This window comes from Rhinoraja longicauda, chromosome 4 (genome assembly GCF_053455715.1).
Source record: "Rhinoraja longicauda isolate Sanriku21f chromosome 4, sRhiLon1.1, whole genome shotgun sequence".
In the NCBI taxonomy this organism is placed as follows: domain Eukaryota; kingdom Metazoa; phylum Chordata; class Chondrichthyes; order Rajiformes; family Arhynchobatidae; genus Rhinoraja; species Rhinoraja longicauda.
The window spans coordinates 45297882-45419777 of record NC_135956.1 but is presented as its reverse complement, the minus strand read 5'-3'; the positions used below and the strand labels follow the sequence as shown (position 1 = coordinate 45419777).

The following is a 121896-nucleotide window of genomic DNA, read 5'->3' as shown; positions in this document are numbered from 1 at the left end:
TGATTCCGTTAGCCCCAAGAGCTATATCTAACTCTCTATTTAATATACAGGATTGAGATGAATGGTTCCCACTCCAGTTCAGCGATGTGACTAATGTGTGATCCGCAGACACTGCCATGGGTGGGTCAGCAGCTTGCTGACAGGATGGGGGGTGGACAGTTTGGGATGTTGTATGTTCCTTCTGCTGCCACCAGTCCACCTACTGTACACATCCAAGATTCTCACTGACTTCCCATATTCATGTACAGCTTCTTCCCCGCTATTATCAGGCAACTGAATGGACCTCTCATAAGCCAAGGGTGTAGTCACAATCTCCCAGCCTACCTCATATTGGCTCTTGCACTTTTTAAAAACTGTACTTTCTCTGTAACTGTAATGCTATAAACCTGCAAGTCTATTCTGCATTGATCCAACCCTCTTGGCCTTCGTACCAACCACCTCCCTATCAAAACACCCACTTGCCTGTGTCCACCTATTCCTTGCCATGCTTTGTCCAGCTTTCATCCCCTCCCCTACAATCAGACTGAAGAAGGATACCGACCCAAAACATCACCTATCCATGTTCCCCAGAGATGCTGCCTGACCCGCTGAGTTACTCCGTCATTTTGTGTCCATTTGTGTTAACCAGCATTTGAGTTCTTTATTTCTATGATATTCTGCACTGTGGTATCTTTCTCTTTGCACTACCAATTGTACTTGTGCACAGCTTGACTGTACTCATGCATGGTGTATTTTGACTAAATCACATGAAAACAACATTTTTCTGTATTTTAGTACAGATTACACAAATAAGCAGAAAACCAAAATAAAACCCTTCATATTTAGTAGTCACAGGCCAGAGAATCGGGGTTATTACATTCCAACAGGATACCATGCCACTCTGCAGACAAAATAAAGAGCTTTCCTGAGTCTTACTGAAATCTGACAGCCTCTTCAACAGAATCCATTTATACAGGTTTCACTCTCACAAACAAAATTCCTAATACAGCACTAAAATGAAATACCTGGGAGAAGCAAGCTCATTTCAATCTATACAGAAAATAGTAACAAACGGCACAAGTCAATTCATACCAGGAATTCCAGCGACCTACCGATAGCAAAGAGCTCGATGCCAGCATCACGTAAACTCTCAGCCGATGAGTGAACGTCATCCTGAGATTTGCCATCTGTGATCAGGATCCCAATCTTCGGCACACCAGTCCTCGAACCAGCCTCGGGCTTAAAACTGTTCTCCAGGATGTACGTCAAAGCGAGACCTAAAACCAGGAACAAAGTCCCCAAAGGGTAATGTTATGTATGAAAGGCATGTGAGCCTGGAGCACTGCCAATCCCCTTCACTGACCCTTACAGGACAGTGAGAGGACTTTTACTTCCACATGCGACGGAACAGGTTTGTGGCACATCAGGTCGTCCAGCACCCTAATCAAACTCATTTGGTCTTACATCAGATTAGAGACTCAGTTGCTTAAAGCAGTGCCTCATCTCTCAATACAAGAAAATAGAGGTGGGAATAGCCATAGGCCCTCAAGGCTGCCCTCCTATTCAGCATGATCATGGTTGATCTGCCCCAGGCTTCAAACTCCCTGTGCCCGTTCTCATTGGCTCTCAATTTCCCAATCTTTCAGAATGTATCTGGTTCCTTTTTAAATCCCTTCAGATATCTTTCCTCCAGCACAACCCTGTGGGACAAAAGATTTCCACATATTCACCACAACTTTTAGACTTGGGGTAATAGAGTTAGCCCAGAGCCTAAGCTGCCACTTGGCTTTATCTGGCGTACATTAGGTTTCTGTCATAAGTGATATGGACATCAGTTCAATGGAAGAGGAGGCAGTGTCTTGCAGCCTCCAGCCTGTTCCATCATTCAATGAGACAAACTTTAACACCATTGATGTGCGGAGGGATCATAGAATCCAAGTTCATAGCTCATTGAAGATGGCAGCACAAGTAGATAGGATGGTTAAGAAGGCATACGGTATGCTTGTCTTCATTGCAACGGGCATTGAATATAAGAGTCAGGATGTCCTGATGCAGTTCTCTAGGACTTTGATTAGGCTGAACTATCCTACCACCAATTAGAGTGCAGTCCTGAGATATGGACATTGCTGGTAAGACCACTTTAATTATCCATGTCCATCTCCCCCTGAACCGAGTTGGCAGTCTTTGCTCTAGGGCTGGAGATGCATACAAGCCAGACCAAGAGAACTAAACAGACTTCCTCTTCCTGGAAAGACATCAGTGGATAAGAGTTTAATTTAGTATAGAGATATAGCGTGGAAATAGGCCCTCCGGCCCACCGAGTCCAGCCGACCAGCGATCCCCGTACACTCGCACGGTCCTATACACTATGGACAATTTACAATCTTTACCAAAGCCAATTAACCTACAAACGTTTATGTCTTTGAAGTGTGGGAGGAAACAGGATCACTCAGGCAAAACCCACATGCTCATTGGGAGAATACTCCGTACAGACAGCACATATAGTGAGGATTGAACCTGGGTCTCTGGTGCTTTAAGGCAGCAACTCTACCTCTGCACCAATTTAAAATGATCTGACAGTTTTAAGGTTGGCTTTACCAAGGCCAACTTTTCGGTTAAACCAAATTTAATAAAATGAATGTAAATTTCACCAGCTGCATTGAACTCATGTCTCCAGACCATTGATTTAGTGTCTGGATTACTAATATTTCAAGAAGACCGCTCCCAACACTATAACATGACTCATCTGCAACCAAGCTCCAGACACAAGGGATGCTTGGAGAGATGAACACAGATTTGGGGAAAGACATGGAATTTGGGAAATATCTTAAACAAGGGGAAAGATCGATAGAGGAGGATTTCCAGAGTGACCTAGAGGTAAATGTAGATGGGTTGGTGAGTAAGTTTGCTGACAGCACATAAATTGAAGGAGTTGCAGACAGTGAGAAATGCTGTTGGAAGATACAGCAAGATATAAACCAGCTGCAGAAATGGGCGGAGAAATGGCAGATGGAGTTTAGCAAGTGTGAGGTGTTGCACTTTGGGAGGTTGAACGTAAGCAGAGAGTACACAGTTAATGTTAAGACCTTTAACAGCATTGATGTGCGGAGGGATCTTAGAATCCAAGTTCATAGTTCATTGATGGTTCATACCTCAAGATGGTTAAGGAGGAGTATGCTTGCCTTCATTGCAACAGGGATTGAATATAAGAGTCAGGAAGTCCTGATGCAGTTCTCGAGGACTTTGATTAGGCTGAACTATCCTATTACCAATTAGAGTGCAGTCCTGAGCTACCATCTACCTCATTGGAGATCATCGGACTATCTTTAAATTGGACTTTACTGGTCTTTATCTTGCACGAAACGTCATTCCCTTCATCCTGTATCTGTACACTGTGGACAGCTTCATTATAATCATGTATAGTCTTTCCACTGATTGGTTAGCATGCAACCACAGCTATTCACCGGTACACGTGACAATAAACTAAAATAAGGGCCCTGAACTTGTAGACTCGGCCGACAGAGTGAAGTGTGAGAGCCAGAAACACAAATGTGAAAAACAACGGTTTTGTAGGATAAAAAGCAAAAAATGCAGGATAAAACACAGTGCTGGTTTAACTCAGCCAGTCAGGTGGTGTCTCAGGAGGACATGGATCCAGAGATGCTGCCTGACCCGTTTTACACAAGTTTCCAGACCCTGCAGTTCCTCGTGTCTCCAGAAATTGCAGGGTTCTGAACTGGGTTATGAGGAAAGTATTGATGGGACATGTTGGTGGTTGGCGTGTGCAAGTTGGGCTGTGTGTCCACTCTGTGTGACTCGATGACTATGACTCTATACAAAGCTGTAGCACTAGTAGGTCACGGGGTTGGTTACCTGTGCAAGGCTCAGTACCTGTAAGTGTGTTGCCGCCTTTGTAAGGCAGATTTCTGACAGCGTCCAGTACAGCCTCCTTTGTGCTGTGTTGGTTCAGATTCCATTCTACCCTCGGGTCTCCACTGTACTGAGCCAGTCCTGAAAACAGGGGAAGGCAAGCTCAGAATACAGCGCATCCATGTGTTTATTCAATAAGTGGACTCAGTATCTGCTCTTTTCTTCTGGTTGAAGTAACACTTAGCATGTATTAAAAAGGAAAGTCTTTATTCTTGCCATTTAACATTCCAACAACATAATTGAGTAACATTTCATTGTAGTTAATTTGAAAATTATACAGCGTAGTCTGCTTGAACTCTGCTTAATCCATTTGAACTCTGATTTTAATTGTAGCCACAAGCTGCCGTTTCTGAGGCTCAGAACCCAGGAAAAGTTCACTTGCTCAGGTGGAAGAGCCATCGGAAAGGGGAGAGACAGAGAGGGAGAGAGGGAGGGAGAGGGGGAGAGAGAGGGGGAGAGAGAGGGGGAGAGAGAGGGGGAGAGAGAGGGGGAGAGAGAGGGGGAGAGAGAGGGGGAGAGAGAGGGGGAGAGAGAGGGGGAGAGAGAGGGGGAGAGAGAGGGGGAGAGAGAGGGAGGGGGAGAGAGAGGGGGAGAGAGAGGGGGAGAGAGAGGGGGAGAGAGAGGGGGAGAGAGAGGGGGAGAGAGAGGGGGAGAGAGAGGGGGAGAGAGAGGGGGAGAGAGAGGGGGAGAGAGAGGGGGAGAGAGAGGGGGAGAGAGAGGGGGAGAGAGAGGGGGAGAGAGAGGGGGAGAGAGAGGGGGAGAGAGAGGGGGAGAGAGAGGGGGAGATAGAGGGGGAGAGAGAGGGGGAGAGAGAGGGGGAGAGAGAGGGGGAGAGAGAGGGGGAGAGAGAGGGGGAGAGAGAGGGGGAGAGAGAGGGAGGGGGAGAGAGAGGGGGAGAGAGAGGGGGAGAGAGAGGGGGAGAGAGAGGGGGAGAGAGAGGGGGAGAGAGAGGGGGAGAGAGAGGGGGAGAGAGAGGGGGAGAGAGAGGGGGAGAGAGAGGGGGAGAGAGAGGGGGAGAGAGAGGGGGAGAGAGAGGGGGAGAGAGAGGGGGAGAGAGAGGGGGAGATAGAGGGGGAGAGAGAGGGGGAGAGAGAGGGGGAGAGAGAGGGGGAGAGAGAGGGGGAGAGAGAGAGGGGGAGAGAGAGGGGGAGAGAGAGGGGGAGAGGGAGGGGGAGGGGGAGAGGGAGGGGGAGAGGGAGGGAGGGGGAGAGGGAGGGGGAGAGAGAGGGAGGGAGAGAGGGGGAGAGAGCATGCAGGTACAGCAGGCAGTGAAGAAAGCTAATGGAATGTTGACCTTCATAACAAGAGGAGTTGAGTATAGGAGCAAAGAGGTCCTTCTGCAGTTGTACAGGGCCCTAGTGAGACCGCACCTGGAGTACTGTGTGCAGTTTTGGTCTCCAAATTTGAGGAAGGATATTCTTGCTATTGAGGGCGTGCAGCGTAGGTTTACTAGGTTAATTCCCGGAATGGCGGGACTGTCATATGTTGAAAGACTGGAGCGACTAGGTTTGTATACACTGGAATTTAGAAGGATGACAATAGACAATAGACAATAGGTGTAGGAGCAGGCCATTCAGCCCTTCGAGCCAGCACCGCCATTCAATGCGATCATGGCTGATCACTCTCAATCAGTACCCCGTTCCTGCCTTCTCCCCATACTCCCTCACTCCGCTATCCTTAAGAGCTCTATCCAGCTCTCTCTTGAAAGCATCCAACCAACTGGCCTCCACTGCCTTCTGAGGCAGAGAATTCCACACCTTCACCACTCTCTGACTGAAAAAGGGATGAGAGGGGATCTTATCGAAACGTATAAAATTATTAAGGGGTTGGACACGTTAGAGGCAGGAAACATGTTCCCAATGTTGGGGGAGTCCAGAACAAGGGGTCACAGTTTAAGAATAAGGGGTAGGCCATTTAGAACAGAGATGAGGAAAAACTTTTTTAGTCAGAGAGTTGTGAATCTGTGGAATTCTCAGCCTCAGAGGGCAGTGGAGGCCAATTCTCTGAATACATTCAAGAGAGAGCTAGATAGAGCTCTTAAGGATAGCGGAGTCAGGGGGTATGGGGAGAAGGTAGGAACGGGGTACTGATTGAGAATGATCAGCCATGATCACATTGAATGGCGGTGCTGGCTCGAAGGGCCGAATGGCCTTCTCCTGCACCTATTTTCTATTGTCTATTGACAGTACAACAGCTGGGAATTATTTGAGTGCCATTCCCACGAAAGGCTGAACCACTGGGTCATAGGTCAAATGCTCCATCTCCAGACCCCATCCAAGCAACAGAGAATGCCTGTAGTTAGTGGGAGCAACTGATTAGAGCAAGCATTAGCCATGTTCCAGAGAAGCCAGGCCCAACCGTTGCAAACATTGAAACATTCATTCTCTCTGCCTCTGCCACAGTATTTTCCAACTCCCAAATCCACTTCCTTTATCACCCCAGCCCGGAAAAGTCCTCCCCGTTTATGAGGGTGTGGGCAACTGTCCCATCATTAACAATGCCTGATGTCCTGCCCATTAAGGTGGCTTTCCTCTGATACTACATTGGAGTAAAGACCATGGTCAACGGAGATCACTGCCCAAACACTCTAGAACCCGAATTTCACTCTCCCAAGCCCCATAATGCTGCCAATAGTCATCCACACCATGCCCCAATATGGGTGGGGAACTAACATTAATGGTAAAGGATAACAAAATCAACATAACAAAGTCATATTCGACTTTGGCGGCATCACATAAGATAGTTTTGCACTGGTCATCCAGCACAGGCTCTGCCTGATCATTGGTACCACTGGACTTAATGGTGACTCGATTTCATCCCTTTGCAAGGGCATCAAAGTCAAATTTCCAGTTGCAAATGTGAGCACAATTGTTGAGAGCTCTCAAACTCCATGAGCAGGGAGGTGAATGAGAGTGGGAATACATAAATAAAAACAGAGAATAAAGGAAACACTCAGCAGGTCAGGGAGCGTCTGTGGAGATAGAAACAAAGTTCATGGACCCGCTGAATGGTATTTGTCAGGACTGGAAATAGTCATTTACCTGAAGCTTGTTCTCTCTCCGCAGATACTGCCGGACCAGCTGAGTGCTTCCTGCACTCTGTTTCTATTTCCAATTTTCAGCATCTGAAGATTTTGCTTTGAGAATATTTAGTTCAATCATGTGAAATTGGGGGTGGTAGGGGGGGGGGGTGGGTGGGAAATACAGCAGATGTCCTGAGAACCTTGTACTAGTACAGACAACGAAGGCCAGTAAAACATCCTTCAATTTGCATGATTTGACAAACAAGATTAAACGCATATTTTCCCGGTATTGTCGAAGATGGACTCACCTATTCTGGTTTTGTCAGAATCTACATTGAAAGCACCAACCAAGTTCTCCAAAAACAGTCGCACGAGTCGGAAATTAAGTCGGCCGATGCTCCACGAGCCGTCCACAAGAACAACGATATCGGCAATAGCTGGAGACTTGCACATGAACTGAGAACCTGCAATCAATATATTGGAAAAATCACATCAGTCAGAGGTTCAGAAAGAATGAACTGGTCTTTGAATCCGTCCCCTTTGCATGAAACAGACACCCGTGATGAGCAGGTGAGCAGAATAAGCCAGTCAGTTGACAAACATACAACCTGACATACAAACAGCATAATCATGTAAACTAGAGATCACTTTGATGTGCTCATGGATTCCAGCAGTACAGAAACAGGCCTTTCGGCCCACCATGGTGATGCCAACCGTCAAGTACTATCTACATAAACATATTTCCCCAGCACTTGCTACACATTAAAAATTCAAGTGTCTGTTAAAGGTAAAACACAAAGCGAAGGAGCAACTCAGCAGGTCGGGCAGCATCTGTGGAGGGAATAGACCAAAGACTCTTCAGGTCTGGAAGGGTCGCGACCCAAAACCTGGCCTGTCCATTCCCTCCCCAGATAAGCCTGATCGCTGAGTTCCTCCATCACTTTGTGTTTTGCTGAAGATTCCAGCATCCGCAGTCTCGTCTGCCTCTTAAATGTAACCTCACACATTCAGAGAGGAGCTGCTGCTTTGAGTAGAGATGACAATGAAGAGTGTTGAAAATAATGAACGTCTACAGCCTCTGCTCCGTGTGACGTTGGTAGCTGTGGTGAGTCTTTATTTTAATGTCAAAGGACAGAAACAGTGACATAAGACAGAATGATTCATTGTAAATTTATTCAAATAGTTTGAACAAAAACAAAACCTACAAGCAAGTAGGCAAGAGATTTATTACCTCAAAGTGACAGAGTTACAATGCAGGCATAGACAATTCAGCTGTTACCGAAACTGTGTCCATTTCAACAGCAAGTTAACTATAGTGAGGATTGAATCCCTTTTCTCAAACATTAAGTGAAAGAGTGATCAAAACCACACCACAGTGCATTTTCATCAATCAGGAGTGTGCGTTTACTTTCTCATTCCCAAACGGATGTTCACATTCCCACATAGTTGCTTAATTGATACCAATCCATCTTGGTCTTTATTCCACAGGATTGATACGCAAAATTGATCTAAAATGCTTCACTAATCTCTCCTCAAAGTGGCCTTGGCCACCTTGCACACCAGCGCTCCTGCATCATCTGTCTGTGCCCACTGTGGCTTTCACAATGAGACTTACAGTCCACAATTCCACCAATGCACTCTAACTGTGCCTGGAGTTTCTCTCAACCCTTTGTACAGGGAGAGGTAGACCTGCAAAAAGAAAGCAACGGACTTAACATTAAACATTACCCAGGCAGAATATCTCATGTACAACAAGAAGTCTCAGGTCACTGAAGTCCCAAACTCAGAAAACACCCCACAACCAACAGTTTAGTTACACTGGAATTGGAGTAGATTAGGCCATCCAGAGCCTCAAGCCTGTCGGACCCTTGGCAAGCTCTGGGCTGATGAGTATGCCAATCGATTCTGGGATGTCTTTAATGGGATGATTTCTGTTTATACAAATTAATGTAATATATTTTTGATATTTTGAGAAAGATTAAATGTAAAGAAGACTGAATGAACCATTCACCGCGAAGGGCTTTCTTTTATTCATTCACATCGCTATTAAGGACAACAATTTATTGCCAATCTCTAAATGCTCTTGAGAAAGCAACCTTCATGAATCGCTGCAAGCCTTCAGGTGAAGGTTTTCCCCCGGTGCCATTGAGGAGGGAATTCCAGGATTTGGACTCAGTGATGGTGAAGGAGAATTCCCAGTAAGAATGGAGTGTGACACTGATGGTGACTTCCAATAAGCCTGCTCCAAACTGCTAGTATATGATATCGAAGAACCTTTGTGAGTTGTTACAGTGCATCTTTTAAACACTGCAGAACAGTATGGGCAGCACAGTGGCGCAGCAGTAGAGTTGCTGCCTTACAGCGCCAAAGACCCGAGTTCAATCCTGCCCATTGGTACTGTGTGTATGGAGTTTGTACGTTCTCCCTGTGACCATGTGGGTTTTCTCTGGGTGCTCCGGTTTCTTCCCTTACTCCGAAGACATGCAGGTTTGTAGGTTAATTGGCCTCTGTAAATTGTAAATTGTCCCTGGTGTGTAGGATAGTGCTAGTGTACGGGATGATCGCTGGTTGGCGTGAACACGGTAGGCCGAAGGAGGACAGACTGGAGTAACTCAGTGGGATAGGCAGCTGATGCATGATATAAGCTAGACGCAAAATGCTGGAGTAACTCAGCGGGACAGGCAGCATCTCTGGAGAGGAATGGGTGACGTTTCGGGTCGAGACCCTTCTTCAGACTGATCCATGATATATCTCTAAAGTAAACTAAACAATAGTGTTATACAAGAATGGTTTTGTTGACAGATCCTTTTCATACCGATAAAAAGATGATGGAAATACTGGATTGAATAACTCACCCCGAATTTCTTAAAAATACAATTATCTCGAAGCACTGTCGCGTGATCCACAGTTTACACATTAACTCGTCAAATAACTTCCTTTTTCATTTCAGTACCCATGGTCAGTAAAACATATTCCCAGGTTTAGTATAGTTACTATAGGTTTAGTTTAGTTTTGACGAGGCTATCCTTAAACCACACCTCACTGGCTGGAAAGCACTTAAAGGCTGTGAAAGTTGCTCAAGGAATGGGTGTGGCTCAGTGCAGGCACATGAGGAACAGCAAGGCTGCCAACAGATGCATTTGGCTGGAAGAGGTTGAGATAATAATATCTCAAAATAAATACTGAAAAGGTTAAAAATATACAGGTGCATTGGAGGGAAATGACGAACCTTTTCAAAGAGCCAGCATAGAACAATGCAATCCTCCATCCCCATTCTTCCTCTTTCTGTAGAGACTCCCCCCTCTACAACTCCTTAGTTTGCTTATCACTTCCCACACGATCGCTCCCTCCCCAGTTTAGTTTTAGTTTAGCTTATTATTGTCACCTGTACCAAGGTACAGTAAAAAGCCTTTTTGTTTGCGTGCTCTCCAGTCAAAGAAAAGCTGGAGGTGCTGAGGATTCTTTCACGATTGCAGCCGCAGAGTTGTGACACCTGTTCCTGCACCTCCTCTCTCGCTTCCATCAACAGGTCCCATTTATCTCCAATCTATTGGATCTCCAATCTATTCCAGGTGTCAACTTTGGTTGTAGTATTGGTGTGTCTACAAATGTGACATTTTCCCGCTATTCATCTTGAACCAGTTGTGGACTCTCTCATTATGACTTTGCCTCATAGAATCTTCTTGATTAGTACAGGTGACAGAGGCTATGGGGAGAAGGGCGGAGTAGACTTGATGGGCCGAATGGCCTCATGCTTCTCTTGTCACTTATGGTCTTATGAATCAGAGGAACTTTAGGCAAACTAAAAAAATTAACAATATAGTCAAAAGTTATCGCTTATGTAGGAAGCTTCCACCACAATGGAACAGCCTGAAGATATGAAAGGCAAAGCAAGTAGTTCTTCACTTCCTTCCTCTCCCCTGTTATTTCACATCTTTAAACATCCATTCTAGCGCTTATGTTAATGAGACGGAAGTTATGCACAGTGCTCTCCATCAAATTAAAGTGCCAATTTCCTGAAGGCATCGCTCCTTCAAAGTCAGTGAACATCTGCCCACACTCCGTCCCAACACTTTGTAATTAAGTCAACAATCGTGAAAGAAACTTCAGCACCTACAGTGTTAAATGCTTTGATAAAATCCACCATAAATCAAGTCTCAAATCCAACTTACGTTGCATTCCACAATGAACGCTTTTTAAAGATGTTCACTCTGACTGTTAGAGTATTCATAGAGAACTCACAAGGAACCCTGGAGGATTATGAGCGATAATCACTATTCAGTAGCAAAAGCATAACCAATATTTATCAAATTCCGTTCAGTCATTGTAGTGCAAGATTTACGATCTTCGAGGCACCACAATTATTAATATTGTGAAAATAGCATTTCTTACTCTGAAGAGTCCATCTCAAGGCCACTTGTAATCAAATTAAAGGCCAGGGGCTAGGGGTTCCTCAAAGCTGGAGCTAACAAAGGATTGTCACACAGGACAACGCCAACACTCTCCGGGGCTGCTGCAAAAATTCAGGATGCTGTTGCATCCAAGTCAGGGTTCAGATCTGGAGGGTTGGGTGAAGGGGGGGCAAGTGGTCAGAAGTATGACCAGCAGTGGGGCACTTAGAGTCATATAGTCATAGAGTGATACAGTGTGGAAACAGGCCCTTCGGCCCAACTTGCCCACACCGGCCAACATGTCCCAGCAACACTAGTCCCATCTGCCCACATTTGGTCCATATCCCTCCAAACCTGTCCTATCCATGTACCTATCTAACTGTTTCTTAAATGTTGGGATAGTCCTTGCCTCAACTACCTCCTCTGGCAGCTTGTTCCATGCACCCACCACCGTTGGTGTGAAAAAGTTACCCCTCAGATTCCTGTTGTCTTTTCGCCTTCATCTTAAACTTATGTCCTCTGGTCCTCGATTCACCTACCTTGGGCAAGACTCTGTGCATCTACCCGATCTATTCCTATCATGAATTTATACACATCTATAAGATCACCTCTCATCCTCCTGCGCTCCAAGGAATAGAGTCCCAGCCTCCTCAACCTCTCCCTGAAACTCAGACTCTCTATAACTGGCAACATCCCTGGAAATCTTCTCTGTACCCTTTCCAGCTTGACAACATCTTTCCAATAATATGGTGCCCAGAACTGAACACAATACTCTAATGCACCTCACCAACATCTTATACAACTGCAACATAACCTCCCAACTTCTGTACTCAATACTCTGACTAATGAAGGCCAATGTGCTAAACAGCTTTTTGACCACCCTATCTACCTGTGACTCCACCTTCAAGGAACCATGCATCTGCACTCCTAGATCCCTCTGCTCCACAACATTCCCCAGAGGCCTCCCATTCGCTGTGTAGGTCCTGCCCGTTAGACTTCCCAAAATGCAACACCTCACATTTCTCTGTGTTAAATTCCATCAACCATTCCTCCGCCCACTTGGCCAATTGATCAAGATCCTGCTGCAATTTTTCACAACCATCTGCAAAACCACCCACTTTTGTATCATCTTCAAACTTGCTAATCTTGCCAAGTATATTCTCATCCAAATCATTGATCTAGATGACTAACAGTAATGGGCCCAGGACTGAACCCTGAGGCACACCACTAGTCACAGGCCTCCAGTCCAAGAAGCAACCTTCCACCATTACCCTCTGCTTCCTTCCATGAATTCAATTTTCTATCCATTCAGTTAACTCACCTTAGATTTCATGAGATCCTTGGTCTCCTTTTTCAATCTCATCTTGGTAATTCAGCTGAAGGGCTATTTCCCAATTTGGACCATTTTCATTACGCAAAGTGCATACTTCACAAGACCTTTTGGTACAGCACCGGAGAGGCAACTCAATCCATCAACTCTATACACACTCCAGCAAGAGCAATTCAAATGGTTCCACTCTCCCACCCTCTCCACACTGTCCTACAAATACTTTCCTTTCAGACACTTCTCCGGCTCCCTGGATGCCACAGTTGAATCTACCCCTAGTCCTACCTGTATCTTCATTCACGCCAGATCCCAACCACTGTACATAATAAAAAATTTCGCCAGAAGTAATGTTCTCATCCAAATCATTGATATAGATGACTAAATCCGTAAATCACGTTCTATAAGCCCAAGTTCTTCAATCCTTCACAAATGGGATATTTCGCTATATCCATTTCAATAAAGTGATTGAGTCATTAAAATACAGATACAAGCCCTTTGGCCACCATGTCTGCACTGACCACCAGGTAGCTATCTGCACCAATTCCATTCATCATGCCCTTTCATGACTTGGCAATTCAAATGCTCATCCAGAAACTTTGTAAATGCTATGAGAGTCTGCCTCCACCACCTCCGCAGGCATTGTGTTCCAGATTACAACTAACCTCACGGTGAAAAAAATATTTCCTTATATCTTCTTTAATCCACCTCCTCCCCACCTTAAACTTATGCCCTCTAATTTTAGGCTCCCCAATGATGGGAATTTTTTCTGTCTATCTGCGTTATCTATCTGAGAGTGAGAGTGTGTGTGTGAATGAGAGAGAAAGAGAGAATGAGAGAGAGCGAGAGAGAAAGAGAGACAGAGAGAGAGAGAGAGAGAGAGAGAGAGAGAGAGAGAGAGAGAGAGAGAGAGAGAGAGAGAGAGAGAGAGAGTGGCAGAGTGTGAGAGAGAATGAATGAGAGCATGAGAGAGAGACTACGTGAGACGGAGCCTGAGAGGGAACATGAGACAGAGCCTGAGACGGAGAGTGATACGGTGTGATTGAGAGAGATCGTGCATTTAATTTTTATATGCATTGGAACCAGAACATTGAAATTCTTACCTGCTGCAAGTTTACAGGCACATTCAATGCAACAATAAAACAAATAAACCTACAATAGATTAGCAGTTATTCTCAGTAGATCCAAATATGAGAGTGCAACCCAAAGTATTCAATGTTCGTATTAGTTTGGTGTTGAAGTGAGATTGTGGTTCATGTTCTGAAAGGGCGGTTCTAGAGCAATGGCTGATGGGCAGAAGCTGCCCTTGAACATAATTTTGTACACCTCTAACCGGGCGCCATTACACCCCAAGTTTCTTCCACTGCAAGGAAAACAAACCCAACCTATCGTTCATAATTATAAACACCTTACCCCACATTTCCCCATAGCCACCATTGTATAGAGGGGAATCTACCCCCCTAGACTAAATCGCCATGATTCAAATGAGCTGATTCAATTTATTTTTTGCAAGACAGCTGGATAGGTAAAGGTTCATATAGTTATCATGCGTGGAAGATAATTTATGCCACCAACATAAGACAGTCATCAATAAATCTGTCTGAAGAAGGGCCTCGACCTGAAATCAGCACCCACCCATCTTCTCCGGAGATACTGTCTGACCCATCGAGTTACTCCAGCACTTTGTGTCTTTACATGATAGTTGGAAGAGAAAACATCACAAATCTATCCACACCCATCCCAACTTTCAGTTAATCCTGAGAGGTTTCAATCTCTCCCAAGCGACCATGGGAAACATGAGTTCGGAAGGAGAGTGGGACTTCCTTGCTGGTCATTCCATCTCGGGATAAATTCCACACATGTGTTTTATATGCTGAAGTCTGACTGAGGAACCTGGACGAAGTTGCTCGATATGAAGAACTCCCCCTGAACTACACCCGTGCAAAGCTGCTGCTCAATGGGCTGCATTCATATCTCAAGGCAATGCGTAGCACGCAATGGATCCACCTGAGGAAGGTGGATTAGTGAGTGGAGTCGCGTGGTAAAGAGAGGGGTGGAGAAAACAACAGAGGCTGGGACCTGATAGATTGAGATAACCAGGGGCTGCAGATGATAGAATATGATGGGAAAGGAAGATGGAGAATGGGATCAAATAAGTAAACTGGGATGGGCAGATGGGATCAGTGGGGATGAAGAGTACCCGATGGGTTGAGTGTGTTGATGATGAACAGATTGAGCCCCGAGTATCTGCTTGTCCCTGCGACAATATTTAGCTCGCGTCCACTTTTAGGGAATGTTGGTGCGCAATAGGATAATTTTAATAAGTCACAGAGTTTTAACATCCCTTTTGCTGCCGTATAACAATTTATGCAGTTAAACATATTTAGTTTACACAATGCTGTTGGCAAAAGCTTGTTCTGTGTAAATCAGCTGACAGGTTTTCTACTTTAGAACAGCTACTAACTTCACATGCTAGCTGTGATTTAAGGCTATATAAAGTGTTTCTTTCCCATTAGGATTATAAAGATCAACCATCAGACTCAAACCGCACAATCGCCAGAACTAATTACTTCTCACGTGTAAAACTCTCTCCAGTGGATTCAGGGTCTGCTGAGTCTTGAATGATTCTGATTGGGAAAGACCTTAGTTTTATCAGTGCTCTTGTGATTTCATGGGGTTAGCAGTTGTATTACTAACGATCAACTGAATTCCCCTGAGGGCACCGGAGAAAAAGAAGGGAGAAAAATAAACAAATTGAAGAATTAAACCTAACATAAATGCTCAAAGCCAAACAAACTTTCTGAAATTGTTCAGTCAAAAGAAATGTAAAATTCTAAAAGACCTTGGACACAGTCTTGGTTAGTTTAGTAAAACTGTGCATATCTGACTGTATCGTCAGTAGTTTAGCCTTGTTAGTGGAATATGAAAGCTGAATGCGGTTCACTTCTGAGGGATGCTGGTGCTCATTAAAATAATTTTAATAAATTGAGTTTTAATAAGTTTTTGCTGTTGCTTAACGGTTTGTGTGTATTTATATGTGTGTGTATTTATATGTGTGTGTGCACTTGTGTCCCCTGTTGTTAGCGCCTGGAGTCAGTGGCTCAAGCACCATGCTGCTCCTTTTACATTACCAATATTCCCATTTGTCAATAAGGGCACCTTGCTCACAGGTCCCGAGTTCCTACCAGAGTTAGCTTCTGCACAATACCTCCCACACCCACACTGCACTGCCTGAAAAGTGATTATTCTTGAAGTTGCCGAGGGCCCATTGTTGAAGTTTGATGATAAGACAAACAAGTAGAAGGCATGGAGCTGAGATATGTCCACAAGGCTAGGGGCTACAAGTGAGCTAAGGCATGTAGACGGCAGCTGTGGACACATCAGGGGAAGGGTCAGGCAGGTGGAGGAAGGCCTGTTTTATTGCAGTGACAGCTGGGGAAAGAGCACTGAACTATCACAAGGGAGCCACCAGCACTTCACAGTCCAATGCCTGTAATTTATTGCAGATCTGGAGCTTCCTCAGTGGAGTCAAGCCAGAAGACAGGTCAGCGAGGGTAAAGGGGGCTATGAAACATCCCAATAAAATCCACAGCTCAAGACGTCTTTCAAGATTAATTATTGCTACTATTAACTACTACCTTTAGAAAGGAGATGAGGAGGAATTTCTTTCGTCAGATGGTGGTGAATCTGTGGAACTCATTGCCACAGACGGCTGTGGTGGCCAAGTCAATGGATATTTTTAAGGCATAGAATGACAGTTTCTTGATTAGTAAGGGTGTCAAGGGATACTGTGAGAACGCATGACAATGGGGGTGAGAGGAAAAGATAGATCACCCATGATTGAATGGCGGATTGGACTGGATGGGCCGAATGGCCTAATTTTGCTCCTGCATCTTATTAACATTTCCAGTGCAGAAACAGGCCATTTAGTGCATCTGCTTTTTGCCAGCGTGCCGTCTCTGTCATAGTCTCTGATTCAACCTTCTGCCAGAAATATTCTTTACACAGCCTCCCACAGTCTCGGGGATTAGCATCAACATCTGGGGCAATTAAGGAGGTTGTTGAGTGGTGAAGGAAAGCCACCCTATGTGCATGGTGCCTCCCTGGGGCAGGGGCCCAGCCTATGCCATTTAGGGCGACGGGAAAGATCTGACCCACGGGTCTGCTTTCAAGCTAATTAGTTGCAGTTACTAAGGTTCAATTCAACTAAAACCCGCTGACAAGCCTGCAACTTCAAACCAAAATCTAGGAAAATATATTGCATACAGGTAATTAATAATTGTTCAACTCTCTCTACTAACACATTAAACTCACCAGTTGTGACGTGTGATAAAATTGCGGAATTTAGGTACACGAGGGAATCCTTTATTCCCTGAAGCTGGTTTCTTTTCACCATCCACCATTTCACTTCCAATGAAGGGCCTCAGACTTGAAACGTTGATGTGGCCTGGTCTGCTGAGTATTTGCAGCATTTTCTGTTTGTGTTTTCGATGATTCACCTCGGTTCTGAAACCATTAACATCCTTGTGTCCAGCTTTAAATTCTCAATTGACCCCAGTTTTTTTGATAGGGCAAACAGAGGGTGGTGAGTCTGTGGAATTATTTGCCACAGAAGGCTGTGGAGACCAAGTCAGTGGATATTTTTTTAAGGCAGAGATAGATAGATTTTTGATTAGTACAGGTGTCAAAGGTTATGGGAAGAAGGCAGGAGAATGGGGTTAGGAGGGAGAGATAGATCGGCCATGATTGGAATGGCGTAGACTTGATGGGCCAAATGGCCTAATTCTACTCCTATCCCTTGTGACCTTATGAGGAAGAGAGAATTCCAAGCTTCACCCTGAACGAGCTGCAGTTTTGGTGGTATTGGTATTGGTATATTATTATCATGTGCACTGAGATACGATGATTTGCTTACATGCTAATAAGTCAAATTATACTAAATACGAGTATATTCAAGCCACACACATGTACAGCAGCTAGTGCAAAAGAGAAAAATATCAGAGTGCAGAATATAATGTAACGGTGTTATAGCATTACAGCTACAGAAAATGTGCAGATTTTAAAAAGTGCATGGACGGCAAGGAAGTAAGTTGAGGGATCAGGACGACACCATTAACTTATGGTTGTGACCTCTTGTTCTGGATTTCCTCTCTACCAATCACTTTTAGAACTTCAGTCAGATTACCACACATTCTCTTGCATTTAAGGAGTCTGGAAGGAACAGCCAGTTTCTTAATCTCTCCAACCCTTCATCTTAATCTCTCATCTCTTCAAAACATAATTGTCCTGTAGTGTGAAGCAGAGAACTGAACACCAGACTCCAATGCTATTTAACTCCAATCCACTTAAGGTAAATGTTTTGTTTTTAGTTGTGTGCAGAAATATCATTGTAAGCAAAACATCCTTTTTCCAAATAATGTTATCTGCTAATGTTGGAAAATGGTATCAACCAAAAGCTGAAAACAGGAAATCTCCTTACATATGATCGCACTAACGTCAATAACTGCCTTGAATTGAATGGCGTCACCTTCTCCATTAACCAGTTCAAGTCATAAAATTCAATTCCATGAGATGAGGGAACTTCACTGTTCCAATGCACACAGGAGTTTGATTCAACCGTTGAAACTAATGTAAATATTTTGGAGGAGATAATTTCATAAAATCAGGAACGATCAAACAGGAGAACATTGTAAGGAGAAGAGGTCCGTAGGCAATGAATCTGAATATACAAGACATGATAAGTAAGTTTGCAGATGATCGGAAAAATTGGTGATGCTGTAGATAGCAAAAGAGTGTTGCCTGAGGCTACAGATCAGATAGAAAGTTGAGCAGCTCATTGGTAAATGGACCTCAATCCTGATAAATGTGAGGTTTTGCACTTTGGGAGGGTAAACAAGGGTAGGATGTCCACATGGTAAATGGTATGGGCTTGGGAATGTTGTTCCAACAGAGAGACCTTAGCATTCAAACCACAGACCCCCAAAGGTGAAAGCACAGGTGGATAAGATGGTGAAGAAGACATATGGGATATTTGGCTGCGGCAGAGACTATACTGCTGGGACATCAAGTTACAGCTTTATAAAGCACTAGTTAGGCCAGACCTGGAGTATTGTGTGCAGTTTTGCCCGCTGCACCATAGGAAGGATGTGATTGAGTTATTCAAGGTGCAGAGGAGATTCATCAGAACGATGCCTAGTTTGGAGGATTAGAAATATAGGGAGAAATTGGATATGTTGGGTTGTTTTTCTTGAAGCAAAGGAGCAGGAGTACGGGGGGCCGGGGGGGAATTATGGAGGCATACAGAATTACAAAGGCAATAAATATGGAGTCAGAGTCATACAGCATGGAAACAGGCTCTTCGGCCCCACTTGCCCACGCCGACCAACATGTCCCATCTACACTAGTCCCACCTGCCTGCATTTAGCCCATATTCCTCTCAACCTTTCCTATCCATGTACCTGTCCAAATGTTTATTAAACATACGATATGAAACAATATGATAGAACTTTATTTATCCCAAGAAAGCATGTAATCTTCTGGAGGCAGATTATTATCTCAATGGTGTCAGGTTAGGTAAGGGGGAAGTGCAGCGAGACCTGGGTGTCCTTGTGCACCAGTCACTGAAAGTTGGCGTGCAGGTACAGCAGGCAGTAAAGAAAGTTGGCCTTCATAACAAGAAGATTTCAGTATAGGAGTAAAGAGGTTCTTCTGCAGTTGTATAGGGCCCTGGTAAGACCACGTCTGGAGTACTGTGTACAGTTTTGGTCTCCTAATTTGAGGAAGGATATCCTTGTAATTGAGGCAGTGCAGCGTAGGTTCACGAGATTGATCCCTGGGATGGCGGGACTGTCATATGAGGAAAGATTGAAAAGGCTAGGCTTGTATTCACTGAAGTTTAGAAGGATGAGAGGGGGTCTTAAGGAGACATATAAAATTATAAAAGGACTGGACAAGCTAGATGCAGGAAAAATGTCCCCAATGTTGGTGGAGTCCAGAACCAGGGGCCACAGTCTTAGAATAAAGGGGAGGCCATTTAAAACTGAAGTGAGAAGGAACTTTTTACCCAGAGAGTTGTGAATTTGTGGAATTCTCTGCCACAGAGGGCAGTGGAGGCCAAATCACTGGATGAATTTAAGAGAGGGTTAGATAGAGCTCTAGGGGCCAGTGGAATCAAGGGATATGGGGAGAAGGCTGGCACGGGTTACTGATTGTGGATGATCAGCCATGATCACAATGAATGGCGGTACTGGCTCGAAGGGCCGAATGGCCTCCTCCTGCACCTATTTTTTATGTTTCTATGTTTCTAAGGAGGGAAATTGATCTGCCAACAGTCATAAAAAACACAAAATACATGAAACAACAAATTAAAATGATGAGTGGAAAGGCTTGGGGGATGTGCAAAGATTGAAGGGGAGGAGTTGTAAAGTTTGATAGCCACAGGGAAGAAGGATCTCTTTTGGCATTGTCTTAGTACCTTCCTCAACTACCTCCTCCAGCAGCTGGTTTTATATACCTACCAAATTTTGGTTAAAAAGTTGTTCCTCGGGTTCCTATTAAATATTTCCCATCTCACCTTCTACCAATATCCTCTGGCTCTTGATTCCCCATACTCTGGGCAAGACACTCTGTGCATTTACCCTCTCCTTTCCTCTCATGATCTTATATATCTCTATAAGATCACTCCATATCCTCCTACACTCCAGGGAATAAAGTCCTAGCCTGTTCAACCTCTTCCTATTCCTCAGGCCCTTGATTCCTGGTAACATTGTAAATCATCGCTGTGCCCTTTCCAACTTAACAACATTGAAAATATGCAGATAATTAAAAAAAAATTCAGGGTGGGGTTGCCTAAAGACAAAAGTCAGAGGTTTAAGGCCAGTGGTAGCGGTGTTCGGTGGGTGTCCGAGGGAAACATTTTTTACACGGGGAATGGCTGGAACTGCCTGAAGAGGTGGTGGAAGCAGAGACTCTCACAACATTTAAGAAGCACCAGGACAAGCACTTGAATCACCAAAGCAAAGAAGGCAATGCACCTAATGAGGTTAAATTGGTTTTGTGTAGATGAGTGAAACAGGCAACATGGACATGTTGGACTGAGGAGACCATGTCCGTACTGTATGACTCTATGATTTTATGATGCAACGTAGGTTTACAAAAACCCAAAGGTGTTTGACAGGTTAATAGTAGAGAAAAAACCCAAAAGACGAGCCTGTAAATATAGGAATCGGGTATCGGTGAGAGTGTGGAACTAGCTCCCCACGTGGTGGGACTGAGATGAACAGCAGAAGATGACAGAAAGTAGATGAACACATGGAGGAGAAAGTAGAACACAAGGAAACAGGTGCAGGAGGGTACCACTTGGCCCCTCAAGCCTGCCCTACTATTCCATATGATCATGGCTGCTCTAACCAGGGTCAATTCTTCTTGTGTCAGGTCTCCATAGTCCTAAATGTGTCAGACCTCCATCTTCCCAAGCTTATCTACCTCCACTTAAATTGTTCTAATGATTAGACTCCGCAATTCACTAGGGGAGAGAATTATAGAGATTGACTGCTCTCCTCGAGAAGAAATCTCTTCACACTCACTTTGAAATGGCCTATCCCTTATCTTATAGCTATGTCCTCACATTCAAGAATCTCCTGTCTGTGGAAACATCTCAAAATCTACCCTGTCAGGCCCTCTTAGGATCTGATACATTTCCATTATGGTACCACTTCAAACTCCAAGAAGTGTGGACCAATGACAATGATGCTGAAGAGGCAGGGGGGGGGGGGGCTGGTACAGAACAGAGATAACAGCACACACAAGATGGGCTGAAGAGCCTGTTTCTGAGCCTCCTGACATCTCCTGAAACCACTTCTGTCAGAATATTTTACCATTTTTAAGGCACCTATCAGGATACCCCCTTTATCCCATTATTCTCTTTACCCTGCAACTGTACACTGTGGACGGCTTGGTAGTAATCATGTATAGTCTTTTCACTGACTGGATAGCATGCAAAAAATACGCTTTTCACTGTACCTCGGTACACGTAACAATAATAAACTAAGCTAAACTGCACCTTCACCATTAAAGCTGTGGATGTTACCTGGAGTCAAACAGATTTAATTTCAGCCCAACTTGTCTTCATAGCTATAACACAAAATTGTTCTCTCTGTTTACTTTCTGTTTTGCATCACCTGATGTACTCATGTATGGTATGACCTTGCCTGAATGGCACATAAAACACATTTTAATGCCATTTCTCAGTATTCGTGACAATAATAAACCTCGCTTTTCTTGAATACAATTATTTTCCAGCAGAAATGCTGCAAATAGGGAAACATGTTACTGCCTGTTACTATCCTGCAGTTGGGATAAGAGAGAAAAGAATCACTGCAGCTGAGATACAAGATAAAAAGCACAAAAAGATAAAAAGAAAGAAATCATGCCCATTATCAGTGAGATCAAGAGGGAAGAGTGTGGTGATTGATCTGAAATAATGATGCCAGATCAGATATATCTCCAAGCAGCTGCACAATGAAGCAATGACTCTTGATTCTCAACGTTTTTCAGTATATCTTTGTTTACGTGACATAATAACAAAGCAAACCAAAACTAATAAACCATCTAAAGATGTTTAGAAAATGAACTTAAAGCAGCTATAACCTAAATAAGAAAAAGATGCATGTTTCCAGCCGAAACATATGTATGTCCAAGCAATGCTGGATTGTATTAATATTCCAGCTTTTAAGTTCCCTGTGTTAAGCTAATTGTGGCTAAATCACTGCAGGCCCTGTAATTCCCTGGAAATGGAGCAGTGCCCATTTTCCTCTTATCTTCTCACTTTTACAGCTTCAATCCTTACTCGAAAGCTGTTCCCCTTTATTGCACAAGTACAGAAGATTAAGGAGTGGCTGAATCAAAGAGTTAAAGCTGATGAATGGAACTGATAGGGCAAACTGAGAGAAACTGCTTCTTCTGTTCCAGAGCAAGGAGGCAGAAGCTCAGAAAGAGAGCCAGGGGTCAGGGGTCAGGGTGATGCCAGGAGCTCATCCCCGCAAAAAGACAGAAGAAATCTGGAATTCTCATCCTCAAAAACGCTGCCGGACTTAGGGTTCAAATTAAAAATTTCAACATTCTTAAAGGTTACAAAGCCAAACTTGGTAATAGAAAGATCAGCCACGTTTAAACTGAATGGAAGGGATAGGCTTGAAGAACCGAATGGCCTCCTGTTCCACTTAGGTTCCCAGACAGAATTTTTGGGGGGTTTTTGTATAGAACCATCGTGCTATAAATATGCAGGAAGTCAGATAAAAGAACTGCAATAGCAAATATACTGATGGGAACGACAGATGCTTACAGTGTAGACCATGCTTGAAGCAAAGGTGTTTTATAAATAGAACACCTTGTAAAGACCACTCAAGCTCTAACACAATTTTAAAAGTGGGATTAGCCTTTTGGAAACTTGTTTCCTTTCAATACTAAGAACTCATATTGTTAACAACCAAAGAAGAACAGCCCTAAAACCTATTCAGAAAGTGTTAATTATTTTTACATTAATAAAATTATTTTATTAGCATTTTGTTTTAGCAATGTGGCTTTCAAGGTCACATATTATACTTCGATCACATTTGGCACCGTATGCAAAATAACATGCTAAACAGCAACATGAATGAGTAATTTACTGAGTAATGGTACTCTAACAATATTTAAAGGTTTAGAGGGATGTGGGCCAAACACGGGCAGGTGAGACTAGTATAGATGGGACATTTTAGTCTGCATGGGTGAGCTGAGCCGACAGGCCTGTTTCCGTGCTGTATGACTCTAATTTGGGGGGTGGGGGTGGGGGCTGTCTGGCATAGTAAAGATGCTGGTGGTACTTCCCATATTTTCCAGCTACCAAATTAACGAGCCCAGATGTGAGCGACCTCTGATATGAAACCAGGTGAGGGAGTGGGAGTTGAGAGGACGATTAGGGGAGCGAGGCTGCCAAGTATGGTAGGACCTGTTCCAAGAGGTCCAGGAATCCCGTTCCTTCCAACTGCCACCAAAGCCGGCCAACACTTCTATCTCTGCAGAAAATGTTGCCAGGACTCGGGGACTTGAGCGATAGGAAGAGGTTGAGAAGGTTAGGATTTTATTCCTTGGAGCTCAGGAGGTTGAGGGGGTGATCTTCTAGAGGAGTATAAAATAATGAGAGGAATCGATTGGGTAAACGCAGAGTCTTTTGCCCAGAGTAAGGGAATCGACAACCAAAGGACATTGGTTTAAAGTGAGGGGGGGAGGGGGAAGATTTAATAGGAACCTGAGGGGTAATGTTTTTACACAAAGGGTGGTGGGTATATGAAACAAGCTGCCGGAGGAGGTGGTTGTGGCATGTATTATTGCAACATTTAAGAAACATTTAGACAGGTACATGGATAGGATAGATTTAGAGGGCGATGGGCCAAACGCAGGCAGGTGGGACTAGTATAGATGGGGCATGTTGATCGGTGTGCATAAGTTGGGCCGAAGGGCCTGTTTCCATGCTGTATAACTCTATGTGTGCATTGACCTCTGCATCTCACTGCACAATCCAGCATCTTTAAATTACCCAATTTCTCTCAAAAAGAGGAAATTGACAAAACCAAACATAAACAGTTTCATTCCCGGAGGCTGGCCACACAATGTTATCTTGCTATTTTATTTTTCTGACAAAATCCTTTTTAACAAGCATATGTTTCTTGGCAACGATTGAAATCAAATCCTAGCCGAATCTAAAAATAAACGATTCCATGGACGTTTTACAAAGAAATTTCATTTCTATAATACCTTTCACTTTTAGGATGTCCCAAAGCATTTAATGGTCAGTGAACCATGTTTGTAGTGCAGGCACCAACATAATACATAGCAGTCACTGCAAGTCCCACAGATAGCAATCAGATGGTGATTATATAATGTGATGGGGAGGTAGGTAAGTCTATTATTGTCACACGTACTGAGGTACACTAAAAAGCTTTGTTTTGCATGCAATTCAATCAGATAATACTATACATAAATACAATCAAGTCAAATTTAAGGGCAATAGATAGGGCAAAGAGGAAGAAACACAATGCGTAATATAATTCTCAGCATTGCAGTGCATCAGATCCATAAACAAATCCAATGTCTGCAACAGGGAAGAGGTGAATCATTCATACTCTAGCTTATAGTAGGACTATTCAGAACCCTGAATAACAGACAGGTATAAGCTAGTCAAGGGGCAAATATTCCCCAGAACCCACCAACATCCTCCGGCTTTTCCTTAGATAACGTCATGGTATTTTCTCAGCGCTGTACAACCCACACTCCCTCAGTGTAGTGTCTCACCTCCGAGGTATTCTGCTTGATAACACGGTGCTCCCTCAGTACTGCCCTTCCCACAGCTGCGCTCCCTCAGTACTGCCCCTCCCACCATGAGGCGCTAACTCACTACTGCCCCTCCCACAATGAGGCACTAACTCACTACTACCCCTCCCACAATGAGGCACTGACTCACTACTACCCCTCCCACAATGAGGCGCTAACTCACTACTGCCCCTCCCACAATGAGGCACTAACTCACTACTACCCCTCCCACAATGAGGTGCTATCTCACTACTGCCCCTCCCACAATGAGGCGCTAACTCACTACTACCTCTCCCACAGCTGCGCTCCCTCAGTACTGCCCCTCCCACAATGAGGCACTAACTCACTACTACCCCTCCCACAATGAGGCACTAACTCACTACTGCCCCTCCCACAATGAGGCACTAACTCACTACTGCCCCTCCCACAGTATGGCACTTCCATATCACTGCCCTTCCCATAGCACAGTTCCCTCAATACTGAAATCAACTTCGATTTGTTTGCTCAACTCTGAGTGGGATTTGAACCCCCAGACCTCCGAGAAACACCAAAAGTAATGGACTATCTCTGACTATCTGAATGTTTTTAAACGGCGATTGCAAAGATAGCATGGATTTCTGCCGCTCAAATGCTTATTGTGTTCTCACTGGCACAGTCTTTGTTACTAGATTTTCTAGCCTCACGTTGATTTTATTTGAGGTGAAGCAAAGCAAAAATTCCCCAAATGCATGGCTCATGCACAATCGCTGAACACATTTAACTAATTATTTCCTTTTAAAAATATACATTCCCTCCCATATTCACTTAAAATCCCTAGTGATCACTTGGCTCCTATAGCAGGAAAATACCCTGCTGTCAAACCCCTTTGTAGAAACGTACATCTCAGGAGGCTCCCATTCGTTCCATCGGCCCACTGCCAGCTCTTTGAAAGAGTTCTCCAATTAGTCCCACTCCCCCACCCTTTTCCAACAATCCTGAAAATCATCCCTTCTCCAGAATTTATCCAATTCCCTTCGAAAATCTAAACAGAATCTGCTTCCACTGCCCTTTTAGGCATTTTGCTCCAGAGTGTAACAGTACTTCCATTCCCCAGCCTGGCTCTTCCATCCACCAGCACTCCCACTTGTGGAAGAAGTTCCTCTTCCACTCAATCAGGCTCTCATCAGATGTTTTTACTTATTAAATGGTATTGCTACAGATCTAATTTATCCAGCAACATTCACTAAATGACAAAGACATGCCACTTCTGTGCTATTATTGTAGCTGTTATGAACACGTCTCAAACAATTTAAACTGGGCAGAAACTTGCACCAAAGAACTTCAGAAATCATGAAACAGTAACTCTTTGATCCTAGAGTAAGCTACTGCCACAGCAACCCTGAGGTATAATTCCATTGTGTCTCATAGCTGCTTGCGTTTCTTTAGGAAGTAAGTGGATTTGATTTGTATTCCGTCAGAATGAATTTGCTGTCACTATAAATTTGTAAGCCATACCTTGCAGCTATTTACTTAAAACTAAATGAAACCATCTGAGATTCAGAGTAGAATTGAAAGGCTGGGGATAGTGTGTTGGAAAGGTGCTCATCTCTAACTAGGTTGAGAGGAAATACTCCAGCTTGCCTCTGGGTTAGGGTCCAGATTAAAGCCACCGCTGCACTGGGCAGCGCAGCTTGGAACAAAGCACAGAATCTGCAGCCTGAATGTGAAGCTGAAAACATTAACTTTCTTAACGGGAATTGAATAAATATCTACAGGGAAAAGAGACACAAACCTACAGAGGGGTGAGTGTGACAGGTGGGACCAAGGGGATGGTGCTTTCAGAGTCAACACAGACAGAACGGGACTAAATAGTCTATTGGTATGTTATAAAATATTTACAGCAGAAGCCATTGAACCCACTGTCCTGTGTCAGTACTTGTGCTTCCTGTGTGCCTTCTCCCAATCATCTCCATCCAATAATGAAAATATACTTCTACATCTTTTCCCCTCAATGTTTATTCAGCTCCCTTTCACATGCTCCTTTCCAATTTGCAACTGTATTACCAGGTTCCACGTTCTCACTATTCTCTGAGACTTTTCCCTGAGTTTCTGATTGATATATCAGAGAGTCTCAGGCATTTTATAGCTCCTTAGTTTCGATGAAAATCGCTTTCTCTACGTCTACACAGGCAGATCTGCTCACAAAGTCCTCTGGGGATCTATGAATAAACTGCACCAACCCATGGGATATGCTATCATCTCTGTAACTCTTGATTGCAACTTTTCTATTATACTGGTAGTTCTGCTATAACATAATAGCAGCATCCCCAAGGAGCCACGTTTTATTGAAAACTGCGCAATAAAAACAATCGTGTCATTGGGGAAAAGAGGTTAACTGCTAGAACATTTCAGACTCACAATAACAAAAAAATATTTTTCCCCAACTATTTTCAAAAATAGATGACTTTTTAAAAGTTCTAGGTTTATTTTTGTCACTGCAAGTTAAAAATATTAACGGCTGTTTGTTCTATAGTTTAATAATCATTGCTCAAGTGTCAACAGAAGCCTGTGGTCTTGAGACAATTGTGTCTGATTACTGCAGGGTGGTTACATGGAATCAGTTTCCCATGGGCAGTTTCCCCGAGACTGTTTATTTTCCAAATCAACTATTTTCCTGCCTGTCAGCTCCAAAATAAATTTCAAATGGCTCCAGTTCCCGATCAAAATTGTGTTATAACCAATTTGGCCCGCATAATAGAAATTCATCAATTGTGTTATATCCAATTAGCATTATGGAAACATGCATTATTACAGAATTACCTGCATATGTTTCTAAAAAAGTCACTTTAATCCAGGTTTTATATGTTTAATCCCTTTCTTAAAAATTCTAACCCTCTACAAAAGAACCCATATTGTTTATTTAAAACTTTATTTAAAAAAAGACCTGTTTACCTCTGTCACTTGTTTTAATGAACTGTGCACCTTCAGCTCCCTGTTATCCAAAATCCTTATAGAAACATTTTCCAAAAAAAATGTAGATTTGATCTGCTTTCTACAAGATGTGACAGCACACACCTTGCTGTGATTATTCATCATCTAAACACTTTCCAAGTTAATTCATCATGTCTTGTATTTCATCGGAGTGCTCCTGCATTATGAACAAAATTCCTCACACTGGTGTCATCACCACTTTTTTAATCTGTTGTGCGGTCCTTTGACTCAGGATGATAAATGGATTATTTTAATTTCTCACACTGCAGGAGACACCATGATAAGGAAAAATGGCTAGTGTTGAAAAGAGTCTCCCCTCAAACACTAACAACCAAAAGTAGACTGAAATGCAAAAACAAGACAGAAAAGCATCAGGGAGCAGAAGGGATGGGGCAGAGGTCAAACATCTGTGATTAAGGGGCAAATTCTATTAAAAAATCTCAAAAGCGACTACGTTTGCTTAACCTTTACATTCATTACAAATCTTTCTGTAATAATATATTATCTGCAGGAAGTATTTAATCCCTATAGGATTTTTAGGATCTTTGGGATTTTACTAATCGTGTGTTGAAGCACAGTCACAGTAGATCTTCCCCTCGAGACCCGAGCAAACTGGGAACTTTTTGTCCCGTTGGCCATAGAATAGACCTCAACAAATTGTACTGGTCCAAACATTCCTTCTCCTATACTACATCTGATACAAGTTCAAATTAATCAACCTTTCTGGGATACTCCTCGCTTCCAAGCCAGAAAGTGTAAACCAAAATCATATCTACCATTCAAGTTGTGCCTTCATAGAATCATAAAATCATAAAATCATACAGCATAGAACCAGACCATTTGTCCCAACTTGTCCACAATGATCAATGGGCACCATTCTGCACTAACCCCATCACTCACAACTTGATCTATCTCCCTCTATACCTGAGCAATCAAGAGCTCATCTTGACACTATGTAAGTGCGCTCAGCCACCCAACTGCAACCACTCTCTTAGGCAGAGTGTTAAATCTACTTGCTTGTGTTGGACTTCCTCTGTTATCAGCAGTTGTGACATAAATGGTGTAAAATCTAAAGCTCAAATATTTTACGGCAGCTTCCACCTAATGAAGAATTTTTGGTGTATGCTGGAAACACAGTGGGCAACACATTGGCGCAGCTAATAGAACAGAGTCCTGGGTCAATGCTGACCTCTGGCACTTTCTGTGTGGAGTTTGCAGGTTACCCCTGTGACTGTGTAGGTTTCCCTGAGTGCTCCGGTTTCATCAAAGAACATCAGAGATCACAGAGCTTTAGGCAGCAGCACAGTTGGGCGCAACTGTTGGTTCAGGACTAAAACATCGACCCCTCTCTTAAATCACACGAGCAAACTCAACTTCAAATGCCAGTGCACAATTTACACAGAAAATTATCAGATGTAAAGTGCAGAACAAAGTAGCCCAGCTGGTCTATGGTGGAGTTTATATTCCATGAGCCACTATTAACCATGTTACAGTAGTTTTCACATTTTCACTAATCCCACCAACCCCATCTCTGGTATTTACCCGTGGAATTCGCCATGGGAGTTCGTCACACATTCTTGGCACTCACTGTTACTCCTCCCAACAGCTCCAAAAGATTTATTGGAGATCGTCTTACACTCTAGTTTGAGAGCAACTTCTCTACACTAATCCAATTAATCTTTTTCATCAGCCGAAAATCATCTACCAGTCACTCATTGCCTTTTCCTTTAGGAAAAAAAATGGACTCAGCCTATTTAATATTCCCCGATTGTATAACTGTACTTGACATCAGCCCTCTGAATCGTTGTTGGGTCTTCTGCACAGCTTGAAAGAACAGGCAGGGCTGGAGGTGAATCAGAGTGCACAGGTGAGCAGCTGCAGGTGATGGAGGCAGTAGCTGAATAGCTTTGCACCTGATGCCTGGAGGGAACAGTGCAGTTCCTGCTCATGATGGAGTGCTCAGGGACCTAACATAAGGGGACTGCTGTCTGAGGCAGGGTCAACCTTCAGGCAAGCTATATATATCCTGGAAAAGAGCACGATGGAGATTGAACAGGGCTGGAGACCACAACAGCAGCAGCAGTAGTTCTGTGGCCTCTGCACTGGAAGCCTTACGGTAACCTTACTTTGCATATTTACAAACTGGAATGAATTCTTTCTCCATAAGGATGTCCATTTCTATTTCTGGGATATCTTCAGGTTCGATGAGGCAATATATATATATATATATTTAAAGGTTCTAGAGATCTTTAGGTTGGCGCAATTCCTCCATGGCCAGCAAGAGGTCCACCAAAGCGATTGGTAAACTTCCTTCCAAATAGGCAGTGTGCCAGCCACCGTCACCAAGGACCAGGAAGACCTGGAGGGGTGGAGTGCGTGTGTTTGAAAGAGGTGAGGTGGGGATAGAGATCTCCAACATGCTACTCCCAACTGTTTAGTAAACCTGATCAAGCAAATTTGTTTAACTAGCCGGGTATTAATCTTACAAACCTCCTTTACACCAAAATGTAACAGAAATATCAAATATACGATCTGTTAAACTTTAGATACGTCACAAATATTATTTTGTAGCATTGAAATGTATCTGAAATGGAACAAGTGGCGCCTTCAACGGAAATGAATATGAGGAGATTGGAGAACAATCTGTAGCCAATATTCATAAGTGTTTCTGCTAAAAATCAGTCAAAAATCTGCCCAGGCAGTGCATTTTCTAAAATACAGCAGTGTGGCGAGTTTGGAAGCGGATGTGTGTTGCAGACGGAGTTTATTGCATGGGCAAAAACTCCTTGACAATTGCAACACTCAAAACTGTAGACAACCAACAAACGTCTTCATCAGACGGAGTTCAACACTAGACTGCTTGTCCCTCCCGCGCTGGCACACCGCGTGACATCGCTAGCCAATCCGAGGGTTCGAACTCTCCCAGCCAATCCCTATGTCCCTACATGGCCCCCCCCCAGAACCCTCGGTACGGTACCTAACGGGCACCCGGACCGCCCGACCTGAACGAGTACGGAGAGGGGAGGCCGATCCCCCGGCGACGAGGGAGGCGGGGAGGGCTCTGCAGGTGGAGGCGATGGGGGCGCAGCTGGAGGGGGCAGAGGAAACACGACCGGGGGCAGCGGAGGGCCGAGCGGTGGGAGAAGAGACGCAGCTGGGAAACCAGGTGGGCCGGCCAGAGGGCGGCCCCGGCAAGGAGGTTGACCCACCAGAACGGGACGGTCCTGGACCAAGTGGGCAGGTTTAAGCCGGCAGACAGAGACCAGCTCCTGTCGGGTGCCCACTTGCAGAGTGAAGGTGACCGTCCCTCTTTTCAGCACCTGGAACGGGCCCTGGTAGACCGGCTGCAGAGGGGGGCGATGGGAATCCCGCCGGAGGAAAACGAACTCGCAGTGATGCAAGTCCGCCGGTACATGCGCTGCGGTACTCCCGTGACGGGAGGCCGGGCTGGGGCCAGGGAACCTACCCGAGCCCGGAGAGAAGCCAAAACTGACGGCACGGAAGACGGCAGGGCGGAGGATGGAGGAAAAATGTCACCCGGCACCCGCAGGGGCGAGCCATAGACGAGTTCCGCCGAGGAAGTACCCAGATCGGACTTAGGGGCCGTGCGAATACCGAGGAGGACCCAAGGCAGCTGGTCAGCCCAGTCAGGGCCGGTCAGGCGGGCACAGAGGGACGCCTTCAGCTGTCGGTGGAAGCGTTCTACCATCCCGTTAGCCTGGGGATGATAGGCGGTGGTCTGCTGCAAGCGAGACCCATACAGCTGCGCAAGCGCGGCCCAGAGGGACGAGGTGAACTGGGCGCCCCGGTCGGTAGTGATGATTGCCGGGACGCTGAAACGGGCCACCCAGTGCAACGCCAGGGCCCGTGCACAGGAGGCCGCCGAGGTGTCCGACAACAGAAGAGCCTCCGGCCAATGAGTAAAATGGTCTACCACGGTCAGGAGATGAGTGTAGCCCCTAGAGTAAGGCAATGGACCAACCAAATCCACGTGAATGTGGAAAAAACGGACGGGCGGAACCACGAAATTCTGGAACGGAGGCTGGACGTGGCGGTGGACCTTGGAGGTCTGGCACGGGACACAGGCACGGGCCCAGGCGGCCACCTGCTTCCGCAGGCCGTGCCAGACAAATCGGGCGGCCACCATAGCCGAGGTTTCCCGAATGCACGGGTGTGCCAGGCCATGAATGGCCTCAAAAACCTTACCCCGCAGGGCGGTCGGCACAACCGGGCGGGGAAGGGAAACGTCACACCAAAGTGTGGTACCTGTGGGGCCGCACACCACCTGGGCCAACCGCAACCCTGAGGCGGTGGAGGCGTACACTGAGGCAATGTCTTCCAGGTGCTGAGCCTCCGCTAGCTCCCGAAAATCCACCTCGCCCCCCACCGCAGCAACAGAGGAACTGGCCGGCCGGGACAGGGCGTCAGCAACGGCGTTAAGCCTACCCGCGATGTGGCGAACATCCGTGGTGAACTCCGAAATGAGGGTGAGGTGCCGTTGCTGGCGGGCCAACCACGGATCAGAAACCTTAGAAAAAGCAAACGTGAGGGGCTTGTGATCCGTATAGGCAACAAAAACTCGGCCCCCCAAAAAATAGCGAAAATGACGAACAGCTAAATAGAGGGCCAGGAGCTCTCTGTCGAAGGCACTGTAGTTCAGCTCAGGTCGAGTAAGGTGCCGGCTGAAAAATGCCAGAGGCTGCCAGTGACCATTGACCTGTTGCTCTAAGACCCCACCCACCGCCACGGCTGAGGCGTCCACCGTCAGGGCCGTGGGGGCAGAGGAGCGGGGGTGCACGAGCATGGTGGCGTTGGCGAGGGCCAGCTTGACCGCATCAAAGGCCGCCTCGGCAGCTGTGGACCAGACCAACTCAGCGGGATTACCCGCGAGGCATTGAAAAAGGGGGCGCATGATCCGAGCTGCCGCAGGCACGAACCGGTGATAAAAATTCACCATGCCCACGAATTCCTGCAAGCCCTTGATGTTGGTAGGGCGGGGGAAAGAGCGGACGGCGTCCACCTTAGCGGGCAAGGGAGTGGCACCGGTCGGTGTGACCCGGTGACCCAGGAAATCCACCGAGGACAGGCCGAACTGGCATTTGGACGGGTGGAGGATCAGGCCGTGGTCCTGCAGCCTCTGGAACACAGTGCGAAGGTGGACCAGGTGCTCTGGGACCGAACGACTAGCAACCAGGATGTCGTCGAGATAAATAAACACAAAAGACAATCCGCGACCCACATGATCCATGAGACGTTTGAATGATTGAGCCGCGTTTTTGAGACCGAAAGGCATGCGTAACCACTCAAATAACCTGAACGGAGTAATCGTAGCCGTCTTGAAAATGTCCGGTGGGTGGACCGGGATCTGATGATATCCCCGCACCAAATCGATCTTCGAGAAAACCGTAGCGCCCTCGAGGCTGGCTGAGAAGTCCTGTATGTGAGGGATCGGATAGCGGTCAGGCCGGGTGGCAGCGTTAAGACGCCGGTAATCCCCACATGGTCTCCACCCCCCAGATGCTTTGGAGACCATATGCAAGGGGGAGGCCCACGGGCTGTCTGAAGGACGAACAATCCCCACCCGTTCCAAATTCAGGAACTCCTCCCGAGCCATGGCCAGCTTGTCGGGAGGCAGGCGCCGAGCCCGGGCGAATACAGGCGGCCCCTCAGTAGGGATGAAGTGGACGACACCGTGCTTAGCGGAAGGGGCATCAAACCGTTTAATGAGGAGCTTCGGGAAGTCGGCGAGGACCGCAGCGAACTGACCGGGAGCCGCGGTGATGGCCTGGATCGACGGGCAGGGTAGGGTGGCGGGGAGAGGAGTAGCAGGCTCCACGCTGTTAGCCGAGGGTTGCAGGCCCTTCCCGCGGACGATTGCGACAAACAAAAAAGCCCAGAGGAAATCCGCGCCCAGGATGGCCTGGCCCACGTCGGCAACGATGAAATCCCAATGGTAGGTCTCGGACCCGAAGGACAGGGACATGGCCCTCTTGCCGTAGGTGCGGATGGGACTTCCGTTGACCGCAATGAGGGACGGACCTTTCCTACTTGCTCGAACTTCGCAGCCGTAGGGAGGCACGATGCTAACGACAGCTCCCGTATCGACCAGGAAAACGGTGCCGGTACCTCGATCCGTGACGTAGAGGCGGCGATTGCGGCCGATCGAGACTGCCTCTATATTCGATCGGCCGAGGCATTTCCCGAAAAGGTACACGGATCCCTGCAATTTCGGGCTTCACCGCCCCACGGCTTGTGGAAAAAACACCAGCCGCGCCTGTGCGGATCTGTTGTGTGGGCCCGCTGCAAAATGGCGGGCGCTGCAGCTCCGTCTTGGCGTGCTTTTAGTAAAATGGCGGCCGATGCGCCGCCATCTTGGCCGTGCGGCCGGTCGCTCCTAGGCCTTGAAACCCGATTTACCGAGTCGTCTCCCGTGGAGTCCTCCATTACGAGCGCGTCAGCCTTCTCCGCGAACGCCACCGGGTCTTCGAAGGAGACGTCCGCCAAAACTAACCTGACATCCCAGGGCAATTTCTCCCGGAATGCCGCTTCGAACATCATGCAAGGTTGGTGCTCGCCGATCAAGGTTAACATTTCGGTCATCAGGACAGACGGTAGCCGATCCCCTAGCTCCGGTAAATGCAGGAGCTTCAGAGCCCGCTGGTTTTGGCTAAAACCAAAAGTCCTCAGCAGGAGCCTCTTGAGCCCCTCGTATTTCTCGGTTTGGGGGAGACTGGTCAGGTACCGTCCCACCCGCGCGGCCACCTCGGGCTGTAGGCAGCTTACCAAGTGGTGGAACTTCTCTTGGTCCTCCGAGACTTTCTTGAGGTGAAACTGGGCCTCTGACTGCACGAACCACAGGTGCGGTTGGTGGGCCCAGAACGGGGGCAGGTGAACGCCGACCGCGTTCGGCTGCCCACTGCTCGCTCCTTCTTGCAACATGTTCTTGTGGTCGTTGATCACGTCGGGGTCACCAATGTGGCGAGTCTGGAAGCGGATGTGTGTTGCAGACGGAGTTTATTGCATGGGCAAAAACTCCGTGACAATCGCAACACTCAAAACTGTAGACAACCAACAAACGTCTTCATCAGACGGAGTTCAACACTAGACTGCTTGTCCCTCCCGCGCTGGCACACCGCGTGACATCGCTAGCCAATCCGAGGGTTCGAACTCTCCCAGCCAATCCCTATGTTCCTACAGCAGAATCATTATGGCAGGGTGCAGAGGTCGAACATTTGAAGGGAAGGCAAAAGTCACAGATGCGAGTGTGAAGAAAAATTGTCTCCCAAAAACTGTCAACTTTGTTGTTGTTGCCCGCAAGCAGCAAACGCAGAGATTCTTTGCTTCTGCCTCACCATCCCCGCACCCTATCATTTAAAGCACTTTGTAAATGGTGGCAGCGGTCTGAAGAGTTAAACTGTAGGGGTTCCAGGTATGTGAGTGCTACTCATGCGAGTCTTACACTAGAATGGTTATCGATATTCCATATGTTGCAACGCTCTAACTTCACATGCAGACTGAATGACTGCCCTAATTATTGTACCTTCGAAACAGAGATCTCATCAAGCCATGAGTCATTACAGAGAGGTCCAACATTAATCTAGAGTCCAAGGTCAGTGAAATTTCATGGTGCAGGAATTCAGGGTTTAGACAAATTGAATTTTGACGCCATGTATAGACATCTGATCTGGCAATTGCCTGTTAGAGGGGCCACCCTTCCGGCTGAATAAAATTCAACCCGTTTCCAATTGCCTCCTACTGAAGATGAAATGAATGTAATGCATGTTGAAGTCCAACAAATTTTTCACATTGTGGCAAAAATAGCAGGTATATTTTTAGATCTGACAGAGCCAGTTGTGCGAATTTGGAAATAAAATGAAAAATAAAACAACAGATTTTAACTCACAAATCACAAGGAGATTTGAAATTCCAAGGCCACCTCTGAAGGGAAGCAAGATCTGTCCCAATATTTAAACCACCACGAACAGCAGGAAACCTCGCTTGCGGGAGCTTGCTGTGTAACGACTGATAGTGGTGCTAACTATGTTACACTGACCACATATGTGAGGTATTTCATTAGCTGCAAAAGCAGTTTGAAAGTACAGAGGTTATTCCCATTGTACAAATCTGCCTTTAATCGTTTGATTCCCTGAAGTCTCTTCCTGAGTCAGACACATGGGCTGCTTGTGCAAAGTCTTTGCTTGGCCAAAGTGACTCTTAGTGGAGACCTGCTGCAATAGAACTAAAACTAATGCCTAAAACTGCCTGAGGCCACTCTTGAGGGAGAGCCAACATCAGAGAATACATTGCAGAAAGCTGCCCTTTATGAGCAAAATGTATTCTTGTAGTAGCCTTTGGGCCCCACAACTCAATCTGATAACAACCCCAATCCATTCCCCAGACCCCAAGCTTTCTCTCCATACCCCCATCCCCACTCCCAGGTCACCCATCAACCATTCCATAACTACATAACGCCTCTCTTCATAATGGCACATCCCCAAAACCTTGGGTTTTCAACGGCTTTGCTTGCTTCACCGTGCCCCATAAATTGTCTGACGCCTATACTGCAGGAAGCACGTTGACTTTATCCACAACAATACTTGGAGCAGAAGACCTCCACATGAATCATGTTCACCCACCACCCAATCCATATTTAACAGATCCAGCTGGCAAGCAAATTCTAGCCCCTTGTATTTGAAGGATGCTGAACAACTCTCTCTTCTGTGGATGTAAAGGATCTCACAGCACAATTTTGCAGAAGAATATCGGGACAATAAATATTGTGTCCTAGAGCCAATATTTATCCACCAGTCATCGTCACTAAACTCAAGAACATAAGCAATAGGACCACAGATCATTCAGCCCATCGCACCCACTCTGACTTTCAACAATATCCTGGCTCACAACTCATACCACTTATCTTGCACTAACATATAACATATAACATATAACAACTACAGCATGGAAACAGGCCTGTCCGGCCCTACCAGTCCACGCCGACCATTCGCCCTGACCTAGTCTCATCTACCTGCACTCAGACCATAACCCTCTAATCCCCTCTTATCCATATACCTATCCAATTTACTCTTAAATAATAAAATCGAGCCAGCCTCCACCACTTCCGCCGGAAGCCCATTCCACTAACCCCATATCCTTCAACATGAGGACCAAGGTTGTGCCAATGAAAGTCAAAGAAGGCATTATGAGACTGAGAAACAAGAATAAAACTGTTAGAGACATCAGCCAAACCTTAGGCTTACCAAAATCAACTGTTTGGAACATGATTAAGAAGAAAGAGAGCACAGGTGAGCTCACTAATCGCAAAGAGACTGCAGGCCAAGAAAGACCTCCACAGCTGATGACAGAAGAATTCTCTCTATAATAAAGCAAAATCCCCAAACACCTGCCCGACAGATCAGAAACACTCTTCAATAGTCAGGTGTAGATTTGTCAATAACCACTGTCCGTAGAAGACTTCATGAACAGCAATACAAAGGCTACACTGCAAGATCCAAACCACTGGTTAGCCACAAAAATAGGATGGCCAGGTTACAGTTTGCCAAGAAGTACTTAAAAGAGCAACCACAGTTCTGGAAAAAGGTCTTGTGACAGATGAGACAAAGATTAACTTATATCAGAGTGATGGCAAGAGCAAAGTATGGAGGAGAGAAGGAACTGGCCAAGATCCAAAGCATACCACCTCATTCGTGAAACACGGTGGTGGGGGTGTTATGGCCTGGGCATGTATGACTGCTGAAGGTATCATCTCATTGATGATACAACTGCTGATGGTAGTAGCATTATGAATTCTGAAGTGTAAAGGCACATCCGATCTGCTCAAGTTCAAACAAATGCCTCAAAACTCATTGGCTGGTGGTTCATTCTATAGCAAGACAATGGTCTAAAATATACTGCTAAAGGAACAAAGGAGATTTTCAACGCTAAATAATGGTCAATTCTTGAGTGGCCAAGTCAATTACCCGATCTGAACCCAATTGAGCATGCCTTTTATATGCTGAAGAGAAAACTGAAGGGTACTAGCCCCCAAAAGAAGCATAAGCTAAAGATGGCTGCAATACAGGTCTGGCAGAGCATCACCAGAGAAGACACCCAGCAACTGGCGATGTCCATAAATCGCAGACTTCAAGCAGTCATTGCATGCAAAGGATATGCAACAAAATACTAAACAAGACTACTTTCATTTACATGACATTGCTGTGTCCCAAACATTATGGTGCCCTGAAATGGGGGGACTATGTGTAAACACTGCTAAAATTTCTACACGGTGAAACTAAAATGTATAAAAATGGCCTTTATTAAAATCTGACAATGTGCACTTTAACCACATGTGCTTTTTTCTATTACAAATCTCAAATTGCGGAGTACAGAGGTAAATAAACAAATGATGGGTCTTTGTCCCAAACATTATGGAGGGCACTGTATATCTTGACTCACTAATAAATATGGTCAATAGCAAAGATCTCAAAGTCAAAAGTTGTGCATTTTTGTTTCTTAGATTTGCAAATGGGTGCCATTGAAATGGGGAGGAATGGTTAAGAGAAATTGGAATCTATCGTTGAGTGGTTTATCTGGAGTTACAGGGATGTGGAAGTCATTGCACATTACCAAACCCACAAGTGAATTCACAGCAGATTAACAAAAGCCAAAAGTAAAAATACTTAATTAGAATGACTTCAACTTAGATATAATTAGTTGATTTCTGTTGACTGCACTTGTGGGACTCGAAGCAACGAGATAACATCCTCTCAATCAGCAGCAGGGTAATGACCTCTCGAGGAAGGACCAGCAATTGCAGGGTTAACCCTGCCCATTTCTTGGATAATGAGCTTGTCGTTATCAGGATGTTACATAGAGGACCAATTACAGAAAAATCTCATAACACAGAACACGTGTACACAGATCGCATCCATCATCTGTAGCTCAGACATATTGGCGTTAGAAAGCTCCCAGATTTTTTAATATTCTCTGTGTTCCTGTGGAGTTCACCATCCTCTTCCTTTCTACACTGCCGTAACATTCTGCAGTATAGAAACAAAGAGGTTGGTGGCAGCCAGTTAATCTGGCATCAGAGAAATCTCAGAATCCAGCTCGGCGCTTCTTTATTTTACTTTTATTTCCAGTTCAATTCCAGTTCATGTTATTGGCTTTGGAAGACGTTTGATAAAAAAGCGAGGGGACTTTTCCAACAACCTAGGAACAGGAGGCGGCAATTTGACCCTTTCACCTGTTCTGACATTCATTGAGAGCTTGGCCACTTTGTGTGCTGGTCCCACGTTCCCTCCTCTGCCCCATGATCATCAATGTCCTTGCTTAACGAAAACTCTGTCAATCTCAAGTTTAAAAATAATTGGCCCAACATCGATTGCCATTTACAAGCGGGTTTTCCAAGTTTCTCTCAGCTTTCATGTACAGCGGTTTTGAATTTCATTCCTAAAAAGCGTGGCTCTGAAATTTAGATTTTGCCCAAGTCCCAGACCACTGACCAGTGGGAATAGTTTCCTACAAACTTGAAAACATCAACCATGTCACCCTTACTTTAAATCACAGGGAATACAACCACTATTTCCGTAATCTTTCCTTTAAAAAACATTTGGACAGGTACACGGATAGAAAAGGTTTAGATGGATGTGGGCCAGCGTGGGCAGATGGAGCAAATAGGGGAAGCTTGGCAGGCATGAGCAAGTTTGCCCAAATGGCCTGCTTGCATGCTATAAGATTCTATGACTCTCTTTGTAATTTTATCTCTAGAGTTCAGCTAATCCATTCCACTGCATCTGATCCATGATATCTTTCGTGAGGTTTGGGGCCCAGAACTTTTCCCAGTGCTCTCGGTGTAAACCATCTTTACTTTACTTCAGCATTATCACCACTCCTTATACACTGATCTTCTGATGGAAACGGCACCGTCCATCGGCCTTTCATCTTTGCCTGTCTACAATGCTGCTATGGCTTGATTGCATGATGCCCTTACCAGATCTGCTTGGGCTTCCTCTGTTTTTAGCTTCTCATCCAGCAGAATATCCTCTTTCTTGATCTTCATACCTAGCTGCATAGAAACCCATTTCTAACCATTCTCCTAATCTATTAACTCAACTTTAAAATGTAAGGCTCCCATCTACTCTGTATAATGCCACCCATCTTTGTGCCACTGGCAGACCTGGCTATTGATGTCAACAGCTAAGTCATTGATGAGTGAAATGACTAATTATGACCCATTGGGATATCCTCCCAACTGAAGCATCAACCCCATTACCTCAACTGTCTGGACGATTTTCTACGCAGATCAGCCATTTGCAGTCAGTCCCCCAACACAATCTCTCTTATCATGGACATAAATTCAATGCCTTTGGGAGGTCAATATAAATTTCCTGCCCTCTCTCCAAGAAAAAATGCAGTGATGGGACAATTTTAGCAGGACCAGTCAGAACACAATTTCACTGAGCCAGCCACTTGTGTGATGGGCTGCCTCAGCATTGTAGGCCACAAAATAATATTCAAGGTATTTTTCTTAGATTTGTACATTGAACAACTTAAGCATGCAATTATGGTTGCACGCTGTCAGTGTTGAGATTGGACCTGATTATGGTGACATTTGAAGATCAGTAATTCAAATAAGGGGTAAGGCCATTTAAGAATATGGGGTAGGCCATTTAGGGCTGAGATGAGGAAAAACTTTTTCACCCAGAGAGTTGTGAATCTGTGGAATTCTTTGCCACATAAGGCAGTGGAGGCCAATTCACTGGATGTTTTCAAGAGAGAGTTAGATTTAGCTCTTAGGGCTAAAGGAATCAAGGGATATGGGGAAAAAGCAGGGACGGGGTACTGATTTTAGATGATCAGCCATGATCATATAGAATGGCGGTGCTGGCTTGAATGGTTGAATGGCCTACTCCTACAAAACAAAAATTCTATGTTTCTATGTTTCTAAATCCAACGCAAAGTTCAGAGACTACCAAGCAACAGCTACTCCTGCCTTCCTGCAGTGTCTAAACCATAAATCACTGGAGATGTATCACCAATGCTATCTTTAAATATCCAAATCCACGGGTGGAACATGTGAATCAATGTCAGAGTCCTTTCCCGGGACAAGGTCCCCAGCCCTGAGGCCCGGTTTACACTCATTTCCACTCTAATCGGCCAGCCACATTATCCACATGCCTGACACCAGATCTTCTTGAAACAGATCGTCTACACAGAGCTCTCCAGCGTGGAAGGATTACGAGGAATCAGGGGAAAAGATTTACGGATTTTCTTCAGAAAGAAAATCCAACATTTACATTTACTCCTGGGATTCCCTGTCGATGACAGCTCTAAGTGAAAAATGAGCATTCCAAGATTTCACAGGGACCTCCAATCCATTTGTCCAGAGCACACAGAAGCCTTGTGTAATTGATAAATGGAACACAACACCTCATAAACTAACCTCCACATTGCAAGATATGTTTGCAAAATGGAGACCAAATAAATGAATTTAGTTTGCTCGTAAATTTAGTTTGAGCTAGTAATACTAAAATGTATATATCAAGAAATTACCAATAAACAACAGCACCCACACAACATTGGTCTTTGTGTTGAATAGAACCTCAAGGCAAAAATGTGTCACAGCCTAAAGTTATGGGTTACTTCATTCCTCGCTTCCTCTTCCCTCCTTTATCTGACTGGCTTAAGATGCACCAAACCTCATTGAGTTTTAGTTTGTGGCCTTTTCTCTACCTTGCCGAACAGGTGATTGACCTGTATTAGAAGTAAAGCTAAAACACAGCATCTTTCAAATAGTCTTCTTTGTAAAAGCAAACAATTAACAGAGGAAAGGACAATCACAATGTTGATATCAAAGATACTAGAGGAACAAGATGGACCACTCCGTTGAAATCGCCTATACTGAAGTGTAGTATGCAAAGGAGCGTAATGTCCGCCATTTTAGTAGGCAAAACCCACCGTTCGCTATGCCTCTCGTAGTGTAATCAGTGTTTTGGGGGATGTGTATGTGTGAGTATGTGTGATGATACCATTAAAATGTAGAATATAGCTCATTTATCAATTCACAGATTTTTGTTATTTTTCTTTTTAAATGTTTCTGCAAGTTTCTGCCTACGAAAATGGCGCCATGACATACTACGGTATTTAGGGTCGAGTGGTCTATCTTGCTCTGCTCTATTATCTTTGGTTGATATGTATAACAGCAAACGTAAAATTATAAACACTTACCCTGCACAATGTTTCACAAACAGAGCAGTCAGATCCAGCGTTGAGAAAATAAGTAGTGACAAAAATGCACCACTTGCTTCCAAGATTGTATATAAAGCGAAGACAGACACAAAATGCTGGAGTAACTCAGCAGGACAGGTAGCATCTCTGGAGAGAAGGAATGGGTGACGTTTCGGGTCTAGACCCTTCTTCAGACTGAAAGTCACGGGATATTAAATCATTGCCGCAGGTGCAGTTAGGACTGAGCCTTCCAAACTCAACCCAGCCATTCAGGAAAGGACTGCACAAAATAATGCTGGTAACAGTAAGGCTTTTCATTGAAAAGGTACATTCCATCAAAGATGAGTGTAGGAAAATAACTGCAGATGCTGGTACAAATCGAAGGTATTTATTCACAGGTCAGGCAGCATCTCAGGAGAGAAGGAATGGGTGACGTTTCGGGTCGAGACCCTTCTTCATCAAAGATTGTTATTTGCAAAGCAAAAAAGCATACCAGTGACAAGATACACCGGAATATTTACTAAAAACCCCAAATCATCACTTGCATTTGGATAAGAGTAATCTCTAGTCAGATCCAACAAAAAGCTTCATCATTCAAAATGCTTTTGCATTTACTTTTAGGTTTTTTCATCACAGGACAATAGGAGCTTAACATTTTCCCATTAAATGATCACTGTGTGTGTTTTATAAGCAGTGCATTCTCTCCTAATTTGCCCATTATTTTCTCATCGAGGGCCCCCAATCTTCTAATGACCTCCTCCATCGTGAGACCTGATATCCGTGAGATACATTTAATATCTCGAAGGCAGATTATCGAAACCCGCAGTTGGCTGCTAAGATGAGCATTCTCAACAAGATCACGGGTGCTGATGTCAGCCAGGGCAATAGACTGGTGGAATGGCACTGGAGAAGAAAGGGAGGTGGGGGAGAGGAGCTTGGTGATTTGACTGGTGCTTCCTCTGACTGACTTTTAGACTTTAGAGATACAGCATGGAAACAGGCCCTTCGGCCCAGCGAGTCCACGCCAACCACCGATCACCCCATACACTAACACTATCCTACATGCTAGGGACAATTTATATTTTATTTAACAAAGCCAAATAACCTGCAAACTTGTATGTCTTTGGAGTGTGGAACAAAACCGGAGCACCCTGAGAAAACCCATGTGATCACAGGGAGAATGTATAAACTATTTACAGGCAGCACCCATAGTCAGGATCGAACCCGGGTCTCTGGCGCTGTAAGGCAGCAGATCTACTGCTGTGCCACTGTGCCGCCCTTTCTCACTCGAATGCTTGCATTTTCAGCTAATTTGTACAGACAAGCCCCACAAACTACAAGGTGAGAGTAAAAATATATTATATCTCCATTATACAAAGTGTGGGACAAATATTAGGCAGGACACCAAAGAGTGGACTTCCCTTCTCTTCTTCTGCTCCATGCCACCCTCCACCCATGAGAGGAGGCAGAGATAGTGTTTAAAATCTCACAACCAAAAAATGGCATCACCTCCCTTGGTGTCAGCTCTTTGTCTTCTAGTCTCCATTGCAAAATCTGAATATTCATCACCCTCAGATTCGTAGTAGAGGTGTTGTCCACCAAGCTTAGCCGATTCACCCAATGAGAACAGGTATTATTTTCCTTTTTATGGGTATTTATTGCCCTCCCTAATTGTCCTTGAACTTTCAGAGGAAATTTCTATTAGCATCATCTCTCCTCCAGGTAATGAAATTGGAGTGGTCTATTGACCATGACTTCCTTCTTGTAGAGTATTAGTGACTCAGATGGGATTTTACAACAACATGGTCATTTTAATTATTTAAGCTGAAAATTATAAATCAGAGTTTATATTCCATAATTTCCACAGTGGGGTTTGAACTCGGGTCCAGGCTTCTGGGTAGCTAATCATGTTGTCGACCTCCCTCCCCGTGGTGAGCCCTGTCAACTGACCTCAGTCAGGTGAACGACAACAAACAGAGACAGCAGAAGCAGAAGCAAAAGTGCCTGGAGGGTGTTACATTGCTTCTGCTGCCTCAAACGCAAGAAGAAGATCCAGTGATTTAGCTGCTGAGCCACCGCGGTACTGAGCTCAATGGTTCTGCCGACCGCGTTGCCTCAGCACGAAGTACGTGAATGCAGAAAGGAGGGGAGCCCGAGGACATGTGCAGTCACAAAACTGACTGCTCTCACCTGAGATGACATACAGGGTAATGGCGGATACACAGAGTTTCTTCAGCTGTTCAGAACAAAGACTGTTTTCTGATGACTCAAACACTAAAATGGGCCAGGCAGGCTTTTTTTAACAGATTTTCTTTCGTCGACAGGAGCGGTACCTGCCTGTTAATTAACCAGTCGCACTGAAACATTGGAGTCAGAACTATTCAACTGCCTTACACACAGCTCCACTTCCCTCTCATCTTTGCATGTTGCAAACAGATTGGCTTCTTAAAATAATCACAACTTTTATTTTTCTCAGAGCTAAATGATGTTGCAGTCAGTACACCAAACAATGAAAAAGATAAGTGTGATCCATATTGACAGCATATAGCTGTGGAATTGGTAGCCAGCTACTGGAGCCTGTCCAGCTACTGGAGCCTGTCCAGCTACTGGAGCCTGTCCAGCTACTGGAGCCTGTCCAGCTACTGGAGCCTGTCAGCAAACTCAGTGAGCTGTAACCCACCTGTAAACACTGACTTGGCTCCAATCCTGGGACAGGGAATCTGTAGGGGTATCCGATGGTGAGCAAGTCTTTGGGAGAGGAAATATTCCTGCTTCTCCCAGACCACATGCTCTGATGATGCCAGGACTAGTTCACAGCATCTATATACCAAAACTCTCGTTTGTTTGGTTGTTTGTTCCTGAACTACAGCCAAAACGGTACATGATAGCGCAACAATTTTAGGCCCACCTTACTCACCATCGTCCCTTTGGTGCTAATGGAAGAAGTTTCATTAAAATTGTTTATATATTTTAAGTTATTCACATTTTAAAGTTTAAATCTATCTCCTCGGGGGAGGGGGGAGGGACGGAGGGGAAAAGAGGGAGGATAAGGGGGGTTGAGGGGGATGGTGGGGGGAAGGGGGAGAGGGGGGAGAGGGTGAGGGGGTGGAGGGAGAGGAGGGAGGGGAGGAGGGAGGGAGGGGGAGGGGGAAGGGAGGGGGAGGGGGGAAGGGAGGGGGAGGGGGTGGAGGGAGGGGGAGGGGAGGAGGGAGGGGGAGGTGGGGAGGGAGGGAGTGGGGACAGGGAGGGGGGAGGGGGAGAGGGGGAGGAGAGGGTGTTGCACCAATGCAGGAGAGGTTTGGGGCCAACGGGTCCACTTCGTCTAGTAGTTTATAAGCTTCACTGGTGCTGGTGCAATTGTTCGTCCATCTCTCCTCTCAACCTCAGTTTGTTACGCCAACTTCCTATGCTGGCCAAACTAACCTTCAGTTCATGGACCACCCACGTCAAGACTGAAAAGTTGGAAAACCCAATTGCACTCTTGGATTGGGCTAAGAAAGTATCTGGCTCCGCACCTCAAAAACAAGACTCCGTACGACGTTACTCCCTTTGGAAGTCTTTCTCCGTGAACTGTAATGAACTTCCCCACAGTATTTCCAAGTGGTTGCTGGCATTGAGCAAATATGGGATACAAATGTTTTAAACCAGAATTTTGGTTGGGTAAACTCACCGGGAATGCCCATCACACAACCAAACCATCTGCACTTTCCATACCATTAAAACTGTTTGATTGGTATTTTTCCAAAACCACAATGTGGTGTTCAGTTGCTCGACCAATTGATCCACTGTTTTTGTCTGTGATCTCTCAAATAAAGCGATTAATTGAGCGAGGAGGTGGTGAATCAGAGCAAAGCCTCACATAGGTGCTGTCAACCCCATTCATAAATATCTTGTGTAGGAAGGAACTGCAGATGCTGGTTGACACCGAAGATAGAAACAAGATGCTGGAGTAACTCAGCGGTTCAGGCAGCATCTCCGGAGAAAAGGAATAAGTGACGTTTCGGGCCAAGACCCTTCTTCAGACTGGAGTCTGAAGAACTGCAGAAGGGTCTCGACCCAAAACGTTACCTATTTCCTTTCTCGAGAGATGCTACCTGACCCGCTGAGTTACTCCAGCATCTTGTGTCAAAAATATTTCAGTTGGAGAACAATAACCAGGGAATTAGTCAGCCTCTACAGTGCTGACCCAGGGAGTTGCCATCAGCTGGCCTTGCTGTAAAGGTGTCCATATGTACTTTGTTTATTGAAGAATTCCCAGTAGAATGAGCAGTTCTTTACCCAACATTCACAGCTGCAGCAAAGCATCTATTCCCTTGGACACAGCATCCAATCCCAAAGACCATTTCACCTGAAGTACCTACTGGTTAAAGAGGATTCACAATTCCACTATAGAAGCTTCTTGTCAGAAAATCCAGCACCACTGCATGTTAACCTGCACACATTAACTATCTGGGAACTCATGGATCAGAATGGGAGCAAGATACAAGAGAAGGAAAAGTTGCATTCAAATTTCAAGCATTGCGGTGGGTAGTTCGGAGATGAGAAGAACGTGGCATGTGCAAGGTCCTCGGTAATTTACATTTCAAACAACATGCTCACCTTTGGGAAGTATCTGGTATACGTTTTGCCATACAAGATATTTGGACCATTCAGTAATTGTCCACTTTAGTATCAGTGTTCTTGGAGTATTCAAGGTTTCGTCAACTCGTCGATGCATGACGATTCATGCTGTCTCCAAGTCTTACAGTTATGACTAAAGCCTACATTTTATTAATCCCGGCCTGTTCTATTGTTGCATAGTAAAGAAAAAAAGGATCAAAGTATTCTCATTCAAATTGACAAAAAAGATGTCCAGTGTATTTAGCACTGTTAGAAGCCTACCTTCATCAGTTGATGTATTGCCAGCTTGAGAGCCCGATTCTTTCTTTGGTTTAGTTTGAGAGGGGGATCCTTGCCTGCCTCTGCTGCGAGATGCCCTCACTGGACGAAAGAAAGAATCATTTTACCAACCTGCCACAGGAAATAGCTATTTCTGCCTTTGGTCAACTCTATGAATTGGTTGTCTAATTTGACCTGTAAAATACTCCATGTTAAGTAATTAGATGCAGAATCTGCTCTCTCATCAGTGAATTCATGCCCCTGGATATGGAAGCTTTTCTGACATGAACCAAGAAAACATAAGAAATACAAGTAGGTCATTCAGATCCTAAAACCTGCTCTATCACTCAATAAGATCATAAGGCCAAAAGATCATAAGGCCAAAAGATCATAAGTGATGGGAGCAGAATTAGGCTATTCGGCCCATCAAGTCTACTCCACCATTCAATCATGGCTAATCTATCCCTCCCTCACAACCCCATTCTCCTCCCTTCTACCCATAACCCTTTACACCCGTATTAATCAAAGATCTTATCTTGATCAAGATCTTATCTTGTTCTCAGCTCCCCACAACCCTTGGCCCTCCTATGGACAAAACCTACCTTGGCTATGAATACCTACAGTGATCCTGCTCCACAGCTTTCCAGGGGAGAGAATTTCAAAGATTCACAACTCTCAGAGAGGGGACATTCCTCCACATCTTAGTCTTAAATGGGTGATCTCTTTTTCTCAAACAGTGGAAACGTCATCTTAGCCTTGGACCAGTCACCAACCCTCTCCCGCCTCTCCCTGAGAAGTGTATGTTTCAATAAGATCACCTTTCATTCTTCAGAATTCCATTGAACATGACTCCAACCTGCTCAACCATTCTCCATCAGACAAGCCCTTCATCCCCAGAATCAACCCAGTGATCCTTCATGGATCTGTCAGCAGGGCAAGTGGATGTTTTTTTTATCCCCAATGAACCCATTAAGTTTAAGGATATTACAGGAACCGGTTGCCCTGTGAATGGGCGGAGAGAGAGGGATCTGGGTGGCAGTGAATGGACGGCGAGCAAGGGAACCGATCCCCCGGTGAATGGACAGAGAAGGCAACAAACATTACCCGATGAACCCAAAGCTAAACCTGCATGTTTTTCAGACAGTTGGACAGCAGATTTTCAGAGTTTTACAGTACTGACGGTGCCTGCAAGCTAACTATATCCCGTGTCTGAGGATCCCTTCTCCCGCTCCACCTCAGCACCTTCTGATCGCTCTCCATTTAAGTAAAGTTCTTTTCTATTCCGCATACAAAGTGGCCAAGCACATATTTCCCCACATTATACTCCATCTGCCAAATCTGTCCCACCACTCAACATAGATACATCCCTTTACAGACTCTGCATACTCTCACAACAAATATCAAAACATTGTTTTTTTAATTATCTAACCAACTCTGCAGTTTCCATCAATGCTCGTTTGAGTTTTGCTTTTAATTTGTTGCAATGGCCATCTATTCTTTGTCTCACAGCTATAATATGACTAACATATTATAGCTAAACAGGACCAGGAGTCTGTTGGGAGCACACGTGTGATGGAACAGCTTTACGACATGATACAATTCTTTAATGTGTGCCTGACTCAAGCCCTACAGTTGGATCCAGTCGAGCTTGGGTTGGTAAGCCAGACTCTTTTCTCCCTCCAGCCCCATCACCCTGACCTCTTCCGTTACACGGTGCTTACTTGTAAACCGCCCCTGAGCCGGCGCACTTTCTTTTTTATTGTTGATCGCAAACAGTTGCACCACATACTCCTGGTTGGGAAGAAGACCTTCCACCACGACAGCTGTCTCACCCTTCCGTATGCTTAATTTCTGGGGTTTACCACCTGTCATTGAGGAAAAAGTGAGGAGTTAAAGAAAATTGGAAAGCACAACAATACCGCAACAACAACTTGCATTTCCAAAGCACCTTTAAATAGGGCAGGATGGTCCATAATGTTCGTTATGCATATTATCAACAAAATCACACACCAAGCCACATCTGGAAATAACAGAAGTGATCGGAAGATTAGAGAGCAAACGATTTTCAGGATGTCTTCCATAAAGCAAGATGTAGCAAGATGAAGAGATTTAAAGAAACATAGAAACATAGAAAATAGGTGCAGGAGTAGGCCATTCAGCCCTTCGAGCCTGCACCGCCATTCAATATAATCATGGCTGATCATCCAACTCAGTATCCCGTACCTGCCTTCTCTCCATACCCCCTGATCCCTTTAGCCACAAGGGCCATATCTAACTCCCTCTTAAATATAGCCAATGAACTGGCCTCAACTACCTTCTGTGGCAGAGAATTCCACAGATTCACCACTCTCTGTGTGAAAAAAAACTTTCTCATCTCGGTCCTAAAAGACTTCCCCCTTATCCTTAAACTGTGACCCCTTGTTCTGGACTTCCCCAACATCACCCTCATGGCGAAAGAGGAATTTCTTCTCTCAGAAGGTGGTGAATCTCTGGAATTCTTTGCCCCGTGGATTGTGGAGGCTGAATATTTAAAGAAGAGGTAGAATAATTCTGGAAAGACCAGGATATTGAGGGCTGTGGAGAACTGGCATTGAAAAAGAGCTGAGAGCTGGGGCAGACTATGAACTGAGTGGTGGGACAGACTTGAGGGAACAGGTACTCTTCCCCTGCTCCTCTTTTCTTGCATCCTACTGTGGTCTAGATCTCAGGGCCTTAGCAACTGAAGGCACAATCAAGACAGGTTGTGGACTGATTAAATTCCAGGGCAAGTTTGAGGCCAGAATTGGAAGGGTGTGGAGATCTTAGACTTGCAGAGAGAGGTTGGGTTTGAGATAGGGAGGGCAAAACCATGGAGGGATATGTAAGCAAGGTGAGGACTTTAAAGACTTTATCTAACCAGGAACCAATATAGGCCAATGGGCCAAGACAATGTGAGAGTGAGAATGTGCCAGCAAGCTTTGGATGACCTGAGGTTTGAAGAAAATACAGTAAGGGAGGCCAGCCAGGAACGAACAGGGCAAAAGGTTTGACCGACCAGGTCCAAGAGGCTTTAGTCCCTCTTCCATCCCCAGTTCCTCACCTGCAGTCCTTCCAGAATTCTACATCCTAACACAGTAAGACAGTATCGCAACGCGATTAACTTGCCCAAGTTTCATAATCAACAATATAGTGGCCTTAAAAACATCCATCTAGCATTCAACTTCCAAGCTCTGGAATGTTTAATAAGCCAGAATTGGTGGGGTCCAGAGATCTGGAATGGCCACAGCTATGGGGAAGTGACAAGGCAAAGGAGGAATATGTGAAGAAGGGTCTGCCCAGCTTAAGATGGTAGTTCTGGGCAAAGAGGGGGAGCCCTGTACTGCATTTCCATTGTGTGACGTTAGCCTAACTCTGCCTGCTGTTGATGACAGGAATAATCTGCCAATTGAGCTGATCTGCAACAGGCCATAAGGGCAGATAGAACACCTGGTCACAGGAGGAATTGGGGAACTTAATGAGGTTGTTGGGATGATTTCATCGAGTAGAGAGAAAAACAATTTCCTTTCTGGAATGGTGAGGGAGGGAAAGAAGTATGTAACAAGGCTGGGGATGCAGGGTTTAAAATAAAGATTGCAGCAAGGTTATTAAAGGCAACGTCAGAGCATTTATAACAAAGGTGGCCACCGCTCAGCCCACCGTTTCAGTGCTGGTCATGCAGGGGCTCTCCAGCATAATTCACCCTTCCATCACTGGGCTGTGGCCCTGCAGGTCATCCAAATGCTGGTTAAATGTGAAGAAGTTTCTACTTCTCCCACTCTCTCGGAGAGTAAGTTCCAGACGCCTGCCTATCACCTTTTGGGAGTAAATGTTCAGTTTAACTTAGTTTAGTGATCAAGTGCGGAAATAGGCACTTCGGCCCACCGAGTCCTCACCGACCAGCGAACCCCACACATTGACACTATCCTACACTCTGGACAATTCCTACATTCATTTATACCAAGCCAATTAACCTACAAAACCTGCACATCATTGGAGTGTGGGAGGAAACCGAAGTTCTCGGAGAAAACCTATGCGGTCATGGGGAGAATGTACAAACTCCGTACAGATGAGCACCCATACCCAGGTCTCTGACGCTGTAATCGCTGTAAGGCAGCAACTCTCTGCTGCGTCACTGACACGCCCAAATGTATCCTCATCCCCCCTCTAGCTTTTCAATTAATTACTCCCAATCTCTGCAACCCCCACCCACCCTCCCCCCCCCCCCCCCTCCCGCCCCTCCATGGGAAGTAGGTCCCTCTGATTAACTCCACCTAGGAGCCTTAATTTTAATATACCTGGAATTTTAAGTAATAAACAAACTGCTGGAGGATCTCCGCAGATCCAGCAGCATCTTTGGAGGCAAATGGACAGCCTGAAGAAGGATCCTGACCCAAAATGTCATCTGCTATTTCCCTCCACAGCCACTGCCTGACCCGTTGAGTTCCTCCGGTGGTGGATAGAGAAACAATTACATCAGGGGTTGGTTATTGATTATCGTCAACAGATATAGCATTGAAGGCAAGCCTAAGGCAAGGCAGCCACCCTGGTGTTAACATTCCACCTACTCGTAACATCCTACTTGCAGGATTATTAACTGGCAAAATCTGACTCGTAGCCACTCAGATATGATGGCGGTGACAAAAAGCTCGCAAAGAAATAGATTTTTAAAAGGAACAACTGAAAGCAGGAAACTGTCTTGATAGGCAGAGAGATTTTGAGAGGGACTCTTAGATCTCAGAGCTAAAGTAGCTGAATAACAAATAATGATGTAGAAGTTGGGGATGATCAAGGGGCCAGAAATGGAAAGGCATCGGAATTTACAGAGGGGCTGGAGTCTGCAGGTGATTACAGATAAAGAAAGGGATTTTAAAACAAGAATGAAGAATTAAGGTGTTATACTTGAGGAAGAGTTCCACACCTGCCAGGAATGAAAACTACTGAACTGTGCTGAGTTAATGAACATAATATTCTGTGCACACAATTGCAACTGTCCCTACATCAGGGTTTATTTATTCAAACCCAATCTTACAATTCAGTTATTATCAAGCACATTTTTAACTTTTGTTGGAAAATACCTCAGAATAAAGAGGCTGCAAGTTGCTTTTTGGTTTCCTATTCTCATTTGCTAACAAGTCAAAACTTAGTCCTCACAACCTGAACAATTTCCATCCAGACTACCAAGAGAGAAATATGCTGAGAAATTCCTAAAGCCCCTAATGATTCACAAAAACCTCCATGAAAAAATGCGGCTCAGTACTTAAAGCACTGAGCTTACTTATTAAAATTGTATCTTGCACACCGAGGTGTGACTACGCCGGAGGACATGTTGCTCCATTAGTGTGTGGAACCCATTTACTACCCTCATAAACTAGATAACCTCAAGGTATATCACTTCATTGATCTGTTTTACCCGAAGCAAAAACTGACAATGCTGCAGCAGTTAAGAGGAGCTCAACATCGTTCACTGTGATACAATCAGTACTGGATCACATGCATGAAGTACAATGTTAATTATTAAGTTTATCCTGGGCATCTCCTAATCCAGAAAATATCCAAGGTCTTCAGTAACTTTGGTGATGCTGCAATCACAGGGTGGCTAGTTTGGTATTATTTGCACATACTATGTACTAAATAATATGTTCTTCTTGGAGCAGAGAAGATTAAAGTTGATAATGATATTTGAAATCAAGTCAGAGCAAACACAAATAAATTGTTCCCAATGGAAGGTGGGCTAGTAACACAAAGATATGGAGTGAAAAGTATCAGCAGAAAAAGATTTATTGCGTTGTAGAATGCACTGCCCGAAATGGACTAAGGAAGCAGATTCAATCGGAAAAAAAGAACTGGATAAATACTTGAAGGGAAAATATATAATGGGGAATGGATGGTATCAATTGATAGCCCTGCCAAACAGTTGGCACAGGTGTAATAGATTCACAGTAATCTTCAGGCATTTTGATTTGGAAATTCACATGAAATTGGGTAGAGGTGCAATGAGATTTCCAATAGACAATAGATGCAGGAGTAGGCCATTCGGCCCTTCGAGCTAACACCACCATTCAATGTGATCATGGCTGATCATTCACAATCAGTACCCTGTTCCTGCCCTCTCCCCATACCCCCTGACTCTGCTATCTGACTCAGAGCTCTATCTAGCTTTCTCTTGAAAGCATCCAAAGAATTGGCCTCCACTGCCTTCTGAGGCAGAGAATACCACAGATTTACAACTCTCCGAGGGAAAAAGTTTTTCCTCATCTCCGTTCTAAATGGCCTACCTCTTTTTCTTAAACTGTGGCCCCTGGTTCTGGACTCCCCCAACATTGGGAACATGTTTCCTGCCTCTAGCGTGTCCAATCCCTTAATAATCTTTCGGTTGATATATTATCAATGGTAGTTATCCAAGTTAACAAAGCTATGGGGTCCGTTTACAGAGATATTTTGTAAGTGTTTGTATGGTTGCCTCGATTAGAATTGGGCCCAATTCTACTCCCCACACTAGCAGAAAGGTTATCGACCTGAGAACATGCACAAAACGCTGAAAAGAATGTTATTATATCTGAGACGTTGTAGCAATCAGGGAGGACTTAATAGGCTGGGATGTTTTCTCGAGATGGATAGACTGAGGGTTGGCCTGAAAGGAGCAGGTTTATAAATTATGAAGATGAAGAAAGAGATCTGCTCACTCATGAGGGAGTCCAAAACCAGTGGCAGCAAATTTGAGGCGGTGATTAAAACCCAGTTGGGAATTCAGGAAAAGGTTTTCCACAGATCTGGAAGACAGTGATTGAAGCAAGTAACAGAGGTAGGTTTAGAAGAAGTGAGGGGAAAAGGGTAGAACAATGGAGTGATGCGGTGGGGGGGTGGTGGAGATTCAGAGGGTTGACAGGAGATTGTTGCTGTACTGCTAATTCTACACAATTCTATATAAGAACTGTTCATAGGAAACTTCCACAATCTGTCATCAGCTCACTTCTGATACCATCATTTCCTCGCTGATCATTGTACAATAGTCTTTGACACATTTAAAAATTAATTAACGGAGAACCGAAAAAGGTGCTATTCAGTTGGTTTGGGAAGATAGCAAGTTTTGCCAGGGTGGGCAAGTGCTGCTTTGTAAGAGTCTCCCCATCAAATACCTTATTTTCCAAAGTGTGGAATTTTGGTTCAGTCCTAAAGAACTGGGTTAGCCTTCCATCCTGTCAAATGTTGCCTTTAATAGGTATTGACGCCAAGCACTGTGTGAAACCAGGACGTGCATACCTCACTGGTTTGCAATCAGCAGGTTGGGTTAAAAAACTCATTAAGGTCAATTTTAAATCTTGGATAATTTTTCTTTGAATACAAAGCATTCATCTAGGCTTCCTGTACATTCCCTTTAACATAAACATCTGTCCACAAACATCAAACATTACAGAAATGTGATATGACTCGAGAATAACATATATATGCACAAGATGTGAAAGAAGGGGAAAAAATGCTTTAAAATACTTTACAACCATTAACAGTCCATATAATGCTTGGTAGCCAGAACAAGAATCTGAAAGTATTATAAAATTCTTACCTGCAACTGGTGTCACAGTTAATCTGTATTCTTGAAATCTCCCTCGAGGAGGTTTCCATGTAATCTTAACACTGTCCTGAGACATTATAGAAAACTTTAATCTTGTTGGAGAGGCAACTACAAGGCGTACAAAAAGAAAAGAGAAATGAGGGTTAACTCAACATTTGAAACAGATGTAGTGGTTATATTAAAATAGTTGTGCGATCAAAAGCCATCACAGTAAATCAACACCAATAATCAAGACCCAAACTACATACACCACAGGTTTAAAACAGGGCTCCAAACTATTTGTACACACTGGTTGCTCAGCTCCTGTGCATACCCCTTGCTCCCCCTCCCCCCATTTGGAACAAGGATAGAGTCTCCCTTGTCCACACCTTCCACCCCATCAGCCAGCGTATACAACAAATTATCCTCCAACATTTCCATCACCTCCAACGGGATCCCACTACTGGCCACATCTTCCCATCTCCCCTTTCTGCTTTCCGCAGAGACCGTTCCCTCCATAACTCCCTGGTCCACTCATCCCTTCCTACCCAAATCACCCCCTCCACCAGGTATTTTCCCCAGCAACTGCAGGAGATGCAACACCTGTCCTTTTACCTCCCCCCTCGACTCCATCCAAGGACCCAGTCTTTCCAGGTGAGGCAGAGGTTCACCTGCAACCTCATCTATTGTATCCGCTGTTCCAGATGTCAACGTCTCTACATCGTCGAGACCAAACGCAGGCTCGGCGATCGTTTCGCTCAACACCTTTGCTCAGTCCGCCTTAACCAACCTGATCTCCCGGTGGCTGAGCACTTCAACTCCCCCTCCCACTCTGACCTTTCTGTCATGGGCCTCCTCCAGTGTCATAGTGAGGCCCACCGCAAATTGGAGGAACAGCACCTCATATTTCACTTGGGCAGCTTACAGCCCAGCGTTATGAACATTGACATCTCTAACTTTAGATAGTTCCTCTGTCCCTCTCTTCCCCTCCCCTTCCCAGTTCTCCCACTGTCTTCCTGTCTCCACCTATATCCTTTCTTTGTCCCCCCCCCCACTGACATCAGTCTGAAGAAGGGTCTCGACCCGAAACGTTACCAATTCCTTCTCTACAGAAATACTGCCTGACCCGCTGAGTTACTCCAGCATTTTGTGATACCTTCAATTTGTACCAGCATCTGCAGTTATTTTCCTACTCTCTGCCATCCAAAGTATAATCTAAATGATTTGCCCTGCTATTCATTTTCTGTCCTTAACAAAAGTTGATGAAATGCTAATCCTTCCATCATTTGTCTATTTGATAATAATTTTTTTAAGTGCTTGTTATCCGTCACCAACACACCAGTTAAATAACTGAACCACCATTGCAAATCCAGGGGTCATTACTAGGCAGATTTGGAACCTAGGGAATACACAATAGACAATAGGTGCAGGGGTAGGCCATTCGGCCCCTCGAGCCAGCACCTTCTGAGGCAGAGAATTCCACAGATTTACAACTCTCTGACTGAAAAAGTTTTTCCTCATCCCCTGGTTCTGGACTCCCCCAACATTGGGAACATGTTTCCTGCCTCTAACGTGTCCAACCCCTTAATAATCTTATATGTTTCGATAACATCCCCTCTCATCCTTCTAAATTCCAGTATATACAAGCCTAGTCGCTCCAGTCTTTCAACATATGACAGTCCCGCCATTCCAGGAATTAACTTAGTAAACCTACGCTGCACGCCCTCAATAGCAAGAATATCCTTCCTCAAATTTGGAGACCAAAACTGCACACAGTACTCCAGGTGTGGTCTCACTAGGGCCCTGTACAACTGCAGAAAGACCTCTTTGCTCCTATACTCAACTCCTCTGTTATGAAGGCCAACATTCCATTGGCTTTCTTCACTGCCTGCTGTACCTGCATGCTTCCTTTCAGTGACTGATGCACTAGGACACCCAGATCTCGGTGTATGTCCCCTTTTCCTAACTTAACACCATTCAGATAATAATCTGCCTTCCTATTCCTACCACCAAAGTGGATAACCTCACACTTATCCACATTAAACTGCATCTGCCATGCATCCGCCCACTCACACAACCTGTCCAAGTCACCCTGCAATCTCATAGCATCTTCCTCACAGTTCACACTACCACCCAGCTTTGTATCATCTGCAAATTTGCTAATGGTACTTTTAACAGTAGGTGTAGATTCAAATGCCCCTCTCAGAGTAGGTAGGTTTACATTGAGTTAGCCAAAGATCCAAGCATCTGGGACTCTTGGTGCCTCTTAGCTATGACCCTTGGATCTTGAAAAATCAAATCAACAAAAGCAACAAACATTACAAATCATCTAGCATTACGGAAAAAAACCCAACACAAACAAAACTTATTTTTTGTGCCAAAATGCAACCATGCTTAATTAGGTACATTGAACAATTATAAGCAAAATTATGTAGGAAAGAACTGCAGATGCTGGTTTAAATCGAAGGTAGACACAAAATGGTTGAGTAACTCAGTGGGACAGGCAGCATCTTCAGTATGAAGAAGGGTCTTGACCCGAAACATCACCCATTCCTTCTCTCCAGAGATGCTGCCTGTCCCGCTGAGTTACTCCAGCATTTTGTGTCAAAAAGCAAAATTATGTTTGATCAGTCCATCACTGAGAATATTTCTGAGGAAATATTAACAATGCTGTCTTTTAGTTTAGTTTAATTTAGTTTAGAGATACAACAGGGAAACAGGCCCTTCAGCCCACCGAGTCTGTGCTAACCAGCGATCCCCGCACACTAGCACTATCCCATTAGGGAAAATTGACACTTATACCAAGCCAATTAACCTACCTAACCTGCACATCTTTGGAATGTGGGAGGAAGCCAGAGATCCCGGAGAAACCCCCATGCGGTCACAGGGAGAATGTACAAACTCCGAACGGACAGCACCCGCAGTCAGGATCGAACCCGGGTCTCTGGTGCTGTAAGGCAGCAACTCTACCAGCTGCACCACCGTGCTGCCCCTGAGACATTATAGAAAACTTTAATCTTGTTAGAGAGGAAAACATGTAAAACCCAGACTCCTGCACGGAGTATCTTTGGTGCGCTTTATTCTGCCATTCGCCGTGTTCAGCTGACTTGCTTGACGTGGTTTATAAAGACCTTTGATGAGACAAGCCCAGAACATTTGATTCTTAATGAGAACTGAGTACATGTTGATTTAAGTCATCTCTGTGGAAAGATATTCAGGAGCACGACATGGAGATAACAGCTGTTCTTTTCCGCCTCTGCCAACAGCTCAAGGGGGAGAACAAAGTGATGTGTTTGAAGTGTTAACTCTGTTGGGAATTGGAGTAACAAAAATATTGGTTCTCAGTGATTTGTGGTATGGTATGATCAACCAGTGAATTGAGGTGATGATTTATGCAGTCTTTCAGAAATGATTCCCGCAACCTATTCCTGATGTTCCATAGTTACTCTATTCATCCCTTTCTCTAGTTGGTAAAGCACAAAAATTGAGATGAGAGCCTCCACTATTTCCTTGCTTAATGGCCTTAAAATCATGGAAAATGTCTCATCCATAGTTAGCAATGCATCAACTTTCAATGAGCTAGATGCCGTTTTCTTTATTTCTTCGCACATCCCGTCCAATATTTCATGTTCTGCCTCCTTTACTGCAATGTCTGCAACATCACCGTGTGAGGACAGATATAATGCATTCATTTAAAACCAGAGTCACGTTTTTCGTCTCCAAACATTAGTTCCTTTTCCAATTTCAAAGCAGCCTGCTATATTGTTATCATCCTTCCCTTTATGCACAAAACCCCTTTGCATTTTGCTTGATTTTTGCCTCTGTGATCTTTTCAGGCAACCCTTCCAGCTTTGTCATTGACCGCTTCACTTTCTGCGCTCCTCCAGGCATTACACTGTGCTGAGCTCTTGGCATGTGAAACAAGCTCCCCATTTTCATTTTATTCTGTATAAAACGCTCCTTGAAATCCAGGGGAGATCTTTTTTATCCATTTCACATTGTGGGACTGCCCTAGCACAGATTTAACTGGTAACCCATTCCAGTCATCTTTGACCAAATCACATCTCAACTTTGTTAAAAAAAAAATGTCTGTTTCCTAATTGAGAAATATTCTGTTGGTATATTTTTTATTTTTCCTAGGCTTATGGAAGAAAGTAGGGGGTGGTGGTGGAAGATCACTATGTGGACCGGAGACCTGTGACAAGTGGTATGCCTCAGGGATTGGTGCTGGGCCCATTGTTGTTTGTGGTTTACATCGATGATTTGGATGAGAATGTATAAGACCGTGAAGATGATTATTATAAAACTATGGCAGGCTCTTGATCAACTGGGCAAGTGGACTGAGGAGTGGCTAATAGAGCTTAATGCAGATCTGTGAGGGATTGCATTTGGGAAGTCAAACCAGGGCATAGCATTCAGTATGTAGAAGAGTCCCAACTGGAAACATCACCTATCCATGTTCTCAAGGGATGCTGCCTGACCACTGAGTTACTCCAGCATTTTGTCTTTCCTTAGTAAACCAGCATCTGCAGTTCCTTATTTCCAGAAGTTGGGATGTTATGTTACAACTGTACAAGATATTGGTGAAGCCATATTTGGAGTACTGTGTCCAGTTTTCTTCACCATGCCACAGGATGGATACTATTAAGCTGGAAAGAGTGCAGCAGAGAAGATTCATAAGGATGCTGTCAGGACTAGAGGAAATGTTTCTTCTTGGAGAACTGGAGGCTGAGGGGTGATCTTATAGAGGTCTAGAAAATCATGGGGAGTAAAGAGGGCGAATGCACAGAGTTTTTTACCCAGGGCAGCGGATTCAAAAACAGAGACACGGGTTTAATAGGTTTTATGAGGGGCAAGATTTAACAGGAGTCAGGAATCTGATGGGTATCTTTATTTGCACAGTGGGTGGTTGGTATATGGAATGGATTGACAGAGGAGCAAGTTGAGGCAGGTACTATAACAGCATTTAAAGGACATTTGGAGAGGTACATGACGAGGAACGGTCTAAAGGAATATGGGCCAAATGCAGACAAATGGAACTAGCTTGGATGCGGCATATTGATCAGCATGGATGAGTTGGGCCAAAGGGCCTGTTTCCATGCTTTATGACTCCAATGAAGATTAATTTAATTTAATTATGGTCTCTACCACCAAAATTATTTTGTTTTGCTTGTTGGCTTCATTTCCCTAAACTTTAGAATTGTTGGGAGATTATTATTTATAAGGTTCACCAGTACGTGTTCTCTATACCCATCCCTATCCCAAATAAAAATAAGAGTGTGGCTTATATATCAATGAATAATTATGCGGAGCGATTATTGGTCATTTGTCAAAAATCACCATTATCCTCAGAAGTTCACTTTAAAATCTTTGGGTACCATATTAGTGGCTGTTCTGGAACAATGATGCCAAACAAGTAGAGATTCATCCATAATCCATTGCTGAAATAGAACTCATAACAATGGCTGACCGTAATGGATTTGAATTTTGGAAATAGTCAGTATTTTATTACATTTTTAACATGTGACTAAGAATGGATTTTTATCCCATAATTTCAATTCGGAGACAGAATCATAGAGCTGTACAGCACAGAAACATGCCCTTCAGTCCATCTTGGCCATGCTGGCTTCTTGGGGTAGTCCCATTCACCTGCATTAAGCCTTTGCCCATATAAACCCTTGTTGTCCATATCTGTCCACATCATTTTTTAAAGTCATAATTGTATCTGCTTCCATGGCTTCCTCTGGCAGCTTATTCCCAATAGGGTCTACCCTCTGAGTGAAAAAGTTGCCAACAAGATCGCTCTTAAATCTCTCCCCTTTCATCTTAAGCCTATGCCCTCTAGTTTTAGAATCCTCTGCCCTAGGAAAGAGATTATGAGCATTCACTCATACATGCTCCTCATGATCTTGTACACATCAATAATGACCTGTGCACCTCAGCTTCCTACTCTCCAAATAAAAATGTCCCAATCAATCCAACCTCTCCCTATAACTCAAGACTGCAAGCCTAGGCAACATCTTGGCGATTTTTTCTGCTCTCTTTCTGACTTAATGATGCTCTTCCTGGAGCTGAATGACCAGAACTACACACTGCACGGTCTCATCATGAGTTCCCAACTTTTGTACTCCATACCTTTCCCAATGAAGGCAACTATTGCATATGCCTTCTTCACCACACCGTCCACCTGACTCGCACTTTTACGAAATCATGTGCCTCTACTCCTAGATCTTTCACCTCTGCAGTACTCTGCAGGGCTCCACCATTTACTATGCAAGACCTAGTTTGATATTCCAAAGTTCAACAGCTCACACTTGTCAGAGTTAAATTCCATTTGCCATTTCTTGGCCCTACCTTCCCAACTGATCTTGTTGTAATGCTAAATATTCTTCCTCTCTCTCTACTATACCATTAATTTTGTTGATGGGTTTAAAGGGATATGGGCCAAACACAGGCAGGTGGGACTTGTGTAGATGGGGCATCTTGGTCAGCATGGGCAATTTCAGTTGAAGGGCCTGTTTCCATGATGTTATGACTCTCTATCTGAAAATTTACTACCAATGTTAAATGCATTGGCATCCAAATCATTAATGAGTACAACCCAGTACCGAGCCTTATGTAGACGAGCCTCACAGGCCTCCAATCAGGAAAACAACCTTCCACAAGTACCCTTTGACTCCTTCTGCCAATTTTGAATTCATGTGGCGAGCTGGCCTTGGATTCCATGTGAGCTAACTTTCCAGACAAGCCTACCATGCAGGACCTTGCCAAGCCCTTGCTTTGGTGATCTCTTTAAAAAATGTCTCTGATCTCTCAGCTCCTCACCTAGTAAAATCACGGTCTATGTGCCAGCAGTGTCTCCTCACAGCAAGAACTACAGCCAAGAAGGAGCACTAGAGCACTACTCGCACTTAGCAGGCTCCCAACAATCCACGGGACATGTCGTGAATTGCTGCCCACCTCTTATTTCAACTTCAGTATCACCTCTCAAGTCTTGGAGGATCAAGACATTCGGGACGAGGAACAAATGGATGTGGTTTTGTGGTTTGTGAAGCAAACAGTTTCTGGCCATTTCCCTCGGTTGTAAAATTATCATTGTGCCAGTGATTTCCTGGCCTCCATATACCATTTTCTAAAGTAGCCATAAGGAATCGACCATATGGAAGCATTTTCATTTTAATGCAGAGAAGTGTTTTGGCACAAAATTGCTTGTTTCTTGCCGAGACCCAGGAGGGCACAGAGTGCCAACACTCAAGCAGAACAGGACAAAACAAGAGTTACCTATTCACCAACCTGTTGAAGGCACCTTTATTGTTTCAGTTGCACTTTCTTTTCCTTGGAGCGAAAAATCATGCTTTCCCAAAAGAAAAAAATATTGATCTGCCCAAGTTTGGGCTACAACATAGTGTCAAAATGCTCTGTAAAACTGGTGCATTGATAAAGAAGAATGTAAGTGTGTAGGATGGGTCAGGTAGAGTTTCCAGTTTAATTGCCTGCAGCTTCATTAGCGTGCTTGACTAGAAAGTGCCCCGAGAACATCGAAGGTTTGGCAGATAAATTGCACTTTTTAAAAAAAAGAAAAATAATTATCTAGGAATGCCACCCTACAGCCACAAACCTTTACAAGTCTTACAGAAAAGTCAGTTAATTCACCAAGGTTCTTAATTCTTTTAATCAAAAGTTAAATCACTGGCATTTTTAAAAACAAAACCTGAATCCGCCTTGCCTAATGTGTGCAGTAAATAAACACACCAATATAAAAGGTCTCAGCCCAAAACGTCACCCATTCCCTCTCTCCTAGATGCTGCCTGACCTGCCGAGTTACTCCAGCATTTTTTGACACCTATATAAAATGCCTTTCAGACATTCTTAATTGCTTTAAGCAGATGCAACCAATGAATTTGTGTGCCTGTGTTGCAGAAGCGATTATTTGTACTTTACAGATCTATTTAAAACCTTCGAGCCAAAAGCAGTTGCTCCATTCGAAAACAAAATGTACTTTATGATGGTTTTACTGTAGTAGGATTGCAAGTTTGTAAATTAATCAACAGGATAACCCAATTCTATTCATGTTGTGTATATTAACTCTAATTAAAATTGGAAATGTTCACAAATGACACCCCATTCTTAACTTTAATTAGTTATCTCAAAGGAAGCTGCTGGATGATGTCTGTTTGGGAGCATTAAATTGTAAACATATAATGTAGACACAAAATGCTGGAGTAACTCAGCGGGACAGGCAGCATCTCTGGAGAGAAGATATAATATCATGATCACACATTTCGCAGAGGTTTGGCTGAGGGTTCAAGGCTTGTTGGCTCACTGTGCCTGCTTGGATCCGTTTCCCCTCCAGAAAACTACATGGAATGAGGTTTCTCACCTCCAGGAGGTGAAGTAAACAATAATTATATTTACTTCTCCAACGCTGTATTTCCCTACAGGTCCATCATAGTCCGACCTTGTAGGAAAGTGCCAGCAACAGGAATGAAGGGCATCGTTGATGGGGGTGAATTAAGTGAGTAGAGGAATTAGGAGGGGGGGGGGGGTGGAAACCATTAGTTTAGTTTAGTTTAGAGATACAGCTTGGAAACAGGCCCTTCGGGCCACCGAACCCACGCCGACCATCGATCACCCGGACTCCAGTTCTGTCCTGGACACTAGGGAAGTACAAACTCCATGCTGACAACACCAGTCATCAGGATCGAACCTGGGTCTCTGGTGAGCAACTCTACCGCTGTACATTAAATTTCAGGACATAAGGATGTAATCCTCTCCTGCCCATCTGGAAAATTTGGAATAACAAGGAACTGCAGGTGCTGGTTTATACCAAAGATAGACACAAAATTCTGGAGTAACTTCGAGGGTCAGGCCGCTTCTCTTGAGAAAATGGACAGGCGACGCTTTAGCCTGGGACTGGTGGGAGAGTCTAGGACTAGAGGTCATAGCCTCAGAATTAAAGAATGTTCTTTTAGGAAGGAGATGAGGAGAAATTTATTTAGTCACAGGGTGGTGGATCTGTGGAATTATTTGCCACAGTAGGCTGTGGAGGCCAAGTTACTGGATATTTTTAAGGCAGAGATAGATAGATTTTTGATTAGTGTCAGAGGTGTCAGAGGTTTACGGAGAAGGCAGGAGAGTGGGGTTCAGAGGGAGAGATCAATCAATCATGGTTGAATGGCAGAGTAGACTTGATGGGCCAAATGGCCTAATTCTACTCTTAGTATAAGAAAATAACTGCAGATACTGGTACAAATCGAAGGTATTTATTCACAAAATGCTGGAGTAACCCAGCAGGTCAGGCAGCATCTCGGGAGAGAAGGAATGGGTGACTTTTCGGGTCGAGACCCTTCTTCAGACCCTTCTACTCTTATCACTTTTGACCGACGAAGTCTGAAAACGGGTCCCAACCTGAAAGGTCGCCTGTCCATTTTCTCCAGAGATGCTGCCTGACCCGCTGAGTTACTCCAGCATTTTGAATAATTTGGACCTTTCAGTAATAATTGTCAATAGAATTTTATCATCTGCATTTGCGAGAAATGCCTAACATGTTGGGACAGATGTTTCATGGGATTAAGAATGAAGTTATTTTATTCAAAGACTGAGATTTAACCATTTGTTACCTTTAGTTAATTGTATATGCATTCAATGTAACCATTCATTCAAGATTCCTCCATCATGTCACTTCGATCTTAAAAACTGTTACTGTTTTAACATGATCACAGAGAAGCCATTTGTAGTTGGTTAATTCACCAAGGTATGCATTTTATTTTATTCATAGTGAACATTCGTTAAAATCCCTGCCAAAAAAAATTTGATCGCCATTGGCTAATAGTGTGCACGACACAAAGACAAGAAATGGAACTGTGATTATCATTGCTGTTATTATTGAAAATTACAGCAATTTTCAAATGATTTTGTGCAGTTTTGCTTTTTGCAGATACGTCATCAAATATTAGGAGCTCTTCTGAGATGGATTAAATCAATTCCTCAATTATCAAACAAAACATCTGGCTTTTATTTAAATATTAACAAATGAGGCACAGTGCTAAAGTTTGCTTTTGTATTTCGTATTAAATTCAATAAGTACAAAAGCAAATGAATAATAATGCTGCGTAAAAGCATTATTTTCAAAGAGGGAAATTTTCTTCAATTTCCCCTTTGGTTTAAAATTCTAGTCATCTCTCTATTCTTGATCAATTTGAAGTGGCCTTATATTCAATTCAGTGGGGTGGTATGAGGTGGAGTGGAGCGAGAGTCAATTATAAACGCACAAAAAGGTAATCGAACCCTAAATGTACCCACCCACATTTAGTTACATCCAATATATGAGTACAGTACAATTGGAAGCTGATACAATCATGCCCTTGCTGTGCTATCAAAGGCAGATCACCCTCTTGGTGTGCAGGAAATGCATCAAAATTAAAAGGAACTGCTCCAAAATTCATCCCCAGTCAAGACCACTGACATTCTGTGTCCAAGCATTAAAATAATTTCACTTCAAATGAGTCAAAAGAATAGCAAAGTACAACACGCTCTACACAGATGCTGCCTGAACCGTTTAGTTCCTCCAGCACTTTGCTTCTTGCTCAAAGTTACTTCAACGCTGCATAAGCACATAAGTAGAAGAAAGATTGCAATTCCACTCAGATTTGTTTAACATTCTTGTTATAATATCCTCCACCAGTCAAGAGGTTAGGCAGTATTTAGCCCTCAGTCTTAGTGTGATGCTAACATCACAAGATTGTTTCAACCCAAGGATCCAACCAAAGCCTTTCATTCGAGTTAGTTCACAGGGCAGCTCCAGACTTGTGTCACGAGTGCTGAGAGAAAGAAAAATCAGTTCAGTCTGAACCTACAACTCCAAGGGTGAAATGGAGCCAAAGTTTTATTAAGTGCTGACAGATGGTGAAGTCTGAGACAATTCAGATTGTGTGCTCAGAAAATGCCAACTGTGATACCCTGATGTGAGAAAATATGACAGGGAGGTTTATAACACTTTTTCAGAGAAGGCTTGTCAAAATAACACTGACTGCTGTGGTTAAAAGGCAGAATGAATGTTACAATGTGTAATCAGATATGTGCCTTCTGTAGATCTACAAGGAGAATGGCTGATTGGAGTAATTACTCTGTCACATCCAGGAGCCAATAGGGCATATGTGCATTGTACACAGTAAAAAAAAAAGCCAAAAGCTAATTCAGGTTATTAAAATACTCACACACTTTGGAATAACTACCTTGCATCTTCCATTTTGCTACAATAATTAATAATTTTTGCAGGCACATAAAATGTTACATTTACAAGGTGCAGCAAAAGAACACAAATTCATTATAAATGATTTTCCTCATTCCTGCACATCAAAGTAATTTTGTTTTTATCTTGGCAAAAAATTACCTTGAGCTTGTGCCTCGCTGATGAAATCAAACGTCACAGCTACAAATCCCAGGAGAAGCCAGGTCCCAATACCATGTCCAAAGACCTGCATTCTGAGGTGTTGTCTGCAGCTGGCTTTACTCAGTCCTGAAAAATCAACAAAATAGCAAAATATTTTTTTAACTGATTCACCGCATTCCCAGAGTAATAAACACTGGCCCGTTGTCAGAAGTATGCCATAACAAAAAATAATACACTATTGTCCAAAGGCATTAGTAATTCAAGATGGATTGTATCAATAAAGTAATTTAAATCCAACTTTTACTTTGTGCAATGGGGCTTTTTTATTCCAGGCCAGTTTTGTCTTCCCAAAGGATGAATTTATAATGATTGGAACTCATCCCCTGGTTGAAGTGGAGAGCAGTAGTGACCCGGAATTTGTCCACTATGTAGATAGGCTGATAAAGGAGTCACAATTTACATTTATATAGCTTTTACAATGTTACAGGATATCCATCCCCAAGTGCTTCACAGGAGACACTTCCATGGCCAACAGTAATTCCTAAGTGCTAGATTAGCAAACAGTTTTCACCAAGCCATGTGTGAAATTGGGACAGATAATAAAAAACTTGGCCAATTTAAACGTTTTGGAAGGGAGTGAGAATTCCAGAACTTAAGGGCCTTAGCATTTGAGGGGCCTGACCTGCAAAGGTGGAGATGTACAAGAGGCCAGAATTAGGAAGAAGAAGTGGACTGGGGCTGAGGTAGAATATGAGGCAATGGAGAGAGAGTTGAGATATTACCCAGTGGCAAAAAAACTTCCCTCAGCAAAAAAAACTATTATTTTCATAAAATGGAATGTTCAGATGAAGTCACAATTGTACCGCAGGAAATATGATAAACAATTTGCATGTGGAATGATCCCAAAAACACCAATAATAATTAATGATAATATTGTTATGTTTATTGAGATTGAACAGCCACTTCTTTTTGTTTTTTTATTGGTTTAAAATTGTACTTTGATTTTATTTTACATTTAGTAAGTGTAAGACCACATGCAGGTACAGCAGGCAGTGAAGAAAGCAAATGGCATGTTAGCTTTCATAGCAAAAAGATTTGAGTATAGAAGCAAGGAGGTCCTACTACAGTTGCACAGGGTCCTGGTGAGACCATACCTGGAGTATTGTGTGCAGTTTTGGTGTCCTAATATGAGGAAGGACATTCTTGCCTTTGAGGGTAGGTTCACCAGGTTAATTCCCAGATGGCGGAACTGACATATGATGAAAGAATGGGCCGACTGGGCTTGTATTCACTGGAATTTAGAAGGATGAGAGGGGATGTTATAGAAAAATATAAAATTCTTAAGGGATTGAACAGGCTAGATGCAGGAAAAATGTTCCTGATGTTGGGGGAGTCTAGAACCAGTGGTCACAGTTTAAGAATAAGGGGTAGGCCACTTAGGACTGAGATGAGGAAAAACGTTTTCACCCAGAGAGTTGGGAATTTGTGGAATTCTCTGCCACAGAAGGCAGTGGAGGACAATTCATTGGATGTTTTCAAGAGTTAGATTTAGCTCTTAGGGCTAACAGGATCAAGGGATATGGGGGGAAAAAGCAGGAACGGGGTACTGATTTAGGATGATCAGCCATGATCATATTGAATGGCGGTGCTGGCTTGATGGGCTGAATGGCCTACTCCTGCACCTATTTTCTATGTTTCTATGTTACCACGATGAACCTCAGTTTAACACCACAGCCATAATGCAGCTCCCATGCACTACTGCCAGCCTAGTTTTTCATGCTCGTCTCTGGAGTGGGACTTTATGTCATACTTTGCAAACTCAAGCACAAGAGCACTACCTACCATTTCCACATTTCTCACTAAAATATAGCCTTGCTCAATCACAATGTTGCAATCGGTCATTGCCAGATCCATCACAGGTACTGTCCTCCCACCTTTAAAAGACAATCTACAAGAGGAACTGCTTCAAGAAGGCAGCTAACATCAAAGACCCACTCATCGTGGACATGTTACATTGTGACGGGGCCACAGGAGCCCGAGAACCATTACCTCCACGTTCAAAAACACCTTTCTTCCAACAACCATCAGATTCTTGAACCACTCTGCACAATCCTACCTCGGCATCCAACCTTTACAGACTTTGCACTTCTGTGATGATTGCTCTACTAGCTTTGGTATTTGCACTATTATGGTCTACTTCATTCTGAATGCATTCAAGAGAGAGCTGGATAGAGCTCTTAAGGATAGCGGAGTCAGGGAGTATGGGGAGAAGGCAGGAACGGGGTACTGATTGAGAATGATCAGCCATGATCACATTGAATGGCGGTGCTGGCTCAAAGGGCCGAATGGCCTCCTCCTGCACCTATTGTCTATTGTTTATTCACTTAGAATAACTGATTTATTTTGTTGCTATTGTTCCTTCTAGTGTGTGTGCAAAGCTGCAGCAACTATGAATTTCAATGTTCTGGTTCATATCCAGAGCATATGACAAATCGACACTCCTGAATCTTGAAGTTCCTTCAGTATAGGTCATATCTCTAAACTAAACAAAATAAGCAGTTTGATTATTTTTCAATTCTAAACAATAAAACAAAAATAAACCTTTCTATTCAAGAAAAATAGGATAAAATCTGAACTAATCTGTAATTATTATTACCTATTTTTATTTAGCCATGTTTTATCTAGAGCTAAATTAAACCATCTCTCCAACCTTTCAATGACAGAACAAATAAAAAATGCTAAACACTCCAAATTGAACCAAAAATGAAAAGCAAAAGTACAAGCAGTAATTATGCATTTTTGATATCCTACCCTCTGGTTCTACATTTCACTTTCTGGCTTCCTTCATTATCAGAATCTACCATTTACACACTTTTATCTTCTCCACCAGCCTTGGTTACTATCTCCACTTTTCTCCCCATCTGACTCATCTGCCCCATCCTACCATGTACCATCGCCCCATGTATCCATCTATCACTAGTTCTAGTGCACCCTTTCCCCTCACCTCTTTCCAGCAGCTATCTCCCCCCTCTACTCCATCAAATGGAAAAAGGATTCCAACCAAAAACATTGTCTGTCCATTCCTTCCACAGATGCTGCCTTCCCCATTGAATTCTTCCAGCAGTTTGTTTCTTGCTTAAAATTCCAGCATCTGCACTATAGAACATAAAACAGTACAGCCAAGAACAGGCCCTTTGGCCCACATTATCTGTGCTGAACAAGATGCCAAGTCCATTAGTTACTTACCTGCACATAACCCATATCCACTCCCTGCATATACAGCTCTCCAGCTTTAGGCCTTTAAGCTCTTAAGCTCTTAAGGATAGCGGATTCAGGGAGTATGGGGAGAAGGCAGGAACGGGGTACTGATTGAGAATGATCAGCCATGATCACATTGAATGGTGGTGCTGGCTCGAAGGGCCGAATGGCCTACTCCTGCATATATTGTCTCTCAAAGCACCTCCATTCCCCCACATCGTCAGTTTATATTTTGCCCACCTCAGCCTTGGAACATGATGCCCAATATGGCAAATATGAACCATCTCTCATTGCTCTTTGAAGTTGAGCCACCTTCTTGAACCACTGCTTTCATTATGGTGGGATCCTCCCATGACTTTGCCGGGATAGGGAGTTCCAGGATTTGGGCCTGGCAACCATGAATGGAGGAACAGTGAGATATTTCCAAGTGAGGACCACTTGGACATGGCGGTGCTCCTATGTGCATACTGCCCTTGATCTTATCACTAATAGTGGTCATGGAAGACGCTGCCAATGAAGACTTGGCAAGTTATATAAATGACGTTCACTACAGTCATGGTGCGCTAGTGATGGACAGAATGAATGTTCAGAGTGGTGGATTGTTTTATTCTGGATGGTGTTGAGTATCTGATTGTTGATGCAGCCGCAGTCATTAAGGAAACCTGCATTTCTTGCAATGAAGGTTGTTGAAGCATTTCAAATAAATGAGACCAATACCTCACATGAAGTGGAGGCACAGCAAGAGGTAAGATATGCCCACATTTGACCTTTAGTGCCTTCCATACTTGTATATTGCTGTGTTCAGATGCTGAAGTAATGAAAGTGCCCTCTCCATACATGCGCATAAACACACAATGAAGAAACTTCTCTATTGGTTGGGGTCCAACATTGCACAATAGAAGATGGCTCTGGTTGTTGGCAACCAGCATCCTGCTGCCACAATTGATCGACTGAGGACAATCACGTAAAGTGCCGTGGTTACCAGCACAGGTCAGTGCCTGGGAATCTGGCAGTAAGTAACTCACCTCCTGACACCACAAAGCCTTTCCAACATCCACCCAAGTCAGGAGGGCGATAGAATCATCTTTGCTTAGGTAAGAGCGAGAACAACATGAGCAGATGGGCAAGGGACAAGGTCCTCGGGACTTCCCGTGGCCTCACACGACCCACCCTGCCCACCACTGGTGCCAGCCCTCGATGGGACCCAGGGGCAGCAAAAGGTGAGCGTGACCAGTCAGTCCCCTGGGGGGGGGGGGGGGGGGCACACAATGTGTGGGCCACCTCGCACACTCTTGAGCTCACGCCACAGTCACTACTACATTGACTCCTTGATGCCGCACACCACTGGGTCCAATGGTGCCTCAAGGTCAGGGCACTCACCCTCAACTCCCCTCCCCTCCCCTCTGGGACCCAGCTCTCGGGACCATGTTCTGGGCCATGCCTTGGCCTCCATTTTTACATGAGCAGGACATCCCAGCACAACCTAGGCCACTGGGTCACGGCTCTCCGACCAAAGCTCTGGGGGAGGACCAGCTCCCTACCCCCACCACTTCAACAAAGTCTCTGCCCACCTTTCCAAACGCACGCACTGCGCTTGCGGAACACAGGTTAGTAGATGATTTTTCAACTCAAACCGAGTGGTGTACAACGCAGCAAGAGTCACAAGGCTGACCACCCCCAACCAACCAACAACCCAGTCTAACGCCGTCTGGCCCCAGGGTGATCAGAGGAAGCGGGCTAACCCTGGGGCCGACCCCCTGCCTAAACACCGCACCACCCAGGGTCGCCGGGGGGTCGCTCTCTGCTCGGAGGTCCCGTTCCGGTGAGATTGGGGCTTCCTCTAATCTCCCCTCCCCTCCCCTCCCCAAAGTGGCTCCCCAGGAAGAATGGCAAGTTTTAAAAAGAATGCATAAAAGGCAATTCCCCCGACACAAAATGCTCCGTGCAAGTTCCCTGCGAATTCAAATGCACCCGGAATGACCCAGAGGCTACGCGGGAAGCTGTGAGACGACTCTTGAGTCAAGCTCTGAGCTGCAGGTCCAGGCAAGGACTGCACTACCTCCCCCCAAACTCTCCCCCTCCCTCCCTCCCTCCCTCCCTCCCTCCGAGCAACAGACAGCAGCTGTGCCTGCTCCAACTTGCACCAAGCAACTTGTTACCTGCGGCTTTGATGGACCCAGCTGCCGGTGCGAAAAGGGGACAGCGCTTCTCAATCCCCTCTCGCAGGTCCAGCGCTTTCCTTGCGGGACTTGGACATTAGCATCAAGTGTAAACGAAACGTCCCACGTTGCAGCCTCTCTAACAGCCGTGGGAAGGCGGAAGGTTGGACACCAGGAGAATCTCCAGCGGATATAATTAGGTTAAAAGCTTACCCTGGTGAACCGTGGAGTTTATCCCGGTGGCAGGAACTTTTTCTAATCTGTCTCCTCCCTCTCCTTCACTCTCTCTCTCTTTCACTGCGTGGGACTGCGAGACCTTCTCATTCACTCTCCTCTTCGTTCCTCCCTCCTCTGGAAATGAGAGAGAGAGAGAAACACACACAAGCCCAAACCCAGACACCTCCCAACCCCACCCTCGGACCCTCTAGGTGTACACCCCGCCGACCCAGCCAATGAAAAACCCCAGCAATGCATCCCAAACCGTGACTGTTTTGTCAACGCGTGGTTAGAATCAGGGAGGACCAAGTCTCCGAGTTGAATATCATCCCCGCGGCCACGCCTGGTGCAGCAACATGTTGGGCTAGTGCTTGACTCTGCCCGCGAACAACTTCCCCTTCAGCATTTGAAGCCGACCAAACCTATAAACAGGAGGACAGATTTAACCTGCTGGTTCAGCCTTTGTTTGAAGGGTATTCCTGGACCAGCAAGTATTCTTGCCAAATTGATCAGGTTGCCCTCCCTTCAACCCGGTTGTAAAAGTCATTACTCAAGTCACGTCAAGTCCAGTTTAATTAACTTGTAAGTACAAGTAGAGTGAGATGAAAATCTTCCATGCTGCAACACCACAGGCGCATAGACCCAAAACAACACACAAAAAGATAAATTATACATAAATTACACATAAATACTACAGCAGTGAAAAGACGGCAAAAAAACAAGATATTTGTGCAAAACTACACAACAGGAGAGCAAGTCTATGGTAGTGCAAGAGGTGGTCCATTGTGTTCCATTGCTAAGGTTGGATTAGGGTTGTGCAGCTTGGTTCAAGAGCATAATAGTTGTAGGAAAGTAGCTGTTCCTGAACCTGGTGCTGTGGCAATAACAATAACAACTTGCATTTATACAGTACCTCCAATGGAGCTTTCACACAAGGCTTATCAGGCACAAACTCAAATAAACTGGGCGGGCAATCAAAGGTTTGGTAGTAGTGATGGTTGTGAGAAACATCTTAACGGGGTAATTCCAGAACTTGCAGCTCCCGCAGCTGAAGAGATAATCAGGAATATGTCGGAGTTGCAACTGGAGGGGCAAGGATATCTCAGTGATCAACATTTGTACAGAACCATTCAGGCCATTGGATGATCTGAACATGGGTAAAAATTCTAAAATTTACTTTGTGGGAACAATAATATAAAGGAGAACAGGCACAGCAGGAATATAGGAGTCAGGATATGGATGTGAAGTTGTTATTTCCTACAGCAGATTAGACTGATTGTAGGTTGTGTAACCATACCTTCATTTAAAACCATCATATCCAAACTTGGGAACTGAAGAGTTGGTGTTTACAGCAGAGAGCAGAGTTTTGATTAGGTTGGTGGCTAGTAGGTGTAAGGCAGAGCACTTGGAGTTGTCAAGACTGAAGTTAACAATAAAACATGAATGAGCATTAAGGCAGCCTACAAGTTACAACAGGGTTGGAGGCAGTGGCAATATGGAGATGGAGGTAGGCAGTCTTAGTGGTGGAGAGAATATGGGTTGTCAGATTTGGGGCAGTGCAGAGTTCATGGAAGGTGACAGAACCTTTAGGAAATGTTTAAGAAACCAATACATGGATAGGACAGGTTTAGAGGGATATGGGCCAAACGCAGGCAGGTGGGACTAGTGGAGATGGGACATGTTGGTCAATGTGGGCAAGTTGGGCCGAAGGGCCTGTTTCCATGCTGTTTGAATCTATAACAGATTAGAGAAAGGGTGAGATTTGGGAATGAGGATAGAAAGAGCATTGGAAAGCCATGAGAAAGATGTCTACACATCTAAGCTATCAGAACCTTTCAGAATCACCAAGTTTCTAATGTTAGACACATCCAAACAATCCTTGTTCAAAGATGTATGGATCTCCTGTGTCGTCCCCCCCCCCCCCTCTAACCAGTAATTCCAAAACCACAATCGTTAGATTTAACAATTCCTGCTTCTTTTCAATGCACACCATCTGAAATGGACAGTTCAGACTCTCTGGTAATATAACAAACACTAATATGTTCACCTATTGACATGGTAATAACAATATTTTGTCACGTTAACCAACTTGTATGTCAAAAATATATTTTCTATAGACCTCAGGAGACTCTTCAGCCATCATCCCTCTATGAAAGAGCTATCCAGTAAATCTCTCTCCCCATGTATTTGCCCAAAGCCCAGTAAATGTTTTATTTTCTAGTACATATTTTCCCTTTTGAATGTTCCTGTTTAAATCTCTTTCCACTGAATTTACTGGCATTGATCCTGACCCTGATCACAACTCCCTGCTTGAAAAAAAAATTTCTCATCTCCGTCCCATTGTCTTCCAATCTTTGCTTCGATTCCAGCTCCTTTTGCAGGTGGGAATCATTTCTTTTTATTTATTCTATCATAAATCCCCATGTGATTTTGCAGGAAAGTATTCTGGTAGGACTGTTTGAAAACTAGAAAAGCTATGTACAAACCACATGGCAATTGTTTGTGCAGCAGCATGTATAACAGGTGATGCAACACCAACTCCCCTGACAGCCAATGAGGCTGCCTAAACTCTTGGATTAGCCTGTGCCCACTTAGTCCAAGAGCAGATCCTGTCTATAAATTCTCCCAGAAGGCATTTAAATCTCTGGTTGCCGTTCTTTGTGGATATATGGCATGAACCTTTCAGTAACATTTGGAAATGTCATTCCTCACTTGTAACTAGTGCAGAGAAATTTATGTCTCTGGTGACAGCAAGATTGACTGAGCCTGTCAGAATTTAGTCTCAGCTAGCAAAGTAACTATGCCTCTAGTAGTGTCGGAAAGCATTCAGATATAGTCGTGAGCTTAGAATCAGAGGTTTGCGCCAGAACACAAAAGATGTTAGATATGCACAACATAAATTCAGTCATTAGCTTCACCTGGCTATTAAACATTGAGCTTGTCTTGCAGGTCTGTGATGAAATGGATTATATGTTACACTGAAATTAGGGCCAGAGGAGAAACAAAATGGCCAGAGCCATGTGTCAATCCATTTTCAGGTTGACAAATTTGTTAAAGATCTCATTGAATGGTTGATACAGCTATGAAGGGGGCTGAATGTCCAACTTACGTTATAACATGTGGCTTATATAATATTAGGTGTAGTCCTTCAGGACCAATTTTTCACAAGTGTCCAACTAGCATAATTCCCCATCCTCACTGTCAGCAGAATGAGCTCACACATCTCACTCAAATGGGGCAGGAACTTCTTTCAAAAGCTAATGAACGTGCAGCTAAAAGAAGGATCCAGCGGACCATGGCCTGTAGAGGAGAGCCAAGCCTGGCCTTTGCATTGCCTCCCAGGGACCAGAGAACTGGAGAGGAGGATGGAAGGAGGGGCGATGACAAATGCAAGAGCAAGGGCCGATAAGTTAATGAACCAGGATCTTGCCTTCCGTGCCCTCGCGATTGGCTGCGGGAAGAACTCCGGGGGCACAAAGGCTAAATGTGGCCAGGCGTGGAGAGGGTTCACCGGTCGATCCAGACCCAGACGACGGCTGGAGGCTCTGCTGCTACCCGGGGCTTGCATGGATTGGGTGCTGCTTCAGAAGTCCGAGCACGTGGACTGGATTGGATTTTGGAAATGGCGCCAAAACATGACGACTTTTGCATGCGGTCTCAGTGGACTTTTTCTATACACTTTGTACTAATCACAAAGATTCATGATTGTACTTAGGTATGGCAATACTTTACTGGACAAAAATGAGAATTTCACTGTATGTCTGTACATCTTACAATAAAGGACCGTTGACCATTAAAAACATCAGCCTGCTTCAACATCCATTGACTCAACATCTCCATTTGCTTCCTTGACTTTTGTTGGATCTGATTCTTGACCATCCCTTGCAATCATGTGACACATGAAGGACTTCATTCTTTCCAAAACTATTCAGTTACTTGCCTGGAAGTCTAGCAGCTCAACTGCCTTTATTTGTTGCATGTTTCAGTATTTCACCTGAATCGTACAGCACGTAGTCTTTCTGGACACTTCTACGTCTGACCTTAAGTTGGGGAGATGACCCCATAGATTTATCAACTGTTAAATCACGCTTCACGTTCCGGTGGCATTATGGAGAGATAGGATGTACGTCTAAGTAGCTCTGCACTTTGCCGAACAAATCACGTCAACAAAAGAATAAAAGAACAAAACAGTTCATTTAGCAACGTATCCACTGGTTAAACAGCTCATTACTGATACACAATTTTACAAAGAGGAGCGGTAAACAGACCACAATGCCACCCAAACAAAGGCTGAAAACACAGAGAGGAAGGTCGCGCAGAAGCCCTGAGCTCGCCTGAGAAACAGTCCTGTGAAGAGACAACAAACCAAACACTGGTCTTACAAGCCATTGAAATCCTTCACCGAGAACTCCCTGCAGTGAAGCAAGAAATATGTGCCAAAATAGACTCTCGCATTGAAGAGGTAATCGTGAACCTGAGAGGGGAAATTTTATGTCTAGAAACTGACATCAACCATAAGCTGGAAACTACTCAGGCTACTTTACTCGCCCACAGTAAGACTATCCATGCGCTGGAAATAATGGCTACAGCAGCTCTGATGCTACGGACGAGTTGAAAGTTGAAGTGGAGCGCATTTCCGGCTTGGTATCAAAACTATCAGAAAGATGCCTAGATCTGGAGGGGCAGTTTCTTACTCAGCCTATATTCCAAAAAATACTTTAATTACTGTGTTAGAGCATTTATTTCAGCAGAAGATACATACACTAACTATGCAAGATGATCTAGCAAGCAAAACTGGGGGGAAAGGACTTGCCTTTTGTAATTGGAATGTCAAGGGTGTGAATGAACCAATAAAAAGGGGTAAAATACTAGCTCACTTAAAATCCCTTAGCACTGACATAATATTCCTCCAGGAGACTCACCTCAAGAATGACTCACACAACAGGCTGAGGTGCAGGTGGATTGGACAGCTGTACCACTCCACCTTTCCCTCAGGAGCCAGGGGTACCGCAATCTTAATCCGCAAAGGTACCTCATTCAAACATAAATCTACAATAGTTGATAAGGAGGGCAGGTATGTCATAGTGACCGGAGAAGTGTATTCAACCTCACTGACTTTGGTGAACATATACGGTCCAAATTTTGATAACCCCCAATTTTTCACTAAAGTATTTAATTTCATCCCAGATATGTTCCAGTCCAATTTGATAATCGGGGGTGATCTAAATTGTGTATTAGACAATACTTAGACAGATCTTCATTCCATAGAATAATTACATCCAAGTCCAGTGAACTTTTGAACAGGGAGGAGCCAGCGCTGCCGTCGCAGCTGCGGCTTGCCTGCAGTCCGTCTGTCTTTTGTGTTTTTTGTTGTTTTTGTCTGAATTGTAGTTTTAATATGATGTAGGGTTTGTATGTTATGTTTTGGGGGGGGGTGGGAGGGAACGGGAACTGTAAAATTCTCTCTCCCGAACGGAGACGCGACCTTTGTTTCTGTGTCGTGTCTCCGTTCCCGTTGCGGCCTACCATCGGCCATGCACCTGGGACCACCTGGGGCTCTGGTTCGCAGAGCCCACGGCCCGGACTCACCACCTGCGGCGCTGGCTCGTCTGCGGAGCGGCTGCGACTCGTCTCTGGAGGCTCCGGCGCGGGCCGCGTGGATGTCGGAAGCCCGCAGGCCCCTGGGTGGGGGCCGACATCGGGAGCTCCGGCAGCGGCAGAGGCAGCGTGTTCGCCCGCCCCGAATCGCGGGGCTTGGGTCGGCCCGCCACGGACCTTTCACCGTCCGGCGGGGGCTGGAATAGGCCGTGGACCTTTCACCGTCCAGCGGGGGCTTCAATGTCGGGAGCCCCGACCGCCCCGACGTGGCAACTCCAACAGCCTGACCGCGGGACAAGACGGCAGGGAAGAGAAAAAGACATTCTGGCCTTCCATCACAGTGAGAAGGGGACTGGAGGAGACTCACTGTGATGGATGTTTCTTTTTGTTTGGTGTTAGTTGTGATTGTATGTGTTATTGCATTTTTATTGATAATCTTATTGGTCTTATTGTTCAACTGCGGGTAATGTTTCATTTTACTACACATTTATGTGTATGTAACAAATAAACGACTATTGACTATTGACTATATAAACAACACAAATATAAAAGATGTATGGAGGATTGCCAACCCCTCAGGAAGAGAGTATTCTTTCTACTCAGGTGCCCATAAAGTATATACAAGAATAGATTATTTTCTGGTCGATTCTAAACTCCTGCCATATACCCACAAACCAAAATATCACAATATTATTATTTCAGATCATTGTCCTCTTACATTCTCTGTGAAACTGGAAGGAATGGCGATAAGACAGTCGTGTTGGAGATTTAATCCACAAATACTTGCAGAGGCTACATTTTGTGAATACCTGAAGTTACAGATGGAAATCTTCTTTGAGACAAATGACACCCCTGGCATTTCTCCAACATTGCTTTGGGAAACCTTTAAAGCCTACCTTAGAGTCTGCATTATTTCTTACCAAGCATCGCAGAACAAGAGAAGAAAGGCAGAGCAACAGGAACTGGAAAAACAAATAAAACAGTTGGACTCAGAAAATGCTGCCGACCCATCCATAGGAAAACATAACAAAATAGCTGCACAAATACAAATTAAACCAGATACTCTCAGCAAGAATCAGTAGGGCATTTCAATTTACCAATCAAAAATACTTTGAATTCGGCGATAAACTTTTATCAAGACAACTTCGCAAATTAGAAAATGACCGTACGATACATAAAATTAGATCAGAAAAAGGAGAACTACTTTCACTGCCCAAAGATATCAACAAAAGATTTCAACAATTTTACCAAACCCAACACCATCCTGCCCAAACAAAGATCTAGATACAAAGATCTAGATGGCCGCGCCGTTGTGTTTGGCTGCCTGCCACTGTATGTTTCTTTTTTTTTTCCTAATCAGATGTACAGCACTTTGGTCAACGTGGGTTGTTTTTAAATGTGCTATACAAATAAAATTGACTTGACATGACTTGACTTTACTCATCTCAAACAACAGCTGACTCAGTGATGATGCAGACTTTTCTGGATAAGTGCAATCTTCCAACCCTCAGTGAGACTGAACGTAACGAGTTGAGTTCAGAGATAACAGTAAAGGACATTTCAGAGACTATTAAATCATTGAAAAATTGAAAAACTCCTGGCCCAGACGGGATTAATAATGAATTTTATTTAAAAATTTAACAATATAATTTCCCCACGTCTACAATGCCTGTATATCCAAGCGTTCAAGGAGCAGACTTTACCGCACACTCTAGCAGAATCAATTATTACATTAATTCTGAAAAAAGATAAGAATCTAGAAGAGCCGGGATTGTATAGAGCAATTGCCCTTTTAAATACCGATCAGAAGATCCTAGCCAATACTCTGGCTTGTAGACTCAGCCTAGTCATTGGCAAACTTGTACACTCAGATCAAACCGGGTTCATACCTAAACGACACTCATTCTTTAATCTGAGACGTCTGTTTAATATAATTTACTCACATAGAATACCGAATAAAGACCTCACAATCATCGCATTAGATGCGGAAAAAGCCTTTGACCAAGTTGATTGGTCTTATCTTTTCACAGCGCTGGAAAAATTCCAATTAGATGAAAACTTTATCTTATGGCTGAAGCTTTTATATGGGAACCCGAACACCAGAATATTAATCAATCAAACCTTCTCATCTAAATTTTGCTTATTCAGGGGTATTAGACAAGGATGTGCTCTCTACCTGATGCTATTCGCATTAACCATAGAACCACTTGCTGAGAGCATCAGGTTTCATCCAGCAGCCTCCATTTCGGATACAATACTAAACATACTACGAACAACATTTCCCTCTACGCAGATGATGTATTATTATACATCACTAACCCCCGAACTAATATCCCAAATTTACTATCCATTATAGACCAATTCGGCATCTTCTCTGGCTACAGAATTAATTGGAATAAAAGCAAAATTATGCCAATAAACGAACAGGACGTTACCCGGCTCCAACAGTTCCCTTTTAGAATTGTTACCGATAAATTCAGATATCTCGGAGTTTAAGTTACTAGGAAATATTCCCTCCTGTTCAAAACAAATTTCCCTCCATTAATTACAAAATTTCATACTTATATTCAATTTTGGAAAACACTGCCTATTTCCCTCCGTGGCAGATTGAATGCCTTAAAGATGATTTTTCTCCCGCAGCTTTTATATTTACTTCAGACAATACCAATATATCTTCCCAAATCTTTCTTTAAAAAAATGGATTCCATTGCTACTAACTTTATATGGGACTACGAAAGTACATAATACTTGATGTGGATTACAGAAATGACGGACACATTACATTTAGAGAGAATTAGGTTTATCTCGAATGACAAACTGAAGCAATTTTTAAAAATATGGTCACCTTTTATTGATTTTCTCGAACAATACAATATTTGAACACGATTCAAAATCACTCGTAGTGCTGGGTGAGCGGGCACATGGGTGGGTTGTCGGGTATATCTCCCCTTTTTTATTTTTTATTTTTTATTTCTCCTTTCCTTCTTTCTATCTCTTTTTAATTAAATGCCCGTTTTGAAAAGTGTTAAAATTGAAGCTGTTCATAAAGCTACAAAATTGTCATGTTTTTTTCACACAAATGCTTCCAATAAAACAAAAATAATAATAAAAGAATAGCCAATATGTCAAAGTATTAGTAACGTAAAATAACTTTTAGAGAGAGAGAGAGGGTTCCTGAATGTTAACATCTCTGATGACCCATCATAGACCCTACACATAGATGTGATTACCATTGCTAGACTGCACAAAGTGGTGGATTCAACCCAGCCCATTATGGGCACAGCCCTCCTTACCATTGAAAGCATCCACATGAGGCACTGCCACAAGGAGGTGGTATATATTATCAAGGGTCCTCACTGCTGACATCAGGCAGGAAGTACAGCGGCCTGAAGTCCCACACCACCAGGTTGAGGACTAGCTACTTCCTACAACTATTAGGTTTTTAAACCAATCTGCACAACCCTAATCCTAACTCAGCAATGGAATACTACAGATCATCTCTGGCATTACCATGGACTTACTTTCTCATTGTGCCTTGTTTTTGCACAGTCTGTTTCTGTGCACTATCTTGTAGAATTTATGTATAATTAATAGTTTTGTGTGTTCCCTGAGTCTGTGCCTACATGATGCTCTTGCAAACAAGATTTTCCATTGTATCTGTATCTCACCATACTTATGCATATGACAATAAACTTGACTTGACTCAACTTGACTTGAGTTTTTTATGTACGTACTTGGGGAGTAATGCATTTCAAACCAATTAAAAATGTTCACATTGCAGACAAATTAGTTTCATGGTTCAAGTCTGAAAAAGAATCACATGCAACTTGGCTTATCCACATAATGTTCCCATAGCATAAGTGTAATGTTCTGTTAAAATCAACGAGTTGAATATTAGGTTGGTCAAAATAATGTTGATGGTTTTGCAACTCCTCCAAAGTAAACTATCACCCACTCTCCCATTATAATTCCCATAAAGCAGTTGGCGTGGATGGCAAATAGCTTCTTCCGATGTTTTCTGTTTTTATTGAGGAAAGAGTCAAGTCAAGTCAAGTCAAGTCAATTTTATTTGTATAGCACATTTAAAAACAACCCACGTTGACCAAAGTGCTGCACATCTGATTAGGAAGAAAAAAAAGGAAGTTACAGTGGCAGGCAGCCAAACATGTTTAACTAAAGCAGAATGGGGTTGTGTAAGGCCAAGATTCATCAAGGTTAACACTGCAGGTTAGATGCTTTATTTCCTCTTTATCTTAATAGGAATCAGAGGGGTAACTTTTTCACACAAAGTGTATGGAACAAGCTGCCTGAGGTAGTTGAGGCAGGGACTATCCCAACATTTAAGAAGCGGTTAGACAGGTACATGGATAGGACAGGTTTGGAGGGATATGGACCAAATGCTGGCAGGTGGTACTAGTGTACCTGGGACATATTGACCAGTGTGGGCAAGTTGGGCCGAAGGGCCTGTTTCCATACTGAATCACTATGACTATGACTCTATCTCTTCTGAAATTCTACCCAAAATGATGATCCACAGATCTTATGTTTGTTGAAATTGATTAAGAAATAGAGTTCCATCAATCCAGACTAGAAGTCCAAAGCTTGTGGACTCAAGTCCTGTTTCAGAGTTTGGTCCACATTATTTTAAGATAATACTCACCAGTGTAGTACAGAGGGAGTGAAACATTGGCATAAGTGTCCTTTGGATGAGTGGAGTGTATCTGTGTTCTGGTAGATTCTACTGCATTATTGGAAAAGCACCAGAGAAATTCTTCCTGGGCAATCAATCACCTTCACTAATATTAGATCATTTGCCCAGAGTTGTTTGGGGGGGGGGGGGTCACTGTGTACAGATTGGCTGCTGGGATTTCTATTTTAAAACTTTCAACAGCTGTAAAACACATCTGAGGCTATAAAAGGTGCTACTGAATCCTAAATCTTCCTTTTGATGTCACATCACAAACCTCAGCTTCTGTTCTGAATTTCAGAAAAACAACAACAAACAAGCTGCTGGAGGAACTCATTGGGTCAGACAGCTTCTGCAGAGGGAAATGTCAACATTTCAGGTCCAGACCTTTCATCTGGACCGAAACATCAACAATTTATTTCCCTCCACAGATGCTGCTCAACCTGCTGAGTTCCAGATATTTTCTCCAGATTCCAGCATCTGCAGTTTCCTGCTTCTCTGAAACTCAGGACATTTCTTTCTCCATTTCTCATAACGTTTAAGAAACATTTAGACAGCTACAAGGATAGAATAGGTTTAGAGGGATATGGGACAAATGCAGGCAGGTGGGATTAGTGTAGATGGGACATGTTAGTCAGCACGGGCAAGTTGGGCCGAAGGGCCTATTTTCACGCTGTGTGACTATGACTCTATCTCTGTCCACTGTTCTGTTTGGAGGAACAATGCTCAAGCAAGATACATGGCCATTAATAATCCATCATTTCTATTTCCAGTTCTGAACTTCAAACTGATGAATTCTGTATCCACAGGACAATGCAGCACAGTAAAAGACCGTTTGCTCTATCATGCATATTTGAAACACCTACCTTCCCCACTTTTTCCCTATGGCCCTGTGAATTTTCTCCCCATGTTCCCCGTAGACCCGGCTTCCACTGTTCTGAAACGTAGCACATTCCAGCTCGCAGAAACTCACTGCATGATGAATCTCTCACTCCCTTGGCCTTTTTGCTAATTGCCTTAAATCAGACTCTCCTGGCTTTTTAGCAACTTTAGTAGTCAAGTGTGAAGCACTTCCCACAATGTGTGTTTCCTCTATGTTATTCCCTGCAAGGTCTGTGTGAAGCCAAGGCAAATGATTTCAGGTAAGGTTACACTTCAAGCTTACTTGTGTAAACACAAAGCAAAGATCAATCTTCCAACTCATGGGTCAACCTGATTAACTCTGACGTGTTGGTGATTCGACAGCAAATGAGCTGGAATAAATACCTTTTGAAGGATTTTTGCCTTTTCCAAAATACTCAGCACAAGATTTCCACCAGGCAGATTAATCAAGGACTGATTAATTGCCTTTGTTGTGAGTTGGTGGATGACAGTCCTGAGTTTTATTCGTAAACCTAGGTGCCCCACTGCAGAGGCCGTGAGGCCGAATTTCAGATCAACTCCACCGCTGTACTAAGAGAATACTGCATTGATCAAGGTGCTGCCTGTTGGATGGGTGAACTGGAGACTTGGTCAGATCTTCCAGGTCAATACAAAATATCCCATGGCACAGTCTTGGAGCAGAGCCGGGGAAATAGTTCCTGAGTTCCCATCAACATTTATCTCAGCATAAACAGGCTAGGTTATCTGGTCATTGTCACATTGGTGCTAATGGGAGCTTGCTGTGTGTATAAACAAGGCCCTGCAGATGCTAGTTTAGAAAACAAAGTTTAGTTTAGTTTATTGTCACTTCTACCGAGATACAGTTAAAAGCTTTTGTTGCCTGTTAACCAGTCAGCGGAAAGACAATACATGATCACAATCAAGCCATCCACAGTGTAGAGATACATGATAAAGAGAAATATCGTGAATAAGATAAGTGCAAGACATAGTCCAGTAAAGTCTGATCAAAGTTAGTCCGAGCATCTCCAATGAGGTAGATGGTAGTTCAGGACTGCCTTCTAGTTGTTGGTAGGATGGTTCAGTTGCCTGATAACAACTGGGAAAAAACTGTCCTTGTATCTGGAGGTGTGCGTTTTCACACTTCTATACCTATTGCCCAAAGGGAGAGGGGTGAAGAGGGCTGGGGTGCAACTCGTCCTTGATTAACTTGGTGGCCTTTCTGAGACAGCGTGAGGTGTAAATAGAAAAAAACACACAAAGTGCTGGGGTAACTCAGTGGGTCGGGCAGCGTCTCTGGACAACACAGATAGGTGACGTGTCGGGTTGGGACCCTTCCTCAGACACAGCACTTGCGTACACAGACCTGTAACACTTACTGTGTGTAAAGTGATTGTCTTCTTTCATACATTAAAACAGCAAAAAAACATGAGAAGACAAAGAAAAAATTGTTGTGTCTAAAGTGCTTTGGAGCAGCTTGGGAGTGCAATAAGTAATGCAAGTGTGTTCTTTGTTTCTAAGCTGGGGCTGATCTCTGCTTGGAAGGATTGTCGGAGCCATTTTATACGAGGAGCTATGCTGGCAGACGTGAGGTTCTGGCAGACTCACTGCACCCGATACAGTAATTTCTCTGTGCTCCAACACAGAAGCTGGCAGACTGCTGAAGGATTCTGTTTTTGCTGATTTCTTTTTATTCTGCTTCCCAGCATCTGCAATCTTCCCCTTTTTTTTCTGCCTTGTACTTTCCTTGGCCCTCAGTCTTTGGCGGCAGATATAAAGGAATTTTTAAAAATATAATCATAATTTTTAACTGTAAGCTTATTCTTTTAAATGTTTGATAGCCAGCTCATCAGAAAGACAACTTTCCATTTATTGGTTGGATATGTGTCTACTGAGTTTTTATTTTATCTTAATTTCTCATAAACCAATCTCTGTACAGAAAAACTTATTTTATTAACAACATGATTTAATGACCAACATATCAAGTATACCATTGATGCCTGTAAGGGCAGTGGAAGCAGATTCAATGTGGAATTGCATGAACACATGGGTATAATATTCACAGAGCCAATGGGAAAGAGTTGGGTGGGGGATGCTCAAGATTGACCAAATGGCCTTATTTTATATTGATCATTCCTGTAAACATAAAATGTTTAAACTTACAATCAGAAATAGAAACAGAAAGGATGAGTTATTGAGCAAACACATGAGCAATTTCCATTTAGCAGTGGTGGCCCAAACTATCCACTGATCTGCAGTCATAAATACTGTACTATGGGATAATGTTCTGGGTGTTCATTGTCGAATCTGTTAAAGAGACGCTCTTATTCTTCTTAAGCACAATGACTTGGAGTTATCACTGGGAAACACTCGGAAAATGCTCTGAAATTGTGTCCAACAGTGGCATCAATTGTAGCGGTGAAGTTGAGCCCTTGCTAACCTGCTATCCTATGGCCTAACAAAACATCATGAATCATGGCTGCCATGCAGCCTACTGGAATGGACCCAGCACATAAATGGATCTTGAATGAAGAGCAGATTGGTGGGGTTCAGGGTGGTTCTACCTCGGTGGGTGGGAGGGGGGAGGAGGGGAGAGGGGGGGAAGGTTAGTTGTAGTGTAGGAAATTATCTGAGTAGATAAGAATACAAAAACAAACATCTTACAGGGGTTGTGGGAACGAATGGAGGATGAAGTCAGCCTGGGTAACTTGTCAGTAAAGGAATTTGGAAAGGAATGGAGATTTAAGAAGTAGGTCTGCTTGGGGTTTGGAAGGATGGAGGTGAGGTGAAATACTCATCAAGATCTGTTGAGGGTCCTCATTGCATCCAGGATGTTTGAGATGGGAATTATATGGTGTAGTACTTTGACTGGAGAGATTAAAATCAGGGATGCTTAAGAGGCCAGAATTAGAAGGGAAAGGACATTCACTTCTTTATCTCCTTTCAGCACCTCAGAACATCATCAGCATTTTACAGCCAGTGAAGTACTTCTGAAATCTGTTTCCTGTCGCAATGCAGGAATTCTGAGAACAATATATGTGCAGCAATTGTCAATGACTGCAATTTGTCAATGAACAGATCCTCAGTTTTTAGTGATATTAGTTGGGGAATTAGTCCTGGGCAGACACACCGCAATATAGTGCCTTCAGCTGGGATGGAGGACAGGCATTGCTGAATGTCACCTTTGGAAGCTGAAACCCCGCACGGTGCAACACATCCTTGATATAGAGTTGGACCTTAGGGACAGCTTCCCCATGATAAGGCTGGCATCCGGAGCCTCTGAACTGGTGAGTTGGAGGAGTACAAAAATCTCGAAGGTTTGCAGCACCGGAGGGGAGGCCTTCTCTGCCTCAGAAGGCAGTGGAGGCCAGTTCGTTGGATGCTTTCAAGAGAGAGCTGGATAGAGCTCTTAAGGATAGCGGAGTGAGGGGGTATGGGGAGAAGGCAGGAACGGGGTACTGATTGAGAGTGATCAGCCATGATCGCATTGAATGGCGGTGCTGGCTCGAAGGGCTGAATGGCCTACTCCCGCACCTATTGTCTATTGTCTATTGTCTATTGCCTTCAATCCAACGTATGCATCAGTGGAGCTGAATTTTTAGGCATTCCAATGGCCCCGCTGACACTCTGGCTTTTCAAACAATCTCGTTGGTTTTACAAGCAGTTCGTATGTCAATGTTACACCTGCTATAGCACTTACCTGGAACAGGCAACTGGAAGGGATCAGAGTGACTGAATTCAGATGGCTTTGGTTTCTAATAACCTTGTCAGATTGCCAGTGAAATTGGAAAACACTCAAACCTCTTACTATGTAGCATATTCCAGCCAGACTCCAGGGCCTGAATCAGTGCCAGTATCAACCAGACCTACCCCAGGCACAATCATAATTTATTAAGGAGACACTGTATGCGAGATGACAGTTTTGCTTTTATCCATACTAAGAGGGAATTGAGTAAGATCCAGGCATCTGCACTTAATATATGTATTAAATTATATTAAATTGTCTCAATTGGGTTTAGATATGACCTTCCTTAATCTTTATTAAATGCTTTTCACCACCTTAGGACATGCAGTTGTAAAGGTTCTCTTGAGTTGTGGTCAGTAAAGTGGAACAGAGAGCATCAATTTGTGATCAGGAGTTTGATGATGATGATTAAGTCTAACATTGCTGGTCAAAATATGGCAAATGTTAGATGATAGAACAGTACAGCACTGGAACAGACCCCTTGGCCCACAATATCTGCCTTGAGGCTAATTTAACTAATCCTATCTGCCTAAATGAAGTACATATTCCTCCATCCTCTACCTGTTCGTGTGTCTGGCTAAATGCCTCTTAAACATGCAATCATATCTGCTTCTCCCACCTCCCATGTTCCAGGCAACCTACTTTCTTCCAAGTTTTTTAAAAAACTGCCTCATAAAATCTCCTTCTAAATTTCTCCCTCTCACCTTAAACCTACACCCTCTGGGATTTAATATTTCCATTCTGATAAATGGACTCTGACCATCTGACCTATTATGCCTCTTATAATTTTATACACTTCTATCAGATCGCCCCTCAGCCTCCAACACAGAAGTGAAAATTATCCGAGTTTGTCCAATCTCTCTTTACAGCTAATACTCTACAATCCAGGCAACATCTTGGTGAACCTCTTCTCCAAAGCCTCCACATCCTTCCTGTAATGCAGCAACCAGATCAGCACACAATACTACAAATGGAGCCTAACCAAAGATTTATACAGCTGCAACATGAGTCGCCAACTTTCATTGAACGCAAACATGGTCTTGGGGAAAAATGCACTGTCTTCGAAATAGTGGCTCAGGGAGTTTCACATCTGATTGCAAAGGTGGGAAGGTTCCCAATTTAATATCTTGTTCAAATTTGTGTTGTGCAACAGTAAAGTATTCCTTTGGGAAACACGAGCCGAGATTTGTATGCTCAAATATCTGCAATTAGATTTGAACCCATTACTTTCTGGCTCAGAGGCAAAAGCTGTAACTCAAATAATAATCAATTGGGTTTCTTTAATGGTATAATGCAAATAATCCACATTTATTAAAAATATATGTATAGGAGAAGGTATGATAAGAAGTACCTTCTCCAGTACTTACATTTTTCATTAATTTAGACTTTTAGACTTTAGACTTTAGAGATACTGCATGGAAACAAGCCCTTCGACAAACAGAGTCCACAACGACCAGTGATCACCCCATACACTATCACAACCCTGCACACTAAGGACAATTTACAATTTACAGAAGCCAATTAACCTACAAACCTGTGCGCCTTTGAAGTGTGGGAAGAAACCAGAGCAATCAGAGAAAATGCACGTGGTCACATGGAGAACGTACAAACTCCGTACAGACAGCACCTGTAATCAGGATCGAACCCTTATCTCTGGCGCTGTAAGGCATCAACTCTACCACTGTGCTGCCCCGATGGATTATTATTTTGTGCTGCAGCTAGTTGAGCCACTGCCTCACAGCACCAGACACCTGGGATTCAATCTTGTCCAGATGCTGTCTATGTGAAGTTTGCAAGTGCTCCTTATAACCCCATGGTTTCCTCCAGTGCTCCAGTTTTCGCTCACATCCCAAAGACTTACAGGTTGTTTTAGTGAATTTGACTGTGAATTGCTGCTTATGCGGAGGTGATGCGAAAATGAGGGGGTGGCCTTGATGGGAACACAGGGAGAAAAAATGTGATCAGTGTAAATGGGTAGTTAATGGTTGGCAAGGACTTGGTGGACTGAAAGGCTTGATTCTGTGTTCTAAGAGTGATCATTAAGTGTCGACAAAAGTATAAAAATCTGAAAACATCTCAGGGCATTGGCGACACATCTTGAAAAATGGTGGAGGCGTATCCGTAATCATCAAAGAGCTGCCTTCACTAGTCGCAGGTGGTGGAGAGTTATATGGGTGACTAAATCATTCAATTGAGCAATGTGTTTTATTGTCGCAGATTTAGAGATTACCAATGAAGGAAAACTCCTGTTCCTCATTTTCTTTTTAAAAATCAAAAGCCGAAAGGTGTATATTAAATTCGCCCCATCTGACAGTAATTACCTGAAAAGAATGTTGAATTCTCCACAAGTTCCCAACAGCCACAAAATGAAGTTCAGCGTGTCTCTACATGTCATTCCAAAGAGGACTTTATGTCAAGCACAATCACATGCAAAGCCTGGGCAGTGAATGTCATCAGTTCATTGCCCTGTCAACAGCAACATCTCAAAACCCAGCTGCCCCATCACACACACACCGTCACATTTTCCAGCAAGGTCACTGATAGCGATCAGGAGCACTAACCCTGGTATTTTAATTTCACCCTCGATAACCTCACAACACTGACGCCCAGCTTTGATGGGCTTATTATCACTTTAGCACACTTTGGAGATTTAACCTGGCCCATTCCCATCTGTATCTTGTTGCACTGCTCTTCAGGGAACATACAAAGCCAATTTACCTCCCTTCCTCCTTTGTCTGCCTCCACCCTTCTTTTTTTCTTTACTTCTCTCCCTGTCCTCACCAACCAGCAGCCAAAAATCATATTATTGGCTCAATATTACACATGGCTATTTGTGGGAACTGGATCTGAATTGCTCCTTGCATTACAAAACAGTTCTTCCACCAAACCCTTCGGCCGATGTGAACTACACCGGGATATCTGACGCCATGTCCCTGCAGTACCCAGGTCTTCTTAGCTAAGACAGGTCCACCGTGTCTTGTCATTACTTCAGGATTTGTAAGACACAGGGATAGGATAGTGAGACAAGGAAGAAGGGGGGAGATATTAACCTTAACTAACTACAGGAGTCACAGACATGGAGCAGTACAGCATTGAAACAGGCCCTTTGACCTAAATCGTCCATGCCTATCAAGTTGCCTCAGTGAGCTACTCCCACCTGCCCGCACTTGTCCTATATCGAATCTCCATTGCCATGTTTCTATGCAACATAGAGTCCTACAGCACAGAAAGAGGCCCTTCGGCCCATCCTGTCCGCGCCGCCCGTTACCAACACAGCGGCAGTGAATTCAATATTATTCCCACCCTCTGTGTTAAGGAGCTTTGCCTGAACTCCTGTTTCAACGTATAAGTGACTACCTCATTTATGGGCTCAAGTTGAGGTCTCCTTCTCAAGTAATTATTAATTTGCATTATTAATGGGGTAAAACCAGAGAGGACATAGTGCTCTAGAATGTGGATTTTAAAATCAAGTTGTTACTTGGATGGGAGTCAAGTTGATGAAGGGTAGGTGCAAATTCATTCATTTGAGATCCTATCTCCCAAAACCATACATCATAAATACAGGCCATTCAGCCCACAGAGTCTGTGGGGACCACCGAGCACCCATTTGTACTGCCAAAGACGTTTGTTCCTGTACATGAGAGGGTTCCATCAGCCTTCCCCTGACTGCTGAGCTTTCCCTGACAGTTATGGTCATAGCGTCATACAGCATGGAAACAAGCTGTTCAGCCCGACTTGCCCAAGCCAACCAAGATGCCCCATCTACACTAGTCCCACCTGCCTGTGTTTGATCCATATCGCTCTAAACCTTTCCTATTCATGTACTTGTCACAATGTCTTTAACATGAATTATAACCTCACTGCTCCTACAGTATATGGTGCTTGTCCACCTTTATCAAGAGTGTGAACATTACATTCCATCTTCCAAAGTGCAACATCTCACACTTTCTCGGATTAATCTCTATCTGCCATTTCTCTGCCCATTTCTGTAGCTGATTTATATCCCGCAATATACTTCAACAACCTTTCTCACCTTCTGCGATCCCAGAAATTTTGCTTTCATCTTCAAACTTACTAACCAAGCCATCAACGTTTATGTGCAAGTCATTTATATAACTAAAGATTACAAGCAAGAATTCTCCACTATGCCTAGCATGTAGAACTGCTGCCTCACAGACTGAGCAACCCGGGTTCATCCTGATCTCCGGTGCTGTTTGCATGGAATTAACACGTTCTCCCGGTGATACTCCGGTTTCTCCTGGATACTCCGGTTTTCTCCTGTGGTTAGTAGGTTGTAAACTGCTCTCAGTGTCTAGGTGAGTGGTAGAAACTAGAGGCAATTGATGATAATGTAGGAAGAATAGGATAGGATTCATGTATGATTAGTATTTGGTGTCCACACCGACTTTGTGGGCCGAAAGGCCTGTATCTATGACATATGGTTCTATATTTCCAGGAGATAGGATCATAAGTGTATGAATTTGCATCTATCCTTCATCAGCTTTGCTGCTATCTTAGTAACAACTTGATTTTTAAATTCTAATTCTAGAACAATATATCCTCAATAGTTTTATCCGTCCCATCTCTAAAACTTCTCCACACACACAATCTTCCAATCTCCTGCAATCCTGCATCTTGCACTTTTCTAAGTTTAATTTGCTTTCTTCCTTTAAGACACTGCCTAATGCCTAAGTCTTTTGTATCTGATCCTTGCCTATCATTTAATATCTATTACTTACTGAATGCAATGCTACAAAACAGAATATAAAGGAAAGGTTTGTAGAGAAATAGCCCCATCTGCTGACCATAAAGAATAATGTTCATAAGTTTCAATAAACAATAGGCAATAGACGACAATAGGTGCAGGAGTAGGCCCTTCGAGCCAGCACCGCCATTCACAGTGATCATGGCTGATCATGCACAATCAGTACCCCATTCCTGCCTTCTCCACATATCCCCTGACTGCTATCATTAAGAGCTCTATCTAACTCTCCCTTGAAAGCATCCAGAGAATTGGCCTCCACTGCCTTCTGAGGCAGAGAATTCCACAGCTTCACAACTCTCTGAGTGAAAGAGTTCTTCCTCATCTCCTTTCTAAATGGCCTACCCCTTATTCTTAAACTGTGGCCCCTGGTTCGGGACTCCCCCAACATCGGGAACTTGTTTCCTGCCTCTAGCTTGTCCAATCCCTTAATAATCTTATATGTTTCAATAAGATCCCCTCTCATCCTTCTAAATTCCAGAGTATACAAGTCTAGTTTCTCCAGTCTTTCAACGTATGACATTCCCGCCATTCCAGGAATTAACCTTGTGAACCTACGCTGCACTCCTTCAATAGCAAGAATGTCCTTCCTCAAGTTTGGAGACCAAAACTGCACACAATACTCCAGGTGTGGTCTCACTAGGGCCCTATACAACTGCAGAAGGACCTCTTTGCTCCTATACTCAACTCCCCTTGTTATGCAGTCCAAGATTTCATTGGCTTTCTTCACAGCCTGCTGTACCTGCATGCTTCCTTTCAGTGACTGATGCACTAGGACACCCAGATCTCGTTATACATCCCCTTTTCCTAACTTGACACCATTCAGATAATAATCTGCCTTCCTATTCTTACCACCAAAGTGGATAACCTTACATTTATCCACATTAAACAGCCTCTGCCATGTATCCGCCCACTCACACAACCTGTCCAAGTCACCCAGCAACCTCATAGCTTCTTCCTCACAGTTCACACTGCCACCCAGCTTTGTGTCATCTGCAAATTTGCTAATGTTACTTTTAATCTCTTCATCCAAGTCATTAATGTATATTGTAAATAGCTGCGGTCTCAGCACCGAGCCTTGCGGTACCCCACTAGTCACTGCCTGCCATTCTGAAAGGGACCCATTTATCCCCACTCTTTGCTTTCTGTCTGCCAACCAATTTTCTATTCGTGTCAGTACCCTACCCCCAATACAATGTGCTCTAATTTTGCCCACTAATCTCTTATGTGGGACCTTGTCAAAGGCTTTCTGAAAGTCAAGGTACACTACATCCACCAGCTCTCCCCTGTCCATTTTCCTAGTTACATCCTCAAAAAGTTTCAGACACTCTTGAAGTCTCGCAGCACCAATAGTTCAATATTTCAATAGTGCTTTATTTATCACATATGCAACTGCACAGTGAAATTCTTTTTGCATATATTACATATGCAGGCACTGCCATTTTTGGCACATTGAAATGTATATGATTCCTTCTTAGCTACATACTTCCCTCTGCAGACAAGATCCTCTGCTTATATAATATGTTTAACGTAACAAAATGTTGTGAGCGGGCTTCACATGAACGTTTATCAGATGAAACTTGACTCCAAATCATGAGATAATGCACCATCCTACCACACACTCCTGCCTTCTAGAACTGCCATCTGTGATTCTTGTGCGCTTGTACTCGCAGAGTCTGAAATCAGAGGGCTAATTTCACTGAGCCTCCTCATGCTTGAGTTAGCTGGCAGTTGTGACTAAACGTCAGATGGCCCTGCGTTGAACTCCCCACTGGGCTATGGCCAAAGGCAAAGCTTGGTGCAAGGAATTACCTGCTATCAAAACTGTGGCAAACACTTCACATTTTTTAAATATCATCTAAATTGAGAAATATTGTTTCAAATGAAGTGAATGTTTATATAAAAAAAGACTCCTGTTCTGGTTTCTTGAATTTCCCCTGTTGATGGCTCCATTGTTGGTGGTTATGGCTCTGAGTTCTGAACTTCATTGTCAAAGCTATTTCAGTGGTCTCGCATTCCCTTCTTTACAATGATCTGCGTAAACTGTGTCTTTGGATGAGCATTTGGGACATGTATCGATTTTCTTTCAGTGACCTGCTGTCAGAATTTGGTTTTTAAGCATCTTGGACTACTTCGTACTTTGGAAGTACTCTACAATGCAAGTAGTTGTTGATCGAGAAGGCAAATGTTTGCTCTTGCGGCAAATGCAGCACGGTGGCGCAGCAGTAGAGTTGCTGCCTTACAGCGAATGCAGCGCCGGATCCTGACCACGGGCGCCATCTGTATGGAGTTTGTACGTTCTCCCCGTGACCTGCGTGGGTTTTCTCTGAGATCTTCGGTTTCTTCCCACACTCCAAAGACGTACACGTATGTAGGTTAATTGGCTGGGCAAATGTAAAAATTGTCCCTAGTGTGTGTAGGATAGTGTTAATGTGCGGGGATCGCTGGGTGGCGTGGACCCGGTGGGCCAAAGGGTCTGTTTCCGTGCTGTATCTCTAAATCTAAAAAATATATAAATATCTACCAAATTCTGCACAATGTGTTGCCTTTAGCTTTTATGGTACAGTAGTGCAGTAATGAAGGATCTGGACCAGTATTTCGAGGACCGGACCAATGATTACCACAGGCATTTCAAATCCCACCACAGCCACTGGGGAGTTTAGATTCAGTTAATCAAACAAATCAGGATTTTTTTAAATTAAAAAGCTCATGTTAATAATGCTTCCAGTTCTCTAAATCCCATCAAAGGGATGAAATCTGTGATCCTCACCTGGTTTGCCCCACAGGTGACCCCAGACCCCACCAATGTGGTTGGCTCTTAACCACCCTCTGTTATGGTCCATTCAGGAACATAAAGGGGTTGGAAATGATGCTGCTCTCTCCAGTGATATCCAAATCCAGTGAGCAGATGTAACTAAGTTTGTGAGGTAAAAATCCTAATTTTTGAAAAAAACCATTTATAAAGTCTACCTGGGAGTTTCATCTTACCAAGAAAGAATTAGTGACCTTCATTCTTCTACAATGACGCAGGTGCCTGCAGATGCTGGAATCTGAAGAAAAAAAACTCTTGGAGGAACTCAGTCAATCGAGCAGCACCTGTGGAGGGACGGCATTGTCAACACTGAATCAGTGCTGATACCACATGACCCGCTGATTTCACCCAATCATTTGTTTTTGCTTCATTTTTACTCTAATTTGTTTAGTACCAAATCAAAATATGCAGCATTTTTGCTGGTATTGCTATTGCGATAGCTTTCACTTCGCTACGGCGGTATTGCCATTACTACTGCTGTTCGGTAATGGTTGCTGTTCGGTATTTATTATTGACACGTGGACTGATATACAGTGGAAAGCTTTGTTTTGCCTGCTGTCTGGGCAGAACATATCATACATGAGTGCAATTAAACCATGCATGAATACGACAGGTAGTGCAAAAAGAGAAAGGAAACAGAGTGCAGAATATAGTGTTACATCTACTGAGAAACAGCAATTTAAAAAAAATGCAAGGTTGCAATAAGGTAGATTGGAGATTAGGAATACATTGTTATTCCTGTTGGATGTTCATCCCAAACCTGACCTTTGTACAGAACACAAGGCTAGAGATTACTAAATGTGCTATTACAAAAAACATCCATATGATGTCCTCGAATGCACTTTCTTAACAGAAGTTCTGTCTATCTTAAATAAACTAGCTTAAGGTTCTTTAGAGTAGTGACTATCGCAGTAATGCAACATGAATGAAACCCTGGAGAGAACATGTTGAAACCTTTTGCAGAAAGATTTACAAGAAGAGTTCCAGGGAGGAAGGATTTCAGCTCCAGGATTGGACTGGAGAAGCAGGAGTTATTCTCCTTGGAGCAAGGAGGTCAAGAGAAGATGCGTACAAGATCATGGCTATCTAAGGTAGGGTGAATAGAGGGTAGCTGCTTTCATCAATGAATAGTGCAAGGCCTGTGAGGCACAGGTTCACAGTGGAGGGTAAAGGATATAGAAGGTAGAGGGGGAGTTGTGCAATTCATTATTACCTTTTTCATTCATTCATAGGATGTGGGCTTTGCAGGCTGAACCAGCATTTAATTGCCTCTCCCTAATTGCCCTTGTAAGAGTGGTGGTGGTGGCTGCACTCGTCAAGAAGGAGTGTGGCTTGGAGGGCAACTTCTGGGTGATGGTCTTCCCATGCTTTTGCTGCCCTGTCTTTCCAGCTGGTAGAGGTTGTGTGTTTGAAAGGTGCTGTCTAGGGCCTCTTCGTGATTGCAGCTGTGCATCAGGTAGGTATTGCTGCCGCAGCGTGTCTGTGGTGGAGTGAGTGAGTGAGTGAGTGAGTGAGTGAGTGAGTGAGTGAGTGAGTGAGTGAGTGAGTGAGTGAGTGAGTGAGTGAGTGAGTGAGTGAGTGAGTGAGTGAGTGAGTGAGTGAGTGAGTGAGTGAGTGGTTGTAGATGGAGTCCCTATCATACGGGCTGTTACGTCCTGTGGCCCATCAACCTTCTTGAGTGTTGTTGAAGCTGTGCTTACTCAGGCACATGGAGAGAACTCCATCACACTCCTTACGACCCAGTGGACAGTGAACAGGTTTTGGGGGGGGGGGGGGGTGTGTTAGATGATGAGTAATCCCTGGCCCATGGCCTGTTCTTGTAGTTATTTTGAGCATATTGCTACTCCGGTTCAGATTCTGGTCAATGGTAATCCTTATGATATCGATAGTAGGTATTTCAGTGATGGTAATGCCATTGAATGTCATTGAGGGTGAGCTGGATTTTCTCTTGGTAGATATTGTCATTGCCGAGCTTTGGTTTTAGTTTAGTTTAGTTCGGAGGTACAGCATGAAAGCAGGCCCTTCAGTCCAAGTCTAGGCCTATCATCGATCACCCGTTCAGACTAACTGCATTATCCCATTTTCTCATCCCATCTTTGCACACCAGGTGCAATATTACAGACCCGCACGTCTTTGGGATGTGGGAGGAAACCCAAGCGGTCACAGGGAGAACGTGCAAACTCCACAAAGGCAGCACCCGAGGTCAGATCGAACCTGGGTTTCTGACACTGTGGGGCAGCGTGGCACAAATATTATTTGATTAGCCCAGGCCAACCAACGCTGGGCCAATCATGAGTGAACATCCCTTCTTCTGACCTGACAGCAATCAGAAGATCATTGATGTAGCAGCTGGAGATTGTTGGGCCCAGGACACTGCTGGAAGCAGAGCCAGTCAGTGCTTTTGAAAGGGAAGTGGGCAGGCTGTTGAGCAGAATTAATTAGCTGGTATACAGGACAAGATTGCTCTGCAGGCAGCCAGAATGGATATGATGGAAAAAGAGGCCTCGTTTTGCATTACAGTGCTTTTATGTCCCAGCCTAGAAATCACATGAACCCCCAGGCATACTTTGTGATGAGAGACAAATTAATGCTGAGTCTGACCAGAGGAGAGCCATGAGCCTCACAGGTTAAGACCCACCCAGTCTGTTAGCTGCTTTGCCTAACATCTGCGTTAGGCTTGTCAGAGAAAACAATTTGCAGCTGATTACGACAGATCGATTTCAGTGAATTGTAACACTGAGACTAAATCCATCCAGGGAATGTTGTTGTGCTAATTTTTACCAAACAAATCCCAGCAAACAACAGTCCCAGGCTAGTGGTTATATTTCATATGATCGTCATCCCCGCCAAACCCACTGCTCCTTGTCAACCTACCACCACATCCTCCCTCCTTCAAATGTTTATCCAGCCTTCCCTTAAGCCCTGCCCTCCTTCTATGGGGAACTTCACATTCCCTCCTCTCGGAGAAGAGAATCCTATCCTGAATCCCTACATTAATTTGTTAGCAACTCTGAATTGCTGGGGACCAACTCTGGGGAGGCCACAGATGCAAAGATTTTCTCACATATAGCCTTTGAACAACCTTAAAGCTTTCTGTCGTCTCTGTCAGAGAAAGGAGCCCAGCTGCTCTTAGTTGTATTGCCTCTCAGTTCAAGGACTGCAAATTTAAGTACTTTCGATACCAAAATTAGTGGTTTTGCAGATAGTGAAGATGGTTGTGAACGATTGCAGCAGGATCTGGATCGATTGGCCAGGTGGGTGGAAGAATGGTTGATGGAATTTAATACAGAGAAGTGTGAGCTATTGCATTTTGGGACGCCGAACAAGGGGAGGACCTACACAGTAAATGGTAGGCTTCTGTGTAGTGTTGGAGAGCAGAGGGATCCAGGAGTACAAGTGCATGATTCCTTGAAGGCCGAGTCACAGGTAGATAAGGTGGTCAAAAAGGCTTTTGGCACTTTAGCCTTTATCAGTCAGAGTATTGAGTATGGAAGTTAGGAGGTCATGTTGCAGTTGTATAAGACGTTGGTGAAACCGCATTTAGAATATTGTGTTCAGTTCTGGGCACCATGTTATAGGAAAGATATTGTCAAGCTTGAAAGAGTTCCGAAAAGATTTACGAGGATGTTGCCAGGATTAGAGGGTGTGAGCTATAGGGAGAGGTTAAGTAGGCTGGGTCTCTATTCCATGGAGCGTAGATGGATGAGGGGAGATCTTATAGAGGTATACAAAATCATGACAGGAATAGATCAGGTAGATGCACAGTCTTGTTAATATATGAGGGTTAATATACCTGGTGTTAGGTAAATTAAATGGATTAAAGGCCGATAAATCCCCAGGGCCAGATAGGCTGCATCCCAGAGTGCTTAAGGAAGTAGCCTCAGAAATAGTGGATGCATTAGTGATAATTTTTCAAAACTCTTTAGATTCTGGAGTAGTTCCTGAGGATTGGAGGGTAGCTAATGTAACCCCACTTTTTAAAAAGGGAGGGAGAGAGAAAACGGGGAATTATAGACCAGTTAGCCTAACATCGGTAGTGGGGAAAATGCTAGAGTCAGTTATTAAAGATGTGATAGCATCACATTTGGAAAGTGGTGGAATCATCGGACAAAGTCAGCATGGATTTATGAAAGGCAAATCATGCCTGACGAATCTTATAGAATTTTTCGAGAATGTAACTAGTAGAGTGGATAAGGGAGAACCAGTCGATGTGTTATATCTGAACTTTCAGAAGGCCTTCGACAAGGTCCCACATAGGAGATTGGGGTACAAACTTAAAGCAAACGGTATTGGGGGTTCAGTGTTGAGGTGGATAGAGAATTGGTTGGCGGACAGGAAGCAAAGAGTAGGAATAAACGGGTCCTTTTCGGAATGGCAGGCAGTGACTAGTGGGGTACCGCAAGGCTCAGTGCTGGGACCCCAGTTATTTACAATATATATTAATGATTTGGACGAGGGAATTGAATGCAACATCTCTAAGTTTGTGGATGACACGAAGCTGGGTGGCAGTGTTAGCTGCGAGGAGGATGCTAGGAGGCTGCAGAGTGACTTGGATAGATTAGGAGAGTGGGAAAATGCAATATAATGTGGATAAATGTCAGGTTATCCACTTTGGCGGCAAGAACAGGAAAGCAGAGTATTACCTGAATGGTGGCCAATTAGGAAAAGGGGAGATGCAACGTGACCTGGGTGTCATGGTGCACCAGTCATTGAAAGCAAGCGTGCAGGTGCAGCAGGCAGTGAAGAAAGCGAATGGTATGTTAGCATTCATAGCAAGAGGATTTGAGTATAGGAGCAGGGATGTTTTGCTGCAGTTGTACAGGACCTTGGTGAGACCGCACCTGGAGTATTGTGTACAGTTTTGGTCTCCTAATCTGAGGAAAGACATTCTAGCCTTAGAGGGAGTACAGAGAAGGTTCACCAGATTGATCCCTGGGATGGCAGGACTTTCATATGAAGAAAGATTGGATAGACTGGGCTTATACTCGCTGGAATTTAGAAGACTGAGGGGGGATCTTATTGAAACATATAAAATTCTTAAGGGGTTGGAGAGGCTAGATGCGGGAAGATTGTTCCCGATGTAGGGGAAGTCCAGAACCAGGGGTCACAGCTTAAGGATAAGGGGGAAGTCTTTTAGGACAGAGATCAGAAAACATTTCTTCACACAGAGAGTGGTGAGTCTGTGGAATTCTCTGCCGCAGAAGGTAGTTGAGGCCAGTTCATTGGCTATATTTAAGAGGGAGTTAGATGTGGCCCTTATGGCTAAAGGGATCAGGGGGTATGGAGAGAAGGCAGGTACAGGTTACTGAGCTGGATGATCAGCCATGATCATATTGAATGGCGGTGCAGGCTCGATGGGCCGAATGGCCACTCCTGCACCTATTTTCTATGTTTCTATGTTTCTTTTACCTAGAGTAGGGGAATCGTGGACCAGAGGACATAGGTTCAAGGTGAAGGGGGAAAGATTTATTAGGAATCCGAGGGGTAATTTCTTCACTCAGAGGGTGGTGGGTGTATGGAACAAGCTGCCAGAGGAGGTAGTTGAGGCTGGGACTATCCCATTGTTTAAGAAACGGTTGGACAGGTACATGGATAGGACAGGTTTGGAGGGTTATGGACCAAGCGCAGGCAAGTGGGACTAGGATAGCTGGGACATTGTTGGCCGGTGTGGGCGAGTTGGGACGAAGGGCCTGTTTCCACAGTGTATCAATCTATGACTCTATAACTTCATCTCATAATTTAAGAACTTAATCTCTTGCCCAAGTTGCCTGGGAGTAAGGATGAAGTCCTGATGACATGGTGCGAGTGAGTCTGGGTGTACGTGGGATGTTTAGAGCAGCGCAGTGGTGCAGCCTGTAAAGCCGCTGCCTCCCAGCTCCAGTGTGCTCAATCCTGACCTCAGACGCTGTCTGTGTGGAGTATGCACATTCTCTCGGTGACTGCCTGGGTTTTCCCCGGTGCTCCAGTTTCCTCCAGCGTACTAAGGACATGTGGATTAATTGTCAGTTGTAAATTGCTCCTTGTGTGTGGGTGAGGGGTGAAATCTCGAGGTAATTGATGAGATTGTGGGGGAATAAAACGGGATTAGTATAGGTGGGTATTTGGTGCTCAGCATGGACCTGGTGGGATGAAGGGCCTGTTTTCATGGTTATAGGTCGATGAAGGAATCCTTTGACCCACTGCAGAAAGAGTTATCAGGGAGAATCCAGCCTGCAATGAACAAGAGATGGAGGTATAAGGTCAAAAGGAATAGTAGTAGAATTAGGCCATTCGGCCCATCAAGTCTACTCCGCTATTCAATCATGGCTGATCTATCTCTTCCTCCTAACCCCATTCTCCTGCCCTCTCCCCATAACCTCTGTCACCCATATTCATCAAGAATCTATCTATCTCTGCCTTTAAAACATCCACTGACTTGGCCTCCACAGACATGGGGCTGCCAGTGAGATGCACTATGCAGACAGAGACAAAGAACTCTGCCCTTGGGAATCAAAAGTCCATTAGTGCTTGTGGGATTATGAACTGACAGGAAATAAGAAAGTAACTGCGCTCCACATTGCATGGTGATGTTAATAAAGCCACAGCCATTATCAGTAATGGTTCCCATTAAGTTGTTTACTTGAACAGAAGCTTTTTAATGGTCAATATATCCCTACTATTCCAAGGCGGCTGGAAAAGCTGGGATTGTTTTTGTTAGAGCAGGGAGAGTTCAGGGAATATTAAACAAATTTCAACATCAGGGAAAGCATTTGACAGAGTAAATATGAGAGATTATTTACACGATCGGGAATCGAAAAGCAAAAAAATTCAAATGCTGTAAATCTGAAATAAAAACACAGAAGATGCTGGAATTACCCAATGGGTCAGACTGCATCTGTTAAGAAAGTAATGTAGTTAATGTGGCAAGTCGACCTTTCTTTAGAATTAGAAAAATTAGATATCAAAGTTTACAGTTGCAGAGGAGGGGAAGGGTGGACCGGACAAGGGCATGGACCAAGAATCACTGAATGACAGGTGTGGGGCTGATCTGGCTGGGAAACAGTGACAAAGGCTCACTAAATACAACTAATCTCTCTAGTGGACACTTACATAGGAGGCGAGGACAGGGAAGAGAACAGAGTAAGCAACAAGTCTGCAGGAAGCAACTGCAGATACTGGTTTAAGCCGAAGATAGACGCAAAAAGCTGGAGTAACTCAGCGGGACAGGCAGCATCTCTGGAGAGAAGGAATGGGTGACGTTTCGGGTCGACACCTGAAAAAGGGTCTCAACCTGAAACATCATCCATTCCTTCTCTCCAGAGATGCTGCCTGTCCCGCTGAGTTACTCCAGCTATTTGTGTCTATCTTTGGTAAGCAACAATGCTGGAACAATACAAGAGTTTTTAGAGACATTAGAAAGGGTCTAATATAAGCAATTAGATAATCTCCTTAACTCTTCCCCTCTTATCTCCCTCCCTCTCCCCCTCCGGCCTCTGTCCTTCTCCTCTGATCCTCATTCCTGCCCCCTCTTATCCCCGTACCTCTCCCCCTCTGATCCCGTCCCCTCCTATCCCCAATCCACTCTCCTCTCTTCCTTTGAATCTACCTTCTTCTCGTGTCCCCCTCTCCAGTCCTATCTTCTCCCCCTTACCCTCTACAACTCCTGACCCACTTCTCTTTGCCCTCCTGATACGCCCCTTCCAGTCTTCAGCCCTTCATGTCATTATTTCATTCCACTCCAGCCTGCGGCAATGCTCCAGGCTCTTATCCCCCACGATCCTTTGTCCACCAGGTTTGGGTGGGCTGGAAGTATTGGTAATGGGAGTTGGGCAATGGTACATGCTCTCGTGCAGAACAATGCTGCTGTTGCTGCCTGGTCATTTCAGGCATGTACATCTCTTCAGTCGGCTGTTCAATTGTCAGGGATCAGTTTAATAAACTGGGGACACTGAATGTTGATTCCAGAAATCAGGGACATATGATCACATTGGCTTAAAGACACGTGTGCACTGTTTAGCATGTAGGATCTATGTGGTACCATTCTGCTTTACCCAACAAACACCGCAGAAAGTGTGACGTGATGTCACAGCTCTGAAATCAGTAGCAATGCATCAGCAAATGCAATGCTCTCACTTTGGGAGTGGTTGAGACAGACTTGAGGAATTAAGCTAACTCCTCCCCACAGCGAACTTTGTGAAAGCACTTACCAAACACTACTCCACCCATCTCCCTTCTGCATTTAGACAGCTTCAATAGCTCCCCCTATTCTTCAACAGAGTGACAAAGCTTTGAAAAACTGGTGAGTGTATGTTTTTTTTAATCATTTTCACATTTAGAATTGCCTATCTGGCATGGTGAATTTAATTTGTGTTTTCTCAGTGCAGCTAAAATCTTGCGTTGATCCTCAAAGTGACATAAGTGATCGCAGAATTAACATGGGAGTAAAATGTAATGGGATCTTGGATCCGGGAAGGATTTTCTCAGTAAATTCAACAATCGCAAAGGGAGTTTTGGTCCACGGAGATGTGAAGCATCTGGTGGATATATGCTTCTGTCCTCACTGTCACGCATTTATCAGCAGTGATTTGTTTCCTGAAACGTTCCCACACAGAACAGCTAAAATTGAGACATGGAATACTTTGAACGTGCAGCTTGGAGACAGGATCTTTGGTTCAACTGCTCCTCGCTGGTGTTTCCTGCTCCACACCAGCCCTGCCTCCTCTTTACATCTCCCTCCATCCACATATCCTTCTGTTCCTTTCTCCGTCTCATGTTTCTCCATTGCGAATGGTATGTTGGCATTCATAGCAAGAGGATTTGAGTTTAGGAGCAGGGAGGTTCTACTGCAGTTGTACAGGGCATTGGTGAGACCGCACCTGGAGTATTGCGTGCAGTTTTGGTCTCCTAATCTGAGGAAAGACGTTCTTGCCTTAGAAGGAGTACAGAGAAGGTTCACCAGATTGATCCCTGGGATGGCGGGACTTTCATATGAAGAAAGACTGGATAGACTAGGCTTGTACTCGCTGGAATTTAGAAGACTGAGGGGGGATCTTACAGAAACATATAAAATTCTTAAGGGGTTGGAGAGGCTAGATGCGGGAAGATTGTTCCCGATGTTGGGGGAGTCCAGAACCAGGGGTCACAGCTTAAGGATAAGGGGGAAGTCTTTTAGGACCGAGATGAGAAAACATTTCTTCACACAGAGAATGGTGAGTCTGTGGAATTCTCTGCCACAGAAGGTAGTTGAGGCCAGTTCATTGGCTATATTTATGAGGGAGTTAGATGTGGCTCTTGTGGCTAAAGGGATCAGGGGGTATGGAAAGAAGGCAGGTACAGGTTACTGAGCTGGATAATCAGCCATGATCATATTGAATGGCGGTGCAGGCTCAAAGGGCCGAATGGCCTCTCCTGCACCTATTTTCTATGTTTCTAACCCATCTCTGCATTCACCTCAACCACTCCCCATGGGAACAAGCTTCATATTCTCCTTGCTCTCCAGATGCAGTGGTTTCTCTTAGATTAATTATTGATGCAGGACAATGCAATAAAACTAATGGAATTTGATTCCCGGTCATTGCTGACATATCCGACTTTAAGCAGGCTGGTCATGGAGTATAGCTGAGCTCCGCGTCCTGCATTTGGTGCAGGTATGATGAGAGGTCATTCTCAGTGCCTATCGATCTCAGTTGTGTTACCCGTCGCAGTCAAATAGTTGGCAGTATTCATGGTTAAAGCCCATGTCCCAAGGTACCAGAGGACTTCCAGTGCCTTCACAGCATAATTCAGAGGTGATGAGGGAATAGAAAGAAATCCTCTCAAGATGACTTGTTGTATTTATAGTTACTTACATATAACATGCTTGTCTTCCAATACACACAGTAACATACACTCACATACATACAAATACATTTCCGTGCTAACAGCATTCTCATCTGCACAACTTGTGGATACGCATGATAGACACAAAATGCTGGAGGTACTCAGTGGGTCAGGCAGCATCTCTCGAGAAAATGGATGGGTGATGTTTTGGGTCAGAACCCTTCTTCAGACTTGTAGATACACATGATCCTTTATTCTTTGGTGTTCACCAACCAATTTACACACACATTTCTGCTCAATTATGCTGCCCTGGCAACTTGGCTTGGCATTGCGCACACAAACATTGCCAGTGGGAAATCTCCACCACGAAACTCCAACCCTACAAGTGCAGCTCGAGGTAGAGAAGGACATGCCTCATGAATGTGAATCATGTAACAAAAGTTGGCTGGTGGTGCCAATCATTATAAATACATTCATACAGATACATGCACATGGAGTTGCTCACCAGATTTCAGCCCATTTCTTGTGTACAACTCACAAGTGCAGAGAAAGGATACGATGGTCATTTTTAAAGTTAAGATTGATAGATTCTCGATTAGTAAGAGTGTCAAAAGATAGGGGGAGAAGGCCGGAGAATGGGATTGAGTGGGAAAAATAGATCAGCCATGATCGAATGGTGGAGCAGACTCGATGGGCTGTGTGGCCTAATTCTGCTCCTATGCAGGGGTGCAGTGCTACCGGACGGTGCTCACCGGAGCACCGCTCTGTCACCTCTGTAAAGCAAAGCCAAAGTAAACAGCGGGGAATTTTAACTAGTGGGGAATGTAACAGCGGCCGCTCCGGCACCGGTGACAGTTCCGGGACGTAAAAAATTAGCACTGCAACACTGCTCCTATGTCTTATGGTCTTATGGATTCATAAGCTAAGTCCAGACAGTAAGTATTTCCAGAGGGTGTGGTGTGGACAATGTTCCCAGACTACGCTATCCAGGCAATCCACCTGGACTTCATGGTCCAAACAGTGTTTCCAGGCCATGCAGACTAGACACCACCCATAGACAATATTTTTGCACAGTCCAGCAATGCATCAGGAAGCACAGTCCAAATTTTAGTTCCAGACAGTCTAGACTCTGCTCCCAGATAGACCGACCGAGACATTCTTCTCTGTGGTGCAACCCAGGACGGTAGTCCTAGACAGCACAAACCAGACACTGTTTGACACGGCATGATTAAGAGAGTGCTGCCAATGGCCTGGACCAGAGATTTCCATCTGTTCATTATTGATGTGGGACAATGTAGTGAAAACTAATGGAATTTGATTCCCCATTATTGCTGACATATCTGACTTTAAGAAGGCTGGTCATCAAATATGGCAGAGGTCCATGCCCAGCATTTGGTGCAGGAATGAGGAGTGGTCATTCTCAGTGTCTGAGGACAGGACCAATCTCAGCTATTATCCGTTGCAGTCGAATAATTGTCAGTATTCATAGTTTATATTCATATTCTCACCTACCCAAACAAATGAATACAACGCTCATCAAAAATATAGTCACGTACTGCACACAGCCAGAGAAAAAGGCTAGATTTTACATGTTGCTGTCTACACAAATTAAGGCAGAGTTATTGGGAATTGAAAGTGGAGATTATAGAATACCATGCAACTTTTGATGGAATGATATGCAGACCTGTCTACCTTTAAAGTTTGATCCTGATTGTTTTGTGTCAGGATTACCAACCTGTAAAGGAAACCACTATCATCGTGATGCAATTTCAGAAGTTATCTGTCGAAAGCGAAAATTTCAATCAAATCTAGTCATCAAAATTAGACCCCACAACCAAATGCATATAAAGTTCAGGATTCATTTTTACTTATTTTTGCCTGAAGGCAATATACAGGCCATTCTGCCCATGTAATCCATGTTGTGGTCCTCCTATCCCTTTTTATCTGACACATTCAAAACATCCTTCTGATCTCTTTTCCATCATGTCTTAATCCAACATCCGTTATCACAACCTTAACCCTAACCCTACCTCAGCACCAAACTGCAATGGACTTTGCACTTTTAAAGTTGCACTACATACTTTGGCTTTACAATAGATTGTTCTGCTGTTGTGTGGGCCTGGGAAGCTGCAGCAAATAGGGATTTCATTGTTCTGGTCCAGGTACTTCTGCCAATTAAACGCTCTTGACTCTTGACATTTAACACAACCACTGTCTGTGTTGCTAAGATTTACATTTTCACCACATTGTGAGAAGACAAGCTCTGCCTTCAACCCTTATTGCATGTATCCATGACTTTCTTACCTGAAGAGCATCTAGCACTAGATTTGCATGCGGGGGAAACATCTCTACATTTACCTTTTCAATATCCTTAAATGTACCTTAGCCTGCTGCAACTACTTTTAACTTGATAAAGAGAATTTAGTCACTTAACCTGTGCCTCTCTATCTTTCTTCCTGTATGTATACCAGAAGTTAAAAAGATGCTCCACGTAACTAAGATTTAATGTAACATATGGTTTTCCAAATTGTTAGCTGGAATGAACCCTCATGGCTACCTTTATCTTCAATTCCTTTAATAACCTTTAGTTTATAGTTTAGTTTAGAGATACAGTATGGAAACAGGCCCTTCGGCTCACCGGGTCTGTGCCAACCAGCAATCCCCGCACATTAACACTATCCTACACACACTAGGGACAATTTTCACATTTACCAAGCCAATTTACCTACATACCTGTACGTCTTTGGACCTGCATCACTGATTTTAATGATTCATGCTTGTGTAGTCCATCTCTGTTCCTCCAGCATATTTACAGTTTGATTTTCCATAGAGTATATGCCTTTGTTAATTTTTCCATCGGAATGCATGTCCGTACATTGATTCATCCAGAATGAAACAGCCATTTATATTGCCATTAATTCAGTAAATGAGACGCTGCTTTGTTGATGTTGTAGCTGTTTCCTTATACAGGAAAGTTGAATGATGGCGCTGAAGAGACCAATGGTAACTGCCATCATTGTCCTTCTAAGCAGCGCCATCGCTGTCATGGTTATCTCTATCATACAGCAATTCAAGAAAGTCACTGTCCCCGTCGGGCTAAAGGTACGTCATTCCTTGAAGAAGGTCAATTAATGTGCTTGTGAATATGTTGGTAGTGGGGAGCAGGGTCATTAAGGCAGGCTGGCTATATTCGTAGAATCACACAGCATGAAAACAGGCCCTTAAGCCCACCGAGTCTATGACAATCATAAAGTGCCTATTTACATTAATTCTACACTAATCTCATTTTCTACTCCCCACGTTCCCTATAACTTCCCTCAAATTCTATAACTCACTTGCACACTGGGGATAATTTACGGTGACCAATTAACATTAACAACTCACATGTCTTTAAGATGCGAGACGAAACCCAGGGGAATCTATGTGGCTCAAGCCAAGGAGCTGAGAGGAGGCATCCAGTCGAGAGGCTGCCAAACACCCAACTTCAATCTCAGTGAAGTAAAAGGAGGCAGAAAGTGGGAGAAGCATTAGCAGCTGGATGGTGGGAATGCAGAGAGGGCAGCCATTAGGACTGCTGCTATATTGTGATTGTTAACATAGGAAAAAGTAATGGGTCTTAAGAAGGGTCTCGACCCGAACATCACCCATTCCTTCTCTCCAGAGATGCTGCCTGTTCTGCTGAGTTACTCCAGCATTTTGTGTCTCCCTTTGATTTAAACCAGCATCTGCAGTTCTTTCCTACACAAAAAGTAATGGGAAATACTTCCATAGCACATTATACATTGGAAGACACAAAGTCCTGGGTCAGTCAGCATCTCTGGAGAACATGGATAGGTGGCATTTCAGATTTAGGCCCTTCTTCAGACACATCTCCAGACTGTTCTCCAGAGATGCTGCATGACCCGCTAAGTTACTCCAGCACTTTGTGTCTTTATTTGTAAACCAGCATCTGCAGTTCCTTGTTTCTACGTTATCCATTGGCATAGACTGTATCTTGTAGCCAAATGATACCTAACTATAGCCCAGATATAACTAACTACATCTTAATTGCTTCCATCAATATATCACATTAAACCCCTACCATATATAGTTATAGCCTAATAGAATCTCTATTCCAAATGCATCTAACCACGATCTAACAATATTTTACTCACTGTCTTTAACTGCTTTACTACAACTTTAATTGTCTCTTATTATGACTATTCTGTACCTTTCCTAGTATGGAATTGTCTTCGATGCCGGGGCCTCCAGTACAACTGTTTATGTTTATAACTGGCCAGCAGAAAAGGAGAATAACACGGGTGTCGTCAGTGAAATGTACAAGTGTGAAAGTGAAGGTGCGGCACTCAAATCCATTTCAAATCTATCTCGCACTAAATTAACATAATTTAGAGCTGTGGTGAGCAGGGTATTAGATGGGAAATGATATTCAGCATTCGTGTCTGGTCACCCTTCAGGTTGGTCTTGCAGTGGGTAGTAGGGCTCCACTGCCTAATGCAATAGCCATTTCTCTTGGGTAGTGCTCGACTCTGAGTTAGAAGGTCATGGGCTCAGGTTTGAGCATAGAATCTGTATTAGTGCAGAACATAACATGTTTAGTGTAATACAGAGGGGGTGCTATAGTGTTGGAGATGCCATCTTTCAATAGGACACAATATCAAAGTCCATCTTTATCAGTTGGACTCGGGGGTGCAGTGCTGCCGGAGCTCACCGGAGCGCTGCTCCGGCACTTCCGTGAAGAAACCCCAAAATAAACAGCGGTAAATTTTAACTAGCGGGGAATTTAACAGCGGCCGCTTCGGCACCAGTCACAGCTCTGGCACCTAAAAAATTAGCACTGCAACACTGGTTGGACTTAAAAGAATCTCATAGCATTATTTTGATGAAGTGCAAAAGAATTCTCCCTGTCTTCTACCCATACAGCATCACTTTAACAAATCTGGTATTTTTCATGCTATCATTTATGGATGCTGGCCATGCCCAATCTGTGACATATTTTGTTATCAGTAAGATGCTTTGGTAAGCCCTAAGTTTTTTTACGAATTTTGAGTGTGTGACTTCCCATTCACAGGATCTGCTATTTCCGATTTTGACAAAAGACCAGCGGAGGCAGCTCGGTCAATAGAATGGTGTCTCAATAGAACAATAGAAGCGATCCCAGCAGAGAAACACAATGCTACTCCTCTCTACCTTGGAGCTACTGCGGGAATGCGACTACTCCTGTAAGATAATGAGAACATTCATTTAAACAATATCACATTTCAAAGGATTTGTCATCCATAGCTAAAATACTTCATTTCAAATCAAATCATTCAAATCACAAACCAAAACACTTGGGATTTCAGAGACCAAAAGATATATAAATATCATGAGAAGATATACATGATGTAGGGAATATTGTGAATGTAATAGAAACAGAAAATTCTGGAAACTCATCATGTCAGATAGCATCTGCAGATCTATATCTAGACACACAAAGTCTCTTGCTGAATGACCTTTCAGGGGTCGAGAACCAGAGGGCATAGGTTAAGGTGAAGGGGGATTTTTTAAAAATAGGAATCTGAGGAGTAACCTTTTCATACAAAGGGCAGTTGGTGTATGGAACGAGCTGCCAGAGGAGGTAGTTGAGGCAGGGACTATTACAACGTTTGAGAAGCAATGAGACAGGTACATGGTTAACAAAGTGTGAGAGGGATATGAGCCAAACACAAGGAAGTGGGACTGGCGTAGGCTGGACATGTTGGTTACTGTGGGCAAGTTGGACCGAAGGGCCTGATTCCACACTGTCCGACTCTATGACTAAGATCAGGACAAGGTCATTCAGCCCGTATACATGGACATCCATATTGTTCTGAGACCATGTCCTTTACTTCTGAACTCACCCTTGAGAAGAAACATCCTCTCAGCTTTTACCCTGTCCAGCCCCTGAAGAACCTTACATACAGTATTCCAATGTAAAAGGTGTGTACTTCTCTAAATTGCCTCCATCCTTTGTTTCAATCTGCCAGGATACAGAATTCAACAGCCGCATCTATGATCCTCACTGCCATTAAAACCTACCTCCACTCCTCACCATTTGATTTTAAAAGCGCCCAGATTATCTCAGGGAAGGAGGAAGGGGCCTATGGATGGATTACAGCAAATTACTTACTGGGTAACCTCCGCCAGGTTTGTCAAAGCTACATTCATGATGTAGGGAATATTGTGAATGTAATAGAAACAGAAAATTCTGGAAACTCATCATGTCAGATAGCATCTGCAGGAATAGAAATAGAGTCAATGTTTCAGGTTGAAGATCCTTCATCAGAACAGGGAAAGGGTGGAAACAAGTAGCAGAAACGAAGAGCTGCAGATGCTGGTTTATACCAAAAACGGACACAAAGTGCTGGAATAGCTCAGCGGGTCAGGCAGCATCTCTGGAGAGAGTGGATGGGTGGTGTTTCAGGTTGAGACCTTTCTTCAGATCCTTCATTGCCCTGTCTGAGGCCATTAGTGGGTGGCCTTGATCTTTTCTCGCCTCCAACTCTCACCTAACCCCCTCACCCCACCCCCTACATTCAATCTGAGGAGGGGGCCTGCCCCAAAGCATCCAATCTGAAGAAGGGTCCTGACCTGAAAGGTTACCCATCCTTTTTCTCCAGAGATGCTGCCTGACCTGCTGTGTTACTTCAACACTTTGTGTCCATCTAAAAGTGGACACAATCTAAAAATGAACAAGTTCGTTTTAAGTTTCAGAGAAGGATATAAAGGACAAAGGGGATAAGATGCAGCCAGGGTTTTAAGTGGGCCTTCACATTAAGTGGGTCTGCTAGTTCTCTCCCTTTCACCTTCAGATTGACTGTTGTTAATATTCAGACCCAAAGGCTCTCCTTAGAATGGTTAATAATCAATAGCATGAGCCTTAGCTGGGTGCTGAGTGCTGGGCAGAGTGCTCTACTGGAGAAAGGCCTAACATTTGTAAGTGCCTTCACCACCTCAGGGCATCTCACTGAGAGGAATCCTTTCTAATCTCTTCACTAGACAGAGTTATTGCATAGGAAAAGCATATGTCATGTGCAGTTTCGTAGTTAGGGAGTGCTTGTTTAAAAAACAAGCAAATGTGGCACATTACATTCAGAAATCTCTTGCAGCCAATAATGCCCATTTAAGGCATTTGCATTGCAGACATGTGGGAAACACAAGAGACAATTTGCCCACATTTAGCTTTCCTAATTGGGAAAGGCTTAATCGCCAGTTAATCTGCCTGAGTGATAATGATTTAGGAGCTACAATGTTGGGGAGCACTCCATTTACATTCTTCAAACTGCTGCTTTGAAATCCTTTGGCATCCTAGAGAAATGCAGCACAGAAAGAGGTTCTTTGGCCAACTCATCCATGCCAATCAAGTTGCTTAACTGAGCTACAGCCCCTGTGACTAGCCTACACGTCCAAACCTTTCCCATCGATGTACCTAATTAAGTGTGTTTTAATTGCTATAATTATAGCTGCCTCTACCACTTCCTCTGGCAGCTTGGTCCATGTACACACCATCCTGTGTGAAAATTTGCTGTTCAGGTCCTTCTCAAATCTTTGTCTTCACATCTTAAGCCCATGCCCTTGTGTTTAACTCCCCTACTTGGGGATCTTACCCAGCCACTCCTGAAAGCTCAAACCCGCCTAACCCAGTAACATCCTCATAAATCTTTGTTGCACCCTTTCCAATCTAATGACATCCTTCCTCCATCAGGGCGATCAGTACTGTACACAGACCTCCAAATGTAGCATTACCAGCATTTTCTACAGCTGCAAAATGACTTTTCAACTGTATTCAATACTGACTGATGAAGGCAACTGGGGCCTCAATTTAGCATTATTTCCAGAGGGGTGACACGGTAATGCAGCGGTAGAGTTGCTGCCTTACAGCACTTGCAGTACTGCAGACCATGGTTTGATCCCGACTACGGGTGCTGTCTGTACGGAGTTTGTACATTCTCCCTGACCACTTGAATTTTCTCCAAGATCTTCAGTTTCCTCCCATTCTCCAAAGGTATGTAGGTAAATTGGCTTGGTAGATGTAAAAATTGTCCCTAGTGTGAGGGACATAATGTTAATATGCAGTGATCGCTGGTTAGCACGGACTCTGTGGGTCAAAGGGCCTGTTTCCGTGTTGTATCTCTATACTAAACTAAATACTGATGCATTCCCTCAGTACCACAATGACATTGTTAAACCAGGTCATCCCTATATAGGAGGTATGTAAAGTATTTGGAGAGGGTGCAGAAGAGGTTACCAGGATGTTGACTGGATTAGAGGGTATTAGCGATGAGAGGTTGAACAAAAGAGATTGTTTTCTCTGGGGGGATCAGGGGCAAAGGGGAGAAGTTTATAAAATTATGAGAGGCATGGATAGGGTAGACATTCTGAACCTCTATCCTGGGGTGGGAATGTCAAAAACTAGAGGGCATAGCTTAAAGGAGCGAAGGGGAAAGAATAAAATAGATGTGCAAGTATTTTCTTTACACATAGAACGGTGAGTGGCTGGAACATATTGCCACGTGGACACAGATACAAAAGTGGCATTTAACAGGCTTTTAGATGAACGCATGGATACGTAGGGAATGGAGTGATATAGATCATGTGCAGATAAAAGGGATTAATTTAATTTGGCATCACATTTGCGAAGACATCATAGGCCGAAGGGCCTTTTCCTGCACTGTACTGATTTGTGTTCTATGTAAGTCTCAAGAGTAAGGCTCAAAGCCAAGACCCTTTGATGGAGATGCATCTCTACCTTGTGATGTTCAGATGCCACTTAATCCTGTAGGTGAGTTTACCCAACTACACAAATTGGTAATTGAACTAAATAGGATCAATGCCAAACCGTGTTTGATTGCACTTCTATGAAATGTTGTGGGTCATTATACAAACACAATGTAGTGTCACTGTATAAATGCACGTTATCAATGTCTTCTTCCAACATTGTTGAGGCTCATCTCTGATTTTTATTTTCTGACCCAAATCCTTTGGTAGGGACGTACTTGGACACAGCCAAAACGGAAGTTTACAGTAACGACCATAGGTACTCTGGATCTGGGTGGAGCGTCTTCAGAAATAGCATTTGTCCCTGAACAACATTCACCCAAGTATAAGAACACAGTAATCACCTTGTATAACTACAAATATTATGTCTACATTGAAAGCCTGGCCTGTTATGGACGAGACGAAGCTGAGATGATCTATTGGGCAAAACTCATCCAGGTTTGGATCTCAAAAAATTAAATCTAGATATTAAATGTGTTTCTTATTTTTTTATATATCCTTAAAGTCTTGCATTTAGGATGTCTTCTTCCAACATTGTTGATGTTCATCAACAATGATTTTCTCCAAATCTTCAGTTTCCTCCCATACCGAAATGTTTCATAGCAATTTGAAATGTAGCTGCTGTGGTGAATTAATACACAGGAAACTTCCATAATATCAATGGGTGATCATATCAAGAATGTTCACTTGTGAAAAAAGGAACTGCAGATGCTGGTGTAAACTGAAGGTAGGTAAAAAAAGCTGGAGTAACTCAGCGGGACAGGCAGCATCTCTGGAGAGAAGGAATGGGTGACGTTTCAGGTCAAGACCCTTCTTCAGACTGGTTAGGGATAAGGGAAACGAGAGATATAGACAGTGATGTGGAGAGCTATAGAACAATGAATGAAAGATATGCAAAAAAGTAACGATGATAAAGGAAACAGGCCATTGTAAACTGTTTGTAGGGTGAAAATGAGAAGCTAGTGTGACTTGGGTGGGGGAGGGATAGAGAGAGAGGGAATGCCGGGGCGACTCGCTGGAATTTAGAAGATTGAGGGGGGATCTTATAGAAACTTACAAAATTCTTAAGGGGTTGGACAGGCTAGATGCAGGAAGATTGTTCCCGATGTTGGGGATGTCCAGAACAAGGGGTCACAGTTTAAGGATAAGGGGGAAGTCTTTTAGGACCGAGATGAGAAAGTTTTTTTTCACACAGAGAGTGGTGAATCTGTGGAATTCTCTGCCACAGAAGGTAGTTGAGGCCAGTTCATTGGCTATATTTAAGAGGGAGTTAGATGTGGCCCTTGTGGCTAAAGGGATCAGGGGGTATGGAGAGAAGGCAGGTATGGGATACTGCGTTGGATGATCAGCCATGATCATATTGAATGGCGGTGCAGGCTCGAAGGGCCGAATGGCCTACTCCTGCACCTATTTTCTATGTTTCTATGACTGAAGTGAGAGAAATCAATATTCATACCACTGGGCTCTAAGCTGCCCAAGCGAAATATGAGATGCTGTTCCTCCAATTTGCGTTTAGCCTCACTCTGACAACCCACCACTAGTCACATTTTCCCATCTCCACTCCTCTCCGCCTTCCGCAGAGATCAGTCCCTCCGCAACTCCCTGGTTAACTCATCCCTACCCACCCAAACCATCCCCTTCCCTGGTACCTTCCCCAGCAACCGCAGAAGATGCAACACCTGTCACTATACCTCTTCCCTCGACTCTGTCCAGGGACCTCCTTCACCCTACTCCTCCGGCGCTCTCCCCACTCCTCTGGCACTTGCTCCCCCGAATCCTCCGCTGCTCACTCTTCCGCACACCTCCCGTCTGTACCTCCCTACCCCTCCCTCTCCTTGCTGGGGCCTTCTCTCTCTCTTCACTCCTGTGGTCTTCTCTCTCTCCCCACTCCACTGGCCGTCCCTTTCCCCAATCCCCCTACTCTCTCGCCTCCCAGACTTTCGTCCCTCTAAATAGCTACTGTTCCAGTCCTCTCTTCCGCCAATCTACCTCCCACCTTTATTCCCAGTCTTCTGTCCCACTTTCCCTCCTCTTCTCCATCCCACTCTCCCCCCTGCGCATCTCCATTACGCTCTCCCCATTTCATATCATATATATACAGCCGGAAACAGGCCTTTTCGGCCCACCAAGTCCGTGCCGCCCAGCGATCCCCGTACATTAACACCATCCTACACCCACTAGGGACAATTTTTACATTTACCCAGCCAATTAACATACATACCTGTACATCTTTGGAGTGTGGGAGGAAACCGAAGATCTCGGAGAAAACCCACGCAGGTCACGGGGAGAACGTACAAACTCCTTACAGTGCAGCACCCGTAGTCAGGATCGAACCTGAGTCTCCGGCGCTGCATTCGCTGTAAAGCAGCAACTCTACCGCTGCGCTACCGTACCGTACCGTTTCCTCTGAATCTCTTTCCCCCACACCTCCCTCCATGCCCCCCCCCCCCCCCCCCCACCTCCTGCCTTTACTTTCCATTTCTATAGGCACTTTCGGCCTTTTCTCAGCCCCTACCCGTCCGTACCTCTCTCTCTCTTTACTCTTCTGGCCCATACTCCCAAAATCCTGCGACTCCCACTCACCCATCCCAAAAGCTCGGGGCCTCTTTCTCACCAATCCCCCGGCCTTCTCTCCTCACTTCCCTGTCTCCTCCTTCACTCTTCTACCACGTCTACCTACACCTTGTATGCCTCTCAGCATCCACTGCTCCAGCACTCCCTACCCCTACTCCGTCCCTCTCACCCCTATACCTCCAGTCCCGCCTCTATTCACTCCTCCGGCCCACCCTGTCTCTACTTCTCTAGCACCCTCGGCTCCCATTCCTCCGGCCCTCTTCTCGCAATCCTCCGTCGTTCTCCCCACAGTGGTGCAGTGGTAGAGTTGCTGCCCGACAGCGCTTGCAGCACCAGAGACCCGGGTTCGATCCCAAGCACAGGTGCTGTCTGTACGGAGTTTGTACGTACTCCCTGTGACCGCGTGGGTTTTCTCCGAGATCTTCGATTTCCCCCCACACTCCAGACGTACAGGTTCGTAGATTAATTGGCTTGGTGTATGTGTAAAATTGTCCCTAGAGTGTGCGGGAATCGCTGGTCAGTACAGATGGTGGGCCGAAGGGCCTGTTTTCGCGCTGTATCTCTAAACTAAACCCCTCCATCACACACTCTCTGAGAGTCCCGTATTAGGCCCGGGGGGCGCTGTAGGCCCCGACACTGTAGACGCCATCAGTGTAGGCTAACGGAGACAGTATAGGCTAATGGAGCTCGTTAACGTTAACAGAATTCGGGGAGCGGGGCCGAGTGTGTGCGCCAAATGGAGGTTGCAACCTGCCTCCCGGCCCGGGCGGCTGTCATTGGTGGAGTGGGAGCACATGGCCGCTGGCTGGGTGAGGTCACGTGGGGCGCTGGAGGTGACGTCACCTTGTCCCATATTTAAGGCCCCTTTATAACATATGCTATAGTCCCCGCAATAGCTTAATCTGGCCCTGCTTGTCAGGATTCCAGAGAGAACTCCTTTGACTTTCAAAATATGACGGCGTCTTCTGTGCTCACCACAGAGCACAGACTTTATGTTTAATACACCAACTTTGCCATGATTAAGCCTAATGCATTTAACTATTGTCAGGTTAAATTATTGATTTCAATATTACTAACTGAAACATAACATCAAATTCAGGTACCGATTGCTGTGCATTCTTTAGGTGATTAGTTGTTCCAATAATTACCAAAAAGAGACAAATCTATGCAACTGGAGAGAAAGCTCATAAACTATTGGATAGCACATAAACTATTTCTGATATGTGACTCAATCAGTGAGACTCTCTTTCCGGAGCGCACCTTCAGAAAGTCTGAACTCAAAGCAGAATGTAATTAAAGAGGATTTGAATATTTGTTTTATATATTGACACGGTGTCAGTGATAGCTCAGTGAACAGCACCCCTACCTCTGATGCTAAATGAGCACAGCATCTGGTCCAATACTCCCAGTCTATTCCTCAGTGAATGCTGCATTGTCGAATAAGGTCTTAAATCAATATACTATCCACAAGTTTGGGTAAATTCAAACAAGTTCGCAGCTCCACTTCAACATTAACTAAGATGGTTTCCAAGCCAATGTTTCCCTCAACTAGCATCTTGCAGGATTCTATCATTCTCAAACTCTGTGCTGCATATCCTAAATATAGAAGGCACCTCACGACAAAACTCTTCTTTGTCTCATATCGCTGAAACCATAAAACACAAGTGGAAGAGGAGTACACAGGCACTTCTGCCAGTTGCACCATTCAATATGTCTGGGCACATCCTCCACTTAAACTTTACATTCCCATCCCCATATCCCTTGATTCCCCATGGAGATCAAAATGAACCAAACTCAATGACTACAATCATTTAAGGATTCTGAACATTAATTACTAACAGGAGCAATTTCTTCGCATCCTAAATATTTACCCCATAATCCTGAGACAATGATTCCCATAGCTCTAAATTATGGAGATGAAAGGTTAATATGAATAGACAGAAATGTAGGGTTGAGATTACAATGAGATCAGCCATGATCTTATTAAATGGGGGTGCAGGCTCAAGCTGAATAGCTTACTCTTGTTCCTAATTCATATCTTTACATTTTATGTTATTATTTAATTCATCTTAAGGTGCAATCGAAATGGAAGTTCTTAATTCAATGTATTTGTTCTATATCTGCATGTAATCATATATTTGCATATGCTTTTGTTTTACCCACCCAGAATACTGCCATTAAATCAAGCATTGAAGACCCATGTCTTCCTGCACACTACACTATGAAACTCCAACTGGAGAAAGTCAATGAAAGTTCCTGCATTGAAGAAAAACTCCCAGAGAACTATAAAGCTGGTAACGTCACCCTCATTGGAACTGGAGATCCTGCTCGGTGCTGCCAGCTACTGTTATCAATATTTAACTTTACATCCTCCTATGTTAAAGGCGTTTGGACAGAGCGTTTGGGTGTAATCAATAAATTGATGCACGGCGACTTTGTGGTGTGTAATAACTAAGTGGAATTTCATACTTTGTCTTGATCATATTGATCAAACCATGAGCTTTACCTGTGGATTTATTCCTCTTAAACTAGGCCTTTTCTGGTTTCTCTGAGACAATGGAAGCCTTGAAGTTAACTGGATCCTTTTCCATGGCTATCTTCCATTCAACAGTCAAATCTTTTTGTATGGAAAGCTGGAGCCAAGTAAGTGACGTAATTCATAACTACATTTTATTCACATAAGTTGATACAGCCACTACTAAATCCAGGGTGGCTATGACCGTATTTCCTTCGGTCGCACTGGGAGACCCGTTTTAATGTCTTGACTGGATAGTTTTCACACAGAAAATGCATGTGTCACATGTAATGTCATGCTTAAAGTGTGGACGTTTAAAAAAACAAGCTACTTGCATGTTGCTAATAGGTGAGCTGCATGCCACTGCATCAAATAAGGGTAGCCTCACAATAGCAGAGACCTCGGCTGCATTCTATGTGGAGTTTGCAAAAGCTCTCTGTGACAGTGTGGGTTTCCTCCAATATCCCAAAGACGTGTGTTTGTAAGTAAATTGGTCTGTATAAAAATTGCAGGGAGTGGATGAGGTGGGATGACATAGAACTAGCGTGAATGGGTGATTGATGATCAGCGTGGACTCCGTGTGCCAAAGGGCCTGTTTCCATGTTATATCTTAAGACTAAACTAAAATAAACATCGAACAGATATCTAACAAACCGAATACAAGTTGACAATGACAGACAAAATCAGTCTGAAGGGTCTCGACCCAAAACATCACCCATTCCTTCTCTCCTAGATGCTGCCTGACCTGCTGAGTTACTCCAGCATTTTGTGATACCTTTGATTTGTACCAGCATCTGGTTATTTTCCGACAAAATCTAAAAGTGCATTGTGATCATTATCTAAGTGTAAACTAAAAGATCTATCTTGCAGGTTCAACAGTCACTGCCAAATATGTTAGACTCAGAACGTAGAGCGCATTGTTTCAATGCCTATTACATCTACGCTCTTCTAGTGCAAGGTTACAAGTTTAATCATGTGACGTGGACCCAAATTAGATTTCAGAAACAGGCAAGTATGAAAAGTTGTTTCTTAGACTACCACTTCTCTTACATTGTTTTTTATGAAACATTTGGGAGACTCGGACTTTTATTTTTATTTCAATTACTAAAAATTCTAATCCTGTCATGGAGAGGGGGGTGGGTGGTGGTCGTATGCATTCACAATCAGGGCATATTACTGAACCAAATTTGGAAGGCTGAGTTATCTCACTGTCTTTTATTAAAGTGGTGATAGCAAACTTGCAGTGGTTCACAGAAGCAGCAAATGGGTAATATCACCTGCAGCATATATAGTCAAGAATGATTTATTGGCATATGTCCCAAAACAGAACAATGAAATTCTTACTTGCAGCAGCACAAGGTTTGTAAACACAGTATTCCATAGATAATTATCAAATAAAAAAAGTTCAATAAGTAAAAAACAATTATAGTGCAAAAAAACAAAACCCAATGTCCTTAGTGCAACCAAGGAAGTTTATAGTTTAGTCAGAGTTTGAGGTGTTCAATACCCTGATGGTTGTTGGGAAGAAGCTGTTCCTGAACCCAGGCGTTACAGTTTTCAGACTCCTATACTTTCTACCAATGGCAGGAGTGAAATGAGACCATTGCCAGGGTGTGTGTGTCCTTGCAGATACTGCCGACCCTTTTGAAACAGCACTTCCTCTGGACCCCTTTAATGGCGGGGAGGTCAGTACCCATGATTAACCAGGCAGTGTTGTGATGCAACCTGTCAATATGCTCTACACTGTACACTATTGGCCCAGCACATTGATGTATCACAAAAAAAAACCTTCAATAACTCTATTTTCTCAGAGGTTTGAGATTCAGCATGTTGCCAAATATGCTATATTAAATAAACTTCTTCAGGTGTACTGTGGACACCACTCACTGGCTGCATCATGACCTAGTTCTGCTGGAATTCTTTGAGGAAGTAAATAGCAGGACAAAGGAGAGTCAGTGGATGTTGTTTACCTAGATTTTCAGAAAGCCTTTGCTAGTAGACTTGATGGGCCAACTTAAGAACATGAGAACTGTGAAGTTTACCCAGACATAATGCCAGTGTATTGGTTTCCATCTACCAGTTTTGGGAACCTCCCAATTAACTTCAAATAGTGGACACAAGGAACTGCTGATGCTGGTTTACAAAAATAAGTGCTGGAGCAACTCCGGCAGCCAGCTCAGGCATCATCTTTGGAGAACATGGATGATAGGTGACATTTCAGGATGGGGAAGTCTTCAGATTGATCGTGGTGGGGTGAGGGAGAAAGCTAAGGGGAAACACAGCGCTAGAGGCTCGGGTTCGATCCTGACTATGGGTGTTATCTGTACGGAATTTGTATGTTCTCCCCACGACCTCGTGGGTTTTTCCCCGGTTGCCTCCCATACTCCAAAGATGTACAGGTTTGTAGGTTAATTTGGCTTTGGTAAAAATGGTGAATTGTTCAGAGTGTAGGATAATGCTTGTGAACAGGGATCGCTGGTTGTTGTGCCAAAGGGCCGGATTCTGCATGATCTCCAAACTAAACTTAAGGGGCAGGATAAGGTCTGGTGAGTGATAGGTGGATACATGCAAGGGGTCGATTTGATAGGCAGATGGTTCAAAAAAGGCCAAAGATGAAGGGACAAAATATGAGATAAGGACAGAAGATATGAGTAAGAGTCCTAGTGGGTACAGAGAAGTTAGGGGAGAAGATGTTTGCAGATAGAATTCTCCAATTTTAGGAAACTAATGTTCATACCATTAGGTTGTAAGCTACTCTTGTAAGTGGAATATGAGGTGCTGTACCTCCAGTTTGAATGTGACCATAGTCTGGCATGGAGGATGCGCAGGACAGTAATGGGAAGGGGAGTTGAAATGGTTAGTAACAGGGAGATTCAGTAGGCCTTAGTATAGCCAAGTGCAAGTATTCAGTGAAACGGTTGCCATGTCTTGGCTTGGGTCTTATCTAATGCATTCGGTGTTCCCAGTTCCCAATGTGGCCTGCTTTACATTGGTGAAATCAAGCATAGATTTGAGCAACTTGTGTCTTTTTTTAAACTTCAAATAGTCTGCTTTATAGAGTAGACTTGATAGTAGAATTAGGTCATTCGGCCTATTACTTATGATGGCACTGCTGCAAATTTCTATTACGTGTTAATCACTTCTATCCAGGAGTCAACTACTGGTTCATAAATGATACAAGAATTCAGCGCATCAAGTCTACTCCACCATTCAATCATGGCTGATCCCTCCTAACCCCATTCTCCTGCCTTCTCCCCATAACCCCCGACACCTGTACTAATGAAGAATCTATCTCCGCCGTAAAAATATCCATTGACTTGGCCTCCCCAACCTTCTGTACAAAATGAATTCCAGATTCACCATAAAGAAATTCCTCATCTCCTTCCTAAAGGAACGTCCTTTATTTCTGAGACTATGACCTCTGGTCCTAAACTCTCCTACTAGTGGAAACATCTTCTCCACATCCACTCTATCCAGGCCTTTCACTATTCAGTATGTTTCAATGAGGTCCCCCCTCATCGTTCTATACTCCAGTGAGAGGAGCCCCAGTGCCATCAAACACTAAGCATATGTTAACCCCAAATTTTAAATGGACACATAAAGTAGCAACAACTCAATCACATTCTTTCACACAATCAGAAACTCTCATATTCCATAAAGAATGATGCAATCAATGACGCGTTTAGTTTAGAGCAGAGTTAAAGATCTCAGTGACCTCCAACTTTCCTTTTTTCTGCAACTTGCTCAGGTCCCACAACCTCCAAGAAATCTGCTCTCCTGCAATTCCCACCCCTGGATCATTCCTACAGCTGGAAAAGCCAATTCTCTTTAAATCTGTTTCCTTGCACCAACATACAGTGCAAGCAAGATTTTCATTGTATCTGTACCTCATAATACCTGTGCATATATGACAATAAACTTTATATGCCCGAGCGCCAAATTCACTTTACAAGTGTCCACCGAAATACCTGGGAAAACTTAAAAGCTATACTAGCTGCTGTTAAGCATTTGTGTCCTTCAATATTAAGAGGTGGTGAGCGGGAACAGCAGAATGAAAGGAGTTATGT

The 121896-nt window shown here is 44.0% G+C and overlaps 2 protein-coding genes across 2 annotated transcripts in view; one reads left to right on the top strand and one right to left on the bottom strand.

The window, feature by feature from the left end:
• Positions 1–1065: 1065 nt before the first annotated feature.
• Positions 1066–71784, bottom strand: LOC144593013 (collagen alpha-1(XIV) chain-like). The gene is made up of 8 exons (XM_078398427.1): positions 71658–71784; positions 66028–66153; positions 54648–54764; positions 48790–48933; positions 47072–47170; positions 7240–7395; positions 3871–3990; positions 1066–1256 (listed from the first exon to the last, which is right to left on the bottom strand). Exons 2-8 carry the CDS (start codon positions 66116–66118, stop codon positions 1066–1068), a joined length of 918 nt encoding a protein of 305 aa, XP_078254553.1. The 5' UTR covers positions 66119–66153; positions 71658–71784.
• Positions 71785–106917: 35133 nt separating this feature from the next.
• Positions 106918–121896, top strand: part of entpd3 (ectonucleoside triphosphate diphosphohydrolase 3) — a 16129-nt gene continuing 1150 nt past the window's right edge. The window contains exons 1-8 of the mRNA XM_078398615.1: positions 106918–107043; positions 108161–108272; positions 109013–109163; positions 109950–110109; positions 112951–113178; positions 117482–117754; positions 117847–117957; positions 118700–118837. Coding sequence (XP_078254741.1) covers positions 106921–107043; positions 108161–108272; positions 109013–109163; positions 109950–110109; positions 112951–113178; positions 117482–117754; positions 117847–117957; positions 118700–118837 — 1296 coding nt within the window. The 5' untranslated portion in view covers positions 106918–106920. The remainder of the gene's footprint in view (positions 107044–108160; positions 108273–109012; positions 109164–109949; positions 110110–112950; positions 113179–117481; positions 117755–117846; positions 117958–118699; positions 118838–121896) is intronic.

Excerpts from the sequence above, each read along its gene's own strand:
- LOC144593013 (XM_078398427.1), bottom strand. The coding sequence starts at position 66,118 with ATGCAGGTCTTTGGACATGGTATTGGGACCTGGCTTCTCCTGGGATTT. Across the intron at positions 48,934-54,647 it reads AACTGTGACACCAGTTGCAG|GTGGTAAACCCCAGAAATTA; the intron begins GTAAGAATTTTA and ends CCTCAATGACAG. Across the intron at positions 7,396-47,071 it reads CAATACATCAACTGATGAAG|GTTCTCAGTTCATGTGCAAG; the intron begins GTAGGCTTCTAA and ends TATTGATTGCAG.